The 144,179-nt window shown below is 46.0% G+C and overlaps 3 protein-coding genes across 5 annotated transcripts; all 3 read right to left on the reverse strand.

Moving 5' to 3' along the window:
• Positions 1–530: 530 nt before the first annotated feature.
• Positions 531–87,079, reverse strand: CAPN5 (calpain 5). 3 transcript variants are annotated; one of them, XM_066588274.1, is made up of 13 exons: positions 86,998–87,079; positions 53,799–53,978; positions 40,028–40,159; positions 27,099–27,307; positions 25,802–25,994; positions 20,768–20,961; positions 20,004–20,081; positions 19,666–19,861; positions 18,705–18,827; positions 18,371–18,567; positions 8,018–8,139; positions 6,208–6,344; positions 531–4,209 (listed from the first exon to the last, which is right to left on the reverse strand). In XM_066588274.1, exons 2-13 carry the CDS (start codon positions 53,961–53,963, stop codon positions 4,027–4,029), a joined length of 1,929 nt encoding a protein of 642 aa, XP_066444371.1. In that variant the 5' UTR covers positions 53,964–53,978; positions 86,998–87,079; the 3' UTR covers positions 531–4,026. The 3 variants fall into 3 exon arrangements, with proteins under 3 accessions (XP_066444371.1, XP_066444373.1, XP_066444372.1); XM_066588276.1 differs by lacking the exon at positions 86,998–87,079 and adding an exon at positions 54,320–54,335; XM_066588275.1 differs by lacking the exon at positions 86,998–87,079 and adding an exon at positions 54,062–54,190.
• Positions 34,671–35,258, reverse strand: OMP (olfactory marker protein). Its single transcript, XM_066588277.1, has one exon. It carries the CDS (start codon positions 35,201–35,203, stop codon positions 34,727–34,729), a length of 477 nt encoding a protein of 158 aa, XP_066444374.1. The 5' UTR covers positions 35,204–35,258; the 3' UTR covers positions 34,671–34,726.
• Positions 87,080–95,912: 8,833 nt separating the features above from the next.
• On the reverse strand, positions 95,913–119,519 carry ACER3 (alkaline ceramidase 3). Its single transcript, XM_066588278.1, has 11 exons — positions 119,362–119,519; positions 109,411–109,521; positions 108,881–108,933; positions 107,759–107,811; positions 106,941–107,022; positions 106,699–106,734; positions 105,481–105,539; positions 104,509–104,610; positions 102,913–103,017; positions 102,270–102,315; positions 95,913–99,327 (listed from the first exon to the last, which is right to left on the reverse strand). Exons 1-11 carry the CDS (start codon positions 119,462–119,464, stop codon positions 99,274–99,276), a joined length of 804 nt encoding a protein of 267 aa, XP_066444375.1. The 5' UTR covers positions 119,465–119,519; the 3' UTR covers positions 95,913–99,273.
• Between the last annotated feature and the right edge of the window lie 24,660 nt (positions 119,520–144,179).

The raw sequence follows: 144,179 nt of genomic DNA on the forward strand, positions 1-144,179 counted from the left end.
TTTCTTGTGTGAAATATTGCATGTGCCGCGATACGGTTTTCTCACATCGCAGTCGCACAACAAATTGCTGGTTTACAAGTGTGGTTTCGGTCTGAGTATTGCAGAATAATATCACACTCGCCCGTGTAAACCTGACCGCAGGCTGCATCTACACCGGCAGGTGTCACGCACGAATTCCGTCCTACAGCCATAAGGACAGAACTCATGTGAAAATAACACATTTAGGGCTTATTTAGACGACCGTATATCGGCTCTGTTTTCACGCCGAGCCAATATACGGTGCCCTTGTCTGTTTTCATATGTGAAAATTACACGTACAGCGATGTGATGCATTTCCGTTTCCCATGAGTTGCACTCGCCTGTGTAAATACAGCGTAACCCGGGTGTGAATGTGAATTTTCGTTTGCACTTAACTTTCCCCGAGTTCTGAGGCGCACAGTATTGCCACAAGAGAGGAGGCGGCGTCATCCCATTACCAGGCGGTTTGCGGTATTAGTAAACAGCGAATCAGTGAGCCGACACAGAGCGGGTAGGAGAGACGCGTTTAATAGAAAGGTTTCCCGTGGACACATTATAAGGATTATAAAGTGCTAATCTGTAAACATACAAAAAAATATCAGAAAATCGCATAGTAATAAAAATAGAAATTCAAGATAAATCGCCGACGAAACGTAAACCTGAAAAATCATCATAAAGACAAAACATCGTACGAAAATAAAATCAGACACAAAACGATTTAATCACAGAGGAGCGAAACCTGAAGACACAAAGCGACATTTCTGAAAACGGATATGAATGAAAATCTATGATGTTACCCGTAGCAACCATTGGTCAGTTATGATATAAGCTGTTGCTATGGCAATACCACAGATAATGACCTTCATGCATAAAAACAAGCGCGACCAATCAGATTCCAGCGTGACGGCACGCCTGTGATTGGTTGGTTCGGGCGATTGATCAGCGCCGGTTTTTATGAGAAATTTTTCAGAAATATTCACCAATTTAAAAAAAGAACAAACAAACAAAAAAAAGGTAAAAATCAAAATTTTTGGCATTTTGGCCCCTGTGTACAGCGTGTCCCCGCAGACATTGCTAATTATGGCTTCATTCTCAAGAGGCACACGGAGTAACCTACATACGGCTCTGGACGACCGACATTTGTCGAGTTGTCATGGAAACACCTTTCCTGGTAGTTTTGGCCTACAGAACCCGCCTCCGTCACGGGAAGGGGAAGCTGTAGCGACCAATCAGAGCTCTGCTTTCATTTTCTACCCGACATAAAAACTGAACTCTGACTGGTTGCTAGAAGCAACATGGCCACCAAGTTCTCCGACGAGGTATGAGGAGGGCCGTCACCTCGGCTAGTTTTGGTCCAGAGGTAGCCGGATTCAGTTGACTGACCTCTATGGGGAGCGGATATGCTTGAACCCCTGGAAGGCGGGCGGCCATGATATGAGCAGTATGTGGTACCCATGTCTCACAAACATTCAGTTTTCTTAGTACCGTCCCACAAAACGGACCTCAAGGAGGCGGGACTTATGTTCCTGGAGCGCCTGTGGGTGTTCATGGGAAGATGGCGGGTCGGGAGTGCCACTGGGAGGATGGTCAATGTATCTGCGGCCTCCAGAGGTCTTTGACTTGCGTCACCAGCCCAGGATGGCGCAGAGGTGGTCGCCCTGCCACGTATGTGGAACTCTTTGGCACTTTGTTCCTTCCGCTTTCTCTCGGCCCGTCCATTTCTTCCTTTCTCATAGTCACAGTGAGGTTACAGTGATGATAAACATGCGTGGTTGTATATACTGCGATATTATATATATGTGTATATACAGTAAAGAACATTCAGCGACGCCCGGTCCCCTCATTGTAGTCTGAAATAAAAGTAATAGACGCCTCGAAGGGACGGTAATTGATATCTGTTAAGGGGGTTTCTGCCTTGATCTAAACAAAGCTGAATCCGAATCTCCGGTCCGGGACACAATTCTGTGGGGGCGGCATTAACACGCATATTCATTTTGACACTTTGAGCATTCTCAGAGTGCAGAACACAAGCTCCGGCTGTTCATCAATGGCAGGAGCATCTCTAGAGCACATTCTCAAGCTGTTCATCTTTACTCGGAGCGTGCAAGCTGTGCTCCATCCAAAAGCAGAGCACCAAGATGGCCGCACCTTCAGGTACGCTCACACAACGGGGAAACGCTGCGGAATTTCCAATGCTGAACATTCCGCAGCAAATTCTGCCGCACTTCCTCATAGAAACTTGCATCAAAATCTGCAGCGAGGATGTGGATTGTGACCAGGAACCAACTACATATTCGCCACTGATTATAGTAGCTATATCACCCCCCCTCACCACGGAATACGTGGCTCTGTCGGCGCAGGCCCCTCGGCAGCCTCTCATGAGCGCCCATTCGCTGGTCAGGTATTCCACTTCCATGTCACCTGACCAGCGGCTCGTCGCTCGCGGTGCCGGGGTGTGCTGACAGCAATGTACTCCGAAGTGAGGAAGAGCGCGTGTGGGAATGTGGCGCGGGTTTTTATGCTGCCATGTGAAGGCATCCTTAGGCAGTTAATCCTGGCATAGAAATGGAGGCAGAAACCGCAAGGATGGACCCATCCAGGCCGTATGAAGCCGGTTCTCAGTCTGATGACTAGTTATGGTGTGATCGGGCCGGTCTGAGGCTCGAATGGAGACAGGTGAAGAATTCTCCCTCTACAGGCTGTTCATGATTGGGTCGGCTGGATCATGAGCACCGGGCACTCCAGCAGGTCACATGATTCACTCTCTGATGTCACGGATTACTCTGGGAGTAACCCAACAATGTGAACATGAATCCGCCATTGGTCCACTGCAGGTGACCCTCAGAGGTGTCGGTTTCAGCTCACATTTCCGATGCCACAATCTTCCTACTCCCTAATGCCCACTAGTCCGAGGCACTTCATGCTGCTTTTTGATTGGCTAGCCCTAATCACATGAGCAGCACTGGCCAATAGGTGAGCAGGCATAGTATATTCTGACACTACCAATGCACAGGTAATATTACCACTCAGAATTGTGTCCTGGAACCAGAGGGCCGCTTTCATCACTGTAGAATAAAAAGTTTGGCAACTTTCTCATATACGTTGTGTTTTATTTTCTCCTCATTTTTCAAGATCCCTGTTTGCTGTCAGTGACTGGAAACACCCAGAAACTGCAAATCCCACTGGTCCTACCCACAGCTGAGGGTCCGTTATATAAAAAAAACTGTATCCAGCGCAGACAATAATGAGTGAGGTGAACAAATCAGAAGGACAAGTGTCGCACCTGCACTGATACATTGTAACGAACTATCAGGTCAGGAAACACGACTTGTAGCCAGACTCACAGAGGAAAGCAAAAACTAGATCTAATTGTAGCAAACCCTCAGCTGTGAAGTTTTATGTCGGCGTAGGATTCAAGCCTCTGAATGTAAAAACAATGTTCCTATTCACTGACAGCAAGCAAAGATATGACAAAGCTTTGTTTACAAGAAACTGGAAAAAAAAAAAAAACAACTTCTGGATACCCGGTTGCAGCAAATACTTGTATAAGTACTAACAGAGAAAATCTGATTGGAGACCTGACTGTCTCCTATGGTCACATGACACCTAGAGGGGACCCCCACTCCCTTTACCTTGGAGGCGTCTTTACAGAACCATGGCACGTCTGGGTATATAAGACTATAGAGGTTAATGCATATAAAGAGCCTGAAATGGCACCGCTTATCCTAATATGTTGTACATACGCATACATGAAACATAGGACACAGTGAAATGACACTGGAATTCTATTCCTAATGCCGCCACTCACGCAGCTTCCCTGCCATCGGCTGATTTTGGCTATAAAACTCACATAGTGTCACAGACTGCATGCGGCGCGCGCCATCACCATGCCGGAATAGATACGGATAATAGAAGTCTAGGAAATGCAGGCCACAATGGCAAACAGGCTGTAAAAGGCGCCCGCCATGTTGGTCGCGGTCTGGTCGTTATGGCGGTAGAGGTGTGCGCTTAGATTCCGTTCAGGCTGTTGCTGGTAAACAGAACCAGCTGAATGGAGCCGGACACCTGCGGGTTACTCTTGTTGCTTCTGTCCTGCAGCGGCAGGCTGTGCTGGGACTGCTGGTTGCCGGCTTCAGCGCTGAGGACCACCTGACCCATGAATTCATCCTTAATCACATTGTGATTCCAAATCTGAGGGAATAATGGAAAAATTGGATTAGGCATCACATGTTATAGTCCAGTCACCTCCAGAGCAGCACTCAGAATTCTGCTGGGTTTGCCGTTAGCCCTCAGGTTGAATGATCTTTTATCTTCCTATTGTTCCAGCTGGTTCAGTGACTGTAAGAGAGCATGCTCTGCACTGGAACTACATCTCCCAACATGCACCACAGCAAGAGAGTCTGGAAAATGTGCAGACACTGAACAAGCAGGGTCTGCAGAGCAGTTGGATCTGTTATGATACAGTTATGATCAGTGACTCCAGCTTAGCTGCATCATCTGTTAAAAGTCTAAAACAAAGACTCAAATCCACTCCTGTCTCAGAGGCTCCACCCCTCTGCCTCTTGCTTTATACTGCAGCTCTGCCTGTCCCTAGTAGCAACTGTGTGCAGCACCATCTCAAGAGCAAGTCACTGCTTGTAGACTGGATTGCCATAGACAGAATGATTATAAACTGCAGTACATGGAGCTAACACACCAACCTTTGGTGTCTGCTGCACATAAAGGGGGAGGAGCCTTAATTGGGAGAGGTCCACTTTGAGCCTCAAGGGGTGTTCTGTTTTTATATAAATTAAACTTAAAGGGGTTTTCTGGGCAATAAACACAATGGTGGCACTGAAACAGTCACCTCTGCACTTCAGAGGCAGTAAACCTGTTCATAGCGAGTCCTGCTCTTGGCTGAAAGGAGGATACAATAGCTTACAGAGCATTGTCTAAACTGGACACTAAACTCATCAGCAACAGCTGCACAAATTTCTCTGATAGTTTGTAACAACGTATCAGTCTGGAGTCCACAGAATTGACTGAACGGATACAATTGCATCCACTTCTCAGCTGAGAGCAGGACTAGCTGTGCACACAGTATCACTCTGGAGTTCAGGCTGTTTAGCTCCCAGAGCATTGTCTACACTGGGTATGTACAATGTGAGCTCAACAGCCCGTACTCCAGACTGACAGAGTATTGTCTACACTGGATACAATTGTATCCACTTCTTAACTGTGAGCAGAACTAGCTGTGTACAGTGTATCAGTCTGGAGTCCGGGCTCTTGAGCTCACAGAGCATTGTCTATACTGAATACAACTGTATCCACTTCTCAGCTGAGAGCAGGACTAGCCATGAACAATGAGGCATATGTAACAACATTTGCATGCCAATTTTCTTGCATACAAAAACTGCAGATTACGACACACCATAAACTCTGATTTTTGGTCTTTTTATGCCAGCCTCTGCCACTTTTCTAAAAGTGGGCAGAGCTAGGGAAAAAAGGGGGCACGACAGCATGCTCAGCCTGACTGATACATTGTAGCTAAGTAACAGAGAGATTTGTGCATCTACTGCTGCTAACAAAGCATTATCTAGACTGGACACACATGTCCGCTTCTCAGCTGAGAGCAGGACTAGCTGTATACAATGTATCAGTCTGGAGTCTTGGCTATTGAGCACACAGAGCATTGTCTACACTGGATACAATTGTATTACTTCTCAGCTGAGGGCAGGACTAGCTGTATACAATGTATCAGTCTGGAGTCTTGGCTATTGAGCACACAGAGCATTGTCTACACTGGATACAATTGTATTACTTCTCAGCTAAGAGCAGGACTAGCTGTATACAATGTATCAGTCTGGAGTCTTGGCTGTTGAGCTCACAGAGCATTGTCTACACTGGATACAATTGTATCACTTTCTCAGCTGAGAGAAGGACTAGTAATGTACAGGGTTACTGCCTCTGAATGGAAACAAGCCAATCACTGACAACAGTGTTCTTGAAAATGGTGAATTACTGGAGTGTAACATATATTAGGAAGATGACGAATGTTTTTGTCCCCCATTAAGTGATATTTATATAAAATCAGAAAATGCCTTTATAAACATACTTTGCCACAGTGTAATTCTACAAGTCTAACACTAGGGAGCAGCGGTATATTGGGTTTCCGTACATCCACCGGACTCCTCTCTTACTGGCACCCACCTGGATGATGATCGGTTGTCCCGGCTTCTTTCGGTAGAACAATCCCTTGACGTCAAATTGAGGAGTCAGAGTGTCCTTTACCACCGGAGACTGCACTTTACTGCCCTCACAGCTTATAATGACGTACGGGTCAGCGCCTGCGCCGAGAGGAAACAAGCAAAAAAGAAAAAATAGGTGACACAATTTTTTAATGTGCCATGAGTTGGAAAAATGAAACTAAGCAGCAGAGAGAATCTCCCCTCATGTGAAGATGCCAGGGCTCCTGCCCACGGCCGGATATATGCTGTGGAGTCCACAGCGGGCGTCCGCACCAAACAGCGCCCACAGCATGCTGTAGGAAACGGGTTCTTCCTCCACACGTGCGGAAACTAATAGCAGTTTTCACAAGTGGAGAGAAAAACAAAATAAATAAATTAAATTTGCAGCATGCTTTATTTTTCTGTGGATTCCGTGCAGACGGCTTCTGTTGAAGTCTATGGAAGCCACCCAATCCACGGCCCTTTTGCAGTGACATTGTGGAATGGTCGCGGATTCTGCGTTGTCGCTAGGCGATGTCGCGAGAAAGGCGGCAGTTTAAAAAAATAAGTAAATAGAAATCTGCCCTGTGCATATCTGACAGCGAGCCGTGTGGACCATCCGCAGTACAGATGGAAGTGATAGGTACGTGCGGACGCCGCTGCTCCCAGGGCCGCACACCGCATGCACACTCCGGCTCTGCAGAGTGCAGGATTCCCTAATTAGGAAAGGACTGTATGTAGTAAGAGTCACATTAGAGGTCACAGATGCAAAAGAAACAGCCCAGCACTTCAGTAGAGGAGCGCTGCTCTTGAGGATGTCAGTAAGGATAATGCTACATGTGATGGGCACCGAAAGGGGAGGGGAACGGAGGCAAGTGGGAGGTCACAGACAAGAGTTGCAGAGCGGAAGGAGCAGCGCAGAGTATTTCAGGAAAGCAGTTGATCCCAGAAGCTCCGATCCGTCCACCTGGGTGTGTTAGTAAGGATAGGACTGGAAGATCACAAGCAGAGAGTGGAGGAACAGCAGCACAGAGGATTGCTGGAGCCGGGCAGCAAGCAGTTGATGTAAGACTAGTGAGGATACCGATAAACAGCCAACGTCATGCTGTGAGGAGGGGAACAGAGATAAGTGCAAAGCCACAGCCCAAGAGTGGAAAGAGGCCGGAATCCCAGCAGCACAGAGGATTTCAGATTGGTGAGGGCACAGGTTCTCCTGCTGCTCATCCTTATAACTGCATTACCTAGCACTGGCCTGCAGGGGCGCAGTCACCGCACACATCTGCTTCCTACTTGCTATCATTACCGACTCTTACAAGACGCTGCAGGCATTCTGAGAAATTATGGGAAGCCATGTGACAGCGCCGCCGCCTCGCCCATGTGACAGCGCCGCCGCCTCGCCCATGTGACCCTGCATTTCCTGGCATTTATGAATATTTTGGACATTTCCGATCAACACAACACTGAAGCTGAGAAGAGGATTGTGGGTAAACTAACATGACCTGTCAATATACATCGCTGGGGAAACAGAGGGGCCAGAGCTCAACCACAGCGGAATCTGCAACACCCGAGGTTATTCTAGTCTAGATACAATTTCAGGTTTCCTATTACCCAGCATACACTGGGGCAGGACTTCAGAAAAGTGGAAGCCCCGGCTATACAGCCTGAATCACTAGAATCTACACTGCCGATGTTTTACATTCGGCTTCACAGTTTACTAGAATGTATTACATTATTTGCACACCGTTTTGACGCTTGCCGCCCCCAACCCAAATACTCCAGACGATACTGCTTACCTCCTTCAGACTCCTGCTTTTTAAGTCCTGCAGCGCTGACCACATGTACCTGTGACACCAGCTGAGGGAACCCACACATCCCCGACCAGCAAGTCTTCCGAGGCTCATCCAGAGTCAACTCACTGCAAGTACAACAGTAACATTACTGGATAATACTGCACATAGGGGGCAGTATTATAGTAGTTATATTCTTGAACATAGGGGGCAGTATTATAGTAGTTATATTCTTGTACATAGGGGGCAGTATTATAGTAGTTATATTCTTGTACATAGGAGGCAGTATTATAGTAGTTATATTCTTGTACATAGGGGCAGTATTATAGTAGTTATATTCTTGTACATAGGAGGCAGTATTATAGTAGTTATATTCTTGTACATAGGGATCAGTATTATAGTAGTTATATACTTGTACATAGGGGGCAGTATTTTAGTAGTTATAGTCTTGTACATAGGGGGCAGTATTATAGTAGTTATATTCTTGTACATAGGGGGCAGTATTATAGTAGTTGTATTCTTGTACATAGGAGGCAGTATTATAGTAGTTATATTCTTGTACATAGGGGGCAGTATTTTAGTAGTTATAGTCTTGTACATAGGGGGCAGTATTATAGTAGTTATATTCTTGTACATAGGGGGCAGTATTATAGTAGTTGTATTCTTGTACATAGGAGGCAGTATTATAGTAGTTATATTCTTGTACATAGCAGGCAGTATTATAGTAGTTATATTCTTGTACATAGGGGCAGTATTATAGTAGTTATATTCTTGTACATAAGAGCAGTATTATAGTAGTTATATTCTTGTACATAGGGGGCAGTATTATAGTAGTTATATTCTTGTACATAGCAGGCAGTATTATAGTAGTTATATTCTTGTACATAGGGGCAGTATTATAGTAGTTATATTCTTGTACATAGCAGGCAGTATTATAGTAGTTATATTCTTGTACATAGGAGGCAGTATTATAGTAGTTATATTCTTGTACATAGGGGCAGTATTATAGTAGTTATATTCTTGTACATAGGGGCCAGTATTATAGTAGTTATATTCTTGTACATAGGGGGCAGTATTATAGTAGTTATATTCTTGTACATAGGGGGCAGTATTATAGTAGTTATATTCTTGTACATAGGAGGCAGTATTATAGTAGTTATATTCTTGTACATAGGGGCAGTATTATAGTAGTTATATTCTTGTACATAGCAGGCAGTATTATAGTAGTTATATTCTTGTACATAGGAGGCAGTATTATAGTAGTTATATTCTTGTACATAGGGGCAGTATTATAGTAGTTATATTCTTGTACATAGCAGGCAGTATTATAGTAGTTATATTCTTGTACATAGGAGGCAGTATTATAGTAGTTATATTCTTGTACATAGGGGCAGTATTATAGTAGTTATATTCTTGTACATAGGGGCCAGTATTATAGTAGTTATATTCTTGTACATAGGGGGCAGTATTATAGTAGTTATATTCTTGTACATAGGGGGCAGTATTATAGTAGTTATATTCTTGTACATAGGAGACAGCATTATAGTAGTTATATTCTTGTACATAGGGGGCAGTATTATAGTAGTTATATTCTTGTACATAGGGGGCAGTATTATAGTAGTTATATTCTTGTACATAGGGGGCAGTATTATAGTAGTTATATTCTTGTACATAGGAGGCAGTATTATAGTAATTATATTCTTGTACATAGGAGGCAGTATTATAGTAGTTATATTCTTGTACATAGGAGCAGTATTGTAGTAGTTATATTCTTGTACATAGGGGGCAGTATTATAGTAGTTATATTCTTGTACATAGGGAGCAGTATTATAGTAGTTATATTCTTGTACATAGGGGGCAGTATTATAGTAGTTATATTCTTGTACATAGGGACAGTATTATAGTAGTTATATTCTTGTACATAGGGGGCAGTATTATAGTAGTTATATTCTTGTACATAGGGAGCAGTATTATAGTAGTTATATTCTTGTACATAGGGGGCAGTATTATAGTAGTTATATTCTTGTACATAGGGACAGTATTATAGTAGTTATATTCTTGTACATAGGGGGCAGTATTATAGTAGTTATATTCTTGTACATAGGGGGCAGTATTATAGTAGTTATATTCTTGTACATAGGGGGCAGTATTATAGTAGTTATATTCTTGTACATAGGGGGCAGTATTATAGTAGTTATATTCTTGTACATAGGGACAGTATTATAGTAGTTATATTCTTGTACATAGGGGGCAGTATTATAGTAGTTATATTCTTGTACATGGGGACAGTATTATAGTAGTTATATTCTTGTACATGGGGACAGTATTATAGTAGTTATATTCTTGTACATAGGGGACAGTATTATAGTAGTTATATTCTTGTACATAGGGGGCAGTATTATAGTAGTTATATTCTTGTACATAGGGGGCAGTATTATAGTAGTTATATTCTTGTACATAGGGACAGTATTATAGTAGTTATATTCTTGTACATAGGGACAGTATTATAGTAGTTATATTCTTGTACATAGAGGGCACTATTATAGTAGTTATATTCTTGTACACAGGGACAGTATTATAGTAGTTATATTCTTGTACATAGGGACAGTATTATAGTAGTTATATTCTTGTACATAGGGACAGTATTATAGTAGTTATATTCTTGTACATAGGGGGCAGTATTATAGTAGTTATATTCTTGTACATAGAGGGCACTATTATAGTAGTTATATTCTTGTACATAGGGACAGTATTATAGTAGTTATATTCTTGTACATAGGGGGCAGTATTATAGTAGTTATATTCTTGTACATAGAGGGCACTATTATAGTAGTTATATTCTTGTACACAGGGACAGTATTATAGTAGTTATATTCTTGTACATAGGGGGCAGTATTATAGTAGTTATATTCTTGTACATAGGGGGCAGTATTATAGTAGTTATATTCTTGTACATAGAGGGCACTATTATAGTAGTTATATTCTTGTACATAGGGGACAGTATTATACTAGTTATATTCTTGTACATAGGGGGCAGTATTATAGTAGTTATATTCTTGCACATAGTGGGCAGTATTATAGTAGTTCTATTCTTGTACATAGGGGGCAGTATTATAGTAGTTCTATTCTTGTACATAGGGGGCAGTATTATAGTAGTTCTATTCTTGTACATAGGGGGCAGTATTATAGTAGTTATATTCTTGTACATAGGGGCAGTATTATAGTAGTTATATTCTTGTACATAGGGGGCAGTATTATAGCAGTTCTATTCTTGTACATAGGGGCAGTATTATAGCAGTTCTATTCTTGTACATAGGAGGGCAGTATTATAGTAGTTATATTCTTGTACATAGGGGCAGTATTATAGTAGTTATATTCTTGTACATAGGGGGCAGTATTATAGCAGTTATATTATTGTACATAGGGGCAGTATTATAGTAGTTATATTCTTGTATATAGGGGGCAGTATTATAGTAGTTATATTCCTGTACATAGGAGGCAGTATTATAGTAGTTATATTCCTGTACATAGGAGGCAGTATTATAGTAGTTATATTCTTGTACATAGGGGGCAGTATTATAGTAGTTATATTCTTGTACATAGGGGGCAGTATTATAGTAGTTATATTCTTGTACATAGGGGGCAGTATTATAGTAGTTATATTCTTGTACATAGGGGGCAGTATTATAGTAGTTATATTCCTGTAATAGGAGGCAGTATTATAGTAGTTATATTCTTGTATATAGGGGGCAGTATTATAGTATTTATATTCCTGTACACAGAGGGCAGTATTATAGTAGTTATATTCTTGTACACAGGGGGCAGTATTATAGTAGTTATATTCTTGTACATAGGAGGCAGTATTATAGTAGTTATATTCTTGTACATAGGAGGCAGTATTATAGTAGTTATATTCTTGTACATAGGGAGCAGTATTATAGTAGTTATATTCTTGTACATAGGGAGCAGTATTATAGTAGTTATATTCTTGTACATAGGAGCAGTATTATAGTAGTTATATTCTTGTACATAGGGGGCAGTATTATAGTAGTTATATTCTTGTACATAGGGGGCAGTATTATAGTAGTTATATCCTTGTACATAGGGGGCAGTATTATAGTAGTTATATCCTTGTACATAGGGGGCAGTATTATAGTAGTTATATTCTTGCACATAGGGGGCAGTATTATAGTAGTTATATTCTTGCACATAGGGGGCAGTATTATAGTAGTTATATTCTTGCACATAGGGGGCAGTATTATAGTAGTTATATTCTTGTACATAGGAGGCAGTATTATAGTAGTTATATTCTTGTACATAGGAGGCAGTATTATAGTAGTTATATTCTTGTACATAGGAGGCAGTATTATAGTAGTTATATTCTTGTACATAGGGGGCAGTATTATAGTAGTTATATTCTTGTACATAGGGGGCAGTATTATAGTAGTTATATTCTTGTACATAGGAGCAGTATTATAGTAGTTATATTCTTATATATAGGGGCAGTATTATAGTAGTTATATCCTTGTACATAGGGGCAGTATTATAGTAGTTATATCCTTGTACATAGGGGCAGTATTATAGTAGTTATATCCTTGTACATAGGGGGCAGTATTATAGTAGTTCTATTCTTGCACATAGGGGGCAGTATTATAGTAGTTCTATTCTTGCACATAGGGGGCAGTATTATAGTAGTTATATTCTTGCACATAGGGGGCAGTATTATAGTAGTTATATTCTTGCACATAGGGGGCAGTATTATAGTAGTTATATTCTTGCACATAGGGGGCAGTATTATAGTAGTTATATTCTTGCACATAGGGGGCAGTATTATAGTAGTTATATTCTTGTACATAGGAGGCAGTATTATAGTAGTTATATTCTTGTACATAGGAGGCAGTATTATAGTAGTTATATTCTTGTACATAGGAGGCAGTATTATAGTAGTTATATTCTTGTACATAGGAGGCAGTATTATAGTAGTTATATTCTTGTACATAGGGGGCAGTATTATAGTAGTTATATTCTTGTACATAGGGGGCAGTATTATAGTAGTTATATTCTTGTACATAGGGAGCAGTATTATAGTAGTTATATTCTTGTACATAGGGGGCAGTATTATAGTAGTTATATTCTTGTACATAGGAGGCAGTATTATAGTAGTTATATTCTTGTACATAGGGGGTAGTATTATAGTAGTTATATTCTTGTACATAGGGGGTAGTATTATAGTAGTTATATTCTTGTACATAGGGGGCAGTATTATAGTAGTTATATTCTTGTACATAGGAGGCAGTATTATAGTAGTTATATTCTTGTACATAGGGGGCAGTATTATAGTAGTTATATTCTTGTACATAGGGAGCAGTATTATAGTAGTTATATTCTTGTACATAGGGGGCAGTATTATAGTAGTTATATTCTTGTACATAGGGGGCAGTATTATAGTAGCTATATTCTTGTACATAGGAGGCAGTATTATAGTAGTTATATTCTTGTACATAGGGGGTAGTATTATAGTAGTTATATTCTTGTACATAGGGGGTAGTATTATAGTAGTTATATTCTTGTACATAGGGGGCAGTATTATAGTAGTTATATTCTTGTACATAGGGGGCAGTATTACAGTAGTTATATTCTTGTACATAGGGGGCAGTCTTATAGTAGTTATATTCTTGTACATAGGGGGCAGTATTATAGTAGTTATATTCTTGTACATGGGGACAGTATTATAGTAGTTATATTCTTGTACATGGGGACAGTATTATAGTAGTTATATTCTTGTACATAGGGGACAGTATTATAGTAGTTATATTCTTGTACATAGGGGGCAGTATTATAGTAGTTATATTCTTGTACATAGGGGGCAGTATTATAGTAGTTATATTCTTGTACATAGGGACAGTATTATAGTAGTTATATTCTTGTACATAGGGACAGTATTATAGTAGTTATATTCTTGTACATAGAGGGCACTATTATAGTAGTTATATTCTTGTACACAGGGACAGTATTATAGTAGTTATATTCTTGTACATAGGGACAGTATTATAGTAGTTATATTCTTGTACATAGGGACAGTATTATAGTAGTTATATTCTTGTACATAGGGGGCAGTATTATAGTAGTTATATTCTTGTACATAGAGGGCACTATTATAGTAGTTATATTCTTGTACATAGGGACAGTATTATAGTAGTTATATTCTTGTACATAGGGGGCAGTATTATAGTAGTTATATTCTTGTACATAGAGGGCACTATTATAGTAGTTATATTCTTGTACACAGGGACAGTATTATAGTAGTTATATTCTTGTACATAGGGGGCAGTATTATAGTAGTTATATTCTTGTACATAGGGGGCAGTATTATAGTAGTTATATTCTTGTACATAGAGGGCACTATTATAGTAGTTATATTCTTGTACATAGGGGACAGTATTATACTAGTTATATTCTTGTACATAGGGGGCAGTATTATAGTAGTTATATTCTTGCACATAGTGGGCAGTATTATAGTAGTTCTATTCTTGTACATAGGGGGCAGTATTATAGTAGTTCTATTCTTGTACATAGGGGGCAGTATTATAGTAGTTCTATTCTTGTACATAGGGGGCAGTATTATAGTAGTTATATTCTTGTACATAGGGGGCAGTATTATAGCAGCTATATTCTTGTACATAGGAGGCAGTATTATAGTAGTTATATTCTTGTACATAGGGGCAGTATTATAGTAGTTATATTCTTGTACATAGGGGGCAGTATTATAGCAGTTCTATTCTTGTACATAGGGGCAGTATTATAGCAGTTCTATTCTTGTACATAGGAGGGCAGTATTATAGTAGTTATATTCTTGTACATAGGGGGCAGTATTATAGTAGTTATATTCTTGTACATAGGGGCAGTATTATAGTAGTTATATTCTTGTACATAGGGGGCAGTATTATAGCAGTTATATTATTGTACATAGGGGCAGTATTATAGTAGTTATATTCTTGTATATAGGGGGCAGTATTATAGTAGTTATATTCCTGTACATAGGAGGCAGTATTATAGTAGTTATATTCCTGTACATAGGAGGCAGTATTATAGTAGTTATATTCTTGTACATAGGGGGCAGTATTATAGTAGTTATATTCTTGTACATAGGGGGCAGTATTATAGTAGTTATATTCTTGTACATAGGGGGCAGTATTATAGTAGTTATATTCTTGTACATAGGGGGCAGTATTATAGTAGTTATATTCTTGTACATAGGGGGCAGTATTATAGTAGTTATATTCTTGTACATAGGGGCAGTATTATAGTAGTTATATTCTTGTACATAGGGGGCAGTATTATAGCAGTTATATTATTGTACATAGGGGCAGTATTATAGTAGTTATATTCTTGTATATAGGGGGCAGTATTATAGTAGTTATATTCCTGTACATAGGAGGCAGTATTATAGTAGTTATATTCCTGTACATAGGAGGCAGTATTATAGTAGTTCTATTCTTGTACATAGGGGGCAGTATTATAGTAGTTATATTCTTGTACATAGGGGGCAGTATTATAGCAGCTATATTCTTGTACATAGGAGGCAGTATTATAGTAGTTATATTCCTGTAATAGGAGGCAGTATTATAGTAGTTATATTCTTGTATATAGGGGGCAGTATTATAGTATTTATATTCCTGTACATAGAGGGCAGTATTATAGTAGTTATATTCTTGTACACAGGGGGCAGTATTATAGTAGTTATATTCTTGTACATAGGAGGCAGTATTATAGTAGTTATATTCTTGTACATAGGAGGCAGTATTATAGTAGTTATATTCTTGTACATAGGGAGCAGTATTATAGTAGTTATATTCTTGTACATAGGGAGCAGTATTATAGTAGTTATATTCTTGTACATAGGAGCAGTATTATAGTAGTTATATTCTTGTACATAGGGGGCAGTATTATAGTAGTTATATTCTTGTACATAGGAGCAGTATTATAGTAGTTATATTCTTATATATAGGGGCAGTATTATAGTAGTTATATCCTTGTACATAGGGGCAGTATTATAGTAGTTATATCCTTGTACATAGGGGGCAGTATTATAGTAGTTATATCCTTGTACATAGGGGGCAGTATTATAGTAGTTCTATTCTTGCACATAGGGGGCAGTATTATAGTAGTTCTATTCTTGCACATAGGGGGCAGTATTATAGTAGTTATATTCTTGCACATAGGGGGCAGTATTATAGTAGTTATATTCTTGCACATAGGGGGCAGTATTATAGTAGTTATATTCTTGCACATAGGGGGCAGTATTATAGTAGTTATATTCTTGCACATAGGGGGCAGTATTATAGTAGTTATATTCTTGTACATAGGAGGCAGTATTATAGTAGTTATATTCTTGTACATAGGAGGCAGTATTATAGTAGTTATATTCTTGTACATAGGAGGCAGTATTATAGTAGTTATATTCTTGTACATAGGAGGCAGTATTATAGTAGTTATATTCTTGTACATAGGGGGCAGTATTATAGTAGTTATATTCTTGTACATAGGGGGCAGTATTATAGTAGTTATATTCTTGTACATAGGGAGCAGTATTATAGTAGTTATATTCTTGTACATAGGGGGCAGTATTATAGTAGTTATATTCTTGTACATAGGGGGCAGTATTATAGTAGTTATATTCTTGTACATAGGGGGTAGTATTATAGTAGTTATATTCTTGTACATAGGGGGTAGTATTATAGTAGTTATATTCTTGTACATAGGGGGCAGTATTATAGTAGTTATATTCTTGTACATAGGAGGCAGTATTATAGTAGTTATATTCTTGTACATAGGGGGCAGTATTATAGTAGTTATATTCTTGTACATAGGGAGCAGTATTATAGTAGTTATATTCTTGTACATAGGGGGCAGTATTATAGTAGTTATATTCTTGTACATAGGGGGCAGTATTATAGTAGCTATATTCTTGTACATAGGAGGCAGTATTATAGTAGTTATATTCTTGTACATAGGGGGTAGTATTATAGTAGTTATATTCTTGTACATAGGGGGTAGTATTATAGTAGTTATATTCTTGTACATAGGGGGCAGTATTATAGTAGTTATATTCTTGTACATAGGGGGCAGTATTACAGTAGTTATATTCTTGTACATAGGGGGCAGTATTATAGTTATATTTTAGTAAATTAAGGATGGTATTATAGTGGTTATATTTTGCACATCTTGTATTTAATTTTCCATTTATGTAAGCTTCTTATACTTTATGGAGTTAATTTCTGAAGACAGTCTACATTTATTCATGCAGCTTTCTTTCCTGTTAGTCACACAATACTCTAGTGCTCTATGACTCAGAATTGACCCTTTTGCTATAGAAACCATTATCACAGTGCCCATCATCAGGGTTGGCATGATAGGGACAGGGTGTGAGAACAATGCAGCCTCTGATAACATGAATGATGGGCTCTGCACTGTGTCAGCAGGAATCGTGCAGCAAACCGGAATGAATGCTCATGTTAAAGGGAAACGTAAAGAAAATCTGCTTTGGGGAGAAAACAACAGATGTAATTAATTTGACATTGTGGATTCAGATGATTGAGTTATTTTTAATATCGTCTCTCACTCTGAAGCAGATTGAGGATTCCAGCAGAAGACTTTGATACAAAGGTGAAAAATGTTACTAACCAAATACATTGTATACCTCATGAGTATATATTTACATTTTCACACAAGTTTAAATGCATAATGAATGTGGCTACAGGTAAAGCATGGCAGTGGCTAAGTTATTAATTTCATGAAGCAATGGGGCAGCGTACTCCAGGGCTGTTTGGTGATGTCATGGAGTGACAGGGCAGGGTATTCTAGGGCTGCCTCGTGATGTCATGGAGTGACGGGGCAGGGTATTCTAGGGCTGCCTCGTGATGTCATGGAGTGATGGGGCAGGGTATTCTAGGGCTGCCTCGTAATGTCATGGAGTGACGGGGCAGGGTATTCTAGGGCTGCCTCGTGATGTCATGGAGTGATGGGGCAGGGTATTCTAGGGCTGCCTCGTGATGTCATGGAGTGACGGGGCAGGGTATTCTAGGGCTGCCTCGTGATGTCATGGAGTGACGGGGCAGGGTATTCTAGGGCTGGATGATGTCATGGAGTGACGAGGCAGGGTATTCTAGGGCTGGCTGATGTCATGGAGTGACGGGGCAGGGTATTCTAGGGCTGGCTGATGGCATGGAGTGATGGGGCAGGGTATTCTAGGGCTGGAAGAGGTCATGGAGTGATGGGGCAGGGTATTCTAGGGCTGGAAGAGGTCATGGAGTGATGGGGCAGAACAGACCAATATTGTGACAGTAATGAGGTCCTTACATGCAGTTTGAAGGCACGTCACTGAACACTCTGAGAAGGAAATCTCCAGTTAAACCCCCATCGAATGTAGTGGGAATGATGACATATCGGCCCTCCTTTATGTCCGACCTGAGAAAAACGCTGCGAGAGTTGATGTAGATGGAACTCGCCACTTTGGGCTGCAACGTGTGCATCCGATATTTACGGTTCAGCTCCACCTGCAGAAAGTACAAAAATTAGAAGAACACAAGGCCATAACAATGAACAGCCAACTTCAAATTAGGGCTAGGTCCCTTTAAGTCATTAAAAACTTATGATATCCCATGTCGCAGGATAATTGTTAACTAGATCTTACCCGGTGAACTTCAAACCCTATTGCCAGGTTCTGCGCTTTCCCATCTTTCCGAGTCGTCCGTTTAGTTTTCTGCTGAAGGCAAATCAGTATCTCATCTTCTGGTTTCTTCACGTCAAACACGTACTGGAGGAGAAGAGCAGAAATCCGGAAGTCAGACAACTCCATCATAAACAATGCAACCGGGAAACCAAACTGCAGACTGCAATCTGTACTGCCAACCCACAGTGGAACTACAAGTCTAAGGAATGCCAACAATCAAGTCCAGCTCACACAGGTGTACGGCTCGGTGCAGTCTATCACAGCTCTGTCTCATGATCAAGGCAGATTATCTGCCTCTGGATGTAAGAAAGTGGTTTCCATTCACTGCTAGCAAGAACCTGCAGATTAGTGAGTGCAGCTCTGGAGTATAATACAGGATGTAACTCAGGGTCAGTACAGGATAACTAATGTGTGTACACAGTGACTCCACCAGCAGAATAGTGAGTGCAGCTCTGGAGTATAATACAGGATGGAACTCAGGAGCAGTACAAGATAAGTAATTTATGGACACAGTGACTCCACCAGCAGAATATTGAGTGCAGCTCTGGAGTATAATACAGGATGTAACTCCGTATCTGTACAGGATAAATAATGTATGTACACAGTGACCCCACCAGAAGAACAGTGAGTGCAGCTCTGGAGTATAATACAGGATGGAACTCAGGGTCAGTACAGGATAAGTAATGTATGTACACAGTGACTCCACCAGCAGAATAGTGAGTGCAGCTCTGGAGTATAATACAGGATATAACTCAGGATCAGTACAGGATAAGTAATTTATGGACACAGTGACTCCAATGTGTATGTCTGCAGTAGTGATAATGATCCTCCATCACTTCCACACCTTATGGTATCATAGCTACTGATATCCAGCATAGGGAATGCTTCACGCCAAACCCCCATCATACGCATTACAACTGACCTGTGGGTTTTGGAGATAGGTGCCTTTGTTATTGAGGCAGCCCCCAGACCGATTCTGTAAAGGGTCATCATGCTTGATCCAAGCCCCCCGCAGCACCGCCTCTTCCCAGGTCTTGTGAATACTCAAGTAAGATGTGTTTATAAGTCGGCACATAATGATATCTGTGTAGTACTTGCAAAAATCTTCAAAAGTCATCCTAAAAAAAAGGAAAAAAAGTAAAGAATAAACTCTTCCCTTCAGTCTACAAGGTTCCGGTATAACATCCCGTTTTGATTGGTGCAGGGAGTAATCACTAATGTCTTCCTGAGAATGATCCTTAAGAGCAGCAAATCACTTACCAAAATTCTCCATCATCCTCTACGGTCACCCCGAGCTTCTCCCTTTCACTTTTGCTTACTTTCTGCCATTCCTCCGAACTGTAGAAGAGATACAGTGGTAGTATGTAGGTACATCGCACCGAACCCCATTTCACACGCACCTCATCTGGCTTAAAAATATGCACTGCTAACAAGAGGAGCATTGCCCCCCCCCCCTCCTCCTCCCCGACCACCATACGGCTCTGTATAAGTGTCAGTCTTCACTGCAGTTCTAGAATTTTATTCAGGAACCAGGAAGATCTAACAAGTTTTGTTCCAGGTCCAAAAAAGCATGAAAAGTCTTTGAAGTTAGGAAGTAAAAATGTTCTAGTTTAGAAATTCCATCTAGGTTTCAAAGCATCAGATAAGCTATAGAAAATATCTTTGTAAGGGCTCCTGTCCACGGGCGATCGTTCATTGCGTTATGTGCGGCGATAATCCGACCGCGGGTAACGCAGTGAACGCTTTCCATAGGCCAACTATGGAAAGCTCAGTCCCAACGTCCACAAGCACAGAATCATAGAGATTCTCTGCTCGCGGGATTCAAATCGCAGCACGAAGTGCTTCTCCGCGGTGAGCCTATCTGTCAGACAGGCTCAGCATGGAGATCTGATAGCTCTCCCCACTCCAGAATATCACTAGCATGGACAGGGGGCCTAACTTACTGAGGGTATCAACCTTAATTTCTGACAGGGACTAGTTTGTGTGGTCAGTACTAACACTGTGCATCCACAAATGCAGCTTACCTGTCGCTCCAGGGTCCGTTCCATTCTCGCTCTCCCCATGGATTGCGCATTCTGATCATATCCAGCTTCTCAGACTTAAAGAATGCAAGCAATCCGTGACCCAACCGCACTTTGCGAACGTCTGTGACAGCATAAGCGTGGCCCTTTACTAGACCACAAGCCAACCGGGCTTCCATGTCTTCAGCTGTAGTTGCCTACATTAGTGACAGACTGTTACTGTAGTTGGTGGGTATGAATATACAGCGGCTGCTATATTACTGCAACCCCCCCGTGTAAAAATATACCTACTATCATACTGCCCCCTGTGTACAAGAATATAACTACTAGAATACTGCCCCCTGTGTACAAGAATATAACTACTAGAATACTGCCTCCTATGTACAAGAATATAACTACTATAATACTGCCCCCTATGTACGAGAATATAACTACTATAATACTGCCCCCTATATACAAGAATATAACTACTATAGTACTGCCCCCTATGTACGAGAATATAACTACTATAATACTGCCCCCTATGTACGAGAATATAACTACTATAATACTGCCTCCTATGTACAAGAATATAACTACTATAATACTGCCCCTATGTACAAAAATATAACTACTATAATACTGCCCCCTATGTACAAGAATAAAACTACTATAATACAGCCCACTATGTACAAGAATATAACTACTATAATACTGCCCCAATGTACAAGAATAGAACTGCTATAATACTGCCCCTACGTACAAGAATAGAACTGCTATAATACTGCCCCCTACGTACAAGAATAGAACTGCTATAATACTGCCCCTACGTACAAGAATAGAACTGCTATAATACTGCCCCCTACGTACAAGAATAGAACTACTATAATACTGCCCCCTACGTACAAGAATATAACTGCTATAATACTGCCCCCTACGTACAAGAATATAACTGCTATAATACTGCCCCCTATGTACAAGAATATAACTGCTATAATACTGCCCCCTATGTACAAGAATATAACTGCTATAATACTGCCCCCTATGTACAAGAATATAACTGCTATAATACTGCTCCTATGTATAGGAATATAATTACTATAATACTGCCCCCTATGAACAAGAATATATCTACTATAATACAGCCTCATATGTATAAGAATATAACTACTATAATACAGCCTCCTATGTACAAGAATATATCTACTATAATACTGCCCCCTATATACAAGAATATACCTACTATCATACTGCCCCGTGTACAAGAATATAACTACTAGAATACTGCCTCCTATGTACAAGAATATAACTACTATAATACTGCCCCTATGTACGAGAATATAACTACTATAATACTGCCCCCTATGTACAAGAATATATCTACTATAATACTGCCCCCTATATACAAGAATATAACTACTATAGTACTGCCCCCTATATACGAGAATATAACTACTATAATACTGCCCCGTATGTACAAGAATATATCTACTATAATACTGCCCCCTATATACAAGAGTATAACTACTATAGTACTGCCCCCTATGTACGAGAATATAACTACTATAATACTACCCCCTATGTACAAGAATAAAACTACTATAATACAGCCCACTATGTACAAGAATATAACTACTATAATACTACCCCCTATGTGCAAGAATATAACTACTATAATACTGCCCCAAGGTACAAGAATAGAACTGCTATAATACTGCCCCCTACGTACAAGAATAGAACTGCTATAATACTGCCCCCTACGTACAAGAATAGAACTGCTATAATACTGCCCCTACGTACAAGAATAGAACTGCTATAATACTGCCCCCTACGTACAAGAATAGGACTACTATAATACTGCCCCCTACGTACAAGAATATAACTGCTATAATACTGCCCCCTACGTACAAGAATATAACTGCTATAATACTGCCCCCTATGTACAAGAATATAACTGCTATAATACTGCCCCCTATGTACAAGAATATAACTGCTATAATACTGCCCCCTATGTACAAGAATATAACTGCTATAATACTGCCCCCTATGTACAAGAATATAACTGCTATAATACTGCTCCTATGTATAGGAATATAATTACTATAATACTGCCCCCTATGAACAAGAATATATCTACTATAATACAGCCTCATATGTATAAGAATATAACTACTATAATACAGCCTCCTATGTACAAGAATATAACTGCTATAATAGTGCCCCCTATGTACAAGAATATAACTGCTATAATAGTGCCCCCCATGTACAAGAATATAACTGCTATAATAGTGCCCCCCATGTACAAGAATATAACTGCTATAATATTGCCCCCCATGTACAAGAATATAACTGCTATAATACTGCCCCCCATGTACAAGAATATAACTGCTATAATACTGCCCCCTATGTACAAGAATATAACTGGTATAATACTGCCCCCTGTGTACAAGAATATAACTGTTATAATACTGCCCCCTGTGTACAAGAATATAACTGCTATAATACTGCCCCCTGTGTACAAGAATATAACTGCTATAATACTGCCCCCTGTGTACAAGAATATAACTACTATAATACTGCCTCCTATGTACAAGAATATAACTACTATAATACTGCCTCCTATGTACAAGAATATCACTACTATAATACTGCCGCCTATGTACAAGAATATAACTACTATAATACTGCCGCCTATGTACAAGAATATAACTACTATAATACTGCCTCCTATGTACAAGAATATAACTGCTATAATACTGCCGCCTATGTACAAGAATATAACTACTATAATACTGCCGCCTGTGTACAAGAATATAACTACTATAATACTGCCTCCTATGTACAAGAAATACTATCATACTGCCCCCTATGTACAAGAATATAACTACTATAATACTGCCCCTATGTACAAGAATATAACAACTATAATACTGCCCCCTATGTACAAGAATATAACTACTATAATACTGCCCCCTATGTACAAGAATATAACTACTATAATACTGCCCCCTATGTACAAGAATATAACTGCTATAATAGTGCCCCCCATGTACAAGAATATAACTGCTATAATAGTGCACCCCATCTACAAGAATATAACTGCTATAATACTGCCCCCTATGTACAAAAATATAACTGCTATAATACTGCCCCCTATGTACAAGAATATAACTACTATAATACTGCTCCCTATGTACAAGAATATAACTACTATAATACTGCCCCCTATGTACAAGAATATAACTACTATAATACTGCCCCCTATGTACAAGCATATAACTACTATAATACTGCCCCTATGTACAAGAATATAACTACTATAATACTGTCCCCTATGTACAAGAATATAACTACTATAATACTGTCTCCTATGTACAAGAATATAACTACTATAATACTGCCACCTATGTACAAGAATATAACTACTATAATACTGCCCCCTATGTACAAGAATATAACTACTATAATACTACCTCCTATGTACAAGAATATAACTGCTATAATACTGCCCCCCTATGTACAAGAATATAACTACTATAATACTGCCTCCTATGTACAAGAATATAACTACTATAATACTGCCTCCTATGTACAAGAATATAACTACTATAATACTGCCTCCTATGTACAAGAATATAACTACTATAATACTGCCTCCTATGTACAAGAATATAACTACTATAATACTGCTCCTATTTACAAGAATATATCTACTATAATACTGCCCCCTATGTACAAGAATATAACTACTATAATACTGCCTCCTATGTACAAGAATATAACTACTATAATACTGCCCCCTATGTACAAGAATATAACTACTATAATACTGTCTCCTATGTACAAGAATATAACTACTATAATACTGCCACCTATGTACAAGAATATAACTACTATAATACTGCCCCCTATGTACAAGAATATAACTACTATAATACTACCTCCTATGTACAAGAATATAACTGCTATAATACTGCCCCCCTATGTACAAGAATATAACTACTATAATACTGCCTCCTATGTACAAGAATATAACTACTATAATACTGCCTCCTATGTACAAGAATATAACTACTATAATACTGCCTCCTATGTACAAGAATATAACTACTATAATACTGCCTCCTATGTACAAGAATATAACTACTATAATACTGCTCCTATTTACAAGAATATATCTACTATAATACTGCCCCCTATGTACAAGAATATAACTACTATAATACTGCCTCCTATGTACAAGAATATAACTACTATAATACTGCCCCCTATGTACAGGAATATAACTACTATAATACTGCCCCCTATGTACAAGAATATATCTACTATAATACTGCCCCCTATGTACAAGAATATAACTACTATAATACTGCCCCCTATGTACAAGAATATAACTACTATAATACTGCCTCCTATGTACAAGAATATAACTACTATAATACTGCTCCTATTTACAAGAATATATCTACTATAATACTGCCCCCTATGTACAAGAATATAACTACTATAATACTGCCCCCTATGTACAAGAATATAACTACTGTAATACTGTCCCCTATGTACAAGAATATAACTACTATAATACTGCCTCCTATGTACAAGAATATAACTACTATAATACTGCTCCTATTTACAAGAATATATCTACTATAATACTGCCCCCTATGTACAAGAATATAACTACTGTAATACTGTCCCCTATGTACAAGAATATAACTACTATAATACTGCCTCCTATGTACAAGATTATAACTGTGCTGTGAGCACCTGATGGATGCTATAGTTGCAGTATTTGTGTATTAGGTGCATGCCGTTTTTTTTTGTACTACTCTCACTTGCTGTATTACTAACTGCAGGCAGTTTATACCGCCATCGCCTGTGGTGTAATAGGCCGCCTTGATCTCCTCATCACTATTTTTAGCCTCTGAACTGCCCGATATGGATAAAAACTACTTTTCTCATTAATGAACTGGAAGGATGCAGCTTTTGATCACCTCTTGCGGGTCTGACATTTTACCTTTAATGACACCCAGCCGGTTACGGGCGTGGAGGACTCACCTTGATGGAGCAGCTGATCAGTCCTCCTCGGCTATGAACCTTCAGCACTCTCTCAAAAAGCTCATTTCGTTTGTTGTCGTCATTGATGTAATCTCCTTCCGAGAGCTCGATCGGCTCAGAGACCCCACCGGTAAAATCCACCAGGGCGTCGGCAGTGTTTCCTCCATCAAGGGCCTCATAGCATCCTACTAATCTGTACAGAAGGAAAATATTTTACCAACTGGAAACCATCAGCATTTGCTGTTGATGGATCTGATAAGGCCGGTTTGACACGGGCTACAAAAATCGCATGATTGTCTAACAATGCATCAGTGCTACAAAGCGCATGTTTGTGAAGCCCATGCTCTCGTATGTGTTCCTTCACATTGGTGATGTTTTGTGGCCTGCGACATATCGCAGGTTACTAGAGATGCCCACGACTTGCGAGGTTTTGTAGCTCATGTTTCCCTATAGAGCCGTCCTCTCAGAGCCAACCACAGCGCTCAGCCAATCAGGGGCAGGGCTTCCTGGAGGCGGGGATTTTCACATTCCTGATCAGGAAGGGATGCCTGAAGACAAGTGCCAGGGACCGGGGAGAAGACGTGGCAGCGCTGACAGCGCTTCTTAGGCGATAGTTTTTTTTTTTTATGCAACTAGGCTTATTTTTGGGGTAGGACTTATTTCAACCCCCCTTTCCCCCCCCCAACCCTCCTGAAAACCCTTGCACATGGTTCTACAGAGTTGCACGACTTTCTAGCACCACGTGCGACTTTGTGGCGACACAAAAATCGCAATATCGACGTGAGAAAGCGTAGCAACATCGGACGGACCACCAATGCAAAAATCACTGCGATTTTCTCTCGGCGATATCGTGTCGCCCGTGTGAAACAGACCTAATGGTGACAGTGTGAATTGGGGCGTGGATTTGACTACTTCAATATAAAATAAATCCCCTCCCACTGGTTGACCGTTTCCAAGTAAAATTTGGCGATTGACTTCTAACTTTCTTTTAGATGATGGTCTGCTGACTACGGGGACAATGATAAAAGGTGGAGATTAGGAATTTTTATGCTGTAACACACAACTTTGACTAAACCAATGGAATGGTTGGCATCACAGCCTAAAGTATGCCCCTCTCCTGTCCAAGACCAGTGATGTCACTGCCAGGGATTTGGTGACATCAGACAAGTTACTAGACTTGGATTTATAGATGAGTGGAAAGTAATATGCTCCCCTGCCAACTCCACGAGCTGACCTCCCCCCCCCCCCCCCCCCCCCCCCACCCCCACTCGACCCCCTTTGGAGCATGAGGACGTACTTGGCATAAGCTTTCTCCACCAGGGCGCACCACAGCTCATTCTGGTCATTGGAATGACAATAAATCAGCTCATTATGGATGGTCGGCAGCCGGTCATCGATCACCACGTCCACCCACTGACCAAAACGCCAGAAATGGAAATGAAAGATCCCAGCGTAGTTCTCCGGCTTCTCCGAATTCCACTCCTGCTCCTTCCAGTTGGGAATGACCTGTGTTCCAAAAAGGAGAAGTGTTCATGTAGAGTCTCCTTTAAAGGGAATGTCCAGGGAGTAAATGTTTTAGCATAAGCACAATGACTACTCACCTGTTCCGCCCCCTATGGTGCTCCAATCCTCACCGCTACGGTCCTCCTGGTCTCTGCTCACTTCTGGGTAGCTCTTTTATGAGGCAGTCTAAGCATGTAATGGTCAGCGAATCCCTGGCATCAGCTATACCAACGCGGAGGCCAGGGATTAGGTGTAGTGGTCACATGCTTGGATGGCCATGACCGATCTGTGAGGAAGCGAGTGGAGACCTGGGGGACTGGAGCGGTGGGATTAAACAGAAAAACAGTCAGGTTTATTGCTTTTACAAGTAGTCACTGGGCTTAAGCCAACCGTCTTACTTCCTGGACATCCCCTTTAAGCAATATTAGAGGATAGACGTTTTGATGCCACAAACATGAGGATCCTAGTAACTACCCCTCTACTGACACCAACACTAAAGTAAAAAAAAAAGTCAATTCCCATGACATCCGTCACTTCAGTCTAAGGGGGTGGAGTCTCCCCCATTACAAGTTTACAACACGTATTTATCTCCTCCCCCTCCCCAGTTCTGAACTTACCCTATAAGAACAGGTGGGGGCCTACTTGGTAAAAAAACTTCATCCTGCTGCACAGACTGCAAATGACAGGAACATGAAGTAAACCACGCCCCTTTAGTGACGCCCACTTTTTTAAAGGGCCTGTTTACATCTGCACTTTTTTCCTTCCAGCTGTTCCATCTGAGCAGCCAAAACTGAAAACACTTCTGCTTGAGTTCCCTTTAAGTTTAATAGTAACTGGAATGTCTCCGCTCGGTTTGATTTCAGTTTTTAAACAAAAACAATTAATAGTGCGGACGGCTGCGCCATTGTTTCCTCACAAATTTCCTTAGGTTTTCTCCTTACATTCTATGGGTAATGGAAATGAATGGATGCGCAGAAGGTTAGAAAGACAAACGAAGTGAACCATCGAAAATTGATACAAATGGAAACACTGATAGAAATGGGCCAGAAACCACAGATGGCTTCAGGTTTAACTCCATTCTGCGATCTGTTTCACTTTAAAAAAAACGGATCCATTAAAAACAGAAAGAACAAACTGATGTGAATAAGCCTCAACGCCTTCAGCAAGTTTTCTCCGTTCACTTCTGCATTCAATAGATCCGCCTACAATCCCAGAACTGTTCTGGTGGTCTGCTGAGCGCCCCCACCACTGTCATTGGGTCACTACATACCAGAACTGTTCTGGTGGTCTGCTGAGCGCCCCCACCACTGTCATTGTGTCACTACATCCCAGAACTGTTCTGGTGGTCTGCTGAGCGCCCCCACCACTGTCATTGTGTCACTACATACCAGAACTGTTCTGGGGGTCTGCTGAGCACCCCTACCACTGTCATTGTGTCACTACATCCCAGAACTGTTCTGGGGGTCTGCTGAGCGCCCCTACCACTGTCATTGTGTCACTACATCCCAGAACTGTTCTGGGGGTCTGCTGAGCGCCCCCACCACTGTCATTGTGTCACTACATCCCAGAACTGTTCTGGGGGTCTGCTGAGTGCCCCCACCACTGTCATTGTGTCACTACATCCCAGAACTGTTCTGGGGGTCTGCTGAGCGCCCCCACCACTGTCATTGTGTCACTACATCCCAGAACTGTTCTGGGGGTCTGCTGAGCGCCCCCACCACTGTCATTGTGTCACTACATCCCAGAACTGTTCTGGTGGTCTGCTGAGCGCCCCCACCACTGTCATTGTGTCACTACATCCCAGAACTGTTCTGGGGGTCTGCTGAGCGCCCCCACCACTGTCATTGTGTCACTACATACCAAGAGTCATAGGGCACTGAACACACCTCTGGCACAGAAACCCGTGTGAACACAGTCAAGTAGGTATAATGAAAAATCTTTTTTTTGGCCTTTTACCCTCTTCTGGCCAACTTTATTTGTTCTCTAGGTACATTAAGACTCAGTTATAGGGGGGGTTCTCTGGGGTCTTTTAGTATGTGTGACCTGTCCTCAGAATAGGTCATCAATAGTTGATCGTTGAGTAGTCCCCAATCAGAACCCCCGCCAACCAGCCACGCTGCCAGCAGCTCCTATGGAATTCAGTGCAATACCAGCCTGGGCCACGGCGATCTTGACGGCGCTGCTTCCAGAGCTGTCCACACTGTCAGCAGGCCGGGCAATCAGTGGTGGACCCAAATGGCAGACCCCAACTGATCAACTATTGATATCCTATCCTGAGGAAAGGTCTTCAATAGTGAATGTCCAGACAGTCGCTTTAATCCAGCATCCAATAAAACGGAAGACACAAGAGATCCAGAGTCTAAGACAGGTCCAATAATCCAGAATATGTGATAATCTGGCACCTATCGAGGATCAATATTACACCCTCCCCGCCCCACTGCAGTCAGAAATAACAGTTACCGGCGAGGAAGGCGCCACTCATCAGGAGTTTACGCCAATTTTTGCTAAGATTACAGGAGGAGGAGGCCGGGGATGACCGACATCTGTCACCGTCAAGTAGGAGCCAAAAGAAAAAAATAATTGCAGCAGTCAGCATTGCGCGGCGAGGGGATATATGGCTGCCGGCGACCGAGCAGATGTTTTATTACCTCCATCTATTCCTATGTAACGCGGTGGAGGGGCCGGGGGACGCCTCAGTGCAAAACTAAACGAGCAGCTTGAAAGTGTGCAGCAATATAAAACAGGCTGATAATAGTGTTCACATATACAATACACGGCCAGCAGTATGTGCCCCCGACTAATAAGGGAGAGCAGTGGCCATTAATATCTGATCAGAGGAGTCCAACCTCCGGGAACCACCTAAAAACACAGAGGCTTGTTCGTATCAGCAACTGTGGCTCATGGTGCAACTCGTTAGACCGTCACAGATCTAAAAAGTTATCCCCTACCCCATCCAGAGACAGGGGGCGCCATAGTTACACCCCTGTGTCTGTGGGAACCATTTCTAGGCGCTTTGCTGAAGGACATTTGGTCTCACGCCCCATTACATGTACAGCCCCTGACCTCCCCCACCGACGCGCCCCCACCACGTGTGCGGCCCCTGACCCCCACCACGTGTGCGGCCCCTGACCCCCACCGTCGCGCCCCAACTACGTGTACGGCCTCTGCCCCCCCCCCCCACCGTCGCGCCCCCACTACGTGTACGGCCTCTGCCCCCCCCCCCACCGTCGCGCCCCCACTACGTGTACGGCCTCTGCCCCCCCCCCCACCGTCGCGCCCCCACTACGTGTACGGCCTCTGCCCCCCCCCCCACCGTCGCTCCCCCACTACGTGTACGGCCTCTGCCCCCCCCCCCCACCGTCGCCCGCACTACGTGTACGGCCTCTGCCCCCCCCCCACCGTCGCCCCCATTACGTGTACGGCCTCTGCCCCCCCCCCCCCGTCGCCCCCATTACGTGTACGGCCTCTGCCCCCCCCCCCCACCGTCGCCCCCATTACGTGTACGGCCCCTGCCCCCCCCCCCCCCGTCGCCCCCATTACGTGTACGGCCCCTGCCCCCCCCCCCCCGTCGCCCCCATTACGTGTACGGCCCCTGCCCCCCCCCCCCCGTCGCCCCCATTACGTGTACGGCCCCTGCCCCCCCCCCCCGTCGCCCCCATTACGTGTACGGCCCCTGCCCCCCCCCGTCGCCCCCATTACGTGTACGGCCCCTGCCCCCCCCCACCGTCGCCCCCATTACGTGTACGGCCCCTGCCCCCCCCCACCGTCGCCCCCATTACGTGTACGGCCCCTGCCCCCCCCCCCGTCGCCCCCATTACGTGTACGGCCCGTGCCCCCCCACCGTCGCCCCCATTACGTGTACGGCCCGTGCCCCCCACCGTCGCCCCCATTACGTGTACGGCCCGTGCCCCCCACCGTCGCCCCCATTACGTGTACGGCCCGTGCCCCCCACCGTCGCCCCCATTACGTGTACGGCCCGTGCCCCCCACCGTCGCCCCCATTACGTGTACGGCCTCTATCCCCCCACCGTCGCCCCCATTACCTGTACCGCCTCTGACCGTTACCCCAGTTTGCAGTGATGTTGTGAACGATGGAACTGGACAATACAGAGGGGTTGTCTTCAGTCACAAATACAGGTTTAGTTTGGGTGCTGGCGATGGTCGTGTTCGTGTCTGGAGACCTCGGGGTGAGCGCCTCAATCCTGTCTTTGCTGTGGAGCGGTACACTGCCCCCTGCTGGTGTGATGGTCTGGGGGGCCATCGCATATGACAGTCAGTCACCCCCAGTAGTGGTAACATAGTATGCTAGGCTGAATAAAGACCATGTCCATCTAGTTCAGTCTGCCTGTATCACATCTTGTATCCAAGCTAGAGGCGGTACAACAGGGTACTAGAGCCTCCATGCCCACCCGTATCACATCTTGTATCCAAGCTAGAGGCGGTACAACAGGGTACTAGAGCCTCCATGCCCACCTGTATCACATCTTGTATCCAAGCTAGAGGCGGTACAACAGGGTACTAGAGCCTCCATGCCCCCCTGTATCACATCTTGTATCCAAGCTAGAGGCGGTACAACAGGGTACTAGAGCCTCCATCACATCTTGTATCCAAGCTAGAGGTGGTACAACAGGGTACTAGAACCTCCATGCCCACCCGTATCACATGTTGTATCCAAGCTAGAAGCGGTACAACAGGGTACAAGAGTCTCCATGCCAGCCTGTATCACATCTTGTATCCAAGCTAGAGGTGGTACAACAGGGTACTAGAGCCTCCATGCCCGCCCGTATCACATCTTGTATCCAAGCTAGAGGCGGTACAACAGGGTACTAGAGCCTCCATCACATCTTGTATCCAAGCTAGAGGTGGTACAACAGGGTACTAGAACCTCCATGCCCACCTGTATCACATCTTGTATCCAAGCTAGAAGCGGTACAACAGGGTACTAGAGCCTCCATGCCCGCCTGTATCACATCTTGTATCCAAGCTAGAGGTGGTACAACAGGGTACTAGAACCTCCATGCCCACCTGTATCACATCTTGTATCCAAGCTAGAGGCGGTACAACAGGGTACTAGAGCCTCCATGCCCACCCGTATCACATCTTGTATCCAAGCTAGAGGCGGTACAACAGGGTACTAGAGCCTCCATGCCCATCCGTATCACATCTTGTATCCAAGCTAGAGGTGGTACAACAGGGTACTAGAACCTCCATGCCCACCTGTATCACATCTTGTATCCAAGCTAGAGGCGGTACAACAGGATACTAGAGCCTCCATGCCCACCCGTATCACATCTTGTATCCAAGCTAGAGGCGGTACAACAGGGTACTAGAGCCTCCATGCCCATCCGTATCACATCTTGTATCCAAGCTAGAGGTGGTACAACAGGGTACTAGAGCCTCCATGCCCGCCCGTATCACATCTTGTATCCAAGCTAGAGGTGGTACAACAGGGAACTAGAGCCTCCATGCCCCCCGTATCACATCTTGTATCCAAGCTAGAGGCAGTACAACAGGGTACTAGAGCCTCCATGCCTGTCTGTATCACATCTTGTATCCAAGCTAGAGGTGGTACAACAGGGTACTGGAGCCTTCCTACAAGCGGTCGGTTCTCCACTATATTCCAGTTTGTGATATAAATCTGACAGCCTGCCTGGTAAAGTGCTGGAGTGTCATAAAAAGGGGGGGAAAAAAGTCATAAATTATGCCAGAAATCTGGTGTACAGGTTATAATTTATATGCTGGATAATAATTTCAGCACAGAACGCCAAGTGACCAAAAGCCGACCATGGTGCATCATTGGCTACCACTGCTCATGTGATCAGTGCTGGCCAATCACAGAACAGTGCATAGCTTAGCTAGAACATGATGGCCTGAAAACCAGCAGAAGAAAAAGGCTGAGAAGATCTCCCACCGATGATGCCCCCTCCGGGTGCAGGACAGAATATTGTCCCAAAATTGGAGGGTTGCATGAAGATCACCGTTATTTGCCATGTTAATCACAAGATTTAAACTGATGTAGAAAAACTAGTTTATTTTTCATGAACCTTATAAATACATTATATTCAGATATCGTACATTTATATTAAATTAGGATATAGAAATTAGCTTTGAATATAACAGAAAAAAGGATGAAAAAGAATAAAGCCGTCAATCAAATAAATAAAAACGGAGCAAATGTCTAACGATCTCCCATGCAGGGCGTAAGAAGCGGAATGTTTTTTTACCAAGATTGAGCAATCGGCAATTGAACAATCCCTTGGACCAGTGAATATCGTCCCGCTGCAGACGTGCATCCCGTTAGTCTGATTTGCAGCTGAATAAGAAGGATATTCTGACGGATTTTGTGTCAAAATGAAAACCATTAAATTCAGTGTGAGAGACGCCCCAATCTGCATGCCGCGCCCGCCGCCAACTCCTTTAAATAGAAAATGAGCAACTTTGCAAGTCTTGATTAAAAATGGAATCTAGTGCCATGTATGCAGCCGCTATGCAGATACATTTCTATGGTTACTTCAATGTCTACACTGCTGTGGAGTAAGGGAGCAACATGTGACTGCAGGATCAGACTACACAGGGCTGGTTTGTAGTCTGTAACCATGGAGACACACAAGTCTGTATAAGAACTATATTCACAAAACGAAAGGAGATTTAAGGGCTCCTTCCCATGGACGGATTTCCGCCGCGTTGCCCGCAGCTGTTAGGTTCTATTGGACCTAATAAGCTCAATGCTCACGGTGCGGAATTCCATCGCGGAATTCCGCACCGTGAAATCACCCGGCCTCACCCGCAGCATGCTCTATTTGCAGTCAATGGAAGCCGTCTGTCACGCTATCTTCCGCTGTAGCACAGCGGAAGATAGCGTGAAACTGCTTCCCCACCCGCCATGTCATATGACGCGGCCGGTGCATCATGTGACGCTGCGGCACATCACGCGCTCTATTGCGCATGCGCGCCAAAGCGTCATGCAGGACAGAAGACACCGGATCTGCAGGTAAGTATTGGGGTCTCTGGGGGGGGGGGGGCGCTGTGTTGGACTCCGCCGCAGAATTCTGCGGCGGAGCCGTCACGGCCGTGTGCAGCCGGCCTTAAACCAGACCATTTCCAAAGTTGCTCCATATTTTGAAGTAGATGCACTGGAGCAATAAAATAATTGGCTTTAAAACCTATCCATACCCTTTAAAATTACAGTATACAACCGTCACACGAGGTTCCATGAAACCACGGAAACAATTAATTAAAACACAATACAAAAAACCCGTAGACAAAGAGACAGATTGAAATTGTGACAACTTCACAGACACGCATGTACTTGGCTACACATACAATTTGTATATGGACAAGAAAATAGTTACTGCAGAAGTCCAAAATTTGGGGTTCTTAATTTAATCGCTATTAAGATTCTTCTATCCCAAGGAGTCTCTCCTTAGGCTTTGAATCCAACAGAACACGTGACATTTCCCGGTTCAGTTCCATCGGCAAAAGTCAGAATAAAGAACATAACCTTCCGAATCTTGGCGAGCTCACACAACCTTTCTCCGAACTCTTGGGCATCTGCCTCGTTACACTCAACCTCATCGTCATCAGTCTTTTTGCAGAAGATGGCTGAGGGTTCCAGAAGCTGTCTGGTCATGAGGTTAGTGAGATCTGGAGTCCAATGTTGAGACGTTCCGGTGATGATTACCTCTCCTGGAGTCTTAAGCTGGACTTTCCACCACAAAAACGTCAACTTTTGTTTGATAAAGTCCAGCCGATAGACGTACTCGTTGGGTTTGAGTAACTTTTCACCTTCTTGGGGCTTGGTGTTCTTCTGCTGGAGGCTAAGGGCTCGTATGCGCATGCACTTAGTGAGTTGGGTGTCTTCCGTGAAGAAGAACTCTACTTCTTTTGCCTGTGTCGCCATAGTCTTCAAGGGGATCAACTCTTTCAAGAAGTCTTGCTTTCTTGCCAGGGAACGTATAAGTGAAGTGGAGAAGAGAGTTTTCTCTTCTCTTCACCTGCCTCCAAATCATGAGTGCTAAGCAACCCCAGTTCATTGAGGCAACATCTCCTTGGAGGGTTCCTGAGGAAGCGCTCTTGTCTCATTTGCAGCTTCATCAACACGTAATAGCTTATGTAAATACATCTATGGGGAGTAGCTTTACGCGGATGTTACCTTAGAAACATGACACTAGGAGAACTGAAACTGTACTAGTTCTGCAAATAGGATGCCTTTACTGTACAAGTCTTCTCCTTCACAAGGAAATAGTATCAAGTGTCCCAGAGAAGAACCTCACCACAGCCTTCATCTTCTTACCATCTCAAAATAATTACTTAGAACTTCGGGTCAGGATCGCTTGGAGAAATACTAAAAGCATGGTCACACCTGGACGACCGCCATCCATTAGGGCATGGAGACATCTTAGGGTGGGGTCTTTCACCTGGCAGAAGGTCCATGAGCATCAAGTTATTGAAAAGCTATTCAGCAGTTTCTTAGGCTAGGTTTACAAGTTATGTTTTTGCAGCTCAGTAGCTGGACTCCTAATAAGACACCAGGTGATCTGAACTTGTGATTATCTTATCGCTTGTACAACATACTGCAATACTAAAGTATTGCAGTGTATTGTAATTTTACCAGCAGCCTATTAAGCCATGCCACAGGTTTTATAGGCTAAAAGGTATACGGTAGACCTGGGAGCCTTCACAAGGTCCCAAGCTGCCATGGCAACCCATCGGCTTCCAGCAATAATGTCACGGTCAGAAGGGATTGCGGCATTTAAGCAGTTAAATGGCAGTGATTGGTGCCATTTCCGACTGTGTCAATTTCTGGCAGCAACAGCAACCGGGTATGAAGCAAATTCAGCTCCCGAGCCCAATTTAGACAACACCTTGCAAACCGTGTCTGAAATTAATAATAAAGGGGATAAAGAAGATCTGATTTTTGCATTGTGTCGCCAAATAAACACTTCTTAAAGAGGTTTTCTAGTTCAGGAAAATGAGCCATCCACAGAACAGGACGCCAAGAGCCAGTCAGTTGTTTGATGTCATAGTGTTTCAAGCAGGAAGCAGATAGCTCTGTACATCGTGCAGTGGCCTGTGGTGGTATTGCAGGTATACACCCATTCATTTCAATGGCGCCTGTGGCTCAACTTCCCCGCCTATGGAAGGGAAAAGTCCACCAGAGCAGGTTAGGTTTTGGCTCATATCTTCGATCTGTCAAGTAGGTGACTGCACTTCTGGTGCTATATTAAATAATGGGGTAAGGGGCCCTACTGTCCTTGGCGAGGATATAAGCAGTTACCCTCTGAGGGATAAAAACCTGCTTATTAGCTATAATGATGCTCATGCAGGTCTTAGAATTAAGAGGACCTGCAAAATCCCTAATATGCTTATGGCTGTGCGACTCCAGCCTAACTCTGCCCCCCACTGGTATACACGGGCAGCCATTTTTCCTGCCGCGCCGTACATTACCCCTCTGCTTCACATTTTACACATTTGCCTATCTAATGGAAACATAAGCTGCAGGTTTTCCATTTGATAAAGGAGTCAGCGAGAGTCAATAAACAGTAAACAGCGATCTCCAGGCGCAGGGGGCAGCGCAGAGCCTCCAAGCAACTGGGCGTAATGAGCTCTCAGAAGACTCTTCTGACCTGCAAGGGTGATCCCCGGGGACGAGGAGCTGCAACTTATAAATAAATATATAATCCGGGAGGAACTGAGGCTCTAATCAGCCATCGCATGCACTGGATTAGCCATCAGAGTGCGAACCCCGCAGCACTGGATGGAAAAACGCATGCAGTAGTAATTCTGGGGAATGATCCGCCTTACAAGCCCATACAGGGAGATGATGTAGCAGAGCTGAGCTTGTTATTTGACTGTGCTGTGCCAATTCACAGATTGATGCACTTTCATTTCAGCACAACCTCAACAGATCTTGTGTGGGTTTTCAACATTTGCCTTGTTACCATTTAAATGCCCGCCGGGCCGCTCACCTGATTTGTTCATGCAATCACATAGTTATCACTCTCTGCCCAAACTCTATTATATGGTTACTTTTTTGTTTGGATTAACCCCTTGAGTGGCGGGTTTCCTACCCCCCTGTCAGACCCATCAGGGCAGGTTTTTAAAATTGTCCAATTATTGAATTTCAACTAATTTTGCAGTTGCGTTCCAAGAGCCATAACATTTTCATTTTTTTCTTTGACACGGCCGTATGAGGGCTTGTTTTTTGCGGGACAAGTTGTACTTTTTGATGGCATCATTTTTGGGTATATATAATGTATTGCATAACTTTTTTACAACGTTCAGCGTGCAGAATAAATAATTTGATAACATTATTCTCTGAGTCACACGATTTCGGCGATAGCAAGTTTATACAGTTTTTATATTTCGCTATTTTTGTACATGGTAAACATTTTTTTTTAAAGGTTTGCTTATGCGTCGCCACATTCCAAGAGCTGTATTAATTTTATTTTCCCATTGCTAGAGCTCTAGAAGGCCGTGTTTTTTTTTGCGGGATGAACTCCAGTCTTGATTTATCTATTTTTTTGGAAAATGTAAAATTTTGATCACTTTTTATTCCATTTTTTTCTAGTGGCAAGATTAACAAAATCTGTAATTCTGGCATGTTTTTTATTTTTATTTTTCACTGCATTCTCTGAGCAGTACAAATAATGTATTAAAGTCATTCTACAGGCCGGTACGATTATGCCAATACCAAATTATAATAGTTATTTTTCTTTTTCATGACTTTTTCACACTTTAAAAATAAAAATTTTAAATCACCCTCCTTTTGCCATATGTATAATAAAAAAAAAATCTAAATCCTAAAAGAAAAATACCCATTTGGTATCGTCGTGTCCGTAAATATCCGATCTATCAAAGTAGTGCATTATTTACCCTGCACGGTGAACGTAGTCTGAAAAAAAAAAGTGAAGAACACCACAAATGCACTTTTTCAGTCACCCTGTTTCCCAGAAAAAAATGCAATAAAAAGCGAATAAAAATTTGTATGTATTCCGGCTTGGTACCAACGTCCTGCAAAAAATGAGCCCTTGCTCAACTATGTCGACAGAAAAATAAAAAAGTTATTGCGCGCAGAAGATGCAGCAGAAAATAATTTTAAAAGATTAAATGTCTTTGAAAAAAAAAACAAGTGCTAGAGCATAAAAAAAAAAAAAAAAAACTATCGTAGTAATCGTACTGACCCATAGAATAAAGTTATCAGGTTATTTTTGTCGCCGTTTGTGCGCCGTAGAAATAAGATGGCGGAATGTCGTTTTGTTTTCATTTTACTCAACTTAAAATTTTGTAAAAGTACGTTATATGGTACTTTATATAGCCCCATTAAACACTACAACTCGTCCCGCAAAAAACAAGGCCTCATACAGAGACGTCAATGGATAAATAAAGGAGTTATAATTTTTTAAACGGGGAAGGGGATGGGGGGGGGGGGGGGGAGAAATGGGGAAAAAAGAAAAAAAGGGGCCATGTCATTAAGGGGTTAAATAATGAATTATCTTGCTTCTCTATGTCATTACGACGCATGGATACCACATATGTAATTTTATTTTTAATTTTTTAGAAAAAGTAAAGGGAGACAAGTGTTTTTATTTTTTTTATAATTTTTTAACTTTTTCTTTTTTTGTCACTTTAGGGGACTTCCACAGGGACCCATCAGGACCCCCTGATCACATTCCGGGGGTCCGATGGTGACAGCCCTTTACAGCATGTAAAGGGTTAACACAGCAGAGATCGGAGGTTTTCTCTGATCTCTGCTGTAAGAGCTGGTGCCTGGCTGTCCTCTGACAGCCAAGCACCAGCTTTCCCTGCCACAGAGACCATAAGCTTGCTTTTGACAAGCCAATGGTCTCTATGGCAACCTGTAAACAAAGCAGGACTTAGAAGCAGGAGATTGCCGGAAGATCGGCAATATCTTCTGCTTGTTTTTCAAAGCCCTTGCTTTGTTCTCTGTGGGTCTGTGCAGGCAGAGCACACTGTCACAGCTTGTGGCATTGTGCTCTGCAGCTCCCATAGTGATACATAGCCCGGAAATCTTCCGGGCTATGTCGCTATGAGCAGTGGAGCTCATCCAGGAAAATTTCCGGGCGTGCCACTCAAGGGGTTAATGCCTTTCTTTCGCTGTAGTTTCTGTTTTCTCTTAGTGGTCTGTAGCTTCAAGTTGTAGGTTTATTTTTTACATTTTGATTCTATTTTTGTATTGTTTGCATCATGTGATTTTTAAGTGTCTATTCGTCATGTGACCATTTAAATATCCCGGTCGATCATGTGACTTGCTCACATGACATCACCCACTGTCTTTTAAACAGTTCTGTTCTTTGCATCAGTTAATAAAAGGCACCGATCCGATGCTGAAACCCGTCGCCGCCGACTCCCCCGATCTATTATCTATGAACGCACCTAAAATCTGCTTTTATTCTGCTATGTTTACCAGAGGGCTATCAGTCGCTGCTATAAGGACCCTGCTGAACTGCCATTTTTATATGCGCCCAGGTACCAATTTTCTATCGATACGGTTTAATTCCGCATTGTGGTATTACACTATGGAGTGCCATTTAGCTTGTTTCCTCAACTCATAGATAGAAGGATTATCAGCACTGGATACAATTGTAACTATTAGAAGGATTAAATCTATACAGCTCTTCAGCCTGTAGACATCAACGTTCTCATTCATCACATGACACAAAGCTAGATCGATGTATCTTCCCTTTGTCCCTAGACAGCTTACCTTCTGCCACAGGGGCTCCCGTGAAGCAAGAGAGGAACAGGCAGCCACGAACCAACAGTTCCCCACCTGACCCTGGTGCAAGTCGTGCGCGCTGATGCCATCTACAAAAAGATGAGGGTCAGAACAGAACTCCTGCCGAGAGAGAAGACAGTAATTACTGGGAGAATCCAAAGCAGTATCCTGTACTGATCCTGAGTTACATCCTGTATTATACTCCAGAGCTGCACTCACTATTCTGCTGGTGGGGTCACTGTGTACATACATTACTTATCCTGAGTTACATCCTGTATTATACTCCAGAGCTGCACTCACTATTCTGCTGGTGGGGTCACTGTGTACATACATTACTTATCCTGTACTGATCCTGAGTTACATCCTGTATTATACTCCAGAGCTGCACTCACTATTCTGCTGGTGGGGTCACTGTGTACATACATTACTTATCCTGTACTGATCCTGAGTTACATCCTGTATTATACTCCAGAGCTGCACTCACTATTCTGCTGGTGGAGTCACTGTGTACATACATTAATTATCCTGTACTGATCCCGAGTTAGGCTGCCTGCACACGAGCGGAAATCCCGCCGCGGGATTTCCCGCGGGATTTCCGCCGCTGAAAGTTTGCATAGGAGTGCATTAAAATACGCACTCCTATGCAGACGGCCGCGGTTTGGCCGCGCGAAATCTCGCGCGGCAAATAAACCGCGGCATGTCCTAATTTTCTGCGGGGCACGCACTCACCTGGCCGCCGGCTCCGGTCTGCGCATGCGCCGGCTGCGCGGCAGCCGGCACATGAAAGAGCCGGGGCCGCCAGGCGCGGGTGAGTACGCGCTCGTCCCTGCAGGCTCTCGGGTCGGATCGCGCGGCGAGAATTCTCGCTGCCAGATCCGACCCGCTCGTCTGCAGGCGGCCTCACATCCTGTATTATACTCCAGAGCTGCACTCACTATTCTGCTGGTGGAGTCACTGTGTACATACATTACTTACCCTGTACTGATCCTGAGTTACATCCTGTATTAGGCTGCCTGCAGACGGGAAGAAATTCCGCGGCGGGATTTCCCGCGGAATTTCCGCCCCTGGAAGCGGCCATAGGATTGCGTTAACAAACGCAATCCTATGCAGACGGCTCCGCACAGAAATGTCACTCACCGGCCTCCGACTCCGCTCTGCGCATGCACCGGCACATGAAAGAGCCGGGGCCGCGGGAGCAGGCGAGTGTCACGCTGCTCTCTGCAGACGCTCGGGTCGGGTCCCGCTGCGAGAATTCTCGCAGCCGGATCCGACCAAGACGTCTGGACGCAGCCTTATACTCCAGAGCTGCACTCACTATTCTGCTGGTGGAGTCACTCTGTACATACATTACTTATTCTGTACTGATCCTGAGTTACATCCTGTATTATACCCCAGAGCTGCACTCAGTATTCTGCTGGTAGAGTCACTGTGTACATAGTTGACTAACCCTGTACTGCTCCTGAGTTACATCCTGTATTATACTGCAGAGCTGCACTCACTATTCTGGTGGAGTCACTGTGTACATACATTACTTATCCTGTACTGATCCTGAGTTACATCCTGTATTATACTCCAGAGCTGCACTCACTATTCTGGTGGAGTCACTGTGTACATACATTACTTATCCTGTACTGATCCTGAGTTACATTCTGTCCTATACTCCAGAGCTGCACTCACTATTCTGCTGGTGGAGTCACTGTGTACATACATTACTTATCCTGTACTGATCCTGAGTTAGGCCGCCTGCAGACGGCCGCTTCGGATCTGGCTGCGAGAATTCTCGCAGCAGGACCCGACCCGAGGGTCTGCAGAGAGCAGCGCGTCACTGACCTGCTCTCGCGGTCCCAGCTCTTTCGTGTGCCAGCTGCCGGCGCCTGCGCGTAGCGGAGCCAGGGAGTGACCTTTCACAAAAATATAGCATGCCGCGATTTCGCGCGGCCGTCTGCCTGGGATTGCGCTTGCTAACGCAATCCTATGGCAGCTTCCACGGGTGGAAATTCCGCTTGTCTGCAGGCAGCTTTACATCCTGTATTATCCTCCAGAGCTGCACTCACTATTCTGCTGGTGGAGTCACTGTGTACATACATTACTTATCCTGTACTGATCCTGAGTTACATCCTGTATTATACTCCAGAGCTGCACTCACTATTCTGCTGGTGGAGTCACTGTGTACATACATTACTTATCCTGTACTGATCCTGAGTTACATCCTGCATTATACTCCAGAGCTGCACTCACTATTCTGCTGGTGGAGTCACTGTGTACATACATCAAGTGTAGAAGGGAAGAAAGAAGTAGGAGTATACATGATTACTTTTTGCTGTAGATACAGTTGGGGTTATAACACTAGATGGCGCTGCAGCCTCCATATAGTCAATATAGCTGAAGTGCGGTATTACAGTATAACCTTCTACACATGTAGCAAGTTCGGTATTGTGTTCTTCATATGAATATACTTTAATTCCCAGGATTCTCGGGACTGCTGATGTGCCAACGAGCTCCTCTTCCCAGATTACAAGGCTCCTGGAGGCTTCTACAGTGTAGCGCCAATGCTCATCAGGACATTGTGTGTTGGCGACATTGTTGCCCTGTGTTCACACAACACGTCATCAGTCCATCTTACAGTGACTCACTGGAAACAGAACCGTATTGTACAGACAGAGCCCCGTGCCAAGTAATCAGCGACGGCGTCCCTGTCGCTCCCCACTGTACTAGACGGAGATTCAGCAGCAGTCCTAGAGCACACATGTCCTCCTCATAGGACCAACACAGATGTCCACAAGTAACAACTCCCTTCAGAGCCTCCCGATCAGGTCCTGTTGTCCACAGGGGGCAGTATAATAATAGGCATTATATAGCACGGCACCTTACCGATCAGAGGGAACATGAGCAGACACCAGAGGTAACGGTGCTTGTTCTGTACAACGGTTGGCCATCATTTATATAAATAGGGCAGCATACATAAAGCTGTATGAGATGCTCATTGAGGGGGTAATCCAGTGTTCAGCTACTGGGAGGAGAGTGTGACACAGGAAAAAACAATGGAAGAGGTAAATTAGGAAATGTGATGGGCCTCCCTAAGGCCATGTATTTTTAGGACTAGACTAAAATTGTCGGTGTTGGGGATTCACCAGATTGTCCTGGATAGCGCATTCCAGAGAACTCGTGCAGCTTGAGAGAAGTCTTGGAGATGGGAACGGCATAACTTATTCTAAGGTCATCTGAAGAACTCAAAGCATGGTAAGGGTGATAAAGATGACAGAGGAGATCGTACATAGGGGGCAGTACTATAGTAGTTCTATTCTTGTACATAGGGGGCAGTACTATAGTAGTTCTATTCTTGTACATAGGGGGCAGTACTATAGTAGTTATATTCTTGTACATAGTAGTAGTATTATAGTAGTTATATTCTTGTACATAGGGGCAGTATTATAGTAGTTATATTCTTGTACATAGGGGGCAGTATTATAGTAGTTATATTCTTGTACATAGGGGCAGTATTATAGTAGTTATATTCTTGTACATAGGGAGCAGTATTATAGTAGTTATATTCTTGTACATAGGGAGCAGTATTATAGTAGTTATATTCTTGTACATAGGGGGCAGTATTATAGTAGTTATATTCTTGTATATAGGGGGCAGTATTATAGTAGTTATATTCTTGTATATAGGGGGCAGTATTATAGTAGTTATATTCTTGTACATAGTAGTAGTATTATAGTAGTTATATTCTTGTACATAGGGGGCAGTATTATAGTAGTTATATTCTTGTACATAGGGGGCAATATTATAGTAGTTATATTCTTGTATATAGGGGGCAGTATTATAGTAGTTATATTCTTGTATATAGGGGGCAGTATTATAGTAGTTATATTCTTGTACATAGTAGTAGTATTATAGTAGTTATATTCTTGTACATAGGGGGCAGTATTATAGTAGTTATATTCTTGTACATAGGGGGCAGTATTATAGTAGTTATATTCTTGTACATAGGAGGCAGTATTATAGTAGTTATATTCTTGTACATAGGGGGCAGTATTATAGTAGTTATATTCTTGTACATAGGGGCAGTATTATAGTAGTTATATTCTTGTACATAGGGGCAGTATTATAGTAGTTATATTCTTGTACATAGGGGCAGTATTATAGTAGTTATATTCTTGTACATAGGGGCAGTATTATAGTAGTTATATTCTTGTACATAGGGGGCAGTATTATAGTAGTTATATTCTTGTACATAGGGGGCAGTATTATAGTAGTTATATTCTTGTACACAGGGGGCAGTATTATAGTAGTTATATTCTTGTACACAGGGGGCAGTATTATAGTAGTTATATTCTTGTACATAGGGAGCAGTATTACCGTAGTCATTTGCTTTTATTCTATAGTCTGTTGCTTTGTTATGGTATTTGGAGGATTATCTAGTCCAGACTGACATACAAAACGTGTCCAGTGAAATGTCAGACAAGGGAATTAAGGCCAGAATTTTATTTAATGAATTAGTAGATTGGATTATGTTACTAGATAGATGTTTATAAAGGGCAGTCCTGTCACGGTGGTAGGATACAGGGAATTACACCTGCAACCGCCATGAGTCAACATCAGATTTCTACTGAGTCATAAAACGATTTTGCTTGACATTTTACTTGGTTAATTACAGTTGGGCTATCTCGGTACGACCATTTCCACAATGAATTAGAATGCACTGTGTATCCATAGGCCCTTGTGTAACCCAACAGAGGCTAAAGATGCATCATTTGGGTCAGTACCTTTTTTTTTTTTTTTAATATCAGGCCAGTTTCACACAGCAGAGAATCTCCCCGAGTTTGTTACGTTGCGAGACTCTCTAAACTTGTGCGTATATTAATCCCATTCTTTTGAACACTGATGACCTATTCCTACGACAGGTGAATAATGCGTCTAATCCCCCAGAATACCAAACCATCAGCACAATTGAGCATTCCATCCGCTTTACAATTTCCAAAGACACAGCGACTCCCCTATATGGTGGGCATGTCTGTTCTGTAACTCAGTCCCATTAAAGCACCATTAGTAGGCAATGACCGACATTCAACAGTCCTGCTGCAAGTATCATAATTCTGGGAATGCCCATCGGATGGTTTTAAATATTTGGGCACCTAAGCCCACCATTACCCTCTCTTCTACTTGCCCACTGGTCACAACAGCTTATATTTCCCCATTAGTCACAGAATCTCCCCTCCCTCCACCCTCTCGTTTCCCCTGTAGTCACAGCATGTCCACTACCCTATTACTTTCCCAGCAGTCCAAGTAGGGCCAAACCCTCCCTTTCTCAACAGTCAGTCATAGTAGAACAATCCCCCAGTAGTCAAGGCCAATCTCCACATCTATCGTATGCCCCAGCAATGTTTCCTCCGCTGCCAGGAAGCTATATACATGCAGCCAATTCCCAGTTGCTGTATGTAGCTTTCTGCTACCAGGGATCAATATAGTAGGGGCCCCGGCGTCTTCACATCCAAGGAGACTCGGATCTAAACACAAGGTTGGAAGTTCAGAGAAGGAAATGTTGATGTCTTTAGCAGTAATTGCCGCCTCTGATAATATCCTGAGTCTGTGCTATGAGCCTGCATGTGAATGTGAGGATCCGGACAGTCTGCGGATTCTCATTACCCCCCATTAATCACAGCAGAGAGATCAACATGGAAATGGATCAGAAATTGTACAAGAAGTCCACCGACCCTCAGGAAGAGCATGTATATAATGTGCGTCCTCCTCGTGACACGGCGCATTTCACTGACCCTGCCATATGCAAACACAGTATAAAAGGACTATGTAAGCGGCCATAAACAGGATCACAGCCTTTATTAGGGAGAATGGCAGACTGGAATAACTATTAGTTATCTGGAGAATGTTCAAGTCACATCCATAAAGATCTCTACCTTTTGGGGAATAATGAACCTGGTGCCACAGCTGTCAAACGTCAAGGGGCACGACTTCTGGTGTAATCGTAACCAATCAACATCGGCGTCTATAGATTCAACATGCCATCAATGTCCGATTGGTGGCATCCGATTGCTGGGACAACCACTGATGTCATGTTCCCGTAACATCTGTCCAACTACTGGGGTCCCCAAGAAGGCGGCGGTACGTCTCTAAATTGTGCCAACCCTGACCTAATGCCAAGTCTTGTGCCAGCGGCAAGTCAGCCACCATTCAGGGTGCTGCCAATGAAAATGGACAAGAGTAGAAAACCAGGGCCTGGCACTGCTGGAGTAAGCAGAATGGTCCAGGAGAAGGACGAGCGACACTGAGACAATTGGGCAGCGAAGCCCTTTAATTAATATCCCCAGCATGGAGATGGATACGGCACGACAAGCCCAGCAAGTGGGTTTTTTTACAAAAACATTTCATTAATAAATGGAAAGATCAATAAATAAAATATTATTGGTCAGCAGCGAGGAGTAAATAAGAAAACCGTTAAAAAGGACCTGATTAAAGGAAGAAGATAAAAGCAACAAGCAGCTAATCAGCCCATTAGTCCCATCCACTCCTCAACCGCTTGGTTTCACTCTTGGACTACCGGCACGGGAGGCGAGCGGCAGGATTCGGATGCAGCGCTGTAAAAAAGGTGGTGGTCTATTACTGACCGCCCTAAAAAGGAGTTTGTGCGGTCACCAAGGGGTTAATATCAATTGTGGCCATTTTATTAGTATTCCTTTACCAATTGTTACCGTTTTCATGCCTTTTGGGCTAACTGTAACAATGTATTCTGATGTATCACTACGCATCTTCACCATTTGCTGGAGAGGAAGGGTTTGTGCGACCCCAAAATGCTGCATGCCATCCATTCTGCCATGTTTAACCCCGTACATCCCGCTGAACATTTTCGGGTACATAATAAAGCTGACTTTGGTTTCCTACATTTATCTCCATCCTTTACATCCAAATTATTTGTTACGCCATTTTGTCCTTAATTGACTCCCTTTGATTATTTTAGCGCTCATCCAAGTGGCTCGGCACCCTCCCCTGGACGGGCATGAATGAGGGTGTGGAGTCCGAGTGTACATAACCACAATCCTGTTCTGCATCCTGTGAAGGGTGCAGCCCTGACTCACCGCTCTCCGCTAAGGTTTACAGATTAATGAGGGATTTACACAAAAAAAAAACTTAAGCATATACTTTGTTTTAGTTCAACATTTTCAAGATCTCCGCTTGCTGTCAGCAAATTGGAATATGAAGGGGGGTGGGGGTGGGGGTGGGGTGTTCCCATTTTATAGCATTTCCACAGAACCCCTATGAATCGGATAAATGTAGGTCCGTGGGTTTATATCCTTAAAGTTAAAGGAGTTGGACCACAATTAACCTTTATCGCCCATCTATGGGATAGGTAATAGAAGTCTGATCGGTGGGGGGGCTCACCACCCAGACCTCAACCTATGCAGAGAACGGGGATCTTTCACATCGCTCTGCTCCGTGTGATGTCACTGCAGGTAGGGGAAGCTTCCACACAGTGATAAGAGGGGGACACAGGCCCATCGTTCTCAGGATTGGTTAGACTTTCAGCAGACTGATCAGACTTCTATCACTTTCTGGTAGCCCCCTTTAAGGCTGCCCTCACACAGGCGTCCGCAAAAACGCTGAGTTTTTAAATGCATCATTTTACAGCGTTTTTAAATGTATCCGACAGCATTCAAGAGCATTTTTAAAGGCACCCCATCATTGCAATGGGCGACGAGGTGCGTAAAAACCCGCTGGAACGCACTAGAAGAGCAGACAGCGTTCAAAAACTGCAGCTTTTCTAATGTTCAAACGCTTCATTAAGAAGCTGCATTGAAATCAATGGAGGCGGTTTACAGCGTTCAGAACGCCGCGGTAAACACTAAGAAACGCCTGTGTGAGAGCGGCTCAAGGAGACGGCCATATACAAGATAACCAATGGTCGAGGTGGTCTTCTCAGTCTCTGCCTTTAGGCCCCGTTCACATCACACTATGGAGTATCATCTGACGTGTACTCTGGGACGAGCTCATGATGTACACGTCAAATAACTCCATTACAATTCTGGCTCCGACCAAAATGAGGAACCGGAAGTGTAATCGGGCGTGTAATGACGTCATAGCGGGCAGAGGAGCAGCAGCGCTTCCATAAGGTGGAGGGGGTAAGTATATGGTTCTTAGGGTAGGGGGAGGGCACTGTCACTGCTGGGGGCCGCTGTAGGGTGTCACTATTACTACTGGGGGCCGCTGTGGGGTGTCACTATTACTACTGGGGGCCGCTGTGGGGTGTCACTATTACTACTGGGGGCCACTGTGGGGTGTCACTATTACTACTGGGGGCCACTGTGGGGTGTCACTATTAGTAAAAGTGTCCCCTATATTGGCCCCAGTAGTAATAGCATTACTACTGAAGCCACTGAAACCCCGTCCCCATATGACCAAAGCCCCGCGCCTGCCCTACCCCCACCCCGCCGAGCCATGGAAAAATGGTCATGCTTGAAGCTGGTCCCTGCTGCAAAAAAGGTTGGGGACAACTGATCTAGACAACTCAATGAACTGATACATTGTAGCAAACTCTGAAAACAGGATACATATTATTTCAGCAGAACATTCTTTAGGCCTCCTTCCCACGAACGGATTTACGCCGTGTAATTCGCGGCGAAAATCCGCTGCGTTGCCCACAGCTATTAGGTTCAATAGAACCTAATAGCACAATGCTCACGATGCGGAATTCCGCACGGTGAAATCTCCCGTCCTCACCCGCGGCATGCTCTATTTGCCGCGGGTGTACGCGCTGACGGCTTCCATTGCAGTCAATGGAAGCCGTCCGTTCACGCTATCTCCCGCTGTAACACAGCGGAAGATAGCGTGAAAACGCTTTCCCGCCTACCGCAGCCGCGCCATATGACGCGGCCGGCGCGTCACGTGACACGGCCGGCCGCGTCATGTGACGCGGTGGGCGTGTCACATGACGCGGCGGCGGTGGGCGGGGAAGCGTCTTCACGCTATCTTCCGCTGGTAAGTATGGGGTCTCTGGGGGGCGCCGTGACGAGCTTTGCCGCGGAATATTCCGCAGCGGAGCCTGTCACGCTCGTGTGAAGCCGGCCTTAGACCAGTGGATACAATTGTAGCAAACCCACAGCTGTGAGCAGAACTAAGTCAGGACAAATTTTTAGCCTGTAGTTTAAAAAAAAAAAGTCATTAAATAATCATTGAAGGGGTTTTCTGGGATGTATCCTGAGGATAGGCCATCAAATATCCAATCAGCAAGTGCCCATAGACCGGGAGCCCCGCCGATTAGCTGTTTAAACAGATCACAACGCTCACCTTCATACAGGCAAGTGAAGTCATGTTCATTCACCAAATGGTCCAATTCAATTAAAGGAAATGGGACTGAGCTGATATACCAGGCACCGCCACTGTGAAATGTATAGCACTGCGCCCAGTATGAAGTGCTTGTACAAGTGCCGCGGTCTCTTCAAACAGCTTGATGGTGCGATTCCTGAGCGACAGACCCCCCCCCCCCCCCCCCCCCCCCCCCGAACCAAACGGATATTCCTATCCTGAGGATCGGTCATCAACATCCAAGTCCAAAAAAACTCCTTTAACCTTTGTTTACATAAAACTAGACATCCCTTTAAGAAATCAAATTCAGACCCTGGGAAATCAAATTAGGCGTAATGTTCCTCCTTGTGGAGAGCACCACGAGAGTGTAGGAGGTCTTAAAGGCTGTGCAATGCCCCCTAGGAAATAGCTATGCAAATGAGTAATAGAATAACCCTCAACAGCGCCACCTATTGAGAGGAAGCTACAGTAAGAGTAAATATCCGACCTTTTAACAGGCTTTTAATGGTGACCAGGGATGTAAGAAAAAAAAACAGAATACTTGAGTACAGACAGTTGTTTTGGGGTTACTGCCCCTCATCACTGCACAGTACAGCTACCTTCCAATAGGTGGCGCTGTGGAAACTTTATTCCATTACTCATTTGCAAAAAGTCCAATCCAAATGATCTCTAGGATGAGAGATGATCGGTGTAGTTCTGCATCACCCCCAACAGGCTGCAGGCGGCTCAAATCACAGGGAGTAATCCGAATTCCCAGCATCACCCAGTACAGCCCCTGCAAAGTGTTACTGAGTCGGGGCCAAAAGTGATATTAACCCCTCCATTAGTGCCGCTGATACATCTAATGGACTTGTTGATGCTATTAGAGGGGCGGCTCTGCCAGCACAACGAATCTGATCTCACCCATATTAACGGCAAGTGCAGTATTTATATCTTTCCCGTCATTGCTCTGGAACGTCTTCTAGGTGTCAAACACTATACCTTCTCCCAGAAGCGGTGTTAATCAATCCCCTTATAGAGCTGCAAGAAAAAGTAAGTGAACCCTTTGGAATTCCCTGAAGTTCTGCATTGGTGACCAACACAATGTGGTGCGACTGTATCCAAGTCGGAGTTCTAGACAAAAACAATGTAACCAACACAGACTGTTGTACCCGTGATGTCATCCACGGTGCAGGGAAATTAAGTGAACCCTTGGATTTAATAACCGTCTCTTTTGCGAGTACTTGAGTGTTTTTCAAGCAGTCTTGCTATGGAGGATGTAGCGGCTCCTGTTCTCCTTGCATTCTTCTCTGCCTGGAACTCCAGACTGTGTCTGACCTGGACCAGCATTCTTCAGAGTCAACATCACACCACCACCCGGACTCTGTATAGGTCAGCTGTGACACCAATTACTGCACCACCCAGCTACTCTATTCACCTGCGTAGTTAGTGGTCTAGGCCACACCGATTGTCTACGGCCATTAACGTCACCTTCACCCACTGCAGCGGGTTTTTGCTCCACGGCCTCCTGTCCTGCTGATTAGCCCAATTGGTCACTCGTGGGCCTCTCACCTGCTGCCACTGCAACAGGCCTATTGCTCTGGTCTTTGTGCCACCCACCCTCACCTGTGCAGCAGCTGCTTCTACTCAGGCCTTTACAAAGGGACCTAATTTTTAGGCCTGTACATAAGGGGGCCTTTTCACAAACCACTTGTAGGGGAATGCGGTCAAATCTGTAGTCAATATTGCAGAACTCTGCAGAATGGTGCAAACTCTGCGCTTAACGCGCACATTTCTGGTTTCTGTGGCATGACTAGAAGAGAGCTATGCATACAAGGCATCCCAGAAATACTGATTAACTGCAATATAGTTGCAGGAGGCCTGGGGCAAAATTGCTGGTGACTTGATACTCGCATCACCAGGAGAGGCGACATCATTACTCCCTACTGTGCCCCGGGTCTTCAGGGCTGGTGATGCTCTAGCCACGGCACCGCCCACAGCATAGAGGAGGTAGAGCTTCTCCCAGGCACATCATAAGAGGGTAAGACTTGTGACTGGGACAGTCAGAGCGGATGCAGTTGGTCATTCTTCAGTGTGTGAACGGGGAACTCCTCTACTCACTAACAATGTTGAAGAGGAATTTTGCCCCAGTCCTCCTGCAACTATGTTCCAGTTAATCAGTATTTCTGGGATGCCTTGTGTGCATAGCTCTCTTCTGGTCATGCCACAGAATCATCATAGGGTTAAGGTGACAATCTTTGCACACTTTTTCATATTTCTCTCTGCTCAATTAATGCCGCTTTTCAAGCCAGACTGAATTTCTAACGCTCAGTATTGTGTTTTAGCAAACTCATGCTCTGACAGACAGCCAAATGCCCCGGTCAGCTGTCTGACCGCCCGCAGACTGCCAACGAGCTCTCAAATGGATTGTGTCCCAGAAAACAGCTTTTCCTCAGCCCGCTCTCTGCTGTCATTAAGGACGATGATATGTGTTGTCTTCCTACACGAGTCCAATAACACACGGACATGTGCCAGAAGTAAATGGCGATATGTCTCAGACTCCGTAATGGAAGCTGGCCTGTATATAAGAGGCACTTTATGTTGGCAAGCAAGGATAGCAGATGCATTGAGGCATAAGGCCGTGTGCTGCGCAGCGTGCCGAGACAACAGTGGAGATCCATTGATCGGGTCCTTGGATATAGCAGGTTAAAATAGGTTTGTAGGGGGCTTTTAGACGTAACGATCATCGTAAAAAGACGTTTAAACAAGTTAAAGCGAGCAATAATCGTTTGGTCTAAACGCGAGACAATGACCCCATGATGAATGATTGTTTACTTTTCATTCGTCATTCATCTTACACACAACCATCTTCAGCGTGTTCGGGTTAACCAGCGCTCATTCAGTCGCTCTCACCTATACAGCGAATGTGAATGACTGATCGATTCTAAAGGATTCCTCGTGTGATTTCTCTTAGATACAATGGCGCTGGAACTGGTTGCCTGCTGTTATATCCCATCTGCGCTAAAGAACAGTGAGTTGAGCATTCAGACATGTTAGCTGGAGCTCCACTGTTGTATTCGGCTGCTCTTGACTGTGCAGCCTGTTGGTCAGAACGATTCCTAACATCCTCCTCCGACCCCTTTTAGTGACAAGTGATTTTTGTCCATGGGATCCCCTTTAGCTGGATGTTTTCCTTGAGCACACCATTCTCAGTATACTCTCCACACCGTTAGACAAGAACCCCCCCCCCCCCCCCCACGGTTGGCAGTGAGACCCCGGCTAGTCCAGCACCGATGACGCGGCCTCGTTGGAAGTCGCTCCGATCGCTGGATTTTCCCTTCTAATGTGGATTCACACTGAAACTGATCCACGAAACACTGGTCACGGGATATTATGCCGCACTCCGGGGTCACCGGGAGAATTATCATACATGGAAAGGGGCGGGGGTCAAATAAAGGAGCATTCAGAGTAAAAACTAATAATATGTGCCAAAATGGACTATGCCTTATACTTTGATCGGTAAAGGTCTGATGCCCAGGATCAGTAAACGGACAGAGGCTTTAATGTTCACCTAGAAATCACAGCTCATCTGCTCGTGCCCGCTACTGCAGCACCATGATTGTTAGGGATCCCAACGGTTGGATCCCACAATCATACAATACTGGACTAAGGAAAAAGGGACTCCACCAGCAGAATAGTGAGTGCAGCTCTGGAGTATAATACAGGATGTAACTCAGGATCAGTACAGGATAAGTAATGTATGTACACAGTGACTCCACCAGCAGAATAGTGAGTGCAGCTCTGGAGGGTAATACAGGATGTAACTCAAGAGCAGTACAGGATAAGTAATGTATGTACACAGTGACTCCACCAGCAGAATAGTGAGTGCAGCTCTGGAGTATAATACAGGATGTAACTCAGGATCAGTACAGGATAAGTAATGTATGTACACAGTGACTCCACCAGCAGAATAGTGAGTGCAGCTCTGGAGTATAAAACAGGATGTAACTCAGGATCAGTACAGGATAAGTAATGTATGTACACAGTGACTCCACCAGCAGAATAGTAAGTGCAGCTCTGGAGTATAATACAGGATGTAAGTCAGGATCAGTACATAAGTAATGTATGTACACAGTGACTCCACCAGCAGAATAGTGAGTGCAGCTCTGGAGTATAATACAGCATGTAACTCAGGATCAGTACAGGATAAGTAATGTATGTACACAGGGACTGCACCAGCAGAATAGTGAGTGCAGCTCTGGAGTATAATACAGGATGTAACTCAGGAGCAGTACAGGATAAGTAATGTATGTACACAGTGACTCCACCAGCAGAATAGTGAGTGCAGCTCTGGAGTATAATACAGGATGTAATGTCCTGCATTTATAGATACATTTTTTATGTTGTAGAGTGGCATTTACATGTGAGCATTCAGCTCTGATTCTTTTTCCCGCTCACTTACTTTTGGCCGCTTCCACTGCACTCCTTGTACCCGCTGTGTGTTGTAGAACAGGGAATCATTGTTGGCCGGGAAGTGGGGGTCTTCAAAAAGCTCCTTCTTCCTCTGGCATTCCTTCTTCAGAGCGTAATACTGCTGGCCCCCGAATGTCGTCACTGACGAAAACATTCTTCATAAGATCACCTGGAGGAGACACAAAATCAAGTTTGTAAAAGCAAACCAGATCCTAGCGCACCCCGACCCATCGGCACAGGATTCCTGGGAACCTTCAGTGTTTGTAGACCATCAGTAATCAGATACGGCTCACATAACCGGTCCGGCCGGTCTTCACGTTGTAGAGAGAAATTTACAAAACAGCAAGGATTGTCGGAATGCCAAATACAGTACAAAACCATAAAAGCTGGAAGATGAGTCACCGACTAATGTAAGGAGCGCAGGTGATGACAGGCATTGTGGTTTGCCAACTGGCAATTACCGGGTGCCCGCAGCGGGCTGAGCGCACCTCTCAGCATATATTACCGTACCGATCACTCGAGGGTGTCAAATCCCTCAGACATGGAATACAGGAAAACCATTACAGCAGCTGTTATGTAAGAGGAGATTCCTGCAACGACAGGAAGTGCTGGGAGAATACAAGACGTCTCCAGCCGGGAGGAAGATTGGGGGGGCTGCATGAGGAGTGATGCAACTTTCTAGAAGACTTTGGGGGGATTTTTACTGAAGGGCCCTTTGGCACTGAGCGATAATAGTTCAGATTTCCGCTGGATCGCGGCCGTATTAGCGCTAGTCGTTCAGTGTAAATGTCGCCAGTGACTGAACCACGAGCGGCAATTCGTTCATCGCTCAGTTTCTGCAGGCGTAAAAATCAAACAACTGTGTAAACAGGCGATCCCGTGCGGAAACGGACGTGGCGTGGAATTTAAAGCAGCAGCAGGTAAATTTTATCGCCATTTATGCTGCAAAATTTACCTCTGAGGGGTTGAATTCTGCACCAAAATGAGCATTAACCCATTAAGGATCAAGCGCGGTAAATATACGGCGCCTGGTCCCGGCTTAAAGCCCCGCCAATAGTAAAATTACGGCGGGTTTAAGCCTCCTTCTCTGCAATCAATCAGAGGCAAGACAGGCTGTCAGCTGTTCGTGACAGCTGATAACCCAGAGGAGAAGGCAGGAGGGATTTTTTTTTTAACCCTTTCTGCCTTCTTCCCGGAGTGCACAGTGCTCAATGAGTGCTGTGTACTAAAAAGTGAAAGCGGAAGTGTAGCTTCCACTATGGGAGCCGGGAGGAGGGGGTGGGGGGAGATTACGTGACTGCCGGAATTCCCTGCTACAGCAGAGCTACAGGGTTCCAGCAGACCCTGATCACCTCTGCCAGTGACTAATGTCACTATAGGGGATGTTTTCCTCTGTATCTGGGGGTCCTATGGATGCCTCTGCTACAATGGAAAAGTGTCAAATTGCGTCAATATACCGTCAAAATGCGTGGTGTGGGTTTTGCTGCAGACTTCCAGCTGCGGATCTGCTTCAGAATACCCTCCCTGTGTGAACACGGGCCAGTATTCACCTAACTCACACAAGCGACAACGGGTGACCCTCGGACCCCAGCAGGGTATTGAGCAGAAGTCATTCAGTAGTCGCTATCTGTTCAGTTTTAGCTTACTGACTTGGAATGACCAGCGACTCCTCGCTGTGTAAGAAGGCCTGATTGCAGTGACTGAAGAGGGGGGCGGGTGGAAGAGATCCCAGCGCACTTCGCCTCCATTCACTGACCGGCCATCACTCCTGTGTATGACCAACCTACAGACCCGCAGCTGTGAGAAGGTGTTTCAGTCTCTGGCTGTACATAATGAGTATTCTCAGCAAGCAGAGATCTTCAAAACGGTGAGAACTGCAAAACTTCACTTTACTTCTATAAGACTCGACACTTTTAAAAAAGTCTGGTGATGATCAAATGAATATTTTTTATGTTAGCTTGGTCCCACGATGCATCATTGGACAACTTTCCTAATCTGTGTGGAGCTTAAACCTTACATACATGTGTGCATTGCTTTAAATAGAGATAAGTGGCGCCAGGTGACTATGGCTGACGCTTATCAGCTATTGAAATCATGTAGAGTCCGAGTCGGACCCCACATGTTAATGGCCCCTTGTTGGCTCAGCGATCGCGGTCGGCTTTGTGGTAAGAGAATTGAGCTCCGACAATGCCCAACGTCCGAGCCCAATGAACGCTGGTGTGTTAGAGCGCAGCACGCCTCTGATATCCGTCCGATTACATCTAGAACGGTCGTCCGCTTCAAACGGGGAGAGGTTTTTCTTAAGTGAAAAAATAAACAGAAGTTGAGATTGTTTATAGATCCATCGCGGTCAGACTGTTAATTACCCTGATCCAAAGGCGGGGGCACATACTTATGTACACAAACTTAGATCGGATTGATAAAGATTTCCAGAATGGTTTTCAAAAACATTCTAATATTAAAAAGGTTACTGGTAACGAGGAACAGACCAGTTACAGGGATGGGCCTTAAAGGGGAAGTGTATCGTCCAACTTCTAATCCGTTCTGTGTAAACTGGGTTTTTCCTTAGCGCTGCTCCATTAGACCCAGCTATGAGCAATCATGCCAAGTTAGCTGCAGTCTGAGGTCGTCCGAAATCCACCTTCTGTCCAATCAAAGGCGAAGGATGCCACTTTGTCTCTCCACTAACTGCATTCAGAGAAGGCTTCATTTGCACACTTAAATGGTACTTGAGTAGCTACTTAATACTTTATGCAAAATGATCGCTCAAAGCTGTCAATCAAACTGTCGTTTGAGCGATCATCTGCTGGTGTAAATGGGCCTTAAGGCCAAAGGTTTCATCAATGACTCCTGCTACATGGTCTATTGGAGCCTGTACCAGCCTGAACTCCCCTGCTTTCTCATCAGCTCAGCCAGTATCCAGCACACTTTAAACTGTTCGGTCCCTCTCCCATGATTTGCACTGCAGCTCTGCTCCATTAGGTCACAGCTATGATTAGCGACTCCAGCATCGTCTATCAGAGTCTGATGACGCAGGGGGTGGATATCCGGCTACTTCAGAGGCTCAGGCTGCAGCTCTGGCTTCCCAGCATGTTTTATACTACTACAGCTCTTTGTTCCGATTGGCAGACTGGTTAACCCTATAGTCACCGGACCCCCACACACAAGACACTGGCTAAAAATATCAAGACTCATGTAGTCGTATCCAAAACAGAGACTTCTCTGGGGATGACTCTCTCTTACCTCAACCTACATAGCCAGGTTAGTTCTCCCAAACCCTGGGGTCCTAGTAATACAAAAGGTTCAAACTGATGGATTCCATGAAGGACACAGACCTTACAGAAAAAGTAATCTGAAAAGGATCCATTGGTTCAAATCAAATGTGTATGTTAAATGTTTTAAGGATTTCTCTTAAATTTTGATGTCTGTGTTGTGGGCGTGCTCAACACAGATCACAGAGCGCGCCCGCGTCGGCCCTGCCCCGCTACAAGCCACAGAGCGCGCCCGCCCTGCCCCCTACGAGCCACAGAGCGCGCCCGCGTCGGCCCTGCCCCCTACGAGCCACACAGCGCGCCCGCGTCGGCCCTGCCCCCTACGAGCCACACAGCGCGCCCGCGTCGGCCCTGCCCCCTACGAGCCACACAGCGCGCCCGCGTCGGCCCTGCCCCCTACGAGCCACACAGCGCGCCCGCGTCGGCCCTGCCCCCTACGAGCCACACAGCGCGCCCGCGTCGGCCCTGCCCCCTACGAGCCACAGAGCGCGCCCGCGTCGGCCCTGCCCCCTACGAGCCACACAGCGCGCCCGCGTCGGCCCTGCCCCCTACGAGCCACACAGCGCGCCCGCGTCGGCCCTGCCCCCTACGAGCCACAGAGCGCGTCGGCCCTGCCCCCTACGAGCCACAGAGCGCGTCGGCCCTGCCCCCTACGAGCCACAGAGCGCGTCGGCCCTGCCCCCTACGAGCCACAGAGTGCGCCCGCGTCGGCCCTGCCCCCTACGAGCCACAGAGCGCGCCCGCGTCGGCCCTGCCCCCTACGAGCCACAGAGCGCGCCCGCGTCGGCCCTGCCCCCTACGAGCCACAGAGCGCGCCCACGTCGGCCCTGCCCCCTACGAGCCACAGAGCGCGCCCGCGTCGGCCCTGCCCCCTACGAGCCACAGAGCGCGCCCGCGTCGGCCCTGCCCCCTACGAGCCACAGAGCGCGCCCGCGTCGGCCTTTTCCCCGAGCCACAGAGCGCGCTGCGAATTGCCCTGATTCTCCGCGGTCAGCCTATCTGTCAGATAGGACCTGCGGAGATCAGTCTGCAGGCTCCTGCTCCTAGGCGGCGGCGATCTGCCGCAGGACTTCGCAACGCCCGTGGACAGGGGGCCTAAGGAATTTCTGCCCTTGGAAGCTGCCATAGGATTGCGTTAGCAAATGCAATCCTAGGCAGACGGCTGCGGTTTAAACCGCAGCATTTATATTTCTGTGCGGAGCTCGCAGAGCCCCGCACAGAAACGTCACTCACCAGCCTCCGGCTCCGGTCTGCGCCGGCACATGAAAGATCCAGAGCTGCGGGGCGCGGGTGAGTATGCGCTGCTCTCTGCAGGGGCTCGGGTCGGGTCCCGCGGCGAGAATTCTCGCTACCGGATCCGACCATCTGCAGGCGGCCTAAGACAACTTCTGGACATCCCGGTAGAGGCTCCTCATACTTGGCTGTCCTCCTCCTGACCCCACACACACTACACATATAATGTACACCACCATAAACAGTTTACCTCCGCTCGCCCTCTGAACTTCGGCTCACCCCACCACTTAAGTGCTTCATACAGCAGAAGGAATCAGACTGTTTATTCCGGCCGAGAGACAAAAAAAGTCATATGAAAGATGATAAGAAAGATTGTGAATATGAAACAGTCACTGCGGATCTTAAAGGGAACCCGTCATCATCTAGGAGACCCATAAACCATGTTAAAGGGCTCAAAAGGGTCCTACTCCCTGGGAGCCCGCTCCAGCGCTGTGCGCACCTTGTGGAGGGGGTTTGTTAAAACGTCATCAACATGACTTGTACCATAAATGATGCGGAATTACCGGAGCCTCTTCATGGAAACATATACACACCGCTATACTCTACTGCCTCTCCCGTAGACACACTTTTCTGGCCCTCCACATCTGTACATACGGCCTCCGGCAAGGTGAGGCTCTTCTGTCCGAACGATGTAATATATATATAAAATACACGACTGCCGAACACAAGCAGACCCCACAATAAATGGGGCGCACCCCGGCAATTACACGACTTGAGCTGGTCCATTTCCGTTACACTTTTTCTTAATGTCTGATGCCGCTGATACACCCTAAGGTTGGGACATCGACACAAAAATATCGATAGTCACTGAACAAACGATCGATTATTGTAAAATATCAGTGGAAAACTAGCGATATATTTCAATATATCGATTTTCTTTTAAATGCCGTATAAAAATAAAACAGGTCGAGGGTTAATAAAGCATCAATCAGCAAAAAAATGCAGTTTTCTTTTAAAACTTTAAACTGTTGACTTCTAACTATTAATAACAGGAAAATAGATTAAAGTTACAAATGAAAATCAACAATTACAGATGAAACATATAATTATAATGAGGTTTATGAGAAGAGGTTTTTTACCATCGGCCCCAATAATCGTTATCTAATATTAATTTGCTGCCCGCTCTCCCTTCACAAGGCTCCCTCCAGCAGACAGAACTTCACCAGATTTTGAAACATTCTTTCTGCAGGAACCGAAGTAGAGACTACAGAAGGATATTATCTACCAAGCCGTACATATGGAGTCGGGTTGGCATATTTACCTCCATCCTAAACCACCTGGGGGGTATTTTTAAGGACAAAGAAAGTTCTGGTGTTTCATCTAATGTTCTTTGTTTGTTTTTGAGGTTCCAGGTCTCCTCTACAACCTTCTGATGAGAGATCCATAAAGAAAACTCAGCATTTCAAGTTGTCGCTGAGGGACCAACGGTCTCCATGGCAACTTGTAAACAATGCAGGGCCTGGTAACGCGAACGCAATTGTAATTCTGTTAGATGGGTCTCCTATCTTTTCTCTGGGCACTGCATTCACGTTAGACGCTGAACGCACGACATGTGGCGTCTGCTTTTCTGGATGCGACCTTCGTGCGTTCAGCGCAGCCCTCCATCTGCATGTGGAAATGCATTGCCCACAGCCATGGCGTTAGACGCAAGCGTTCAGAGCCTGCGTCTAACGCCATGAACAAACACGTGGAGGAGGGGCCGAAGACCCCACTATTCTGAGAGTTGCTTTGCCTGCAGCAAACCTTATTGGTGACAAAGAGTCGCCTGACACTTTCCAGAAGTTTCTACAACTTGTTTATAAGTTCATTAGTGTCGCGAGCAAAACTCCATCCTGACCAACACAAAGAAAATCTGGTCACCGGACCACAAGACACGTTACTGCTTTACAACAACCGATATTATATCGCCTTAAACTATCGATGTTACCGATATATCGGGCAAAACAATATCGATGAAAAGTATCACCAAAGCATTAGCGATATATCAATATTTCGATATATCGGTTTTCAATGTCCCAACCCTAATACCCACCCCCCACCCCTACTTTGGAATGGGGTAATTATTTAGCTTTCCTACCATACTGAATAGCAAATCTGCAGCCATATAAGCGTGCGCACATACGCCTTGGTGGCGCTATTCTATGCAGCAGAGGGGGAAAAAAAACAAACTGACATATAACATTGACGGAGGCCAAAAGACACTCGGTTGCCGGATGAGACGAGGTCTATAAAGGCGTAGGATGACTAGTCTGGTGTGGAGAAACTCGAAGGGCTGCAAAGAGCCCAAACTTTAGCCCCATCCAAACACCTCATATAAGTGTGATTGCCAGTTGTCAGTCCCATCCATTGGGTTTCTAGGTCTACATGAATGGGTTCCTAAGAAGTCCTATGGAGAAGACATACCTCCCCACGACCGTGGTTCTCGAGATGAGCACTCAGGAAGGGGCTCTAACATTAGCCGTACAGTACGAGCACGCGCTCAGCCATAGAGCTTTATGTGTTTGAGGCCCTTTAGCACGAGACGCAGTTGGATGCAATGAGTAATATACAGACGCTCTGATATTATATATTAAATATAGCTGTAAAGCCGGCAGAAGGATTGTTTCCCAAGTAAAGCCGATCCCAGGAGCCGCAGACGGATAAGAACTTCTCTTATTAATAGCAAAGGGTGGAAAATTCAGTGAGGGTAGGGATGTGTCTCCTAGCAAGGCTCCTCCCGAGAGGCTCATCGCCATCCAGGAGACCGCGAACGGAGAGACGGAATATTGCTGAGCGGAAACAGACTGTGGAACAAGAAATGAATCCATTCCATATATATCTGACAACTGGGAGGTTTTATCCACTCCGGAGTCAGGAAGAGTTACCCGATTGTATTCCCCAAGTCAATATACTCCAGCTTAAACCAGAGACAGCGTTCCCAACATGGCACCAGTTATACCCGCGCCTCCAGCCCATGACCAGTTCCCCCCACCATCCAGCGCAGCACTGGTTACCTCCACACCACTTCTCACCAAACCTCCAACCGACAACCAGTCTTCTCCCCTAAACAGTTCCCTCCTGCTCCCAACCCAAAAATAGCTTCCCCCTCTGTCCACAAACAAGTACCCTCCCATTACCATCCCTTCATGAGTTTCCACAGGCTTCAGACCTACACCAGTTTCTCCCAACCCTAAACCAGCACTCGCCTGCCTTCCACTCTACAGCTGTGGCCAAAAGTTTTGAGACGGACATGAATTCTGGGGGGTTTTTTTACAAAGTTTGCTGCTTCAGATTTTTTTGGCCTCATGCCCACGGCACACGCGGATTCTACATGAGGAATCCTGCACGGAATCCGCCCATGCCCACAACCGACAACCCTGCGTACGTGTGCGTGCCTTCTTTTTTCTGTGCTGCAGATGTGTCCGGACATGTCGGCGCTCGTGCGCAGTCCAGATTTTTTTTAAATCTCCTGCTCTTTCCACTCCGGATTCTGCAGCTAAAATCTGCCAGTGGACATGAGATCTTAGTTAGAGGTTTCTATGGTTCATAAAGTACAATTATTTCTCTCCACAACTTTTACGCCCTGAAAGGACCATAAGAAAACCCACCTACAGTGTTTCCCCGGAAATAAGCCCTACCCCGACTTTAAAGGGAAGCTTGAAATATAAGCCCTCACTCAAAAATAAGCCCTAGCTAAACGACATGAAAAAAAACAAAAAAAAAAACAAAACAACACATCAATACTCACCCTGCTGCGGCGTCATAGTCCCTCGCACTGGTCTCCAGCGCAGAGGCAGGCTGCCGTTTCCTCTACGCAGACATATCATACTTTCTGGTGACGGGGGTTTGAATACCCCACCTTCAGCAAGTGAGTGCTGTGATTGGATCAAGCACCAGCCAATCATAGCCAGTGCTCGATCATTTACAGCCAGTGAATGACATCACTGAATGGCTGTGATTGGTTCATCGAGCGCCGACTCAGATTGGCTGAGCCAGCAGCGCTTGTGATTCAGTCACAGCACTCGCTTGCTGGAGGCAGGGTATTCAAAGCCCCATCACCAGAAAGTGATATGTCAGCGCAGAGGACACGGAAGCCTGCGGCGGCGACCAGCGTGAGAATAAGACACCACTGAAAATAAGACACTGTGCCTCTTTTGGGGCAAAAGATTAATATAAAACAGTCTTATTTTTAGGGAAACCCTAATAAAAGTGACCTGTGTGGTGAAAGTAGGGTGCCGACATCTCTTAACGGGGCTAGAGGCAGGAATAGGTCCAGCAGGCTCCATCTTGCTGCACTCCCCTTGTTTCATAACCAGGAGCAGGAGAAAAAGAGGCTTCAGCTGAGGGACCATAGACCACCACTGGCCGCTACTCCCCTTTGGCCCCATGCACTTACATAGGGCTCTAGTATGGCTTCTGCGCAACTTCTCCCAGAACGGACGTGGCCAGAAGGCGCTCTCAAGTGTCGATTCCTCCTGCACTGTACAAAGACAGCAGGGAGGTGCACCACCCCTACCTGCCAAGGTGGTCCCACTACCGGAGCGGCCTGTAGTTACAGGACTCACACCTATAGACCCAAGGGGACTTCAGCACAATGCTGCCCCTGGGCTGAGCACCAGCCCTCCTGCCAGAATGCACATCAGCAGGGGATCCCAGGCAACAGTGCCCGAAGATACACCAATTCTTTCCATAGGGAGACAGCACTCCCAGGATGGACTTCCACTCATCCCAAGGGACAGGAAACAGGAGTAGAGGCAAAGGGGGTTAATTTAAAAGGACTTTCACGTCATTTCCTGTCCCAGAGGAAGTGGGGAAATCCTCTGGGGAGGAGGTTTAGATGCCAGTCTTTATTCGTGGCAGTGGTCTTTGGCTGTGAGTGAGCCCACTCCCTGGGATGAAAAGCCACCCCAAACATAAATGGTCTCAGGAGGCTTTAGGCCAAATGCACACAGCCGGGTCGGATTCCGCATGCGCGGGTCCCGCAGCGAAATCCGACCCTGTGCACCTGTCCACTGTCTCTTCTGTATTGCGGTTGTGCCACGGCTGCGAATCGGGCGGCTTTCATTGACTTCAATGGAAGCCATCCGCGCTGGAATAGGACATGTTCCCCAGTTTTCAACCCTAATGAAGAAGTTTCTCTGAACCCACAACCTGGTTATCCCCAGCCTCAAACTTGGCACTATATTGATAAAGGTAGGGTTCTGCACATGGGCAGGAGAAACGGATGTCACCAATATACACTAAATGGGGTACTGCTAGGGAAAAGGGAGATGGAAAAAGACCTGGGGGTACTAGTGGACTGTAGACTAAACTGGAGTAACCAATGCCAGTCAGCTGCTGCAAAAGCAAATAAAGTCTTGGGGTGAATTAAAAGAGGTATAGGGGCGAGGGGCGAGAACATTATCCTCCCACTATATAAGGCACTTGTCAGGCCCCACATGAAATACTGTGTACAGTTCTGGGCTCTGGTGCTCAACAACACCTTCCAGATGTTGCAGTTCTCGAGGGGGTTCAGAGAGGGACAATCAAGCTAATACATGGAAGGGACTGGAATACCTGGAGAGGCACCAAAACTGGGATTATTCACCACGGAGAAAAGACGGCTAAGGGGCGACCAAATAACTATGTATAAATACATGAGGGGACAATACAAGGATCTCTCCCAGGATCTGTTTATACCCAGGACTGCGACGGTAACAAGAGGGCATCCACTACGTCTAGAAGAAAGCAGGTTTCATCAACACAGAAGGGGGTTCTTTACTGTAAAAGCAGTGAGACTGTTACAGCAGCAGAATGCGGTTCTAAGCTCTCCCTCATGACCTGAAGGTTGTGGGTTCAATCCCCACTTGTTTCAGGTAGCCGGCTCAAGGTTGACTCAGCCTTCCATCCTTCCGAGGATGGATGAGTACCCAGCTTAGGGGGCGGGGGTGTAAATAAATTACCTAAAAGTGCTGTGGAATAAATTGATGCTATACAAGTAACAAGTTCCTTCCCTTCCTCCTTTTCCTGAGGACATAGTGGTGGCAAGATACAAGTTAAAAGGGGACTAGATACGTTCCTGGAGCTCTACAATATTACAGGATGTAGGCACTAAATAACCAGTGGGGTTGGAGTCAGGTAGGAACCAAAACATTGATTCAGGGATTATTCTGTAGGGATATAGAGTCGGGAAAGATTTTTTTCCCCCAAAAGGGCTAATTGGCTTTTGTCTCAGTGAGTTTTTTTGACTTCCTCTGGATCAACAAGGCGGAAGGAGGGGGGGGGGGGGTGCTGGTGGAAACAGACTGAATTAGATGGACGTTGTTTCCCTTCAGCCTAACATACCATGTGACTATTGTTATGTTACCAGTTACTCCCGGCCTCCATCATTGCACTAGTTATCCTTCCCATCTGTCATATTAGGAATATAGATAGCAAATAGGAACCACTGAGGGTCCATCACCAACTGCTGCTCCAGAGCGCTAGATACCACCATGTTTCACAGGTCACCCATTTAATTGCATGAACATGTAATACTACATTTCTCCTGCAGAGGGCATTGGCAGCCCCTCACAGCTGCAGCCCTGAGATAAAGGCTTGTCCCAATGGGATAACTAACAATATTAATCATATACTATAGAATGGTGGACGAGGTGTGTTGGTAGAGCAGAGTGGCGCCCCCCAAGGTTGGTGCACTGATAACTAGCTGCACCCATGTCCCGCATTCTGCCGGCTGATCATGACGGGAAGTCGCACGCCGTGAATTAGGAATCCAAAACCTAATTCCAAGGAGAAGGTAAAATGACTTTTTCCGCTTGGCTGACCAGTTAATCTTCAGAGACCGGAGGCTTCTTAGGAACCGTCTCCTCTGCATATTCTATATTTCTTATTAAAGTGCCGGGCCGGTGCCAGGTCTCTGCCCCGCGGCTCAGTGGATGGGGATATGTGAGAGTCATATAAAAGAGGGAGCGGAGCATGTACCGGAGAGCTCCAAAGTCTAAACCCAGGTTTTGGCTTGCGATCATCATTTTATTTTCTTCCCCCTCTTTATCTATATGGGAGGGGGGCTGCTCAATTCCAGATGAGTCCCCAGCTATAATACTGAATAAGGGCACAACGGCCCCGAAACGCGTCTATTGTAGGCTGGATTTATTCTTACTAAAAACAGAGGAGTCGAGCTTAGAAATACGTCTCGTGCCTCTTTAAGAAAAGGGATTGCGCCAAAACAAGGTTTTCCCTACATTTATGTTCATATAAAAGACAGCGGATGTAGAAGAGGCATGGACGCCCATCCACTCTGTACACAGACATGGGCATGAGGCTCTTAGCACATGGTAGAAGCCCCCCTGCCACTTCATAGCAAGGTCATCCAAGAGGGTCCCTACTCTGTTAGGGGCAGTAGTGGATGGAGGTTGGCGCCCCAACAGCGCCTGCAGGGTGGAGTGTGATGGAGTTATCTGTCCGAACCCAAGACTGGCAGAGAGCACATTAGTGAATCTAGATGCTATAGAGAGCAGACAGCACTCTAGTGGAAGCTATAGAGCATGGAGCATAGCTTCCACCAGAACGTTCTCTGCATTGTACACATATAGCATCCACCAAAATACATGAGGGCATTCCGGCTGATAGACAGGGCGCTGGGGCATTCTACAGTGACCTGACCATCCAAAAATTGCACTGAAAACTTCATCCGGGGGTGGGGCGAGTCTCGATAAAGATGTAGCGTACGGCGGAAGTGAAAATGTGTCACAGGAAGTAAAAAAAAAAAAAAAAAAAAAAAAGATGTTCTTCAGGGGAGGTTTCACTGTATATTACAGCCCTCTCAATGGAGCTATACAGAGAGCATTCTAGAGGAGTGTCAGGCTTCAGGTCCACGGCACACACAGTCGTTAAGAGGGTTTTCTTATTGCTTGCGGCAGATCACGTTTTTTACCCAGCTTGGATGCAATGCAGATCATCCACAACCCTACATCCCAGCCTCCCCCACCTCCCAGCATTTTCCCCCCCACCTCCCAGCATTTTCCTCCCCACCTCCCTAATTGATTTTAACCTTCAAACCCGCAGTGAATCCACAAATGTATTTAAATTTGCAGATCCTAAGCTCTCATAGAGATGAATGGAGCCACATCCACGTGTGATCCACGATACAATGGGGCATGCTGCGATTTATTATCCATGCATGGCATCCACAAATCATCCAAGAACAAAGCCGTAGGTGTTGAATGAAGTGCGAATGCCCCATGGTTCTTGAACTGCAGATCACCTACGCCCGTGGACACTGAGCCTTAGGTAGCATTCTAATGGAGGCTACACAATGCAGAGAGCTTCTAGTGAACATATAACAAACCTCCTGATCCAATGCCCCACCACATGCCCCCTGCCCCTCCCTATGGCTCACCACAGCTTCCATTTTGCCTGCCGTATACATCTTCTGCCCCCGTACCTCCTCATTATCCCCCTACCTGTTGTGTTTCCTATTAAATACCATATGTAATTTTTGTACCGTTTTGTGCCTCGCCCCCCTCCCTGTGCCTCATCTCTTGCCCCTGAACCACCCCGCTCTCTCCAAATAAGTGAATCATTACATGTAAATGCGGGCATCGTGCACTTTGTTTGAAAGATAGATTTTAAGTTGGACTAAAATCCATTGTTCATCCGCTAAGGTACTAAGCAAATATGTTTCATTTTAATGTATTTCACTCATCTTACAAAAGACTATTCTCCCCGCGGAACGTTTAACCAGCCTCGAGGAGAACAAAGGAATATGACTGCAGCTGTTTGCACAGCCGTGTTTGAACACACACTGGGCTCTGCAAACAACTCCTTTTTACATGCAAATGATGATAAAGTGTTAACGGGCATTAGTGTCCATTAACACTTTACGCAAACAGATCGCTAAATCTTTGAATTGTTTGAAAGATTATTTTTGCATGTAAATGGTACTTAACACAGCATTCTAAATGAACTTATACAATGCAGAGGGAATTCTACCAATGTCCTACAATAAACAAAGCGTTCCAGTTGAAGTTGTACAGCGCGGTCAGCATTTTATTGGGCGATTTACGATTCAGAGAGAATTCTAAAGAATGCTATAAAACGCAAAGCATCTTAGTGGTAGTTACACAATACAGAGTATTCTAACGCCTGATATATAATGTTATTATAATAAGCACCAAGTAGATTTAAAACATTCCTATGTGTGTTAGTACTCCCAGCACTAAATTGACCCAGGGGGGTGTATACATTTGCAAAAGCAATCACTGAGCTGTAAGTATATATAGTAATCTTACCTATGGAAGCCTATTACAAGAACAAGGTAAGCAATGCTCTGAAATCTTGTAAAATTGTCAGGTACTGCGAGTGCCCAGTAATCTGGAACATCTGATAGTCCGGCATAAGCTTCCAGTAACAAGACTGTGAGGGTAACATTCAATGAGTCACAAGTAGCAGAACAGGGCGAGGAGTAAAGTCCGTCTAATCACATAAGTACATGAGGTGTGGTGCCGGATCAATAATCACCAGCAGTCTATTTACACGGCAGAGCCGAAAATCCGCCGCCAGCGATGTATGAAGAACAGCAGTTTCAGCCAACTCCATCGCGTTGCCGTACACCCACTTAACTTTCAGTCAGGGGGACCACTACTTCAGTACACGCCGTCACAAGATCGAAGCTCAACTGGTTGCATAAAGGCCCTTTTACACGGAACGGTATCGTTCAAAAAGAAACACACTTGTCAACACTGAAATTGTTACTGACCTGAAAATGTCCAAATCTGCAGTATCTTGGTGCGCTGAACACGAATAGGACCACGAAAATTTTTTTATTGTCTCTCGTTTTGAAGAGATTTCATACAGTTCATTTTCTGTGTTTCACCGTGTAAATGTATCCAGTAGGACTGTACCAACACCCTTACAGTTTGAGCCACACAGCAGCCGTATGCAGGATTGGCGACTAAGTCAAGCCTTGGGCCCCGCATATATGCTGTGCTACATTTACAGTTTTCACAGTGGTTGAATGGCAAAAGACCATCAATGCCATTTGCAGTCCCCATGGTGTGGATAGCGCCAAGCTACCACACAAACAACTGTTAAGGGCAATTTACACGCAAAAATGATCTCTCAAAATTTGAGATAGGGAGATTGACAGTTTTAGCAATCGTATTGCATAAACTGCTAATGGGTTCTAATTCCCATTAGTAGCTTATTACCATCATTTGCATGTAAATGAGCCTCCAGGAGCTGTATGCAGATAACACCAGGTGGTCCGTTTTTTGGCATACAGCTCTTTTGTTCTGCCAAGGGGTTGCAAGCTGAATACAATGTAATTAGCACTCTCGTGGAGAACATAGCATTTGGTCCCCGCTATCAGATGTCCAGCCGAACAATGATTTTATGCTCACCTAAAAATCATTGCAGGGCCAAAAAGTAAACAATGGTAGAATTTACGCGCAATGATTATCGCTCAAAAGACATTGTTTGAGCGAATTTTGAGTAATAATTGTTGTGTGTAAATGGGCCTTTACTTCTGCTTGGGTCCTCCCCTTTCTGGCGGAATAACGAAGCAAAAGAAGTCGAGAATACTCTATCAGTCTGCATTGAGACCAGTTGCATGGGCTATACAAAATACATGTTTCTTATGGGAATGGGGTAGCAGAGCAAGGGAATTGCACTACGTGCGGAAGGAATGGACTCGCAGACAAAAATGTAGCAGTTGGAGAGAATATCCAGCACCCAGCTCTGGTCGAGGCTCACCAAAACCTACTACCACCCCTTCACATCAGACTAGCTTTGATGAAGAACTTTGTGAAAGCCATGGACCGGGCATCACCAGCTTTCCGATACCTTCATGAAAAATTCCCTCGACTCAGTGAGGCAAAGATTAAAGAGGGAGTTTTCATGGGTCCTCAGTTCGAGAGCTCTTCAAGATGACCGTTTCAACAACTTGCTGCAGGATGCGAAACAAGCATGGAATGCGGTCTACAAACATTCTTGCGAATGCATTATCAGAAACTTGGCTGCAATAGGTCTCTGAAGATCCACTTCCTTCATTCTCGTATGGATTTCTTTCCAGACAATAGTGGTATGGTCAGTAATGAACATGGCGAACGTTTCATTAAGATATCGCAACACTGGAACAAAGATCAGGAAAAATGGTCCACTACCCTGCTGGGCCGACTCCTGGCGGACACGCCACTACCCTGCTGGGCCGACTCCTGGCGGACACGCCACTACCCTGCTGGGCCGACTCCTGGCGGACACGCCACTACCCTGCTGGGCCGACTCCTGGCGGACACGCCACTACCCTGCTGGGCCGACTCCTGGCGGACACGCCACTACCCTGCTGGGCCGACTCCTGGCGGACACGCCACTACCCTGCTGGGCCGACTCCTGGCGGACACGCCACTACCCTGCTGGGCCGACTCCTGGCGGACACGCCACTACCCTGCTGGGCCGACTCCTGGCGGACACTCCAGAGATGCTCCCAAACAGGTGGACAAGAGACAGGCCAAGAGATCTAAGAAGTAGTGTATGACTTGTTACAGGTATTAACCATCAGCCTATTACTATTGGCGTGCATTTCGTGATGCAAACAATTATTACAGAAGTTAAAAATATAAATAGAGCCAATTTTGCATTTTCACTGTCATATTCGTGTTGCGCACATAAAAATTGATAAGAAATAACTAATTTTATTTCAGGAAAGTGACTTTTGTAAAAATGTGTTGACCAGTGAATCGTCCCGTGTGAACGCAACCAATGATCAAACGACAAACGATAAATCTTTCACTTTTCGTTCAGCGTAGATGTTACACGGGCATAAGAATCGTTGGCGCGTTCACTTATCATTTGGTTTAAACCACCCTGGTTCAGCGAATGTGAAGACTACGATTTCTCGATGCAAATGAGCCAACGATGTATCCTGTATAAACAGACTGCCAGCGAAGGAACGAACTCCGACATCATTCACTTGTTCAATCGAGAAATAGGCAGGTCTAAGCGGACCCAACAGACCGCTTCTCCGCGCCCCACCGATAACCCGGCCTCTGTTCTCAGGAACTTAAAACTTTTATTTTATCCTGGCTGCTCCCCGTCCAGCGCTGCAGCTCAGGTGCTTGTCGCACAGGACATACTGCAGGCGGGCACGTGCCACTCATTGCCAACCTGACCTCTCAGCCACTCACAGGCTATAGCGGAGATTTTTCAATGGCCACTGAAGCCTGTGACTGGCTGAGCGGTGAGGTGCGCAATGTACAGCATGTGACTGCCCGCCGCTTCTTCCAGGTACCATGCGGCAGGCAGCGGGGCGGCAGCGCTGGATAGGGAGTGGCCTGGGACAGGAGACTATTTAATTTCATTTTTTAAAAAGGACTAGATCACCAAAATATTTTTGTATTAATTAAAACCAGATAGAGAAACCTTTCCCATTTTTCTTATTGCTTTTTTTTATATTTTTTTATTTCCTGACTGCAGAATTTTTTATTCTGCTGTCTATTTATGACTATGCATAGGAGGGGCCCAGTGACTTGTATGGAGACTGTTCTAGACATATTCTGCAGAGAGTGTTACTGCCCATTTACACACAAAAAGAATCTTTCAAACTATTGAAAGTTTTAGCGATCATTTTGCATAAAGTACTAATGGGCACTAATGCCCATTAGTACTTTATCAGCTTCATTTGCATGCAAATGAGCCTCCTAGAGCTGCTTGCAAAACTCAGCAGGTGGTCTGAGCTCTGCAATTAGCTCCATTGTTCTGGCATGGGCTGCTAAGAGAATACAATGTTATCTCCACAAGAGCTGGAGATAACAGCCTGATACAATGTAATCTCCTGCTCCCGTGGAGAACAGTGTGCGGTCTGGACGATGGTTTTTAAGCTCACCTAAAAAATCATCGTTCAGACAAAAAGGTGCACGATGGTAGCATTTACACGCAACGATTATCGTTCATATGCCATCGTTTTAATGAATTTCGAGCGATAATCGTTGCATGCAAATAGGCCTTTAGTAGATAGTCACAGCTTATACCTATTGTGACTGGTGGATCCTGTGTGCTCTACATATAGGTGTCACCTCTCAGTGTAATCCTGCCTGTGATGTTAGTGAGATGACGGCTGCAAAGCTTTCCCTACAGAATAGTATTAGTTTATTTGGACCTGTGGTCAGTGTGAAAATGCAGGATTTTAGTTTTTTTTTAATACAGATTGTGATTGAATGTTTAGGAAAACCACCAAAAATTCTTTAAAAATATGTTTAACACAAAAATGTGATTTTGGTCACTTTCACACGGGCTACAAAATAGCATGATTTTCCTGCGATGCTACAGTGCTACAAATCGCATGTGTAGGAAGCCCATGCCTTCCAATGGGTTCCTTCACATTAGTGATGTTTTGTAGTCCCATATTGAGAGAGGAAAAAAAAAACAAAAAAACGTGACATGCTGAATATTGCTGTGATTTGCTGTTTTGTCGCCCACGTTTCCCTATGGAGCCTTCCTATGTGTTGCATCGTAGGAAAACACGGTTTTCGTGCGATGCAACTTTTACAGTAGGAAATCCTACTGTTTGAGCCCTAAAATAAACTATCTGCATTAAGAAAAAAAACAAACAATACCTTACCTAACAGGCACTGTCCGCTCCACCGCACTTCTCCTTGCAGGTCCCGGGCACACTTCCCCCAGCACTTCCTGGTCAAGGGTTCAAAAAACCTGCCTCCAGGAAGTGCTGGCTCTGATTAGTTCATCGAGCGCCACGGCTCAGCCAATCACAGACATTTAAATGTGATGACTGCGATTGGTTCTTGAGCACCGTGGCTCAGCCAATCACTGCAGCCATCGATGAACCAATCACAGCCATTGCATTAAATGGCTGTGATTGGTTCTTCGAGCGCTGCAGTGATCAGAGCAATAAATTGCCCATTACAGTAGCTGCTAGTCACTTCCTTTAAGCTCACTGAAACACAGTTATCAGTGGCCAACTTCTTGCTCAATGTAAACAGGTAGTCTATCTTTGAACGAATGGAGGCGGGCAGCCGGAAGAGATATCCAACGCACTCAGTCTACATTCATTGCGCGACTATCACTCCTGTGTGAAAGCAAAAAAGAGATAGTCGTCTCATGCTGAAGTACCCCGAACTTTCAGAAAACTTCTGACTCGCCAACCAAAGACGCAGCAATGTTCTTGGAAATCATTAAAAGGAACACTCTTTGGATCGGTTGATTGGTGGGGCCCTGAGGAGCTGTAGCCAACCAATCTCAATCAAAGGATAGGCCATCAATTTGCATTCCTGGGAAGCCACCTTAAAGACAACCCCTTAAAATGTGGGGGTTTCCCTCTCAATATCCCTTCCATCAGCCAGGACAGAGAGCCACTGTAGTGCATTTGAGCTGCCCAAGAATTATACAGTTGGCCATTCAATGCTGCAATGGTGGCCATTAGAGTTGGGGGTGGGAGAATCATGGTGATCAGCTTCTTTTTGAATGGGGGCTTAACAGGACTTTCAATCAATGGCCTATTCTCAGGAGAGCTCAGTGTATGATCAGTGAGAGGGGTCCGACTACAGAGCCCCCTTCGATCAATAGTATGTGTCCGTAAAGTGGTCTTTTTTTATATTTAAGCCGGCGATGCACGACTGGTTTTCGGCTGCATCCATTATATGGACAAGTGTCACGGTCTGGTCGTGGGTATCCTGACCCAAATTCCAAACATCATATATTTCTAGGATGCTCGGAGTTCAGGTCAGGATACCTGAAGTTATACCGAAAACTTGTCCATATTACAGATACATAAATGCAGCCAAAGCACACTCATGTCACCGGCCTTATCCAAAGAAGGGAGATAGAACAATACCTCCACAGCGCCACCTATTGGAAGGCAGCATTCCTTCAAATCAATGTTTCCAGCCTTATCCAGACAATGTGGGTGTGGCTGTGCCTGGTACTGCATCTTAGCAGTCTTGAGAGGAAAACTATGGGAAGCTTTGTATAGCTATTTGAGACAGACTTTTCTTGGTGGGGCTAGAGATAACCTTCTGGGGAGGTCAAGTTGCACTTTCCTGCTTAGCCAAGCATTACACCTGTTCTTCGGAGGAGGGCTTCCTCAGTTGCCAGCCCCCCAGCAGCTATGTCAGTAGCCCCGCCCCTGCCGAGAACAGCTTTTAAATTAGGGGTCTTAAAATAAGTTAGAGGATGTATCATAAAAAAGTGTGTTACAGAGCACAAGAGTTTCTACATATGTCCTGATATGTCATACTTAGGGAGGACATCTACATCTGATGAATGAGATATCCACCCTGCTTTAAACTGCATCTAACTGAAAATAGGTACATTTTAAATATGACATCTGTGAGATGCTAAAGGAGTATTCCCATCTCAGCAAGATAACTTGCCAATTGGTGGGGTCCTACCCCTAGGAACCCTACTGATCCACAGAAATTGCCCCAGCACATTTTTGACTATTGACAGCAGAGGCCACACATGCGTGCCGCTGCGCCATGCGCTTCATTAGAAACTGCCGCAGTTAGCAGAGTTCAAGGACTTGGCAACGTTTAGTGGTTCCATTCACTTCAATGGGGCTGCTAAACATCTGAACTATCGGTCCCAATGAAGGGACTAGTGTGGTGGCACCCATGAGCAACCACTTGTCAGAATTTCAGGACCTGCTGGGGAAGATTTCAGGAGTCAGACCCCACTAATCAGCAAGTTATCGCCAATCTTATGGATAGGGAATGTCTTACCAAGTTGGGAATACCCCAGTAAGGGGTTACACCAATAGGCGTTAGGTTGGCCCACCACCTTAATATGCAGTTCAAGGGACGTGTACATGATTTAACCTTCACGGAGCACTGGGGTAGATTAAAGCAGCGAGTGGCACCTCAAAATGTGGATCAGGGACTGGGAGTGCTTGTGTGGTGGCTGTACTTGGTGATCAACTCCATAAGGACACCGGCTCCATCCCCTCAGGGACCAAACTGATGTTCTCTGCAGAAACCTTCCACATTAAATGCTTCCAGCCTGCGGTCACTGATTCAGCCTCGGGCTGATCAATTGCGACCTCTCAGCAGTAGCTATTTCCACTAATGGACTCTAAGTGTGCACATTAATTTACAGCCAAGACCTCAGAACAAGCCAATAAATCCTAGGCCAAACCTTATTAACTATTGATGAACCAGAACGACAGGTACAACGGCATTAGTAAGAAATGATCAGTTATCACCCAGCGTTTGTAGGTTGTCCCTTCCTGCACAGTGTGAAACTCGCAACACTGTAGCGGCTCTACACCCCCCTGTAGTCACGGTTACAGGCCGGTATCTACATTGTAGCGGCTCTACACCCCCTGTAGTCACAGTTACAGGCCGGTATCTACACCGCAGCGGCTCTACCCCCCCTGTAGTCACCGTTACAGGCCGGTATCTACAGTGTAGCGGCTCTACACCCCCTGTGGTCACCGTTACAGGCCGGTATCTACAGTGTAGCGGCTCTACACCCCCTGTGGTCACCGTTACAGGCCGGTATCTACAGTGTAGCGGCTCTACACCCCCTGTGGTCACCGTTACAAGCCGGTATCTACATTGTAGCGGCTCTACGCCCCCCTGTAGTCACCGTTCCAGGCCGGTATCTACACCGTAGCGGCTCTACGCCCCCCTGTAGGCACCGTTCCAGGCCGGTATCTACACCGTAGCGGCTCTACGCCCCCCTGTAGTCACCGTTCCAGGCCGGTATCTACACCGTAGCGGCTCTACACCCCTTGTAGTCACGGTTCCAGGCCGGTATCTACACCGTAGCGGCTCTACACCCCCTGTAGTCACGGTTCCAGGCCGGTATCTACACTGTAGCGGCTCTACACCCCCTGTAGTCACGGTTACAGGCCGGTATCTACATTGTAGCGGCTCTACCCCCCCTGTAGTCACGGTTACAGGCCGGTATCTACATTGCAGCGGCTCTACACCCCCTGTAGTCAGTTACAGGCCGGTATCTACATTGCAGTGGCTCTGCCCCCCCACTGTAGTCACTGTTACAGGCCGGTATCTACATTGTAGCGGCTCTACACCCCCTGTAGTCACCGTTACAGGCCGGTATCTACAACATGGTAGCTCTACATTCCCCGTAGTCACCCTTACAGGCTGGGACCTACACTGTAGCGGCTCTGCACCCAATATAGTCACTTTTGCAGACCGGTATCTACACAGTAGCTGCTTTACACTTTCTGCAGTCGCTTTTACACGCCGGTATCAGTTGATTGGGCGCCCACTGTCCCTGCCGCTACACACAGGGGTCAGAGTGAAAACTGTTGCTCCGACCTCAGTGCAGTGATCAGCACTTGTAATTGCAGGCACAACACTCATTAAAATCAGTGGGAGCTCAGCCAATCAACAATACTATTTGTCTAGAAACCCCCTTTAACTTTCCATGCACAGACAAGTGCAGTGTGTCTCAGGATTGTTTCGCCCAAGACAGGTAATGACAGATGAAAGTGATGCATCATGGGAGACGAGCAAAACGGGTAACCGCTTTGTGTAACCGCTTGTAGGAGCAAACCCTCCACAGTGCAAAGTATGAGAGCTGTACAGACTTTAAGCCTTGAGATGTACACAATAGTCCTTTTCAATGACAGCAAGCAGAGATCTTGAAATTGGCGAGCAATCAATGCACAAAATGTATTAGAAGTCTGCAGAGCATTTCAGTGACAGAGCTTGAGATTTGTGGTTACAACGCCGCGGCCGGATGAGGAGTTGTTACAGCAGCCATATTGGGCGTCACCCAGCTTTCCCAGGGGCAGATAAATATAGACAGGGAGGGTGCTTGGCATGCAGGGTCCCGTCCCTGGGGGGGCTATTTCTGGTGCAGTCTTGTGGTCGGCGCACGTGATCCATGTTCTTCTGTAAACCTTTGAAGATGAAGAAGAGGAAGCTGCATGTGATTAATGCTCCACCGCGCTGTGATCGTCCCGTTACTCCGCCTGATCCTGATGAAGGGTTATATTGTTATACTACGGTAAGTACACAAAGTGTGGATTTACATCCATGGACTTACCTCCCTGCAGGGTCCCTGGGAGTGGGGGAGCCTTAAAGGAGCTCTGGAGTCAGGAAAGTTGACTTGAGAACACTGATAAGATTGATCATGCAAGTACTCTGCTTTACCAGGTCTAGCTTGTCTTAGGCTGGGTTCACACGGGGTGGATTTGCCGCGGAAATTCCGTCCGGAATTTCGCCGCGACAAATCCGCCTGTGGCCGCTAATCCCGGGATTAGCCAGCCATGTGGAAGAGATTTCTCAGAAATCTCGTCCACACAGGACGGCCAATCCGCGGCTGCGGCGCGGCTTTGCCGACCGCAGCATGTCCATTCTTTTTTCTTTCCGCTGCGGCCGCGCTCTCCTCTATGGGAGCGCTGGCCGCAGCGGGAGAGCGAGCGGCTGAGCCGCTTCAAAGCCGCCGCAGGTTTTTCCGCGGCGCTTCTCCCGGCGAAAATCTCGCGGTTTTTGCTGCGGCCAAACCGCGAGATTTCCGCGGGAATCCGCCCAGTGGGAACCCAGCCTTATGCCTTTTCTCCATCCTCCGCCCCATTGTCAGACATGTGACTTAACAGTAGAGTTTGCTGTGAATGGAGGAGGGCGGGCTGGAACAATCCCACGGCTCCGCCTCCACTCACAGATTGGCTAGCGCTCCAGTGTACTTTAAGGGCTCGTTCACGTATATTAGCTGCACGAATATGGATGTTTCCTGCTTCTTCACTACTTATTTCTGCAGTAAATATATGCGCCATTGTGCGTATTTTTTGGTGTGCACAAAAAAAAAATTGCGGGATTGGGCGAAATATGTGCGATAAGCAACTTTCGGTTGCATAAATACATAGTCCAATTACACGACCAAAATGCGCTTTGGCCCACGTGGACAAGGCCTAATGCCACTTTGACACGGAACGATTATTGCTCAAATTCTCGCAATCTAGTTGACAGATACACTTTTGTATACAAACTGCGGGGGAAGGGGGAAACTTTTTAGCCCGTATCACTAAAAATCAGAACCATTTTCAATGCCGCCATCTTGGATTCAACTCTAGTTTCACCAGTGGGAAGGAGATATGTGAAGCCGTCAGGGAATGTCGCCAGCAAAACCGCGGCGAGCTTTGTTTTATCACAACTTTATGCCTTCTCATGGTAAGAGGTTTCTTCATTACAGACAATGTGAACGATGGCGTCCTCTCCAGCACAACGCGTCGAGGTCCTCCACATGACACGCGTCATCGTTGCAGATGTCAATCAGCGCAGCCAACCCGACCTCCCATTACCCACAATGCAGCGGGCAAACTTCTTTCCAAACTCTGAGGAATAAGTTGTATCGCTAGACGAGCAAAACTGGATACCGAGAATGGCGATCCTGCAGACGGAAACAACTGATCACCGAAAGGGGTCAGAGGAGGATGTCAGGAATCGTTCTGACCAACAGGCTACACAGTCAGGAGCAGACGAATACAACACTGGAGCTCCAACTAACATGTCGCACAGCTCGCCGTTCCTGAGCACGGATGGTATAACAGCAGACGAACATGCCTTGTAAAAGAGAAAGGCACAACTTTTAGGCTCAATGTCCACGGGCAGATTTGAATTGCAGAAAAAAAATAAGACCCGGACAGGTAAGCAGGTCCCCGGCCGCGGGCAGGGGCGGATTCCGCTGCTGGCTCCCGCATGCAGAATCGACCCCACCTGTGGGCATGAGGCCTTTGAGGTAAAAGAACGCAAAACTTGTATCACTGAGCAGCTGAAAAACATCTCCTGGTCGGATGGGTCCAGATTTCTGTTGCCCCGCGCTGATGGGAGTCAGAATTTGGCACAAGTAGCATGAATCGCTGACCCCTTTCTGTCAGCTGGTCAGAACCATCATCTAATCTGCAGCAACTACAAGAAGCTTCCTGTCCACAGGGGCCGATATTCCTGCAGAACCATTTCATTACCTGGTGGGATCTACACCACGATGAACTGCTGCAGGTCTGAAGGCCAAAGGAGGTCCTACACACTACTAGATGGGGGTCTCTAATAAAGGGGCCGTTGCGTGTAAATGTCATGTGTCAGCCTCCGCTCCTGTACAGAGCCGTCCTCGCTGCGATGCATTACGGAAGATGTAGACTGTTAAAGAGAAGTATTTACAAGACTTCTTGGCAGGAAGAACTAAGCAGAGATCTCCTGGCAGAGAAGTGACTTTACAGAGAGGGAGGAGAGCGCCAATGTTCTCATGCCGTCCAACAATGAGCGGATTAGTAACACAAAGCAGACGGGAGAGCGGCGGCCGAGTACACAACGCGCCAACAATGCTGGGAGTGATTGTTTGCTCTGAGGGCCGAGTCCTGCAGTCAAGCACAAAATCCCAAAGGAATGTCTGGACCCGCTCAGCGCTGCGCCTATCCGCGGTGTCAGACACCATAGCGCAGCACGCTGTCCCATAATGTGCGGCACAATGCCAGGCGGAGTACTGGAAGCCCGATGGACCCCATTATGGTGAAATGTAGTTCATGTCCGGCATACGCTTGATTAAGCACTTCGATTATTCCATTTACTTAAGTCGAATACAAACGTGGGGGTCAGGATAAGGGCGGCTGCGCCCGGCAATACGGAGAACAGAAGCCTTCGATTCCAATGGGAACATGCATTACCTTCTTCGCCCGCACGTGTGGAGATAGTTGATTAAGGTGATTTCTTGTATCCGGATAAAACTAATGTGACCTGTAACTGCCCGAGCCTGTAACACCCATGTAGGTATGCCCAATGCGTAGCCTGTAAACAAATGACGATCTGTAACTATCTGACAATGAGCCAATTACTGAATGGTCTTGTGACTAGAGATGAGCGAGCATTGCCCTTAGCGAGTACCTGCCCGCTCGAGAGAAAAGTTTCGGGTGCCGGCGCGGGTGACAGGTGAGTTGCGGCAGTCAGGAGGTGGGAGCGGGGAGAGAGAGATCTCCCCTCCGTTCCTTCCCGCCCGCTGCCAGCAGCTGAACCTTTTCTCTTGAGCGGGCAGGTACTCACTAAGGCAATGCTCACTTGTGACCTTTGACTCAGATGCCTGAGGGATTGGCCACCCACAGATATGTAGGGACTCAAAGTTGTCAATAGCTGCACGCACACATCTTAGGCTGGGTTCACACGGGGCGTATTGCCGCCGGAAATCCCGCGGTTTGGCCGCAGCAAAAACCTCGAGATTTCCGCCGGGAGAACCGCCGCGGAAAAACCTGCGGCGGCTTTGAAGCGACCCGGCCGCTCGCTCTTCCACTGCGGCCGGCGCTCCCATAGAGGAGAGCGCGGCCGCGGCGGAAATTTAAAAAAGACATGCTGCATATTCTGAAACCGCGGCTGCAGTCGCCGCAGCCGCGGTTCCAGCCTGACTTACCGCAGCGGATTGGCCATCCCGTGTGGACAAGATTTCTGAGAAATCTCGTCCACATGGCTGGCTAATCCCGAGATTAGCGGCCGCAGGCGGATTTGCCGCGGCGAAATTCCGCGTGGAATTTCCGTGGCAAATCCGCCCTGTGTGAACCCAGCCTTACTGTGTATATAAGCTGGGGCAGAACCAAGATGGTCAGAGCAAACTGGACCGACACTAGGGACGCCTAATGCAGTGGGGTATTTCCCCAGGAGAAACTCTGATCCATTTCGCTGGCGCTCTCCCAGCTGATGGTAAATTGGACAGACGATGGAAAGACTCTGAGGTGATGGCCTCTGTCCGGGGGTGGGTACTGATCCAGCTGAACAGATGTAGTATATGCCTTGTAAATAGGTATTTCCCTTGGTGATATCAGTATTTAACCTTTACCTAAGTAATAGTGTAAATGTATCAATATCACCTATTTTATGTAAATTTGTTTAACTATCATCCATTTTATATATATTTATTATCTTATTAAATAAATTTGTTGTATCCGCCCACTTGTCCTTCTTTAAAGCCGTATCCGAACTTGTTGCCTTTAAAGTTGGCAACAGCACGAAAAGTCTATGACTGGTCGCGTGCAATGCGCAACGGAATGCACAATACTCTGCGCAATTCCGCAAATGAAGAAAAAACAAAACAAAAAAAAAACACATCTGGAGCTCATTATTCTAATTAGCTATTTAAATTGGGGCAAAAACGCAGCAGGAATCCATCCGTGGGCATTAGCCCTTAGGAGAACAAAACTCTCTGCTGTCCTGATACATTGTAACGAACCACCAGCGCAGGCTGTGTTCACATCAGTGTCCGAGACTCCATTGCAGATTTCCACGAAATCCCGGATGAAATAGCGCAGCGTACGGCACTACTGCCTGGGATAATGCTGGATAGCCAGAGAGACACTGAACACAAGGCAGTCAGCGGGCGCTCGGCACGCTCAGGTCAGGCCGGTCAGTGCAGATAGCGGATGAGGTGAACACAGCCCATCATGCATCAGTGTTCCCCAACTCCAGTCCTCAGGGACCCCCTACTGGTCATGTTTTCAGGATTTCCTCAGTGTTGCACAGGTGATGTAATTATTGTCGGTGCCTCAGACATTCCAGCTATTCTTACTATAGGAGATCCTGTTGGGGGCGCTGAAGACTGGAGTTGGGAAACGCTGGCCTAGACTGATTCAACTGTGCTCACTTCTCAGCTAAGCTCAGGACTGGCTATATACAATGTATCAGTCTGGGCTGTTGAGCTCACAGAGCATTGTCTACACTGGATACAATTGTATCCACTCCTCAGCTGAGAGCAGGACTGGCTGTATACAATGTATCAGTAAAAAGAAAAAAAACAAACTTGAGGTGGTTCGGTGTCACCGGTCGAGCAAAGTGCGATTGTTCTCAGTAAGGCTGGTTTCACACGGGGCATATTTGCCGCGGAAATTCCATGCGGATTAGCCAGCCATGTGGACGAGATTTCTCAGAAATCTCGTCCACACGGGACGGCAAATCCGCTGCGGCTAAGCCGGCAGAAGCGGCTGCTGCGGCGCAGATTTGCCGAACGCAGCATGTCTTTATTTTTTTTTCTCCGCTGCGGCCACGATCTTTTCTATGGGAGCGCCGGCCGCAGCGGAAGAGCGAGCGGCCGGGTCGCTTCAAAGCCGCTGCGGCGGTTCGCGGTTTTTGCTGCGGCCAAACCGCGACACTTGTCGGGAATCCGCCCCGTGTGACCGTGGCCTAAGAGAAACCAAGGAATGTTGTAGATGTGAGAGCTTTAATGGCTTTTTGTATTTCCGTTAGCCATTACCAAGGTATCATATCTACAAGAGGACTTGGTTTCTCTCATCAGTCCGACATATACCTCCTCTGCACAGGGTGGGGAATAAATGTCTGATCTGAGGGTCAGACTGTTGGGACCCCCAGCGATGCCGAGGTCTGCACACCCCAAGTGCACCATGGGAACTGATTGGCGTTGTGCATGCTCGATCTCCTCTACAGGACAGGAGGGGATGGATACGCTCAGCAATCTCCCTCCATCCCATAGAAGTGAATGGCGCGGTGATCACACAGACGCCCCTTCATTCACACCAGCTGTCGGACCCTCGGTGATTACACGTTTATGGAGGACGCAGCACTGCATACCTGGCCGCATTAGAGACCCTTCACACGGGACGGAGTAGGCTGCACAACGCACCGCAAAACCGCCTACAGATTGGGATTGCAGAATTGAAAATGGCTTACAGCTTGCCCGCAATTCCACATCAACATCCGCAGTAGTGCGAAAATTCCGTGGCTGCGGATTCGTCTGCGCCCTGCGGCATAATCTATTCCATGTGAAAGGTCTCTGTCATTCAGAAGTCTGGGAAAGCTGGGTGACAATCTGGGAAACTTCTGTTTGCCCCCAAATTGTATTTAAGAACAGACATAACTAAGACACAGCTTGTTAACTCCGCACAGCCTCCACGTTGGCGCGGGCCGCGTCCGGGCGACATATTACACAGATGTTGTAGGAGATAACGAGGAGGAAGTTCCCGTGTGATATAAACGCTGCTGCAACGTAATAACCACGGGCTGCGGCACAAGATACGACAGGCTCCGCCCACACTACAGGAACGGGAAAAGGAAGACGCCATCACTCAGGGGTCCGCGGCTGACATTTCTTGCTCTTCACCCACAGATATAAGACAGGGAGGGGAGGGGAGGACAGGCACACAGAGCACGTGTGCATCCCCGGACATCGGCCCGCATCCATTAGCCTCCGGCCTTCCAGCTGTAATGGGGCCACATTTACAGTCAGGAGTTGCAGATGCGTTACACCTGCAAATAATGATCTAATAGCAGCAGATCTCGTGATCTCATCTAACAGCATCAGGGATCCCTGCAGATTACAAATATGAAAACTGGTTTTTAATATGTTACTCCTAGGCAGAGATATGACCCCGTGAAGTTACAGGCCAAAAGCATGAGGCTGCACTGCTGACGGACTCTGACGGGGCTGCACTACTGACGGACTCTGACCGGGCTGCACTACTGACGGACTCTGACCGGGCTGCACTACTGACGGACTCTGACCGGGCTGCACTACTGACGGACTCTGACCGGGCTGCACTACTGACGGACTCTGACGACATTGTGCCCCCTTCTGACTTTTATCAATTGCAGTGTTGTCATGGAGATTTCATGTGGTTTCAAATCACATCAATAGTGTCACACACACACACACGCACACACACACACACACTATGATGCCAGGGAAGCTGGAGACATTGCTGTCAGTAGTGCAGCCTCTGACTTTGGGCCTGTAACTTCAAATGATTATATCGCAGCCTTAAAATAAGATATTAAAGATCAGTTTTCAGCTTTTTAATGTACACTTAGGGGACTTTTGTTCCGGCGTGCCTACCTTATGTTTGCAACAGATATTATATAGTGATATATGAGTCATATATACTATTCTACAGGAAAACTCTGATATAATGCAGCATGAGGGACCCCTGAGGTGCAGGATAGGCTGAACTTCTGCACCAATGGATGTGCATACAAATAAACTGACATCTTTGTTTTAGAAAATACCATATGCCCATGAAATAATTCTGGAACATCTTTTCTCATGACTCAAGGGTCGGTGATCGGGGATTATTCCGATTGGAGTCAAGAAGGAATTTTTCTCCTAAAAGGGGGGATATTGGCTTCTAACTTACTGTAGTTTTTTTTTTGCATTCCGAGTCTAGATGAACATTGGGGGGGGGGGGGAGGGGGGTAATAGGCTAAACTGGATGGACATATGTCTTTTTTTTCGGTCTTACATACTATGTTAGGGCTTATTCACATGTCCATACATTGGCTGGGTTTTCACGCCTGGCCGATATACAGTGTCCCTTCCCGCAGGGAGAGGAATAGGGCCGAGAGCAGGGCACTGAGCTCCCTCTCCACTGTTTGCAATGGGAGGGGGTGGGATGGGGTGGAGCTAAGCCCCCCCTCCCATTGCAAATAGTGGTGAAAGGCCGAAGCTCAGTGCACTGCTTCTGGCCCTCCTCCTTCCTCTGAAGAAAGGGACACCGTATATAGGCTGGACATGAAAACCCGGCTGATATACGGACGTGTGAATAAGCCCTTACTATGTAAATCTGCCTTGCTTTGACCTAATTATTCCTCCTGGAACTATATGAATAAATTGACAACTAGGCGTTACCAGCTAGGGGTGTGTCCCTACACAGTCTGACCCCGTCAGCACTGATTGGACAGTATAACACTTTACAGGGATACTCCCCTAACTGGTAATACATGGCTGTTAAGGCCCATTTAGATCATGATTATTGCTCAAAAGACGGCTTTTGAGCGATAACCGTTGCGAATCAATGCCTGCCCATCGTGCTCTGTTCGTTCATCGCTCACTTCTAGTTTTCTAGAAATGAGCGATGACTTATTAGCGGCGCGGGCTGATATCTCAGCTAGTATCCCGTTGGCAGTTCTCAGCAGGACTCCAGCTGAAAGCGCGGAGAAGAAAGGAGCTGTATACCGAAGACAGCGCTCCAGCTGTGTTCTGCATACCCCGCTCAGAGCGCTCAATAGGATTCCAGCTGAGCGCTCCAAGAACACAGCAGCTGTATACAGAAGACAGCGCTCCAGTCTACTGTATACAGCAGGAGCCTTTATTTACACACTAATAAGAGCTAAGTGAACGCTCAAAACTGCTGTTTGAGCAATTATCGTTGTGTCTAAATGACCCTTTAGTGTATTCATACATTTCCAGGAGGAGTAACAGAGGAACAGTACGACGAGTTGTAAGAAAAGATCCGCCAGAATTGTTGTTTCATGAAAATCCAAGCAGAGACCCCCAGGATCCCCGACGGCCGTTATATGTGAGGAAGAGCCGAGCCGTAATAAGTGCGCAGTAATGACTTTATAACAGACGGGCGCGAGGTTTAACGATGACGGAACGATTATCGCTCTAACATAAATAAATGGGTCCAACAAGCGAAAGTGAATGATAATCGTTAACCCTTTCCAATCCAATTTGTATCCTGGTTTTCCTAGGGGGCTTACTCTTTTTCTGCAGTTATACAACAGCGCTATCTGCTGGCTAAAGCCAGTACTGCATGAGGTGACACGTTGGATAAGCTCCGACAGCAGAGAGGCCGGCAATATACAGTAAGAGAACCTTGACAGACGTCTTCCAACATCGGAGCTGTACAGCCTTAAATCATAATGTCTTCAGAGGTCAGACAGTGGATTGGAAAGGGTTAAGTCTAAACGCAAACGACATGATAATTGTTCACTTTTGTTCTTTATACGCAGGCATAAACACCATCGTTATGTCGCTCACGTATCATTCGGGTTAAGCGGCGCCGTTCAGTCGTTCTCACTTGTACAGCGAATGGGAAGACTGAACGATTCTCACGCCAACGAGGACTTCTGGATATTATAAGAGAAGAGCTGCTCAGTACGAGCCCCACCAGAGGGGGCGCCCTGCACTATGGGCTGAACACCAGCTGACAGACTGTAATAACTATATAATAGACACTGCGCCCCGAATGAGGGAGCCCCAGTACAAAGCGCTGGTCCCCGGCCATCACCCCAACAGCTGGGCTACGGCTCTGTATAGGTTAATAGGTTAATACACTCCGGATATTATAACCGGGAGGCCGGCTTCACACGGACATACGTGTGCGCCACACGCAGCGAATAGAACCCATTGATGCCAATGTTTTGTTTACATTTCCCACGCACAAAAAGAAAGAACAGGATCTATATTTATACATATTTGCGCCCCATAGAAGTCAACGGCGGGCGCAAATTCACTCGCAGAGGAGAGGCGTGAAACGCTGCGAAAAAGGAAAAAGAACACGAAGGGAACCAATTAGCCGATTTAATCGCTGCGTTTGTTTGCCGCGCGCAAATGTTCACCAGCCTGTGGGGTCGGAGACGTATAGTGTCTGAATGGAGGCACGTCAGGTTGGATGTAGTCGGGTATGCCGATTTCAAGAATCAAGACGAAGGAATTCGCCGAAAACCGGAAACCTCCCTAAGTGACCGGAAAAAACGAAAAACCATATTCCAATACAAAAAAAAAAAAAGACTTTGAACACGTCCTGCGGGCAGAAAAAGTCTAGCAAAATACGCCAACACACGCGCAAAACCGCCTCATTCACAGTGGCCGGCGCAATTGCTTCATTAATGACCCCCCAAGTATTACAGAGCTGGCTGCCTGTCCGGACTATGCAACTCCCCGGCTCCGGAAGGGTTAATCGGACCGGTCTCCAGGCTTGTAAGGTAATAAGCATATAATAGTCACTGAGCTCGGCCTATAGGGGGCCTGCATGAGCCGAATACAGGGGTTGTCATATGGTGGGCCACCGCTACTGGACTGTAATAACACTATAATAGACTCCGGACATTATAAGAGGGATGTAGGACAGGATCATCCTCCCCGGCTCTAGAAGGGTTAATGTATGAAGACCATCCTGTCCGCCATGCCTGGACTGTAATACCTGCACATTATAAGGGCATCCTGCAGAAAACCGGAGAATAGAACACACTGCGGTTTGGGGGGGGGATGCAAACGTAATGCGCACGCAAAATACAGTTACGTGAAGAAACATTAAGGGGCGCTATTCACTGCGTACGACTACGGGGCCCGGAGGGGTCTCTCACGCAGGCGTATCACCCGCGCCGGGCGCACTCTGCAGTACGCCATCTTGGAGTGTATGCGCATATGTAATACGCGCCAAGATCGAGCGTGTCACTCTTTTTTTTTTTTTGCGCATGTATTTCGCACGCGGAGTGAGCGGCGCTGCTGGAAGGAACGTAAATATCAGCGCGCAAGAGCGCCGAGACGTCCGGGATGCGAAAGCAAAATACGTGCATACGTACAAACCCATCAAAACCAACGGGCTCTTCAGCACAGGATAACACAGTCGTGCGACAGCAGCCTAAGGGTTAACCCACCCAGTAAACCGCGGTCCGCACCGTTGTGTAATAACATATAATAGTCACTTAGTTCTGCGGTGGGGATCATCCTGCGGGGCTCCCCGCTTCTCAAAGGGTTAATCCATTAAGTAATAACTAGACCCCCCCTGTCCTGTAATAACTCTATAATGAGCTGGAGATTATAATAGAGGAAGTCCCCCCCCCCCCCAGTGCAGGGCTGCGGCACCGAACGAGTTAATGTAGGAAGTAGCCGGCTGTAGTGTAATAAGTGTATAATAGCCTGTGAGGAGCTGTCTGCAGGGCTCCCCCGGCCACCAGCCCCGCTCCCCGCCGTTACCTGTCCCGGGGCTCCGCGCTGCTGCCGAGCGTCTCTCTGGGAGATGCCAATCACAGCGGCTGCACAGCTAGGCAACTCTGCCGGGGGCGGGGCCTCCGTCTACAGAGGCGGGGCAGGGCGCGCCGAGCATCCTGGGAAATGTAGTCTCTCAGGTGTCCTCCGTGTGAGGAGATGGGGGGCTGCTGGGGGGGTTCTGACAGGAAATTTGTACTAAATCTTTGGGATTTGTCCCCAGTGCTGCAGAGGAGACCTTCCTGCAGCTCTATGTACAATAATCCATTATAAACATACTGAAAGAGCGCAGAATGTAATGATAAGGCTGTATACACTCTGTATGAGCGCAGCTACTTACCTCTGTATATACAGCCTAAGGCTGTATTCACTCTGTATGTGCGCAGCTACTTACCTCTGTATATATTCATATGAGTGTGTTTACACGGCTATTTTGCCGCGTTTTTAACGCCAACCGAAAATCGCGACCTTTTGAGGCATGGGATTCCAATGCATTCGTTCACATGAGCGATTTTGCTGCGCGTAAAAAAGTTGCGCTGGAATAAAATAGCACATATGTCACCGAAATCGGCGACCGCAATTATACGCTATGGAAAAGCTAGGCCTGGATGTATCTTTCGAGCGATATACGCCGGCGGCTCCCATAGAAGTTTATGGGAGCTGGAAAGATACAGAGGGGGAGGCAGTTTAGCGGCGTCCAACGCAGGGAAGAGCTTACAGGTGCCTCTATGTAGTCATTCCAAGGATATATGCCGCGGGGTTTCCGGGCTGTGGCGTATTTTTTCACTAATACGTCGCACCCAGCCGTGTGAATGGACGAGAAACCGCTAATCAAGTTCAGGACTTGATCGTGTCATTTCTGCATTCACGCAGTTTAATGGTGCATGCCACAATAACGCATACGATCGTGTGAAGGAGCAAAAACGGACCGCTGTAGGTGCACCTCGCCGGTACAGAGCGCAGCTGCGCAAGCTTTTCTTTTTCCCTCGCCGACCGTTCAAAATGCGCCATAGTGCAGAAGACTGGGGGGAAAAAACACTGGGAAGATAAGTGGCGCCCGATCACTCCCTCACAGTTACCGCTATATAAGGGCGGCTCCGATCTTCTGTCACCCGTAGAATTAACGGCGAGAATCCCGATACTGAAATAATTGCTTTCCGTAATGTGACCGAGATCCGTAACAGGGGAGGAATACATGTTTATGTGTTGTGTTTTTGCCCCCAGGCCTCCATCACACGACCGCATGCGTTTTTACGTTTGCCCGTACGCAACACATGAATGAAGATTTGACGCGATCGAGTCCCGACCTTTTTTTTGCATATTTCATGCCATTCGCACAGGGTGCTGCTGCGTGAATATTAAATAATACGCCAAAGCGACTGCAAGCAACGGGCCAATGGAAAACCTCGCAATGACCAATAATGCCTAATTACGGCGAGCAGTCTTCTTTCCGCAACATTGTAAACTCGGCAACTCCCTCCCTCTCCTTTTTCTCCGCTTCCATAGAAGTCTATGTGAGCTTGCTGCGTTTCACGGCAAAAGATAGGGCAGGACCAATCTCTTTACGCGGCGTATAAGACCAGTGGCCGTAAAAAGCGGTCCCGGAGGCGCTATTTTTCCCGGCGCAATTATTTTATGCAGCAAAAAAATCAGTTGTCTGAATGAACACATTGGAATCCAAGGCCTCGCACGGTCGCATCTTCAAGATGAAGCCTTTGGTTTGAATGATTTCGTTTTCCAGGGCGCTTTTCTCACGCGATAATCCTACGCCGGAGAGAACACGACTCCCAGCCTCTCGCTCAGCAATAGCGCGGAGTTTAAACTAAAATAAAAAGACTTTGGACTTGTTCATGCGCAAATCTGGTCGGTAGCGGTGCGCGTATTTACGCATGCGCTTGTCTATCAAAGTCTGAGGCATACGTGTAATTCCCATCCGTGTGCCTGACTGACCACGCAGACCCAGTAGGGACCTTTCACACGGAACGGACGCAGCATAGAAGCGGATTTGGTTGCGCTTGTACCTGCAGAATGCGTTCTGCCGAACGTCTTAAGGAATTTCTTACGTTTTTTACACTGAAATCAATTGCGGAATCCCATCTCCTGTATGCTAAAAATCCGCAACAACCGCAAGACGTCCTGAGGGCTCCTTTTTGCTCTGTGAAGGAGGCGCTTTTGCGTACGTGTTGGCACATTTTTCTGTATGTTTTTAAAAGTTCCTCCCACCTTCGGCAGCTCCCATAGGAGTTTATGGGAGCCGCCGCCGTATTCCGTCCAGAAGATAGTTCCTGAACGATCTTTTCTGGCCGACCAGAATATACATCGTATGCGCTATCTTTGCCAGCCGGCTATTTTTACGTCGCAGGAATATGCCCATCTAAACTGCTGCATTGTAAACCAACACATCAGATGGGCGTATATCAGCCAGCCGTGAAAATGGGACAGATATACGCTCCTGTGAATGAAGCCTTAAGTTTGAGCGACAGCTTTGAGCGATCATTTTGCAAAAAGTATTAAGCAGCTACTCAGCTACTTAGTAGCAATTAAGTGTGCAAATGAAGCCTTAGCTGAAAGCAGTTAATAGCCCGAGGGCTCTGATCTGCTTTCAGTTCTTGTTCTCCAGCAGGAAACAATGCTATCAGCACTCCCCGTATAGAACCGCTGATAAGGCTGAATGACGATTTTTAGGATGGACTGAATTTAACGATCAGCTAGCAGCGCACTAAAAGTGCATGATGGCCGCGCGTTTAGACGCAACGATTATTGCTCAAACGATCGCTTTTTAGTGGTGCCGTATGCTGTCTGCATTATGTGCGCAACAACTCTGGGCGCAGGGGTATGATATTTGTGTGTGATTTTCAGAACGAAAAAAAATCATTCAGAAATCGCTAAAACCCACAAAAACCGTGCAAAAAATTAGACTGATTTAGCAGGACCGAAAAAAAAACTCACAGTCCAAAGCAGACAGAAAATATACCCCTGTGAATGGGCCCTTACAGTCAATGGGCTGCTCAGACGTTGGTTCATACACGGACCAATGGTCTACATCCTGCATGTCATATGCTAGTCTGATTTCACGGATGTCCGTCACCCTTTCAGGTCGATGGGTGCACAAAATAGAAGACAGAACGCACACAGACTGACATCCGGGTGACACACGGATGTAATACAATCCACACAACACATACAGATGACACACGGCCATACATGTGGATCACAATCATTTCAGATAACACCCCCCCTCCCCCCCCCCTCGCCTGAACAAGGGTGCATTCACAGCGGCGGTGCGATGTCGCTTTTCTACAATTGCAATGTTCACTGCAAGTACATTAGGATTTGAGAGAAAATCGAATCACATCGCTGAATACGCAATTTTCACAAGTGTTTGGCAGATGTGTGAAAAATCACATGTAGTTTCTTTCAATAAAAAGGATTAAAAACCGCACGGCCCTTGTGCGCACAAGTGAGCGCTATAAGATGTTATTCTCACCCATTGAGAACAATCCACCAGATTTCTGTGGACTCGCAGTAATATAATACGGGCCGTGAAGTTTTATCTCACAACATCGCACATCTAAATAGAAAAATGGGCTCGATTTCAGTTCGGGTTTTGTGCGCCTCGCAATGCGAGAAACTCGCTCGTGTGAATGTATCCAACGACAACACACAGTCAGCAGAACACATTGATTTCACTGGGTTCGTTCACATGCAGATTCTTTTCTGCGCATTTTGGTCGCAGCATGATCTATTTTCCTGCGCCTCAAAGGTCCCCATAGAATTCAACGGGGGGTGTGCAGAAAGGCGCGTTCAATGAACTGCATGATGCGCTAAAAAAAAAGCACATCTGGAACTTATTAGACTAACGAGCCATTTCATTCAGCGCAACTTGTTTGCTTTGCGGGTGAAACGAATGCAGTAAAATACGCCGATGCGCGCAGAAAAGCGGATCTGCAAAAATGCTACGTTCAAGCAGGTACCAGCACACATGCGCTGGTGTAAGGGAGGCGCGGGATCCGTTTACACGAGCGAATTCTCTGCCTGATCAATCCGCACGCCAATCAGCGCTGGTTTCATTTTATTTTACACGGGCCAAAAAGCGGCTTATGCGACAAACGATCCCACTTGTGATTTTTCGTCCCCCTAGGCCGTCGGTACGTCTCCGTCTGAGCTGCGGCCCAAACTGAATGATCAGCCAACGGAAGAGCGCTCACTTGTTGATCAGCTGACGGTCGGTCCTTTTACAAAGCCCGACTTTTGGGCGAACAAGCCTTCGGCCCGCGTAAAAGGAGCTTCTAGCCTTATGTAAGGCTGCCAACGAGGATAGAAGAGCGTTTCGTGTCCTTGATTTTCAGTCTGTTATTAGTGTACGTCATTTTTGAACAATATTTGGCGAAGCTCCGGCCAGCGGCGCACACTTCGTAAGTGGTACTCCAAAATAGGCAAAAAGGTTGCATCAGTAAGCGTGGAAATAGTGAAGCGCGTCCGTGCAAGGTTTCCACAAAATCCTCAGAAACCCACCATCAGAGCGAGTAGCGGTGTGTCCCTGTGCTGCGGGATGCGGGTTGTGCCTGAATGTGGCCCACGACTGGATTCACAGGGCGGCCCGATTACCGTCTGAGAAACTTGGATCGAGATGAGGTTTGCAAAAACGCAATTTATTTATTTATTTCCCCCACTGTGAGATGCAACTTTCTAGAAAAGTTGTTTCATTTTGGTCCATCTCACCATATTGGCGCTTGTTTTTATAAACTTCTCAAACATGTTTTTAGTGGGATCCCATCCTTTCTACGGACGCTCAGCCACTCGGTGTAAAGATAAATAACTCACCGCAGCTCGCTCCCGGAGGTAAATTTTTGCAGATCTAACAAACTGCGGCGCATCTCAGCTTCTTCTGCCTCTTTTATTGACCGCTCCAGGCCTGCCAGCGTCGCTTCTGTAAACTTCATCCAAACTTGGTATAGTTCCAAAGTTTTTGGCGCATCTACTAGTTTTTCCCATACGTCTCAATCCACCACATTTACAAGCGCCGTTCACCTCTTTCATGAATATGGTGTGGATTACACTGATCAGGAACTGGTGTAAAGCCAACACAAATTACATCTTTGCTACATAAGCCGCGACATTGTGAACAGTGGCTGCTGTACATTGATAAGACACTGCCGTGGCCCCTGTGGGAGCAGTCCCAATCCTGGTGGCCATGGTGAAGGATTACAGGTACGACATTGGGTGGTGTAAGGGCATCTCTCACTGCAGGTTGGTGCACTCAGGCGGAGTTGCATTGGCCCTACTGGTGGAGCGTGCGAGTAAGCGTGTAAGGTCAGAGCAAGGTGGTGCACAGCCTGATCGGAGAGCCACCCGAGATGCTGCTATGTGCAGATGCAAGACAGGTCATCCCAGCCATAATCGTTCCTGTGCTGCCAATGCAAAAGTAATGCTTGTGACAAGAAATAACCTGTCCCTTGCTGGCATAGAAACAATTTTCCGCATTGACATTCCGCACGCAGATTTTACCTATTGACAGGGTACATTCACATGTGGATCTGCACCAAAGACTCTGGCAGAGATGCTGATGAAGTCGTGAACTTGATCTCAAATTGAAGGGGTGAAGTCAGCTGCAGAGCTGCACCAAAATTCATGGTAAAATCTGCAACAAATCAGGACCGTGTGATGGCTGCTGGTATACTCAAATACCAATCTCTCCCGGCCTCAGGATTTCATCAGCAGCACCCAGGAGGGACAAGAAGTTGTGATGTCTGGTCAGTTTTGTATAAATGGGAAGGCAGGTGTTACTGAATTTTGCACAATGCACTCCACAGAATATCCCCAATATCTGCTAAGTGTGCGACAAACTGTTGCAATTTTTTTCAGCGATTATGGTTGGAGCTACAATAACCATAAGGGCAGAGGTGCCCGTAGCAATCCAAATACTACTCGACATTTCAAACAGGCCACAGTTGGCACAAGTCAGGTTGGTCACTGCAGGCAGCTGCACAAATCATCCTTTGAACCAGTCTTATTAGATGCTGCCGTTTCCATTAGTAAATCCCAAGAGTTGAGCCGCTCCTGTAAGTATGCCAACTCTATCTCCGCTGCCCATGCCCTGACTGCTGGCCGAGAACCCCTAGGAAGGAAACTGGCAGTAAAAGTTGCCTGCGGAGGCATAAAGATGAATATGGCTCGAGTCATGCCAAATGTTTCCTCTGCAGGATTTGATAGTCTGTAAAAAAAAAAATCATGAAGTGTGATGAGATCAAAACAGGAGGAGTCTTTAATATGGCATAGAACAGGACGTTTACCTAGATGGTGTGTTACAGGCCAGTCTAAGTGACGAGGGCCCGGCCGTGATGGACACATGTATCTAGGGGTGCAAGCGCCTCAGTATGTTTGATGCATGTCTGGCCATTCCATCCATCAAAGTGAAGTCTACACAAGCTGGTGTATACTTCCACAATAACGTGCACCACCTTCTAGAGCAAGTTAGAGTAGAGCCGAGAGCCTGTGGCACCCTGCACCCCTTTTACTAAAGCCCACAAAAAAAAAAAAGGTCCATAATCACACAACAACCTAGTGAAAGACCTTTTTCTCCCTATTCAGCCACCAATATTCTTCTTCCCAGAGTCCCTCCTCACTTCTGAAACATGGCCATAGCACGCCCTGGATGCTATTCCCTGATTGGCCAGTGCTGCTCATATGACCACTGGCGAATCAGAGCAGCACGCAGTGTCTTACTACCACCAATATCAGTCTTCGGGTAGTCCAAGAATTACTGTACCTCAGAAGGATGAGGAGGCCCCAGGAGGCAGATCAGCAGCCAGATAGTGAGAATTACCTGGTGGTCCTTTCTCCCGACTCGGCTGTTGATTTGCTTGTTTCCAAGTCCTTCTTCATACTTCCAAGATGGCTGCAGCAATTCTTAAGACTGCCTGAGAAACACCGAGCACTGATGGTACATCACAGCACAAAACATGGAATGCTAGCTTTACTCTACTGGAGACTGTGCCTACACAGGAGGTTCCAATAAAAGGTACAGGAACAATTAGATATATCCAACTTCTTGTTTTATTTAGATTAAAATCCAGCTAATCTGTGTGTTTCAGGGTGAGCGGTTTCTCTCTTGGACATCCACTGTGCTCCAGCTCATGACTGTTACCCAATATTTAGGGTTATGGGTTCCCTTCCCTAAGAGTGAAGTTAGTCATCCCAGCACTGATGAAGGGGTTTACCCCCAAACGCGTTTATTAGTTGGATTTTAAGTTTTAATATTCTAAATAAAACAAGTTGGATCTTCACCTAGTTGTTCCGGTACCTTTTATTGGAATCCTTGGAGAGCTGCGTCTATAGAGCAGATTTCTCTTTAATCATATCCTACCCTCCCGCCATTGGTGGGTCAGTCTGGGTGGCAGCACCTCCTGTTCTCCACCATATCCAATCTCAGCACTTTAGACCAGGGCATCTTCCCAGGCATTTAGTCCCAATCTTCACTGCGGGTTTGCTCCACTTCTCTCCACCCATTTATCTTTTCTCCTTAGAGAGAGGACCTAAAAAAGGTGAGTGAGGAGTCTTAAGGGGTTGTCTCACAAAAGCAAGTGAGGTTATACACTTCTGTATGGCCATATTCATGCACGATGTATATTACAAAGTGCATTAAATATGAGCCATACAGAAGTTATTCACTTACCTGCTCCGTTGCTGGCGTCCCCGTCGCCATGGATCCGTCTAATTTCGCTTTCTTCTGGCGTTTTTAGCCGCGCTTGCGCTGTGCGGTCTTATTTCTGGTGAATTGTGCCTCGTGCCGGAGAGCTGGTCATCGTAGCTCCGCCCCATGTGCCGATTCCAGCCAATCAGGAGGCTGGAATCGGCAATGGACCGCACAGAGCCCACGGTGCACCATGGGAAAGGACCCACGGTGCATCGTGGGTGAACATCCCGGTGGCCATCTTGGTGAAGGAAGAAGTTGCAGAGCGGGGATTCGGGTAAGTAATATGTATTTTTATTTTTTTTTAACACATCCATTGGGGTTGTCCTGCGCCGAACGGGGGGGGGGGCCTATGGAAAAAAAAAACCCGTTTCGGTGTGAGACAACCCCTTTAAGGCCTTTCATGCTCCTCTTGGTAATATGCACATAAAGGAGATAGATGGAACAATACTTCTGCCACACCATTAGAGAAGGCAGCATTCCTGCAAGTTAATGCTGGACTCTATACAAGCCTTGTAACAATGACTGGGAATTGAAACCCAAGCCAGAATCCATACATGGACAGCTGTTTCAGGGAGTCTACTGCACATGGATGAGGGACAACCACCCCAAAACAGCTGTCTGGGAATCAAAAGCCAAGCCAGAATCCATACACAATCATTGTTACAAGGCTTAAATAAGAGTCCAACCTTGACTTGCAGGAATGCTGCCTTCTAATAGATGCTGCTGCAGAGGCATTGTTCCATCTCCCTTATTAGCCCAAGATATTACATGCCACTGATTGCTGGCCAATAAAAAAGCACCATGGAGTGCAGCTACTAATGCAGTGTAGGGGTACGAGCAGTGGGTTACTGATGGAACAGGAGCCAGGTAGTATCAGACCTACAGCCAAACTAGGAGAAAGTATTGACGCCAGGTAAAGCCAGCCTCTTCAGTCCCTGGGGAAGTTGCTTTAAGCGCCTCGTCAGTCTCAGGTTTTCAAAATGCTGAAGTGAATTTCCACCCACTAAAAACTCAATAGAAGTTTAAAAAAATATATATATAAAAAAATATATAAAAATTTACACTGAGATTAGCATTAAAGTTCTACGATGTGATGCTGCCCTCTTGTGGTGATCAGTCCACACAACCCCTATAAGCCTCATCAAAACTAGGAGATAAATATATTCCTACCGTAAGAACACATCGTGTAAGAAAACAGACAAAAGCATAGGCACAAAAAAAATTTTATTAAGAAAATAAGTTAGGCACTGTTTCTAAGCATACATGGCATAAAAGTGCCTGTAAAAAGTATCCACACCCCCAATCATGCAACAGAAAAATCACAATGGTTTAATAGAGTCATGTTATAAAGATCGTAAACTAGTGAAAGAGGCCGATCGAGTTCACACGCCTTCTGATAGTGTTACAAAAACGGCAAGTAAGTCTTTTCAGAGTTTGCTTGGCACAAAAGAACCTAAAGAGCAGATATGGCACGGCAGTGGTGACGGCTTCAATACTCTGCAGAAGAGGGGGCAAGGCTAATGAAGCCAAGAAACCCAAGTGGAAAACCTGCTGCAGTCTGCAAGAGAACTGCGACACTGATGAGCTTTAGTTGGACTTCACATGCGGCGGATTGGCTGCAGCGGATTGGCTGCAAGCATTAGACCGTCTCATTCACCTGACTGGAGCTACAAGTTTCCTGTTCTTACCTCCATTCAGATGAACAGAACTGGAAATTTTTGCAACAAATCCACCATATTTCTATCCTGTCCCCAAACAAATAACAATGGAATGACAAGCAGACCCCATTAACCCCCGAGTGGCCGAGTCACAGTAGAGGTGTGAAGCAAACTGAAACATTTGTTCAGGACTTCACACTTGTCGGTCACTCTGTTCCCAATACCCTTTGAATCTTCAAGCAACATGGTGACAGTTTTACGAACTGCAATTTCATCTTCTGCAAAGGCAATAGAATCCTGAGCAGCTGTGATTGTACCACTGAGGGGGTGAGTAATTATGCACTGGACCATTTATGGTATAATCACTTACTAGAGTTGGGATCTTTCCCTTTAAGCAAAGTAAAACCACCAAGTCAGCGGCTGGGGGCGTGAATACTTTTCAGAGGTACTGTATCAACCAAAAACAGTTCAATATCCAGTAATCTATACCATCTGTGTTACATTGTTATATTGACAGAAGACACATTGCATTTTGTAGCATCACTGGGACCCAACCAAAACCAACGGCAACCCAATACAGATTGTGCGTCCAGAGTATCCCGTGTTGGGCGAGGGTTATAATACTTGTCCACAGCAGGTTTATAGTCTGTGTGTACAGTCTTAGTAGGGACATCAATCTAGAATACGCAGTGTGATGGGAGTGCTGTCACTTTAGCCTCTGTGGGATGAGCTCCATAGTAGTAGAGAGGTCAGCAACGTATGTTACGGTTACACCACTTTAGTGAAGAACTTGTGATGGAGCCTCAGCATGATGGATCAGAAAGGGGAAGAAAACAGGAGCAATGGAGGAAAAAGCAAAAATGAATTGCAACAACCGCTCTGAGCAATTAGGAGGAGATTTAAGATAATTGTTGAAAGCTAAGACGTAAAAGAATCAGGAAATCCAGAGAATAGGGATCTCACCCCAATTTGGTTGATCTGGCTGGAAGTAAAGGAGGAAGCCAGTTGCTACAAGGAACAAAACAAAAAAAACCAAAACTGTAGTTTGTCTTCTGCAGCTTCTACATATAGCTGTATATAGTAACTGCAGACTGAGCCTCAATACAAGATCCATCACTGAAACTGGACAGATCGCTTGGCCTTCAGTGCTTCCATCTTCTCTCCAAATTATTCCTGAGCATGTAATACAATGGGTCAAAAAAGGTGAAAGACCAGGCACAACGGAGAGGAAAAAAAATGCCACAGCCGCTCTGAGCTTTTAGGAGGATATTCAAGAGGATTCTTGAAAGCCATGAGGGAAATGAACCAGGGGTCTCATCCAAAGTCCCTTTACACATTGAGTTGGTCCTCTGCATATCAGTTATTTTTTGCAATAAGGTTTAATAAAAAAAAAAACTTTAAGAGTCCCAAATACATGTTTTAAGAGTCCCAAATACATGTTTTAAGAGTCCCAAATACATGTTTTAAGAGTCCCAAATACATGTTTTAAGAGTCCCAAATACATGTTTTAAGAGTCCCAAATACATGTTTTAAGAGTCCCAAATACATGTTTTAAGAGTCCCAAATACATGTTTTAAGAGTCCCAAATACATGTTTTAAGAGTCCCAAATACATGTTTTAAGAGTCCCAAATACATGTTTTAAGAGTCCCAAATACATGTTTTAAGAGTCCCAAATACATGTTTTAAGAGTCCCAAATACATGTTTTAAGAGTCCCAAATACATGTTTTAAGAGTCCCAAATACATGTTTTAAGAGTCCCAAATACATGTTTTAAGAGTCCCAAATACATGTTTTAAGAGTCCCAAATACATGTTTTAAGAGTCCCAAATACATGTTTTAAGAGTCCCAAATACATGTTTTAAGAGTCCCAAATACATGTTTTAAGAGTCCCAAATACATGTTTTAAGAGTCCCAAATACATGTTTTAAGAGTCCCAAATACATGTTTTAAGAGTCCCAAATACATGTTTTAAGAGTCCCAAATACATGTTTTAAGAGTCCCAAATACATGTTTTAAGAGTCCCAAATACATGTTTTAAGAGTCCCAAATACATGTTTTAAGAGTCCCAAATACATGTTTTAAGAGTCCCAAATACATGTTTTAAGAGTCCCAAATACATGTTTTAAGAGTCCCAAATACATGTTTTAAGAGTCCCAAATACATGTTTTAAGAGTCCCAAATACATGTTTTAAGAGTCCCAAATACATGTTTTAAGAGTCCCAAATACATGTTTTAAGAGTCCCAAATACATGTTTTAAGAGTCCCAAATACATGTTTTAAGAGTCCCAAATACATGTTTTAAGAGTCCCAAATACATGTTTTAAGAGTCCCAAATACATGTTTTAAGAGAAAAACCCCCCCAAAAAACCACGCACACAAATCTGCAGCCCCCCTCCTAAAGAAAGCTGTACTATCAGATGAGGTTGATTTATCTTTGGCCAAGTTATTACAAGAACTGGAGTGATGGACAAGTTGGTGGATTTTTTGAGATAGCAAGCTCAGAGTAACTAGTCGGAGACCTTTGGGTGGCAATAGACCAGCCGTTGGTAGCATTCCAGCAGTTTCAGGCTGAGCGCTCCACGGTTTGCATGTTACATGATGTCTGGCTGTGGACATATGCCACTTGTTAATGAGATGACAAGTTTAGCTTTAGAGATACAGAAAGGAAACCATGGATGTTAGGAGATGCGGCTAAAGCCACGACGTCTGTGTCCCTGTCCGTTGGAGATGGCAGTACCAGTGTGAGGCCCTACATTCCTCTATATAGGTGGCAGCGGTGCCCACAGGAACACTCATGTATTGGGAATATATAGAGTTGTAGTCCAGTGCTCACTGCATAGAATGTCGGGTTATTTTGTCAGAAGTCCATGGAATGTTTGGTTTCTCCTTTGTGGCTTCTTCCCATTTTGTCAATGCGTCCTGGGGGATTCCACCAAAAGCACCGGCCACATCCCGAAGAGGAACTGAGGAAGAGCAGAGAGAAGAACCAGCAGCATGAAGTTACAAGGCACCAATGTTTCCCCCCCCCCCCCCCTCCCCCAAGCAGAGTTGGAGCGATCCAGTAGCTACTCTTGCTGACCCAGAGCTCCAATGATCAGGCAGAGCGCCCTTTAACTGAACAGCCAACCATAGAGTCATAGCAGCCTAGTCCTGTCCACCCCTCCATGCACGTAGCCACTGGACCGTTGGTATATAGACCTACAGTCGGTGTGTACACAATCACTGCCTCAGTTATTCACCCAACCTGCCATCTGCACTTATTGGGCTTATTAGCCCCTTTACCAGCTCTCGTGTGACTGGTCACAGCATATACTATCAGAAATATTTTCATACCTGAGCAAGAGAAGTATTTATTTCCATATCTTAATACTTAGTGGGGCTCCTTTGGCCTCAATGGCTTCTGATACACTTCAGCTGCTATTCCCCTCCATTCATCCTGCAAATATCTGGCAAGTTCTCTCAAAGATGGATGCTGTTCAGATTTCTTGACCCAATGTTCTAGTTTGGCCTGCAGCATCCTGACCTGAACCTCTAAGGCAGTTTAATCATGGAATATCTATACCCAGAAACCAACATAAAATAGTGCTAGATGCGTGGCAAGGTAGGTTGTCTTATTGGAAGTATTGCAGACCATACCATTGTTACATTGTCAGCAGCACACCATTGTCTAGAAGGTCAGGGTCACCTCCATGTTCATGGTTCTTGTCACTAAAACCAATGTACCGAGACGATGCCACGTAAACCATCCACAGACCATAGCAGAACCTCTGCCGTACTTAAGCCCTCCCTCAGACTTTTTGGGCAGCATTTAGCACTGCCTGTTCACACAAGTGTCAAAACGTAACATTTTCAACGCTGCGCTTTGACAGCGATGCATGTTCTATCTTTGGCAGTTTTCAACCCCACGCTGCCCATTGAAATGAATGGGCAGCGGTTTCATCGCTGCTGAAAACATGGCACAACTTGGTACCACATTTTTTGGCAGCGCTGAACGCAAGCTGCACGACATAAATAACTCACCTAGCTGCCGCCATAGTGGTCCCTGCAGCTGCTCTCGAGCTCTGGGCAGGCTAGCGGGCACTCGTCAGACTGACAAGGCATCTATTGCTAGTGACAGGGATTACAATCCCCACCTCTAGCGAGAGATTGCTCTGATTGGCTCAGCTCACTTACACTCAGTAGACTCAGCCAATCAGAGCAATCCCTTGCTGGAGGCAGGGGTCTTCAAACCCCATCACTAGCCAAAGTGTCAGGAGTTCGAGAGCAGCGTCAGAGACCTGACAGCACCGGCTAGGTGAAGATTGATATATACATTTTCGTCAAGGATCCTTGGCAGCTGTACTGAAGACGCAACCCAAACGGTGTAAAGAAATGCATGACAATGCTGCCGAATCTGCAGTAAACGCAGCGTTGAAAAATGCCATGTTTCTGCAGACGCCTGTGAGAGGGAGGCCTAACTGCTGGCACAACACTCAGGCGACGAGTGCGCCAGGATCCTCCACACACAGTACAGCCATCTGATCTATGGAGTGACAAGTTGTGCTACTCATTCAGAACGTTCTTCCATCGATCAGCTGTCTGATGGCACTCCTTGGACCGTTGTAGATTGCAGAATGGATGGAGGGAAATACCAGCTGAAGTGGTTTCAGATATTAGTAATAGAAAGTATTCCGGAGTGTATCCAATGTCAATAACCACAAAGGAGCCCCACGTAGTAACATAGGGTAACAGTACTTCTGATTCTTGCTCAGGTGTCCAATTACTTTTAGTAGGACAGTGTATGCTGCGACCATGCAGATATACAAGAGCCAGTGAAGTCAGACCAACAACAATTATGCTCGTTTGTCTAAAACTAAAGTGAACATAGCAGGTTTAAGTGAATATCACAAGAGGCTGAGCATACCCACACTGACTGCAGATCTGAGCGCAGGCAGGCTGAGCCTGTGAAGACAGCCCCCACCCCACAGCCGAGAGGACGTCCCAACAACTCAGTTACTAGAGAAGCTGAATTCCTAACGACAAGCAGTGGATTGCAGAGGGGCTGCACCGCAGCCTTGATTTATAGTGGTAAGATAATGTGTTAAGGGAAAGTCTATTACCAGATTGAGGACACTGGCTATTAGATGAGCTGATGGAGTCTGAAACTGTGGGGTTAGCTTTGATGTCTCTTTATTGTGGTTCTGTATTGCCAGGCTTAAGGGGTAACAGTCTGCAAGTCCAAATCTGCTGCACTCACTAGCTACATTGTCTTAGAGGAAACCCTATACACATCTGCCTCATCTCAGATGTCTCCTAGGGGCCACAGTCCGCCTACAGGTTGTGTGTAGTACTGCAGCTCAGCACCATTCACCTCAATGGGCTCAAGAACAGGGGTGGCGTTTGTCGGTGAGAGCGGCCACCCTTCTCATTCCTTTATAGGCTTGAGGCCACTTCGTTCTACAACTTGCTTCTACACCAATCACTTACTATGGGGACAAAGCCCTGTATGTTGGCTAATGATAGGTTTTATACTTCGTGTTTCAATAACAGTTTTTCAAAACTCCTGTTTGCTGTCAGTGAATGGGCTTGCAGAGGCTTGTTTAGACTATGCCATGTCAACAGTAATGCAAGATCATAAAATGCTAGAGAGTGTAGTTAGTTAATGTTTACATTCCCTGACAGCAAGCAGAAATCTTGAAGCTGATGAGGAATGGAAACAATATATTAGAAGTTAATAGAACTCCATATAGGGCCAAGCCCCACCCCTCCATAATACAAGATGTACGGGGCGCTCCTGACACGCTCCGGGCCCACCAGACTACAGATTTTTGCCTGACTAGTCCTACAAACATAACTTTGACGCATCTTGTAAAGCAGAACTACTGCTCCCAGCATGACCAGACGGTTGCATTACGCAGGTACTTACCTTCACCTTGGGCCGATATTTAAGGTAAAGTGTCCGTGTATACAAGCTGCAACAGAAAATGTAGAATCCAATTAGAAGAACCGATCTGCATCCCATCCCCCAGATCACCATCACTTCTAACTTTCTTAACCCCTTCACGACCACAACTGGGATCAGAGATAACAGCCTTGTGGTTAACCCTTCACATACTGCAGTCACTAACCACATTTAAGTTACTTGAAAAGAGGGCCTCCCTCTAACCCCAAAATGCCAACTCCTCCACCCCCATAACAAGATCATGAGGTACCAATTTGGCTGCCATGGCCTTGTGGTTTTATGGTGTATATCTGCATGGTTGCAAATATATACCTGCAGCCCATATGCAGTTACATTGTGTACAGACTGCGGGGTACAGACAGCGCTAAGAGACGGTCTGGGGAGAAAAAATAAAAATAAAAAAGGGTGAGGGGCCCACCTGTGTGAGGGCCCACCTGTGTGAGGGCCCACCTGTGTGAGGGCGCAGTCATGCGCAGTACAATTTTGCTGCAATACACGGTGGGACGCAGGGTCACAGCTGTAACACCACAGGAGCCCCGCAGTGGTTTCCGCTCACGGCCGTGTGAGCCCAGTAGTTCTGAGCGGCCACAAGAAAGTGCAGAATTACCTAAACAAGATGTGCAGGTAGGAGCCGAGTCCAGTCAGTATGTGCCACCAGGCGTGAAACTGCGTCACAGCTCCGAGGACCGGCGGCATCTTCTGTCGGAGGTCCCTGCAACATACAAAGCATTAATGTGTAGCGCGCCTATAAGACTCGGGCTGACAGTTATGGGATGCTTACAGCCTCTCTGGAGAGAAGGTCCGATATGCTCTACTACTTTGTAGAAAGTCAATGATTCCCATGGAAGTTTCTTCTGATTCTAGTCAGTTCTGCTGACTTTGGCTACACAGTGTTTCACCGATAAACATGGAGGTAAAATAAGGTCATTGAATGGCTGCGATTGGTTAATCGACTGCGGGCTCTCATTGGCCGACGCGGTGCTCTATTAAACAAAGCATTAAATACCCTGCCTCCAGGAAGAACTGCTCCATTGGCTGGAAGGAGAATGCCGCAGCCTGCAGCAGCGATTAAGGCCAGCACAAGGACCAGAATGCAGGCAGTAGGTGAGTATTATTAGACACCTCCTGAAAATAAGACACTGCCCTGAGGCAAAAAATTAATGTAAGACTGTCTTATTTTCGAGGAAACACAGTATTGTCCCTTGTGGGTGCAGCGCGACGCCCAGTGGGGGAAAGACTTTACATTGCCCAACCATCAGGCACAGACGTTCATCTGCCCGACAATCAGCTGTACAGAAGTGAAATCTCACTGCCAGCAGCCATACTTCCCAATATACTATTCGAAAATTATAGTATCGGTATTTGTGATGGTGCAATGAGCCACACAGCTGAGCCACACGCACACCACACAGTTTATCCCACAGGGACCAGAAGCAGCACTGAAGATGAAGGACCTGTGATGACTTAATCATGCTCCGCTCCTGACACTCACCCCAAGTGAATGACTTCCATTCTCCGCCCCTGATTACATGACGTCATAGGTCCTGCACCCTTGTGCAGATTACAGGCAGACTACAAACCCCCTGCGCATATTAGCCTCTTACTCTTTAGCTGAGTACTATGGAGCAATTCCAGCAACCTGATTGGTTGTTTGGGTTGTCTGATTCAACCCGATAGGTTATTAGGACCAAAGTACGGAGTAAAAGGTTAATATTGTCGTCTATACATGACAACGGGGGCGGCCATCAGTCCAGAGGGGATTTAGAAATATGCTTTACAGCAGCTTCATGGGCCAGTCACACCATGGACAGGAGGGGCCCAGTGACTTGTATGGAGACTGTTCTAGACATGATCTGTGTAGGGAGGGGAGCAGGTAGGGTCCACCACTCACAATAGGTGATGAGCTGTGACTGTTCTCTATATAGGGGATACCCCTCCATGTAATCCTAAGGTTCTATAGAGAAAGCTTTATAGCACCTCACAAATAGAACATATCAGCCCATTAGCTTCTGTGCAAAAAGTGCAGGTATTTGATTGGGACTGAATTCTTTAAAAAAGTGTTAGGCCTGCGCTCGTTACATCAGACCAAGAATTCAGTAGCTGTAAAGAGCAAAAAGCTGTGAAGACCCCCGATGAAGGTGAAGGCCAACATTGCTCCATTACTATAGCTGACATCAGGTCACAGCCACCTACAGTCACTCACCTCCAGGTATCACAGAAAATGTTGTCAATATTCCAGAGTAGAAATCCAATTAAAAACACTCCTAATGAGGTGTAAGCCAGACCCCTGAGCCACGGGTACACCCTGCAAGACAAGGGGGCTGTTAGCAGCAGAAGAAACTTCAAGATTAAGGTGCAACTGCTGAGTGAATGTTGGCAGCATCTCCGGCTCCCGTTTCAGACAACCCCAAAGTTTAAGCGCCCCTTTAAAAGTGGTTGTGAAGATGCAGGTCCTGGGGTGAACAGCTGATCCCAGTAAAGCACTCCCAGCAGCCTTGGCAGACAGCAGAGATTACCACTCTTACAGGGTCATCGAGGAACGGGAAGGGGGGCAGGCAAGACCCTGCTCTGCGATGTTAATTGGCCTTAGGTTTATCTATGAACAGAGTTGGTGTTCATACAAGTTAAGTAACTTCTGGGGTTCACCTCCCAATGCATATAACATTGGAGGCAGACTAGTCTGTGGTATTGCCAAGCTCTAGAACAAAAGCAAAGAAGTTGTCAAGAGTTTATCAAGTGCCTCTTAATGGGTCCCCAGTGATGCAACACAAGTGATCCTCAACGCTCCCCACTTGTCTGCCGCCTTTGGTCTCTGTTGTGTTTAGTCGGCCAGCGACGTCCTGTAGACCTGCTGCAGCAGACTGCAGCACTCATCACTGAGCAGGCATTGGCTGCAGCAGCTTGTTTGTAGACGGTCAGGCCGACTGCAGCCTCTACAGAGCCCACCAGGAAGACGCCGGCAGGGAGGCAGCAAGTATCAGCTGTTTTGCACCACTGACCCTGCTGGGGTTAGAGAAGGAGTTCTGCTACAGTAATACCATATACGAGTGGCTTTTCAGGGGTTAACACCACAATGCTTATAGTCTAATCCCATGTGTATAGAGTGGAATGTCCCTTTAACTGGGTGACCAGAGCAGCAGATTCAGGTCAGGACTGGTCATTACAGAGGCCTTACCAGGTAACTATATACACGGAGCGGAGGACCAGGAAGCCGACCAGCACGCCGTACATCACCTGGAGGGGGAGGAGACAAGGAGATCAGGTAAGACACATCCTGCAGCAGGACTCGTCTCCACCGTACACGGCATGAGCCAGCCCCACTATAGGCCGTAGGCTCCTTCACACGAGCGTGTTCTCACTGCGTATCACGGATGCGTACTACACTGCGAATGGAGTCAATGGACGTTCGTTGCTCCATGCACACCGGTGTGTGGATACGGCATATAGATATTCAAGAGAAATAAATCCCAGCATGCTCTATTTCTCTGCGGATGTATGCAGCGTGAGGCCTATACATTTATGGGCTGCGCATGATCCGCTGTCCGGACAAACTGGTCTCCCCACAGCGTTTTCATACGAAACCTCGCTATAACAGTAGGGAGTAAGAAGTCACTGTGCATGACTGATATGCAGTGCCATACATGGCCTCTACTGGCAGAGTGTATGGTTGACAGATGGGATTACACATACCCCTGTGGGCATGAGCACTGAGGCGGAGTTAGGACTCCAAAGTCTATGGTGGTTTGAAATCCAAGTCTTCAAAGGTTCAGACTGCTGTCGTGTTCCTCCATGCTTTACACTGCAGCTCTACACCATTAGGGCGCACTCATGAGCAACCGCAATCTAGCTTTACAGTCGAGTTTCCGACATTGAGATGTCCCTGCAGAGTGCCCATGTCGGGCGAGGTCCATCATTGGTGTTCTCTCCTGGATATGTATTGCACACTAAGTATTATAGACTAATAGACTATATAACACATTAACTCCATTAATTTTATAAAATTGCTGATCATGACGGGTCGTTTCGGTCAAGCAATTCCAAAATACACTTTACCACCCAAAAATAAATAAGAGCCGGAGACTGGGGTAGTTGGATTGGAAAGGGTTAAAGTCTGAAAGCTTCTTAGGAGAGGCTCAGGCTGCTGCTCTGTCACCACCATGTTTTACACTGCAACTGATAGTTCAGAATGTGCCTCAGCACAAGCCTGGAGGGAAGTCTGTAAGTGGAGCGATGATTCACAACAGATAAAATGTATTATAAGCCACAATAGAAGAATCATGCAAGTGGTCAAATGTTAGGGGAGGGGCCATAATAAGGAGGTGGAGCCTCAGTCCTCTATATAAACTACTTAGGATCATTTAGACATTAGAGGGACACAAGACAGTAAGTTTACCTGGTGGAAGACCGGCTCCTTCAACCGCAAGTAAACCTAAAGGAGAAACACAAGGCGGATTAGCTGACTGAGCTCTGCTACATCACTATGGCTGACAGACAGCTGGTCATCAATGTCCCCAAATCAGCATCTGAAGATCAGAGTCTCTCCCACCCCCTTCCTACAGGACCCCCCCCCCCCTCCACACGGCATGACCCCCCTTTCTCCCTCCCCACAGTGTACAGTACCCCCCCAGCACTTACTGTAGTAACTATGACACTGAAGAGTATTAATATGAAGAGCAGCAAATAATTATACGAGTTTTTGTTCTTGAAACATTCAAATCTGAAAAGAGAAATAAAGCAGAAGGTCACTGAGTGCAAAATCCAGGCAGATGAGGGGAGTGGAGGATGGCGCCCCCTGGATGATGGGAAGAGAGCATACGAGTCCACATCCGTACAGGACCACCATTACAACTGACCATGGATAGTACTAGTGCAAAGACGGTCCTCCAGCTTACTGGTCTAGTGCTATCATTCCACCACTAGATGGCAGCAGTGCAGAAGATCTCCTATACGTGTTGGATACCATCCAGCAGCCATCTGGGCTGCAACTACAAGTCTAGAGATCGGTCAAACTTACAAAGTTTCCCTTTAATGTATTGCCATCCCTTTTATCATATAGATGTAGACATACGGCACTGAAGCAGAGAGAAAACACCCAACATTCAAGCCGACTGCGGCCAGAAGCCCCGACCTCATCCCTTAAGCTGGTCTTATATCAGTATGCTGTGGACTCTACCAACAGTCTTGTTATATGGTCACATCTGCACTCTATCAGCCATTTTCTTTAACACTTGGCATTCTGATCAGATGCCACGGTCACACGGAGCAGAAGTGCTGCAGATTGTGGCAAATCTGCAGCATTTCCTCATCAAAAACAGTGTAAAAAGCCACCTATAGCGACTAATCAAAGAGCATCTTTCACTTCTGAGGCTACTGGGTTGGGATGCTACGGCAACAGTCTATTTTCCTGTTGGGCATCTATGATAAGTGAAGCCACGACCGGTCCCCATACTTACAGGCAGTAGACGAACACGCTGCAGCTGTAGATCATGGGCAGCTCATCCAGAAGCTGCAAGGAAGGAGACAAGGGGTTAATACTGACACTTCTAGAGGCGGGAACGTGACAGCTCGTTACATTAGCCTTTTAATAATATTTTAGAACTTGAATGGTGCATTAAAAAAATAAAAATTGGGCACACCGATCCCAAATATGCTTTTTAGATTAATTTTAGTTAAAAAAAAGGGTTTAATCTTTTTTGTAATTAACACTTCGTCTTTTAGGGAACTAGAACTTTCCATCATTTGATCACTGCTGCAGCATAATGGAGTGTCACCATCATATTACACAATACTGCGATCAAGCTTTGCCACAGGCAATAATCTAGGATGGCCTTCAGAGAGCCCCTGGCTGCCATGGCAGCTGAACTCAGATCACAGCATTTGAAGGGTTAACAGCTGCAATCAGTGCAATTGATGCCAAGACTTCTCACAGCCGAGTCCAGTGAAGAGCCTCTGCGCTCAGGGGGTCCGGGGTTAGATTCATATTATACAAGACTTTATTCGGAGTGTCATGCGTGTTTTGGGGTTTGGAGGCGCCGATTATAAATATGCAACATTGTGCATTTAGAGTAAATTTAATGGATCTCTGCTCGAGGCCCCCCCAACTAATCAGGGGGTCTTACCACTCCAGCCAGTCCGGATGGGGACTACCATAGTGACAAGCTAGGTGCCGGTGGCCCCACTCCATGTGGGATTCCCCACCAGTTGAGTCTAAGAGTCACTTGGCTAATACTCCCTACTTACACTCCCCTTTATCGGTGCTGTACTAGAACTACCTTTGTTTTTTCTTACAGCTGAGGGTTTGTTACAATTCTATCCAGATACCGGGGAGCTTTAAGGGATTAAAAAAAAACAAAAATATTCCAGCCATGTTAATTTAGTGGGGCTCTGACCACAGGAGCCCCATCGCTCCTCACCAGCCCCACCACATAAGCAGTATGGAACACACTTGGCGGTTTCCACGTCACCATAGAGCTGTATATGGAGCGTCGGAGCACGCTTAGGGAAGGGTTTAAGGGGGCGGGCGCCCACCTCCATTGTCAGGAGAGCATCTTCTGTAGGCTGTCGGCCGGCATTACCTGCATCTCATACTGCAGTGTCATGTGGAAGCACCAGGACCCCAACCCGACGGCTGCAAGACACAAGAGCAGAGCGTTATATACACAGTACATTGCAGACGTGTACGAATGAGGGACGCCATGTAACCAGTGGCTATACACGGAGAATGTACCCCGCTCTCCAGCACCCCCTGCTGTTACAGGGACAACTAGCAACCCAAGTGTTAAGTCATGGCAGCGACCCCCAATACCGGAGTTGGAATAAACACAAATTACATTAGATTAACTTTGTCCCCGGCGATAAAACACTTCTCCTCCCTCCTCAGTGAAGTAGGGAAAAAGACCGAAGGCAGCGATTTCAGCTCTGCAACCGGCCGTCTAGGAGCGGGACTTACAACCGAGTCCAGTATGGCTGCCACGCAGGGGGACAGTGCATCCAAAACACTACAAAGTGCATATAGCTGACTTAAACTATATTATACAGAAGGGCATGCTGGGAGTTGTAGTTCTGCATCAGGTTAACACTCGTACAGAAGCAGAGGGCCACTCACCTGCTATCCCCAGGTAGGCCACCAGGTATCTGGTCTCTAGTCCGTCTCTAACCGTCTGAATGGCTCCATAGATGGGAGGTAGAATCATGATCAGGTTACTCACCGTGTTCCCTGTACAGAAAGATGGAATAGTGTAAGATCCTGCAGTGCATTGTGGGAGATTCTCAATATTAGCAATGCAAGTGGCAGATCGTACAAGGTCTCTGCAGTGCCACCTAGTGGAAGGGAGCTACCCTGCAAGTGGATGTTCATCCTTTAACCTTGCAGAAGTGCTCTACCATTCCAGATTTCCCAGGCTGCACTGCATGGCCTTTAAGTCTGATGCCCACTTGACATTACCCCTCCCATTCTCCATCAGAGACCTGGGACAGTACTACAACCCCCACACTGTACAGAACAGCACTAAGACTGGATAGGACTTCTGGCAAGTGTGCCATTCAGTCTTCTAGGAAAGGTAGGTACCAATTGTCAGCCAATATGGCTGTCGTTACTTTCACAGCCTCCTAACTGGGACCCTGAGAAGTGGTACTACTACACAAGTACATGGGACATTCAGGGTGCCAAGTTCTGTGGGATCAGTTTTAGTGGTAGTCCCCCATCTTTACCAGCTTCCTGAGGGACCATACAGTCATAGTTGCTGCATTTCAGAGCAAACTCACCATTTCATGTGTTTTTTCTGGACAAAACCTTAAAAAGTTGTCCATTTTTAAGCTATCGATGGCCTATCCTCAGGCTATGCCATATGTAGATAGGCGGCAGACTTTAGCCAAGAAATATCTGCAGATCAGCTGTTCACCACAACATTGAGCACAGAGTTGATTCCTGCAGGAAGCAGGCAGCTCTGTTCTCACTGCAGTGGCCAGGTTTGGTATTACAGGCAAAGTTTCCAGTGAAATCATAGGAACTTTTCCTATAATATCAAGCCTGGCCACTATAGTAAGAACAGAGCCATCCACTTCCTGCAGAGGTCAGCTGGGCCCACAAGTGCATCTGCCCTGTGAACCACCAATTGGCAGGGGGTTCCAGAAGACACACCCCAGCCAACCTACTGTTGAGACCTTAGGATCGGTCATCAGTAATTTACAACTGCACTTCGCCCTCAATCAGGATGTCACATTTGCTTATGGGTTTGATAAGGAAAATTTGCAATAACTGGATTTAGCCAACATGCAATACCAGCGGGCACTTGTCGCCAGGCAGCCGGACATATTTGCATAGCCGTCACAGGTTACAGTGCAGGATTTGCCTATGGCAATTTGTTTTGCATGGACTCCATGTACAAGCCCACAAGTTATCTCTGGATCCCAGCAGAGACGCTGAGGTCGGTGGAATCACATATTGGGGAGGGAATAAAAGCCACATGTGGAAGCAAGTCAGTGCAGAAGATTGTGAAGTCAAGTCGCTTTCTGACAGTGAATGCCATCACATCAGGAGGCAGCCAGACTGGACCGACATGTTAACCTCCTATGTAATCATCTTCACATGGATGAACAAGCATTGTAATTCTCACACTGGCCATTAGAGGTCAGCATTACACACTTTTAGAACAAAACCTCTTTGCAGCGTGCAGTAAAACAATTTTTTTTTTATTAAGGGGGGGGGGGGTGTCAATGTATAAGGTTTCTCTAGACTGGATGTAATGGAAACAAACCCTCAGCTGTGAGGACAAGTCAGCTTTAAATGTAAACAGGAATATTCCAATTCACTTACAGCAAGCCGAAATCTCGAAGACGCCAGAAGGAAGTGAAACAGATAAGATTTCCGCAGGCTTGTTTTGCAGGAGTTTGTGGCGATTTGTCAGCTATTTTAGATGTTATTGCACGTTACAAAATAACTGCAAGCATTACAAAAAGTTATAGGCCAGATACTACTACAGGTCAGGCGCAACGAAAACCGCCAAATCCACATGCGGATCTGTGGATCTACATATATGCCGAGATCACAGCCTTCTGCTGCAGCCTGAGGCGGGACAAGTACTTCTACCTGCATGACGGACCCCACGGGGCGCACTGCGTGTATTTACACAGGCGAGAATAACGCACAAGTCCCGCGTGGCTGCGAGATGCGCAGAACGTGTTTTGTAATAAACCATTAGCTTAAAGTGTTAATTTACATGAGCGGTTTCTCACTTGCCCAAATAGCGAGATCGAAACACATTATGTCACTTTCGTGCGAGTTGCGAGACGGACTTGTAATGCAGGGTGTCCGTGTGCGGTGCAAGTGGAGGCGAAAATATCAGGTGCAACTTGCTACTCCCCGTGCAAATATGGCCGCAGTCGGTTTCAGACAAATGCATTTTTTCCACGGATGTGCACCCGATCATGGGCTTTACCAATCCGAATTCAGAGCGTCTTAAGCCCCCCCCCCCCCCCCATTATGCTGTGCATCCGGGTCAGTAAAGCTGGCGGTTAGGCTGGGAAACAAGTCTGTATTATGGCCACAGGGAGGCGCTCATCTGAAACTGGCCAAAAGTAAAAGTTAGAAAAGAACAAACTTACCTAAAACAAACTAGGACAATGCAAAGTCTTCCACCTGTGGCCACCACACATGAGCGAGCTTCCATCTAGGCTTTCCTCACGTGCCACCCATTACCTCGCATCATTAACCCCATATACACCCTTGTACAAAGCTCTCATGCACCAACATGGGATCATTCCATGGAGAAGAGGTAAAATATATAGATTTCCAGAAAAGATCTACGTTTCCAGGATACGAGGGCTGTTACACTTCATGGAGACGACTTGCAGAGCGCCAGTTTGATGCGATGGCATTTTTCGGTGCAGTCGAGCAGCAGTGTTTTAAATGCCCTCCGAGTCCAGTGAATTCCACAAGCTGGAAGAATCTGACACCATTAAATCCTGTCCAGCCCCTACTCAGACGCCTCTGCCCTGTGCCGGTCACTGCATTGGCTGCCCGTCAAATATAGACTACCATTTAAACTCACTGCCTTCTCCTTCCATAAAGCCCTCCACAGCACCGTGCCACCCTAAATTGCATCCCTCATCTCAGTCCACCCCATTCCCCCAATCCCAGCCTGCGCCCTCCGCTCACAACCTCAGACTGAGCGCCCCTTTAATTCGAACCCCTCATTCCCACCTCCAAGACTTCTCCAGAGCAGCACCAGTCCTCTGGAATGCGCTACCCAAAACTATCCGGGCAATCACTGACAAAAATGGGGGGGGGGGGGGGGGACACATGCAGATGGGGTGATTTTTTAAATTCACGCCAGAGATCCTTGGGCACAATTCACAAATATTTCACTTGCATGCCAAACACCGCACACCCGCATGTACCATTCTCATCCAAAAAGATTTTTACTTAAATCCATGTTCACACAATCATCCAAACGAATAAACAGGTGCTGCCTGCGTGTACCCTGTTCTAGGAAAAGAAAACATAAAATAGAAAGCATATTTTATTGTAAAACACTTAATTTGGAGGAATATTCCCAGAGAGGAAAGTGAAGCCCCGCATGTCCTATTTTGAAAGGATTTTCAGCCAAAAGTTGCCCATGGAAGTCTACGGCGGTGTAGACTTTGCTCATTTGTCAGCTGCAGCTTCAGGGCGCTTTCAGGCCGCGTTCCCACGTGCAGGTGGCAGCTTGTAGCCGAGACTCCACCCGGCAGTCAATGGAAGCGCGATCCCGCTGATATCATGCAGCTACTGGCAGCCGCAAGCCGATACCTGAATGTGGGAAAGTGGCTGCAACACAGAGCCGTCGCCGATCGGCAGATAAGGCGCATTTTCTCTTGTCCAAATGTGGACTTTATTGCATTTTTCTGCAGAATTACCCGTTTCCTTCATGCCAGTTCTGCAGCAATCACCTTCTCCAGCGTGAACAAGTAGAGATGGCAAGTGATGCAAGCTTCAAGCCGGGTAGGATAAGCGCCGACCGCGCCGCCCTTACAGCATTCGTTTTACATACGGACTCCTAAAGTGTCCCCCAAGGCCGCCGCAGCTCCCCGGACCCGATCTTTGATCATACGTGCTTAAGCTACAAGCCCAGGCGGCTCAGAGACCCGCAGTCCGGACAGACACTTCAGCATATTAGCAGCGGAGTCTGCCTCATGAGACGTTCAGGGCACCTTCACACAGTGGAAGATTTCCATAAGACGCATTTAATGATGCAGCAGATTCCAGACGTATAAAGCAGGTTCGGGCGCAGAAGTCTGCAGCGGCACATAAGCTGCATCTTATGGGAATATTCTGCTCGTGTGAAGGCGCCCCAAGAGGTACTGGTGGCACATTACACAGCAGAGGATGTTGTGCCGTAAAGTAGAAGGATGATTCCTAGAAACAGGATGTCCATTTAACGTACAAGGAAGAGTAAAGAGCGCCCACAGACAGATTCACCCGCATCCAAGGCATTTGTGCACACACCGCCACAATATCACAAGTAGGTCTCCATACCGAATGCACAAAAGACCCTCCTGTAAAGACCACCATTTCTCCTGTACTGATCCCCAAGTTGCTCCGGCTGCACACGAGCGAGTCGGATTCCACAGCAAAACCCAGCTGTGACAATGGCCAGACACTCATGCGCAGTAAAGGTTGTTTTTTTTAAGTTTAAATATTAGTTTTTCTTCTGCACAGACGCTAGGTAATGTCAACTGCAGGTCGGACGGCTTCTACGGACTTCAATTGAAGCTGTCTGCCGATTCAGCACAAAAAAATAAAAATAAGAATAGAACATGCTGATAGTTAAAATCTGCTCACCCGAGCAGACATGCAAATGTTCCCTTATACAATAGGCACAGAATAACACATATCATCTGCACAGGTGACAACTACAACATTTCTGCAATTGAAATTTGATCGTGTGAAGTCAGCCTTACATTCCAGAGCTGCACTCACACTAAGAAAAAAAAAAAAAAAAAACACACACAATACACATACACATCTTATCCTGTACCAATCCTGAGTTCCATCCTGTATTCTACTCCAGAGCTGCACTCACTATTCTGCTGGTGGAGTCACTGTGTACATACATTACTTATCCTGTACTGATCCGGAGTTACATCCTGTATTATACCCCAGAGCTGCACTCACTATTCTGCTGGTGGAGTCACTGTGTACATACATTACTTATCCTGTACTGATCCTGAGTTACATCCTGTATTATACCCCAGAGCTGCACTCACTATTCTGCTGGTACATACATTACTTATCCTCTTGTCCCATCAGATACGGTGGGATGTTGGTCACAGTTCCTCTCCCACAATGGCTACAGGACACATCGGCTCCTCTACTCATCCAATCTGGGAATTTCTATCAAGCAATAACCCAAGAACAAGCTTCTTGACTTGGGCAGGCGGCCCGATACACGGTACAATGTGGTGGTGCAGACAGGGGGAACCAAGATGAGTAGTCGGCACTCAGGCTGCTCTTTATATAACAGGGCATCGCAGTACAAGCCCAAGTCACTTACACCTCAGATACAAGCATCCAGTAGGGCGGCGCTCACAGGTGGTGTTTCTTGTTGCAGAAAACCAAAAATTTACTTTTACATCTGATTTTTTTTAATACATGCATTTAAAAAAGACTGTGCTCAAGTGCAATTAAAAACCCCATGTGAGTGCAGCCTTTGGGGGTCCAGGCAGGGTGGATCTGCAGCAGAGTTTCCATGTGAACCCTCCACACAGAAGTTCTGCATCATTTATAGTAGCAGCAAAGTGGATGAGATTATGAAGAGCTCATCCACAAGCTGCAGAAAGAACCCGCACAAAACCCGTGCGGAGATTGACATGCGGTGTTGAATTCAATTCTGCAGCATATCAGTTTTATCGCCGTCTGTCTGCGGACTCCACCTCCTCTCAGTGGGGGGGGGGGGGGGTGAATTCTGCATAGGAAGTGCAATAAAACCTGCATCAAGTGGGGCGGGCTTGGAGGCAGGCCTTCTGCTGCAGATGTGCAGCTCAGCGCCATTGTGGACCCAACCGTAGCAGGGGCGATTGTGACAGCTACACTGGAGAAGTGACAGCAAGACACCCCATAAAGGGGCTGGAGACAAGTCCTCCTTCCTGACTGATTCTTCTCTAGTCCTGCATTGTGTTGGTGTCCTTGTCCCTGCTGGTACACGAGGTGCTACCTGCAGCCCAACCAGGTTGTACAAGACGTCCTGCTCCTCCGGGATGGCAGAACTACCTGCTTTTACCAGAAGGTCTGCCGTCACCTACCACCCCGGAGGAGCAGGGCTACCTGCCGTCACCTACCACCCCGGAGGAGCAGGGCTACCTGCCGTCACCTACCACCCCGGAGGAGCAGGGCTACCTGCCGTCACCTACCACCCCGGAGGAGCAGGGCTACCTGCCGTCACCAGAAGGTCTGCTGTGTCTTCCTGCACAATCTCAGGAGCGATGAGCAGGTACCAGGACACGGCCGTTACACAAGGAGAGCTGGACAGGGTTGTAGAAGGGCATCAACCCAACATTAGGACTGGAGGAGAACCGACAGAGCCCTGCAAAATGACCTACTGACCACCCTGTCATACAGACTCCATGAAGCACATAGGAGTGCGAGACCCGGAGACACAGGTTACATTTACACAGGCGAGTTTACGATCAGTCGGGGACACATGGATCGAGGAGAGGCTTTTCTGCTCCTATAGGAAATAGGCGATTCTTCAACAGAATCGCCCGAAAATAGGGTGTGCCGCAATTTCTCTCAAGTCACTATGAGAAAGAAAAATTTGCACGTGCCCTAATAAAAAGGATGCCTTGCATAGGTTAGTAGTTCAGCATGTCCCCTCCAGGCCTGTGGAGTTGGAGTCAGAGGTTTGGCTTACCGACACGAAAGCCCTGAAGGGCAGAGGTGCTGGGCCTCAGATGAGCTCTGCCAGTGACTAGTGTCACAACTGCAGGCCACTTTTCCCTATGGATGCCCTAGTCATAGGAGAAATCTGCAAATCAGAAAAACCAAAACACCAAAAACTAAGTGTCCAGTCATTAAGGGGTTAAAATTCCAGCATGCTACAGTCCGATGCATTCAATATAAGCCAACAGGACCTGACAGATGTAAAGAGCACTGACATTCTGATAACTCCAGGGTGTTACAATAATCACCATGTGTTGTCATGTTAACGATTGCTACATCTGTACCGGCTCATTCCCATGTGGTCACTGGTTCCTAGTAAGTGAAGCTCCTCCCACCACGTGGGGACTGGAGAGCACGACTATGGCACGATGCTACAACATGACGTCACACAATAACCTGCCACCCAGTTCTATGGACTGGGGGAGGAAACTACAGCAAGCTGATGAGTGCCAGGACTTCTGCAAACCGAGAGTAGTAACCCGCAGAGCAAGGGTCAGCGCCGGAGGATTGTGGGCACAGAACATCTGTTAAAGGGCCAGTTATCCAAGAAGCAGCAACAAAGTGGAGCCTGTATGATCTGTATACGGGATGTTTTATCCTGCTACAATCAGCCATAGCAGACCATGGAGAGAGTCCATGATAGGTGGTATGGAATGATGGGGAAGGAACAGGAAACGGTGAGGAAGTATCCGACCCACCAGAACAGATCCCAACGCATCAGAAGTTATAAAGTTGTTAGCAGCTCTACAAGTGCTGCCCAACAGGACAGTGCTGTGCCACCCTGCACCTCCTTTCATCTACCACCCTACCCGTGCTCTGCCAATAAGTTTCCACTAAATCTTCCATCTACAATCCTTCTCTAGAGCTGCACCAGTTCTGTAGAATGCGCTACCCCTGATAGTCAGGTTAATCCTCGGCAGCCAGTTACCCACCACAGGATATACCGCTACACTCTGGGCACGCTGGGTTCGTATGGAGGCTAGGGAGCCGCAGGAATTCCATGGGGTTTTCGTCCCGTGGGAACCCAGCCTTACAGTCAAAGTTGTTTTTTTGCCAATATCGTTATGTATTTAAATTTCACGACTAAAGTTACTTGACTCCTAACTTTCACCATTTAGGAGCCAAAGTTACTTCGGCAATGCTTCCAGGGCGGCGCCGCAGCCACGTGCAGGTCGCTGAGGAGTTAACAGCAGATTCCTTACAGCCCGAGTGTAGCTATCTAAAATCCAAGGCTAGCATCCAAGAAACGGGTGGAGCATGAAAGACGCCGCGACGAGAAAGAGGAAGATATGGATATTAATCTGCACAAGGGAGGGAGACGGGGAGATAAGGGAGGAACAGACCGGCTCACACATCACCATATGCTGAGAAAGTAGTCGTCACACTGAAGTACAGCTCCACTACTCCCATAGCCAGAAGGATTGGTAGACCATGGCTGCCTACTTCCAGAGAACAGCTCCACACCAGCCTACAGGTTGTGTGGGGCATTACAGCTCTGCTCCATTTACTTTAATAGAGCTGTAATTCCACACAACCTGCTGACAGAAGGGGCACCGCAACCATGTTCTAACCCTGGAGAAGTACCTTGATGCTGAGGATACAACTTTGGTTGCACAACATGAAGTCTGAGAAAAGTTGCACTACAAAAGGAGGGGGGAAAAAAAGTTACAATTTTGCTCAAGAATTTGACTTACTGTTGCGCAACCGCCATAACAATGCAGTTTGGTTGACCTATCATACCTAACCCCCCACCCCTCCCCCATGTCCTATTGCCTAGTGAACTTACCCCCAAATGTTTAGCTCCTCCACATCACCGCAGGTCAATGACTCCATTAGGAACAACTCATGAATACGGAGGAAACCTGAGCGCCAACTACATTGGGGCACGTGTGCGCCATAGTTCAATATGGCTGCATCTCCTGTTGCCCCTTTTGCAGTTGCTAAACTTTAGCTCCCGCTCCACCCCGGGGGTTACTGCTCTATGGTCAACATTACAGAACCTAACCCCTTTAAGGCAGAGTTTCCTGTTAAGCCGAAGCAGCGTAGTATCCCTGTGCGACTTGTATACCGTGAGCGCGGCGATCTGCTAGGCACGGAGTACACGATAAGACACGAGAGGTTATGATAAGAGCCTGTAGAGTATTTTAGGTATGTCAAGTGGGAAGCAGAGGAGCGGCCGTCACCTCCAGCATGCCAAGATTTAAGAAAAAAAAAGCGGAGTTAGAGAACTCATGTAATTTTTTTTTTTTTTAAAACATGACAGTCTGATGCAAAATTGATGAAGATTGTGTTAAAGTCCCAAACAGGCCATGGTTTCCGGATTTCCTCATAGCTCAGGTGAGGTCATTACTGTCAGTGGCTCAGGTGTTCTCTATGTAGGATATCCTGGAGACATGACCTGTTGGGGGCGCCCTGGACTGGGGGCTGAGAACTGCCCATTGGCAGTCAGCTCACATGGGGCTGTTATGGTGGAAGTAACTAGGCAGCCCTACCATGTGATCGCGCTTGTGGCGATTATCCAACTGTCCCTCCGATCAGTTGGGGTTTACGGGAGCCTTCACGCACCGCACAAGAATCCACCACGGAAAATACCAGTTAGGAGGCAAAAATGTAAAGGGAAAAAAAAAAAAAAAAAACCACGACATCTACATGTATACATACCGCCACATTCTGCCCCCCCAATGTTATTAGCGGAGTGCGCAGCGTGAGGCTCATTTCTTGTAGGGGGTGGGAGATTAGTACCAACTACATACGGGCAGCAGGGCATCCAGCACCAGCCCACAATGGCAGAAGGGTATATAGCATCAGATATGGTATATAGGGCCATATACTATGAATGCAGCAGGGTGTACAGCACACACTACAGAGATGGCAGAATATATACCCCCTGATACACTGGTCTCTATAGGACAGCAGCACGTCCAGCATATACACTACATGACAGAGATTACACACACACACACACACACACACACACCAGTGGATACAGTATCTAATATGAACTACAGTATATACTACATGACAGCAATGGATACAATGTATCTAATATGAACTACAGTATACACTACATGACAGCAATGGATACAATGTATCCAGACAGCAGTAAGTGCCACAGGACAGCCCGGCGCCGCTACTCACAGAACTCGGCGATGTAGTAGGACGCGGCGTAGTTCTCCTCGCACCAGTCCAGGGTGGAGGTCGGCGGCCCCCAGTAACCGGGCCTGTCCACCGCCGGAGCCATCGCTCTGCTGCCAGTCACTGGCGGCCGAGAAGAGGGAGGAGCTAGCACAGAGCACCGCCCCACCTGATCAATGACGGATTCAGCCCTGCGGGGCGGGGCTATTTCACTTGCGCTCAATGGGTGTGACAGGCAGAGGAGGCGGGGTCAGCAGACTCGCCTCAGGTGACTGATAAGGGCGTGGCTTAGAGGACGCGGCAGGGCGGGAGGTTTGTGTGAGGAGCGGTTCAGCGCTGAAGGCAATGTAATGGTACATTATCCTGAGGGGCCGGTACTGACATATGTATCGGGATATTATACAGTAAGGGACTAGTACTGACAGGAATATCGGGATATTATGCAGTAAGGGACTAGTACTGACAGGAATATCGGGATATTATGCAGTAAGGGACTAGTACTGACAGGAATATCGGGATATTATACAGTAAGGGGTTAGTACTGACAGGAATATCGGGATAATATACAGTAAGGGGTTACTACTGACAGGAATATCAGGATAATATACAGTAAGAGGCCGGTACTGACAGGAATATCGGGATATTATACAGTAAGGGACTAGTACTGACAGGAATATTGGGATAATATACAGTAAGAGGCCGGTACTGACAGGAATATCGGGATATTATACAGTAAGGGACTAGTACTGACAGGAATATCGGGATATTATGCAGTAAGGGACTAGTACTGACAGGAATATCGGGATATTATACAGTAAGGGACTAGTACTGACAGGAATATCGGGATATTATGCAGTAAGGGACTAGTACTGACAGGAATATCGGGATATTATACAGTAAGGGACTAGTACTGACAGGAATATCGGGATATTATGCAGTAAGGGACTAGTACTGACAGGAATATCGGGATATTATGCAGTAAGGGACTAGTACTGACAGGAATATCGGGATATTATGCAGTAAGGGACTAGTACTGACAGGAATATCGGGATATTATGCAGTAAGGGACTAGTACTGACAGGAATATCGGGATATTATACAGTAAGGGGTTACTACTGACAGGAATATCGGGATAATATACAGTAAGAGGCCGGTACTGACAGGAATATCGGGATATTATACAGTAAGGGACTAGTACTGACAGGAATATTGGGATAATATACAGTAAGAGGCCGGTACTGACAGGAATATCGGGATATTATACAGTAAGGGACAAGTACTGACAGGAATATCGGGATATTATACAGTAAGGGACTAGTACTGACAGGAATATTGGGATAATATACAGTAAGAGGCCGGTACTGACAGGAATATCGGGATATTATACAGTAAGGGACAAGTACTGACAGGAATATCGGGATATTATGCAGTAAGGGACTAGTACTGACAGGAATATCGGGATATTATGCAGTAAGGGACTAGTACTGACAGGAATATCGGGATATTATGCAGTAAGGGACTAGTACTGACAGGAATATCGGGATAATATACAGTAAGGGGTTACTACTGACAGGAATATCGGGATAATATACAGTAAGAGGCCGGTACTGACAGGAATATCGGGATATTATACAGTAAGGGACTAGTACTGACAGGAATATTGGGATAATATACAGTAAGAGGCCGGTACTGACAGGAATATCGGGATATTATACAGTAAGGGACAAGTACTGACAGGAATATCGGGATATTATACAGTAAGGGACTAGTACTGACAGGAATATCGGGATATTATACAGTAAGGGACTAGTACTGACAGGAATATCAGGATATTATACAGTAAGGGACTAGTACTGACATATACAGTATATCGGGATATTATACAGTAAGGGACTAGTACTGACAGGAATATCGGGATATTATGCAGTAAGGGACTAGTACTGACAGGAATATCGGGATATTATGCAGTAAGGGACTAGTACTGACAGGAATATCGGGATATTATACAGTAAGGGACTAGTACTGACAGGAATATCGGGATATTATGCAGTAAGGGACTAGTACTGACAGGAATATCGGGATATTATGCAGTAAGGGACTAGTACTGACAGGAATATCGGGATATTATACCGTAAGGGGTTAGTACTGACAGGAATATCGGGATAATATACAGTAAGAGGCCGGTACTGACAGGAATATCGGGATATTATACAGTAAGGGACTAGTACTGACAGGAATATCGGGATATTATACAGTAAGGGACTAGTACTGACAGGAATATCGGGATATTATACAGTAAGGGACAAGTACTGACAGGAATATCGGGATAATATACAGTAAGAGGCTGGTACTGACAGGAATATCGGGATATTAAACAGTAAGGGACTAGTACTGACAGGAATATCGGGATATTATACAATAAGGGACTAGTACTGACAGGAATATCGGGATATTATACAGTAAGGGACTAGTACTGACAGGAATATCGGGATATTATGCAGTAAGGGACTAGTACTGACAGGGATATCGGGATATTACACAGTAAGGGACTAGTACTGACAGGAATATCGGGATATTATACAGTAAGGGACTAGTACTGACAGGAATATCGGGATATTATGCAGTAAGGGACTAGTACTGACAGGAATATCGGGATATTATACCGTAAGGGGTTAGTACTGACAGGAATATCGGGATAATATACAGTAAGAGGCCGGTACTGACAGGAATATCGGGATATTATACAGTAAGGGACTAGTACTGACAGGAATATCGGGATATTATACAGTAAGGGACTAGTACTGACAGGAATATCGGGATATTATACAGTAAGGGACAAGTACTGACAGGAATATCGGGATAATATACAGTAAGAGGCTGGTACTGACAGGAATATCGGGATATTAAACAGTAAGGGACTAGTACTGACAGGAATATCGGGATATTATACAATAAGGGACTAGTACTGACAGGAATATCGGGATATTATACAGTAAGGGACTAGTACTGACAGGAATATCGGGATATTATACAATAAGGGACTAGTACTGACAGGGATATCGGGATATTACACAGTAAGGGACTAGTACTGACAGGAATATCGGGATATTATACAGTAAGGGACTAGTACTGACAGGAATATCGGGATATTATACAGTAGGGACTAGTACTGACAGGAATATCGGGATATTACACAGTAAGGGACTAATACTGACAGGAATATCGGGATATTATACAGTAAGGGACTAGTACTGACAGGAATATCGGGATATTACACAGTAAGGGACTAGTACTGACAGGGATATCAGGATATTATGCAGTAAGGGACTAGTACTGACAGGAATATCGGGATATTATACAGTAAGGGACTAGTACTGACAGGAATATCGGGATATTACACAGTAAGGGACTAGTACTGACAGGGATATCGGGATATTACACAGTAAGGGACTAGTACTCTATTTTCAATATTGGAACAACCCGTGATTTTTCGCACACGTAATCGTCTATAAAGTGAAGCAGTTTTCTAAAAAAACATGCTGCAATCATGTTAAAGTGTTAGGTCTACAAGTGCAATATTTGTCTGAGTTTGCCGGTGTGAATACAACCTGAGGACGGGGGCCGTAAGCGTAACACACTGCGGGTGCGCACGGCCGTAAGCGTAACACACTGCGAATGCGCACGGCCGTAAGCGTAATACACTGCGAATGCGCACAGCCGTAAGCGTAACACACTGCGGGTGCGCACGGCCGTAAGAGCAACACACTGCGAGTGCGCACGGCCGTAAGCGTAACACACTGCGAGTGCGCACGGCCGTAAGAGCAACACACTGCGAGTGCGCACGGCCGTAAGAGCAACACACTGCAGGTGCGCACGGCCGTAAGAGTAATACACTACGAATGCGCACAGCCGTAAGCGTAACACACTGCGGGTGCGCACGACCGTAAGAGCAACACACTGCGGGTGCGCATGGCCGTAAGCGTAACACACTGCGGATGCGCACGGCCGTAAGAGCAACACACTGCGGGTGCGCACGGCCGTAAGCGTAACACACTGCGGGTGCGCACGGCCGTAAGCGTAACACACTGCGGGTGCGCACACCTGTAAGCGTAACACACTGCGAGTGCGCACGGCCGTAAGCATAACACACTGCGAATACGCACGGCCGTAAGCGTAACACACTGCGAATGCGCACAGCCGTAAGCGTAACACACTGCGGGTGCACACGGCCGTAAGCGTAACACACTGCGGGTGCGCACGGCCGTAAGCGTAACACACTGCGAGTGCGCACGGCCGTAAGTGTAACACACTGCGGGTGCGCATAGCTTCAAGCGTAACACACTGCGGGTGCGCACAGCCGTAAGTGTAATACACTGCGGGTGCGCATGGCCTCAAGCGTAACACACTGCGGGTGCGCATGGCCGTAAGCGTAACACACTGCGAATGCGCACGGCCGTAAGTGTAACACACTGCGGGTGCGCACGGCCGTAAGCGTAACACACTGCGAATGCGCACGGCCGTAAGTGTAACACACTGCGGGTGCGCATGGCTTCAAGCGTAACACACTGCTGGTGCGCACGGCCGTAAGTGTAATACACTGCGGGTGCGCATGGCCTCAAGCGTAACACACTGCGAATGCGCACAGCCGTAAGCGTAACACACTGCGGGTGCGCATGGCCGTAAGCGTAACACACTGCGAATGCGCACGGCCGTAAGTGTAACACACTGCGGGTGCGCACGGCCGTAAGCGTAACACACTGCGAGTGCGCACGGCCGTAAGTGTAACACACTGCGGGTGCGCATGGCTTCAAGCGTAACACACTGCGGGTGCGCACGGCCGTAAGTGTAATACACTGCGGGTGCGCATGGCCTCAAGCGTAACACACTGCGGGTGCGCATGGCCGTAAGCGTAACACACTGCGAATGCGCACGGCCGTAAGTGTAACACACTGCGGGTGCGCACGGCCGTAAGCGTAACACACTACGCGGGTCATGCAGCAGTTTAGTTTCAATGGGTTTTATTATGTTTTAAAGGCAAGCATGAGATCGTCTTCTAACATTATTAAGGCCCCCCGCATGCGGCCAATTGTCGCTCACGATGGTGTACGCCTACAGTGGCTGTACGTTCGCTTATAGAAAAATACGGAGGGGGGGGGTTAACAAGGGCAATTAATCAAGCGGTCATCAAGAATCCATATAAGATTCCTGGAGCGTCTATAGGGCATGGATATATTTAGCTTTTAGGATGGTAATTAGGTAGATGACATATCGCATCGTAGTCCCGCAACTCCTAGGAAGTGAATCCAGGATTGCTAGACTTTCAGGAAATGTGTCATGGTATCAGTTCTGATCGCTGGATCGTTCATATAGCATTATTGTGGAAATTCTGTTGAGCACTTCGGGGAGAGAAAGAATACATGACTTCCATTTGGAAGCGATATGAATTCCTGCGGGATACAAACGGACTCAATCAATTCATGAGCATGGCATTTGAATCATGGAGGACGATCCCCCAGGAGAAATACTGTAGTGGATTTGGGAACAGGGCCCACAAACAGTTGGTTGAGCAAGCTATGAATCCGTGACCACAGTGTCCGCGACCTCCGGACATGTCCATCACATGTGAAGCATGTCCCCTTTTGCTTGCAAATAAGGGAGATGGAACAATACCTCTGCAGCGCCACCTGTTGGATGTCAGCAATCCTTCAAATCAATGCTTGACCCTTTATATGAGTCTGCAGGGCAATGATTGGGAATTGGCACCCTTGAAAGCATAGTGGGCAGGAAGATGGGTATAGGTCAGTGATGGCGAACCTTTTAGAGACCAAGTGCCCAAACTGCAACCAAAACCCACATATTTACTGCAAAGTGCCAACATGTCAGGGGGCGGGGCTTATCGCGACGTATGATTTTACCTCCGTCGTTCTAAAAAGGACAGGGTCGCTTCAAAATAGGCAGTGTGCAGATTTTGACTGCTTTTTAGATGCAGAAATACTGCAGAATGTCCTCAGCGGAAATTTCCGTCGCAAATTCTGCAGTATTTCCGCATCCAAAAAGCTGTCAAAATCTGTACACTGCCTATTTTGAAACAGCCCCGCCCATTTCCGCCACATGTAAACATACCGCAGCAATAATAGTGACCCTCCCACTGACCCCAGTGATAATAGCGACACCCCCCAGTGGCCCCCAGCATAATAGCGACCCCCCACAGCAGCCACCAGTGTAATAGCAACACCCCCCAGTGGCCCCCAGTGTAATAGCGACACCCCAAAGTGGCCCCCAGCGTAATAGCGACACCCCATAGTGGCCCCCAGCGTAATAGTGACACCCCCTAGCGGCCCCGAGCGTAATAGCGACACCCCCCAGCGGCCCCCAGCGTAATAGCGACACCCCATAGTGGCCCCCACCGTAATAGCGACACCCCATAGTGGCCCCCAGCGTAATAGTGACACCCCATAGTGGCCCCCAGCGCAATAGCGACACCCTCAGCGGGCCCCAGCGTAATAGCAACACCCCCCCAGCAGCCCCTAGTGTAATAGCGACATCCCATAGCGCCCCCTAGTGTAATAGTGACATCCCACAGCGTAATAGCGACATCCCATAGTGGCCACCAGCGTATTAGTGACATCCCACAGCGGCCCACAGCGTAATAGCGACTTGCCATAGTGTCCCCCAGTGCAATAGTGACATCCCATAGTGGGATAGCATAGTGTTGTATGGTATACAGTTTTGATTTGGTATAAAAATGGCCAAGGGTGGTTATCTTGTTGCTCCTCCACCAGTTAAGAAGGGAAAGATCCTGGCTTGGTGGGAAGTGTGGGTTGGGGAGTATTGGTAGCATGGGAGAAATCCTGGAAGACAGGTTGTACTTAAATCGAGTGCTTCTCCAAGAGGGAATAGTATGAGAGTGGGCTCAATCGCTGTATACCTCATGGAAGAGAATCCATAGTCCAAGTTAGATATGGTGTACTGTGCGGGTAAATACACCTTTTTCTCTATGTCGACCCATAGAGGGCCTTTTAGGTCACCAGAACATAATGCTCATTGAGCGATTCAAGCAGCTTTATAATATTTGACTAAGGCCCAATCCCCATGGACGGATTATTGCTGCGGAATTCACGGCCAGATGCCCTCCATGAATTCTGTAGCAATGTCCGTCCATAGACATGCCATGTTAAAAGATTCTTCGCTGCCCATGAGCAGAAATTAACTGTGATTTTCCCCTCACGGGGAAGAATCGCAGTATGTTCTATTCTGTGCGGAAAACCGCAGTCAATGGAAGCCGTCCGTCCCGCGGCAAGTTGCTGCGGATCTGCGCCATTGCCGGCACGACAGCCACGTTATGCACTACGCATGTGCGGCGACGCGCCGGCAGAGACACTCGCCGCGGATTTAGACAGGTGAGTACAGGGTCTCTGGCCGGCACCGGGTCCGATCGCAGTCGGAACCCGACCCAGCTGCCGGCATGAGGCCAAATGCCTATGGACGGATTATCGCTGCAGAAATCGCGGTCAGACACCCGCTGCGAATTCCGCAGCAATGTCCGTCCATAGGCAGGACCATATAAATTGTATGAAACATTTAACAGGAACATTTTCTTATGTAGTTTCAAAACACAGTTTTGTTTATGCATTTTTCTTTTTGATTTTATGATTAGTCAACGTTTTAGGTGATATTGTTATAGGAAGGGGATAAATCCCCTAGGACTTATGAGGTCAACAATTCAAGCTTCTACATTGCCTAATCTATGGATCCGGTATACTAAGGTTATTATAATGAAATGGATGACTATACGTCCCTGTTGTCAAACTAAAAGGAGGTAATATCTTAAGCCCCATTTAGATGGAACAAATGTCGGGCAAACTGTGTCCCACACTCATCCCCACACATACTCGCTCTCATGCTGCTGCACAGGAGCTAGTATCGTTAGCTCACAGCGGGCGGCTGCAGGAGATTTCTCTCCTCGTGCTTCCTCCCACCCCTCTCTATTCACTTAACATAGCGGCCATTCAGTACTGAACGGCGATCAGCTCATCAGTTATCCAGCATAAACGATGGACGATGAGCAGATCGCTCATTGTTTAGTGTAAATAGCGGCCGTTCAGTACTGAACGTCCGCTATGTAAAGTCAATGGAGAGGGGCGGGGGAGCGAGAGGAGAGAAATCTCCTGCAGCCGCCCGTCCCGCTGTTGCCGCTATGTGAGCAAGCCAACGATAGTAGCTCCTGTGTGACTGCATGTGCAGAAGAGTGGCGACGGGTCCCGGAGGACGAGTTCACCACGGGACACCACGGACAAGGCGGGTGAGTAATCTCAGCTGCCCTTATGGATCTGATCCATCAGGGCGGCTGAATCTTTAACTTTTTCTTCACTTTATTGCGATCGGCGGTATCCATTGGATAGCATCAATCGCACTGCTGGGGGGGGGCTTCAGAATGACAGCTCAATGCTGTCAGCTACCTGCAGGCACTGACAGCATGGAGCTGTCATGTCCTCAGCCAACAGGGCTTTAATCCAAAGAGGATGTATGTTTTTATGTCCTGTAGGATTAAAGCCCACTTAGCTAGGACGTAAAAAGGCAATGGGGCCATCACTAAGGGGTTAAGGTCAGGAAGGTCCTCCTGCGGATTTAGGTTTTGAGAGGTTTCGGTGGCCGACGTGATTGTATCTTCCTCCCCATATAAACTGCATGAAGGCAGATTGTGGGCGTCTAAAGAAGTTCATGGGGGGCTGAATAGGGAGACTCTGGAATGATTACAGGAAGCGAGGGACGACGTCCATCTTTAGCACATTTATTCGGCCAAACCAGGAGAGATATTTTTTGTCATAGTTAGTCAAGTCTTTTAGGGCGGTTTCAGACGACTGTATATCGGCCGGGTATTCACGCCGGCCGATATACAGCGTGTCTCTCTGCAGGGGAAGGAGGCTGGAAGAGCTGGGAGCAGTGCTCTGAGCTCCCGCCGCCTCTCCACCAACTCTCCACCCCTCTGCACTATTTTCAATGAGGGGAGGCTGGATGGGGCGGAGCTAATTCCTGGCAACTTAGCCCCACCCATGTCCCGCCTCCTCTCATTGCAAATAGTGCAGAGGGGGTGGAGAGGAGACAGAGAGGGGGCAGGAGCTCAGAGCACTGCTCCCGGCTCTTCCAGCCTCCCCCCCTGCAGACAGAGGCGCCATATATCGGCCGGCGTGAATACCCAGCCGATATACGGTCGTCTCAAACAGCCCATTAATGTGTGATCCAGCAAGGGGAGATAGTTCAAGGTGTACAGAGCAGAGGGGTCCTGGGGGATTAGTATACCTAAGTATTTGATATGGGAATTTCTCCATTTAAATGGAATTGTTGGGATAGGTGCTGAATTTCAGGGGATGGCAAGGAGATATTTAGTGCTTCTAATTTAGTGATATTTATCTCAAAGTTACTGAGTTTTCCATATTTTTGCACCTCCGCTGAAATTGCTGGGAGGAAAATCTGTGGCTGGGTAACATATAGAAGCAGATCATCAGCATATAATGAGGCCTTGTAGGGTTTGTCCCATTTTAGTAGCTTAGATGATAATCTCTTAATTAGGGCCGGGCAGTTCCATTTGTAGAGGGAGTGTATTGAGGTAGTTAAATTAATGCCTAGATCTGAGATATAGTGTTGTTTATGCTGAAACTGGAAATTGATGTTTATCAATTTAATTAAAGGTTCTGGGTTGTTAATATGGGATATTTCTAAATTTTTAAATCCGTAGGCCTGAGTGATTAGCCCAGGTCTCTAGTATGGACATCAGATTTGGTAGGGATGTTAAGGGCTGGGAGATGGTCAGTGGGAGATCATCAGCAAACAGACCTACCTTATACTCATTATACAGTCTTCTGAGGGTGCATTCACACGAACGTATATCGGCTTGGTTTTCACGCCGAGCCGATATACGTTGTCCTCATGTGCAGGACGGGGAGGCTGGAAGAGCCCAGGAGCAGGAACTGAGCTCCCGCCCCCTCTCTGCCTCCTCTCCGCCCCTCTCCACTATTTGCAATGAAGAGAGGCGGGGCGGGGGCGGGGCTAATTCGTGGACCTTAGCCCCGCCCCCGTTCCACCTCCTCTCATTGAAAATAGTGCAGAGGGGCGGAGAGGAGGCAGAGAGGGGGCGGGAGCCTCAGTTCCTGCTTCTGGCTCTTCCAGGCTCCCCCCCCCCTGCAGATGAGGAGGACGTACACTACCGTTCAAAAGTTTGGGGTCACCCAAACAATTTTGTGTTTTCCATGAAAAGTCACACTTATTCACCACCATGCGTTGTGAAATGAATAGAAAATAGAGCCAAGACATTGACAAGGTTAGAAATAATGATTTGTATTTGAAATAACATTGTTTTTACATCAAACTTTGCTTTCGTCAAAGAATCCTCCTTTTGCAGCAATTACAGCATTGCACACCTTTGACATTCTAGCTGTTAATTTGTTGAGGTAAGCTTGTGAAATTGCACCCCACGCTTCTAGAAGCATCTCCCACAAGTTGGATTGGTTGGATGGGCACTTCTGGCGTACCATACGGTCAAGCTGCTCCCACAACAGCTCAATGGGGTTCAGATCTGGTGACTGCGCTGGCCACTCCATTACCAATAGAATACCAGCTGCCTGCTTCTGCTGTAAATAGTTCTTGCACAATTTGGAGGTGTGTTTAGGGTCATTGTCCTGTTGTAGGATGAAATTGGTTCCAATCAAGCGCTGTCCACTGGGTATGGCATGGCGTTGCAAAATGGAGTGATAGCCTTCCTTATTCAGAATCCCTTTTACCCTGTACAAATCTCCCACCTTACCAGCACCAAAGCAACCCCAGACCATCACATTACCTCCACCATGCTTAACAGATGGCGTCAGGCATTCTTCCAGCATCTTTTCATTTGTTCTGCGTCTCACAAACGTTCTTCTTTGTGATCCAAACACCTCAAACTTGGATTCATCCGTCCACAACACTTTTTTCCAGTCTTCCTCTGTCCAATGTCTGTGTTCTTTTGCCCATCTTAATCTTTTTCTTTTATTGGCCAGTCTCAGATATGGCTTTTTCTTTGCCACTCTGCCCTGAAGCCCAAAATCCCGCAGCCGCCTCTTCACTGTAGATGTTGACACTGGTGTTTTGCGGGTACTATTTAATGAAGATGCCAGTTGGGTACCTGTGAGGCGTCTGTTTCTCAAACTAGAGACTCTAATGTGCTTATCTTCTTGCTTAGTTGTGCAACGCGGCCTCCCACTTCTTTTTCTACTCTGGTTAGAGCCTGTTTGTGCTGTCCTCTGAAGGGAGTAGTACACACCGTTGTAGGAAATCTTCAATTTCTTAGCAATTTCTCGCATGGAATAGCCTTCATTTCTAAGAACAAGAATAGACTGTCGAGTTTCAGATGAAAGTTCTCTTTTTCTGGCCATTTTGAGCGTTTAATTGACCCCACAAATGTGATGCTCCAGAAACTCAATCTGCTCACAGGAAGGTCAGTTTTGTAGCTTCTGTAACGAGCTAGACTGTTTTCAGATGTGTGAACATGATTGCACAAGGGTTTTCTAATCATCAATTAGCCTTCTGAGCCAATGAGCAAACACATTGTACCATTAGAACACTGGAGTGATAGTTGCTGGAAATGGGCCTCTATTCACCTTTGTAGATTTTGCACAAAAAAACAGGCATTTGCAGCTAGAATAGTCATTTACCACATTAGCAATGTATAGAGTGCATTTGTTTAAAGTTAGGACTAGTTTAAAGTTATCTTCATTGAAAAGTACAGTGCTTTTCCTTCAAAAATAAGGACATTTCAATGTGACCCCAAACTTTTGAACGGTAGTGTATATCGGCTCGGCGTGAAAACCGAGCCGATATACGCTCTTGTGAATGCACCCTAAAGCCGCCCTCAAACTGGGATTAATGAAAAACTTTTCCAAGGAAATGGATCGAAATGCTGCTGGATTTGCCTATTTAGAGCAAAAATTTCCCAGCACAAGTGATGCGAAAATTAAAGAAGCCATTTTCGTTAGACCACAGATTCGAGAATTGCTGCAGGGTGGAAATTTTGAAGATCGCTTAAATGAAGTTAAAGCAGCAGCATGGAATTCCTTTAGAAACGTTTGTAAGAACTTCTTGGGAAATGTCAAGGCCGAAAACCACAGTGACTTAGTTAGTGAACTCTTGCTTTCCTACAAAACACTGGGATGTAACGTCTCTCAAGATCCATTTCCTCCATTCACATCTGGATTTGTTTCCGGACAATCTTGGTGCAGTTAGCGATGAGCATGGTGAGAGGTTTCATCAAGATATCTCAAGCATGGAGAAGCGGTACCAAGGCAAATGGAGTCCCAGAATGCTTGCTGATTACTGCTGGACACTCAAGAGGGACGGACCACAAGCAAAATATAGCAGAAAATCCTCTGTCACTACATTCTGAGAAAAGAAATATATTTTTTTCATGTTGGCCTATGTATTAAAATAAACCTTTTCCTAAAATTTCAGGTGGGTGTAAAAAGTTACATTAAGACAATATATTGCTTCATTTGTGACAAAGAAATCATATTTTTTGTAGACCAGTGATCTGTGTTGGCACCAGAAATTCATGGTGATTAGTAATGATCGTTGGGTGAAACTGTTGGGTGGCCACTGCTGGTTAAATGTGGTATTACATTATGAGGTGGATCCAAGTTCTAAGCTCTCCTAATTTTTTTTTCCTGTAATAGGTGCAGATGGAAACATGGGACATATTAGAGAAGTCGCGGTCATTCTTTGGGGATGAGTAAGACAGATGACAGCATCGCCCAGCGTACAGAACCCACATGCAGCGCCTGAAGTTAGGAGGAATGAGTGAGACAGATGGCAGCATCATCCAGCGCACAGAACCCACGTAACAGCGCCTGGAGTTAGAAGCGGTTTCAGTACTTAAAATGGTAAGATTGCCTTTGCCGTTCCAGGAACAGCTTGTAATCATCCGTTCTCTTTACCTCTGTGGAATGACGCCCATCGATATTCATTGTCAAGTTTAGGTGAGACATGTTGTGAAGGTGTCATGGAACTGAAAAAATGTGTGTTTGTAGCTGCAACCGTTCAAAGAAGGCTGAGTACTGTGTCAGAATGAACAAAAAGAGCCCCGGCAACACACCAGCCGTTCCAACATTATGATTGCACTAGTAGAGCAAGTGGTTATAGAGGATCACCAATTGACTGCGGAAGAGATTGCCTGCAAAGTCAGCATCTTCATATGATCTGTGCACACCATCCTGCGTGAAGACCTGAAGAGGCATTGCAAGAAAAAGAGCCTGAAAAGTTGGCACATGTGTTCTTCCATCAAGACAAAACTCCTGCTCATTTAGTGCCCCGTATTCAGGGGTTTCTTCTTGGCGACAACTTTGCAGTGGTTACTTATACTCTCTACTCATCTGACCTTGCACCAAGCGATTTTTGGGTTTTCCTAACGATAAAGGACGTTCTCCGTGTTCTCATGTTTTCCATTCTTGATGCTCTTGCTTCAGGAATTTTTCCAGTGGGCAAAATGGATCCCTAAAGATGCCTTCACAGCGGCCTTTCAATCATGGCATTCATGATGTGAAAAATGTGCACGTCAAGAAGAAGATTATGTTGAGAAGTGACAATACTTTCAGCTTTCTGGTGTAAGTAGTTCTTTAGAAAAAATAAGGAGTAGAGATGAGCGAACACCAAAATGTTCAGGTGTTCGTTATTCGGAACGAACTTCCCGCGATGCTCGAGGGTTCGTTTCGAACAACGAACCCCATTGAAGTCAATGGGCGACCAGAACATTTTTGTATTTCGCCGATGCTCGCTAAGGTTTTCATGTGTGAAAATCTGGGCAATTCAAGAAAGTGATGGGAATGACACAGTGACGGATAGGGCAGGCGAGGGGCTACATGGTGGGCTGCATCTCAAGTTCACAGGTCCCACTATTAAGCCACAATAGCGGCAAGAGTGCCCCCCCCCCCCCCCCCACTGTCAGCATAAAGATCGTCCTCCTCTGGCACAGCTGTAACAGCTGTAGCAGAGAAGAACGATGTTTGCCCATTGAATTCAATGGAACCGGCAATACAGCCGACTCCACTGAATGCAATGGGCTGCCGGCGATCGCAGGATGAATGGTCGGAAAGGGGTTAAATATATAACCCCTTTCCTGCAATTCATCCAGAAATGTGTTACACTAAAAATATATACCGGCGTATAAGGCGACGGGGCGTATAAGACGACCCCCCAACTGTCACCTTATACGCCGGTAATACAGTGGAGCAAAGAATAAAAAGCATTACTTACGTTTTTAGATGATCTGCGGCGCTCCTGCAGGCTGTCACTCCCTCCTGGTCCACGGCAGACAAGCTTTCTCCACGAAAGACTTTAAATCCCTGCCTCCAGAAAGACACGTGCCTTCAGCCAATCACAGCCAATGACAATGATGTCATTGAATGGCTGTGATTGGCTGTGTTTCTGGAGGCGGGGATTTCAAGGCTTGAAATCCCCGCCTCCAGAAACACAGCCAATCACAGCCATTCAATGACATCATTGTCATTGGCTGTGATTGGCTGAAGGCACGTGTCTTTCTGGAGGCAGGGATTTAAAGTCTTTCGTGGAGAAAGCTTGTCTGCCGTGGACCAGGAGGGAGTGACAGCCTGCAGGAGCGCCGCAGATCATCTAAAAACGTAAGTAATGCTTTTTATTCTTTGCTCCACTGTATTACCGGCGTATAAGGTGACAGTTGGGGGGTCGTCTTATACGCCCCGTCGCCTTATACGCCGGTATATATTTTTAGTGTAACACATTTCTGGATGAATTGCAGGAAAGGGGTTATATATTTAACCCCTTTCCGACCATTCATCCTGCGATCGCCGGCAGCCCATTGCATTCAGTGGAGTCGGCTGTATTGCCGGTTCCATTGAATTCAATGGGCAAACATCGTTCTTCTCTGCTACAGCTGTTACAGCTGTGCCAGAGAAGAAGGATTTGTCTTCTATATGTTCTCAATGGGGTCAGCGCTGCTGCCGCTGGCCCCATTGAGCGCATATAGAATGCATCCATAGCGAACTGCGAGAGGGGCCGACTTTTATGTTCGGGTGACACCTTATCTCCCCAGCCACTCACAGCAGGGGGGTGGTATAGGGCTTAAACGTTGCAGGGGGAAGTTGTAATGCCTTCCCTGTCTTTATATTGGCCAAAAAAAAGCGCTAACGTCTCAGGGAAGAAAGTTTAAGTAACCCGGACACCGCATGGTGTTCGTTACGGATAACGAACATCCCGAACACCCTAATATTCGCACGAATATCAAGCTCGGACGAACGCGTTCGCTCATCTCTAATAAGGAGGCCTTAATTAGCACTTGAATGCACCTTGTATCAACTATTGAAATGAATGGCGAACCATATAATCCATGATTGCATTGTGTCCTCCAGAGCGGGAGATGATTTTGCAGAGACTTTCTAGCTTGGTTAACTGGAAAAAGCTCCTAAGCATGAAATCCCCCCATAGCCTTATTAAGTCTGTGCAGTATGTCCTAATAGGGCTTATGGAATGGTGTTGTCCCATTTGAAAGTCCTACGTACTTATGATGTACACTATTTACTAAGCAGTGGCCTGAATATATATGGGATGTTTTACACCATTGGTAATCTACCAATCATGAAAGTGTCGCACCCATAACTACTATCATATTTACTCTACATAGCAACAATCACATAAGTATATGCCATTAAACCTGTATTACAAGTCAGTACAGAGAGGGTGAATTGTTGCTTGTGTTATACTATAAGTTCACATCCTGCCAACCTGTATACTGTATATATGAGCCTGTGTGTGTTTCTACGTATATGTTGAGATCACAATATATAGCCTGCAGCACTACAGCTCATTATTTAAGGTACATTTACGTGAGACGACTGTTGGGCACATAAGTGCGTGACAGCTGTCCCACCGCTTATCATTTCTGTGATTTACATAGGAGAGATAACAGGCAGTCGCTGAAAGGTTGTGCAACTCCTATTTTCTTCACTGACGACTATCACCCAAATTCACTGTTTCTTGCAATAACTTGGGTGATAATCATCCCATGTACAGGTACCTTCAGGCCGGTTCACACCAGCGTAAGTTTACAGCGTCTTACGTGCATATGATACGCGGTCATTTGCGGGCAATCAAATATATTGACTTACACTGTTTCACTCACAATTGCGTGTATACATTGCGTATTACACGAGCGCAGAAAAGAATGCGGCATGTTCTATATTGCTGCTTGTTACGCGCAACAGAGCCTATGGGCACGTAATCAACGCGGTCTACATGCAATTACAATTGCACATGGACGGCGTATATACACTAGTCTGTAGCGTCGTGGCCGAATTGATAGGCACATTTCAGGTTTTATGTAATCTGGTATGCTGACTTCAAATATCAATGCAAAAAAATTCTCCCAAAAGTGGAACATCTCCCTAAATGACCAGAAAAACCGGAAAAATTCACTTTTTTGGTTATTTATTTGTTAAAGTTTCTTTTTAAATTGATTGCTTCTATTGGTGAGCGGCAACAGGCTAATGAGTATATGACTGTTGTAAAGATTGTAATGGTTTTTTTTGTACTGTACGTACAGAAATAGTATAAATAACAAATAATATGGTTATGATGTTTCATGTATTTTGGTTTTAATTAATACTAATTAACAAATAAATATTTTTTTCTTTATTTTGGGCATAAAATAAATAATAAACAACATAACTAAATATAAAATATAATTACGGTATTGATTAAAATATGATTTTTCGCTTTTTTCACATGTAAATAGGGAAGGGTTCCGGTTTTCAGAGAATTTTTTTTTGTCTTGATTTTTTAAATCCGCATACTCGATTACATAAAACCTGAAATGTGCCTTCCATTCAGACAAAAAAAGGTCTCCGACACTACAGGCTAATATACACGCCATTGTGAAGCGACAGCATGGGAAATTTAAACTAAAAAAGAAACCAGGAAGAATGAGCATGACAGCGTGTGTGAGATACGCTGTCGTGCGGAGTACAAATTCGCTGCCATATGCGGCGATAGGTCGGCTCCACAGCGGTAAAACACTGCATGACTTACACAGCGCTTTACGCATTGGGTCGTGTGAGCCTGGCCTTACTGATAATATGTCCTGTGTGTACATGAGTGTATATATGTTCTGTATAGATGGAAGATTGATCAAGATCCCCAGTCTGACACCGGTCTTATACTATGCAAAGTTATCGGCACTGTAAAATGATCCTAACGGCACATACGATTGTGCAGGGCATGTTTTAAAATGCTGACGTCTGTGGTTAGAGATCTCCCTACACACGACTGTGGTAGAACATCAGTTGTTAATCACATTGTAGTCACACCTATACCAGACTGCTAAGCAGTGTAAATACTGGGGACATCACAGCAGTTATGGGGTGCAGGAAAAGAGGGACCATACATATTAGAAAGAGGTTGTTGGTTAAACAACCATTGAATAAACAATCGTCTGGTTACCGATCTTTTCACGAATGAAGCCATACACATTTTAGTATAATGTATATTGGCTGCTACAGTTGTTGAATCTGACCATACAGGTTCCTGAAGTTTGACTTAGAGCTGAGCTCCGAGTCACATAGGTGGGCATTGCGTGCTTCTCCCTGCTCACATCATGCAGACTGACAGTTCTCTCCTCTTTTGTTTATAGGGAGTGAGCTGTCACTTTGTATTCTGCGGGTAGGTAGAGGCCGGCGTGGCCCGCCTCTGCGTCTTGGAGCTCAGTTCGAAAAAGTCAGACATCATGAACCTAGTGATAGAATCCCTTTAACCCCTTCTCGCTGTAGGACGTACAGTTACGTCCTGTGGGGTCTGTGTACGTATGAAGGTAGATCGCCCAACGACCTCTCTTCATATAGCGCTGGTGTTGGCTGATCGAAGCTGTTAACCATCTAAATGCCCTGAAAGATGTTTGGGGGTCCCATACGGCACCCCGCGAGGAGATCGCAGGAAGCCATGTGGGTGTCAAACCATCCTCGTGAGGTGGCATTATAGACTGCCTGCCCGATAGCAGTATGATGTAATTCTATGGCATTACATAATACTGCAGGAGCTATCAAAGCAACGACAGTAAAAATAGGAAGAATAAAGTTTTACTAATTGTTGAAAAAAAAAATTAATAAAAGGTCAAAAAACATTATTTAAACATATTATTTACGATGAACGTTGTCAGGGAAAAAAAATAAAGAACGCCAGAAAGGCGCTTTTTGGTCACCCATGCAATAAAAAGTGATCAAAAAGTCATTAGAAAAAGCTCCTCCCAGAGTAAAGAAGCTTTGAAATCAGCGCCCAATCTGCGACATGATGGGATGGAAAGTCAGGAAAAGACTTTTATCTGAACTTGTTTTTCTAAAAATGTCACTACCTTATAACTTGGGACCGGTTACTGCATCATTGATATATTTAGATGAAATGTGGCAGCAAGTGCCCTTTAATTTCCCTGAGGAGTTTTCTCAGGTGCCAGGATATAGGGCATGACCCCGCCGCGTAGTGTGCAATTAAATAGTTATAGCTCACAAGAAAAATAAATACAGCAGGCATATGTCACGCTGTAGTGATGAGATAGCAGTGCGATGGTGCAATGGAGGTATTCCAGACATGGCTCTGATTCACAATCTTGTGGTCGCATCGCATTCTAGTAGTGTCATCACTTATTATTAAGCAATAAGGAAACGCATCAGTGCCCACAAATTCAGTGTCTCAGCAGCAATCACTAAACGTGTGAGAGCAACTCTGGTTCATGAGCCTACTACAAGCAGGGCAGGACTAAGGGCGGGGGCGGTATTGATAGACTAGGAGTACTGTTTTTTGGGCTGAGTACGGCATTGTTATTGGGTCACTCTGTAGCAGTATTCTTTAACTGAGAGGTGCAACTTCAATATCTTGGGTAAAAGTTGTTCCTGAGCCCTCGACCTAACGGCCAGTGGCTTCATCTATCACATTAATTACTTAACCCCTTAGAAACCAGACTATTTGTACCTGAAGGAATAAGCGATTTTCATTGTCGCATTGCAAGAGCCATAACTTGGTGACATAGTTGTATGAGGGCTTGGTTTTTTGGGATGAGGTGTAAGTTTTTTCTTATGCCACCACTATTTTGGGGTTTTGTTTTTCCAGCGTTCACTATAAGGCCGGCTTCACACGGCCGTGACGGGCTCCGCCGCGGAATTCCGCGGTGGAGCCTGTCACGGTGCCCCCCAGAGACCCCAATACTTACCTCCGGATCCGGCGTCTTCCGTCCCGCATGATGCTTCGGCACGCATGCGCAATAGAGCACGTGACGCGCCGCAGTGTCATATGACACGCCCACAGCGTCACATGACGCGCCGGCCGTGTCATATGACGCGGCTGGCGGTGGGCGGGGAAGCGGTTTCACGCTATCTTCCGCGTCATATGACGCGGCTGGCGGTGGGCGGGGAAGCGGTTTCACGCTATCTTCCGCGTCATATGACGCGGCTGGCGGTGGGCGGGGAAGTGGTTTCACGCTATCTTCCGCTGTGCTACAGCGGAAGATAGCGTGACGGACGGCTTCCATTGACTGCGATGGAAGCCATCCGCGCGTACACCTGCGGCAAATAGAGCATGCCGCGGGTGAGGTCGGGTGATTTCACAGTGCGGAATTCCGCAATGGAATTCCGCACCGTAAGCATTGAGCTATTAGGTTCAATAGAACCTAATAGCTGCGGGTAACACGGCGGATTTTCGCCGCGTATTACGCGGCGGAAATCCGTCCGTGGGAAGGAGCCCTAAGGCAAAAATAACACGATGACCCTCTTATTTGATCATCACAATTACTGCGATACCAAGTTTATATAGATGTTTTACAATTTTCACCACTCTTGCACAATAAAAAAAACGCTTAAAATATTTTATTATTTTATCCATTTTAAATGGGTTTTTGTGGGGAAAATGTGTTGTTATTTTGGGGCTAATGCCCACAGACGGACTTCTGCCGCGTTTCATGGGAAAACGCACGGCCGCCTTCCATTGTAGTCAATGGAAGCCACTCATCACGCGATACTTCTGCTGTTAGCACAGCGTAAGTATTGTGTGATTACGTGTCACCGCCGGCTGCGTGATTGCCCACTGCTGGTGCGTCATGCGCGGTACTGCGCATGCGCGCCCGTTCGCCAGACGGGACTCACTCAGCGGATCCGGAGAGGTGAGTATGGTGTCTTTCGGGGGCAGCTTGTCTGACTCCGCTGCGATATTCAGCTGGCGGAGTCCGACACAGCTGTGGGCATGAGGCCTTTAACTGGATTTTTTTTTCAGTTAAACATTATTGAACTTTTTTGACACTATTTTTAGTATTTGAATGATTTCTAGAATAGTACACTGCATTACGTAAGTAGTGCATATTACTAAGCCTATGACAGATGTCTATTAGACTCTGCTGGAGGCGGGGCCTAGTAGGCTAAGTTACGTAGCAGACATGGAGGCCTTTGTCAGGCTTCTAGCTGCTATGGGAACCCATCAGTACCTTGTGATTGCATTGCAAGGGTACCGATGTGTGACAGAAACAGCCCCTCCCCCTGTCATCTGCTTACATGCTGCAGTTGCTTTTGATTGTGGCATTTAAGGGGTTAAACTGCCAGGATCTGAGGTTTCTCCGTTCCTGGCTGTTAGAGTACGAGGCTAGCTGTCAGAAGTTAGTCAAGCCACCGTCTTTAAAAGATGCATATTCAGGTTTAAAGCCTATTAGTAAGCACACTACGGATTTTTCTGGACTATACTATTGATGGCATATTCTCAGGATAGGTCGTCAATTTTTGATCGGTGGTAGTCTGCTGCTCTGGATTCCCACCCATCCGCTGATTAAAGAGGCCACGGCACTTAGTTGTGCGGCTCGGACTCTTTTCAGGTGTGTAAGAATAAATGTCTTAGGCCGCTTTCACACGGGCAACAAAATAGCACGATTTTCTTGCAATGTGACAGGGCTATAAATTGAATGTATGTGAAGCTCATTCTCTCCAATGGGTTCCTTCACATTAGCAATGTTTTGTAGGCGAGAGAAAAAAATCATGGGATGCTGAATATATTGCTGCAATTCGTGATGTTTTGTAGCCCATATTTCCCTATGGAGCCTTCCTATGTGTTGCATCTAGAGATGAGCGAGCGTGCTCGTTAAAGACAGATACTCGAGCGAGTATCATCCTTTTCGAGTACCTGCCTGCTCGCCCGCAAAGATTCAGGTGCCGGCGGGGGTGAGCGCTGTGTTGCGGGGGGGAGAGAGAGAGATCTCCTCCTCCGCCGCCCCCCGAATCTTTGCGGGCGAGCAGGCACGTACTAGAAAAGGACGATACTCGCTCGAGTATCTGTCCTTAACGGGTACGCGTGCTCATCTCTAGTTGCATCTCATTTTTTGTGCAGTGCGATTCAACTTTTGAAATGGGAAGTCCTACTGTAAAAGCTCTAAAGTAAGGCCTATCTGCATTAAAAAAACAAATAAATGAAAAATACCTCGCCTAACAGGTGCTGTCAGCCCCGCTGTGCATCTCCTCTGCAACTTCGGCAGACTTGCTTGTAGTTTTCAGCCAGCACTTCCTGGTTTGAAGGCTCAAAATTCTGCTTCAAGGAAGCGCTGGTTTTGATTGTTTCTCAAGTGCCATGGCTCAGCAAATAACCGCAGCGATCGATGAACCAATCACAGCCATCGTTTTTATATATTTTTTTTTTATGCAGATAGGTCTTATTTTTGGGGTACTCAAAATGGGCAGTAGTTTCAGTGTAGTTTGGCAGCCTGCATGTTGAGGTGGTGCACATATTTGCTTTCTTGTATCAGTAAGTTTATGGCTGTTTTCAGTGATTGATTGTTTTTATATTTTCCTTTCTGTGATATATTTATATTAGTGTAGGGACTCACAAAACACGAGGAGCCTTGACGATTGTCTTGTGAGCTCAAGTATTTTGGCCAAAATCCAACTAATACCTCGCATTTATTATGTATTATTCACATGCAGTGCGGCTTGTAAACGCCGGGGAGCCCAGGGTGGCAGTACCAATGTGGTTGACTTTTTGAGGTGTAGGGCAACCCGACGAACTATTATGGCGTCAATAATAGGTTGCTGGTCTGCATGGTGGACTACATATATCAGAAGGTCTGACACTTTGTATCTACTCTGTGTGCGAGTATACACCAAGCAGCCACCCCTCTCTATATTAGGGGGCTGTGTGAGTGGCTGTCTCATCGGTGTAATTAGCTCCCTCATTTGGTAGTTTGGCAGCCTGCATGTTGAGGTGGTGCACGTTTGCCCTCCTGTACCCGTAAGTATATGGCCGTTTTCAGTGAGTGTTTGTTTTTATATTTCCCTTTTTGTGATATATATTGGGGTAGGGCTTATATTTAACAATGCGTGTAAACTTGCATTGCGAGCGCAGAATTTACAGTACTATGTCCAGACACGCGTATTAGCCTGATTATTGCCATCTCCAAACCATTTTCAAGAGCAAATATGCTCCATCGCGGCGAGGGTATTTGCACATATGTTTGTCTGTCGAGGCCCTTATTGCTGGATGTCTAAACACTGCTATACTCAGCAATCCCAAGACCTGCACACACCAAAGGCCCCATGTCATGGGCTTGACCACAGCAACATTGACTTCTATGGGATGGAGAGATATTGCCAAGTGCATCAATCACTGCCTGTTCCATAGAGGTAAATGTAGCAGCGGTTGAGGATATGCATCGCCACTTTGTTCACATGGAGCTTTTAAGTTTCATATCCGAGCAATCGCAACCCCAGCGATTAGCCGTTTATTTACGGATTGGGGCTAAATGTCAGTGCTGACTGACCAATCACAGCGCAGCAGACCGAGTTCATGCTGTTTAAAGTGCAATCTCTCTCTTCAATCATCACAATGTGTTATCAGTGGGAGAGAAACAACTGAGGAGAAGTGTGCAAAAAGGAATAGTTATAGTGATCTGTGTTAGTGTAGGTAGTGCAGGTGTAGTGTTAGTGTAGTGTGCTCAGTATATTAGTGTAGTGTTAGTAGTGTGCTCAATATATTAGTGTTGTGTTAGTAGTGTGGTCAGTGTATTACTGTAGTGTTAGTAGTGTGGTCAGTGTATTACTGTAGTGTTAGTGTAGTGTAGTCAGTATATTAGTGTAGTGTGGTCAGTATACTAGTGTAGTGTTAGTGTAGTGTGGTCAGTGTATTACTGTAGTGTTAGTGTAGTGTAGTCAGTATATTAGTGTAGTGTGGTCAGTATACTAGTGTAGTGTTAGTGTAGTGTGGTCAGTATATTAGTGTAGTGTGGTCAGTATATTAGTGTAGTGTAAGTGTAGTGTGGTCAGTATACTAGTGTAGCGTTAGTGTAGTCAGTATATTAGTGTAGTGTTAGTGTAGTGTGGTCAGTGTATTACTGTAGTGTTAGTGTAGTGTAGTCAGTATATTAGTGTAGTGTGGTCAGTATATTAGTGTAGTGTTAGTGTAGTGTGGTCAGTATACTAGTGTAGCGTTAGTGTAGTCAGTATATTAGTGTAGTGTTAGTAGTGTGCTCAGTATATTAGTGTAGTGTTAGTAGTGTGCTCAGTATATTAGTGTTGTGTTAGTAGTGTGGTCAGTGTATTACTGTAGTGTTAGTAGTGTGGTCAGTGTATTACTGTAGTGTTAGTGTAGTGTAGTCAGTATATTAGTGTAGTGTGGTCAGTATATTAGTGTAGTGTTAGTGTAGTGTGGTCAGTATACTAGTGTAGTGTTAATGTAGGGTGGTCAGTATACTAGTGTAGTGTTAGTGTAGTGTGGTCAGTATACTAGTGTAGTGTTAGTGTACTGTGGTCAGTATACTAGTGTAGCGTTAGTGTAGTCAGTATATTAGTGTAGTATTAGTGTAGTGTGGTCAGTATATTGGTGTAGTGTGGTCAGTATATTAGTGTAGTGTTAGTGTAGTGTGGTCAGTATATTAGTGTAGTGTTAGTGTAGTGTGCTCAGTTTACTAGTGTAGTGTGGTTAGTATATTGGTGTAGTGTAGTCAGTATATTAGTGTAGTGTGGTCAGTATATTAGTGTAGTGTTAGTGTAGTGTGGTCAGTATACTAGTGTAGTGTGGTCAGTATATTAGTGTCGTGTTAGTGTAGTGTGGTCAGGATACTAGTGTAGTGTTAATGTAGGGTGGTCAGTATACTAGTGTAGTGTTAGTGTAGTGTGGTCAGTATACTAGTGTAGTGTTAGTGTAGTGTGGTCAGTATACTAGTGTAGCGTTAGTGTAGTCAGTATATTAGTGTAGTGTTAGTAGTGTGGTCAGTATATTAGTGTAGTGTTAGTGTAGTGTGGTCAGTATACTAGTGTAGTGTGGTCAGTATATTAGTGTAGTGTTAGTGTAGTGTGGTCAGTATACTAGTGTAGTGTGGTCAGTATATTAGTGTAGTGTGGTCAGTATATTAGTGTAGTGTTAGTAGTGTGGTCAGTATATTAGTGTAGTGTGGTCAGTATACTAGTGTAGTGTGGTCAGTATATTAGTGTAGTGTTAGTGTAGTGTGGTCAGTATACTAGTGTAGTGTGGTCAGTATACTAGTGTAGTGTGGTCAGTATATTAGTGTAGTGTTAGTGTAGTGTCGTCAGTATACTAGTGTAGTTTTAATGTAGGGTGGTCAGTATACTAGTGTAGTGTTAGTGTAGTGTGGTCAGTATACTAGTGTAGTGTTAGTGTAGTGTGGTCAGTATACTAGTGTAGCGTTAGTGTAGTCAGTATATTAGTGTAGTGTTAGTAGTGTGGTCAGTATATTAGTGTAGTGTTAGTAGTGTGGTCAGTATACTAGTGTAGTGTTAGTGTAGTCAGTATATTAGTGTAGT

Source organism: Eleutherodactylus coqui, chromosome 1 (genome assembly GCF_035609145.1).
Source record: "Eleutherodactylus coqui strain aEleCoq1 chromosome 1, aEleCoq1.hap1, whole genome shotgun sequence".
NCBI lineage: Eukaryota > Metazoa > Chordata > Amphibia > Anura > Eleutherodactylidae > Eleutherodactylus > Eleutherodactylus coqui.

Excerpts from the sequence above, each read along its gene's own strand:
- ACER3 (XM_066588278.1), bottom strand. The coding sequence starts at position 119,464 with ATGGCTCCGGCGGTGGACAGGCCCGGTTACTGGGGGCCGCCGACCTCC. Across the intron at positions 109,522-119,361 it reads CTACTACATCGCCGAGTTCT|GGAACACGGTGAGTAACCTG; the intron begins GTGAGTAGCGGC and ends CTTTCTGTACAG. Across the intron at positions 106,735-106,940 it reads TCAGTGTCATAGTTACTACA|GTTTACTTGCGGTTGAAGGA; the intron begins GTAAGTGCTGGG and ends TTTCTCCTTTAG.
- OMP (XM_066588277.1), bottom strand. The coding sequence starts at position 35,203 with ATGGCGACACAGGCAAAAGAAGTAGAGTTCTTCTTCACGGAAGACACC.
- CAPN5 (XM_066588274.1), bottom strand. The coding sequence starts at position 53,963 with ATGTTTTCGTCAGTGACGACATTCGGGGGCCAGCAGTATTACGCTCTG. Across the intron at positions 40,160-53,798 it reads TGCAGTGGAAGCGGCCAAAA|GAGTTCTGTTCTGACCCTCA; the intron begins GTAAGTGAGCGG and ends CTCTCTCGGCAG. Across the intron at positions 27,308-40,027 it reads GGGAGCCCCTGTGGCAGAAG|GTCATTCCCAACTGGAAGGA; the intron begins GTAAGCTGTCTA and ends TTTGGAACACAG.